Raw genomic sequence first — 144,179 nt, forward strand, 5'->3', positions numbered from 1 at the left:
GATAGACTGGCCTTAAGGCTGCGCGCTTCACGGCGCTGCTACACCAGCTCATCACTGGTATTGAGCTGCGCATTCTCTTGTAAAGCTATGACCGGTGTGATACGTGGTGGGCACGTAATGATCCTCATAGTCTCTCGGTTAATGGCTTCAAGGCGATCCTGTTGGGCTCTTGTAAGACGTTGAAACTGGGCTTGATAAACAATACGTGGCTGCAGAACTGCCCTCACCAACTGTCGTGCAACGAACGTGCCGGCGCCACCAGTTTTAGGGGCAATTCTTCTAATCAAACTCAAAGTCTTAATAGCTTGCCTTTTTTGTCTGAGAAAGCCATGCATTCGCTGATCCTGATTGGTGAATCATTAAGCCAAGGCTTTTTACACTCGGACTTTCCTGTGGGGGGGTGCCTGATAGACAAAGACGGCTAGGACTTGCAGCAAGTTTACGGCATTCCCAGCGGTTGGCGACTGACGTGTATGTTGTTTTATACACGGATAGCTGAATTCCGGTGGATTATGCGTAAAACAGGTAACACACAAGGCAGATTGAAGGGCAGCCTCCTGAGTACGGAGATCTTGGTGAGTACTCCACACCGTGATGTCCTCAGCGTACTGAAGAAATTTTATGTCACGAATGTCATGTAAGCGCCAAGCAAGCGGGATGAAAGCAATATTAAATAACTTCGGCGACAATACTGATCCCTGGAGAACGCCGCTGAGAAGAACAAATGATCCGACCGCTTCGCCGCTGAGGCTCATTGCAAATTTTCTGCCTTCCAAAAATGATTGGACAAAACTACGCACTCTCAGAGGGAGATGAATGATGTCAATGGAGTTCAGAATGGCTGCACGACTGATGTTGTCATATGCCTTTTCAACGGCCTTTGCTGAAACAGTACGCACATTGCGGCTGCGGGTAGATGACAAAACTGCAGATGTTAAGGCAGCCAACCCGTCCTCTTAACCAATATATGAACGAAAGCCAATTTGCGCTGGGTGATAAAAAACCGTGCTGCTCTAGCCACCAAGAAAATTGTGTGGATAGCATTTTCTCCGCCAGCTTGCACAGCGTAGGAGTTAAGGACATAGGTCGCAATTTGGCAAGGTCCGTCGGAGGCTTTCCTGGTTTCGGGATAGGATACACGACAGCGGATGTCCAGCTCTCGGGCACTCCGCCATCGAACCATACTTTCTTTATGCTGTCAAGTAGTTGAGGGAGTGCAGCGCTACTCAGGTTCTTGTACACCTCGTGCTGTAGATTTTCCGGGTCGGGCGCCCTTTGGCTCAGACGGCATTTGATATACATGCGCTGGGATGCCTGCCATGTTTCAACTAGCGGATGAAGAAGGCACAGCATCGTATTTGGGAAAAACTTTGGCGCTGCTTCTTTGGCGAAATCATTTTGCGACAAGTTAGCCGCGAAGCATGCGGTTGCCGCTGCGTCAGTCAAACGGCGACCGCGTTCCATTGTACGGAAGGATCGCCAGAGAGAGGCATATGAGGATTTTGCAGAAAATTGTTCGCACCACGCATGCCACTGCCGCGGAGAGAGGTCGCGTTCATATTTGCGTGTCTTAGCTGTAATATAGTGGATTCGCGTACGTGCCTGCGACGAAGTAGGGTCTCGCGTAGCAGCCAGCTCGGGTTGACGGCGTGCCGCCGACAAGTTAATAAGGCCGAGGGCTGGTGCCGGACGACCAACATCAGTCCAGGTGGTAGTTGTAGCAGTGTTGAGCGCTGTTTGTATGCGTTCAACAAGGATTGGCGAAGAATCTGAGGAGAGATTGTCCATACAGAAGCGAAAACTGTCCCAGTTGCTCACAGGACATTTGTAGCGTAATGGTCGGAAATGTGAGGTGTGAAGACCGATGATGATATGGTGATGATCACTTCCCCAGCAGTCTGGCTCCATGTGCCAGGCGGAAGTACCCGGACCCGACCACCACGTCAAGTCTGGAGCATAGGAAGCACTGCTAGTTTGACGCACTGGCCGTGTTGCTGTCCCAGGATGGTTGAGCAGCACAAATTGGGCATCCGTGAAGGCGTCCCGCATGCGCCTGCTACGAGGGCTCGAAATGGGGTACCCCCAATCCTGATGAGGGGCGTTAAAGTCGCCTGCGACTAAAATGCGACACCCGGGATACTGCCGACGGACACTTGTTAACCAGCCAAGATTAATACGGGAGGAATCACCACCGGCTGGTCTAACGCAAAATGAAACGGCCACAACGGTTCCCTTCTGAAGTTTCGAAGCCACTGCCACTGCATCTTGATACGACGAGCACCAGTTTTCGAGAGCAAGGCGTACATGCGGAAAACCTGAGTCCACATACACTGCCGCCTTTGCCGGGGGAGCCACAGTTTGTACACGACGGTCTATTATTGAAGGAGACATGTAGGCACGAGAAGCCTGGAATCGACGGCAAGGCGTTTGTTTCCTGTAGCAGCATGGCCCATACCTGGAGCTTGCGAATTTGTAGTGGGATCTCTAGCTCTCCTACCTTCGTGGAAATGCCTCTGCAGTTCCACTGCAGCACACCAGCACGACTGCAACTTGCCATTTCTAGTTACTAGCCCAAGCGCTGTAGAATCACGGACGTCAGGTTGGACAGCTGGTTGACCATAAACCGGAGCGAAGAAGTTGCAGAGTTGTCCAGTGGCATTGTGGTAATCTGGGAAGAGGCGGCAGGAGATGAGAGTGGTGGGCGGCAAAAAGGCGATGTTGCTGCGCCATTGATAGATGTGGCGGATGATTCCGCTGCCCGTCTACGTCGAGCGAGCAGTTGATGGTGTTGCCGGATCTTGGTGACCTCCGCTAAAAGACGTTCGAATTGTTCGTCGACTGCGGCCATATCGTCCTGCGGTAGTTCAGGCACACTGCGCTGCTTTGTTGGCTGTTTTCGGAGGCGTTCTTTTCGCACAGTACCGTTAGAAGGCTGCTGAGCTGAAGGATCAAGCGACGTGAGCTCAGGGAGCTCTGGCCACTCGTCGTCATCCCACTGAAGAGCTGCGAATCGATTGGATGTCTGCAATGAATCTATACTGTCTTGTATTGGCCAATGCTTAATCATTCGACGACGAACCGGTTGTGTTGCCTTTTAATTTGTCGGAGAGCTTGGAGATGTTATCTCGTGGTCGTCGGCTTTACAAAGGCCACATCGATAAGCCACTTTCCCTTCCGATTTACTTTCACCGGCAGCAGTGAAGGGGCAGGATTTGCGCATATGTCCAGTACGGAAGACGTTATACCAATATAGCGCACTCGGCTTATATGGTCGAGGCCGTAAAACACAGCCATAGTAGAACAGACGGGCTGGTAGTGTCAGAGAGCCTTGCAAGGTGACTATGCAAGAGCGCCCCTTTTCCATGCGTCGGGCCTGGACGAATGACAAGGTGCGTGGGGCAGTACAGCTGACGCTCGAGTGCAGTTTGATCCTCAGTGATATCGACGTTGCAGACGACGCAGCGCTGCAAGTCGGAGCCTTCAACTAAATACACTTGTACTGGCACTGATATTTCGTTTGTCAGTGAAATACTGGTGAGCGTTTGCAGCCGTTCTACGGCAGCCAGAGTCGGAAGCCACACTGCAATGGTGTTGGATTTTGTCCTGGCTGTAAATCCCCGAAAACCATTGGTTCCGAGCCACGCGTCCAAGTTAGCTTGTAAAATCTTGTTCGGTATATCCGTGAGGCTTTTGTTGGCCAGGGATTTAATGGTCACTTTGTAAGAATACGATCCAGGTGTAGGCTCCACCGAGTTCTCGAGCGTAAGACAAGTGCGCTTACCTTGGCAGCCATGACTTGCCGAAGATGGAATCGGTTGGCTGTCGTTTGAGGGACGCTTTTGAGTTGCACGAGATCACTTCTGCACGGGTAGAGGTGCCGATAGGTCTATTGGAATGCCCGGTTCATCATGCCGTGCGGTTCGAGGCCCGGATGGTGGTGTAGAGTTGACGGCCATGTGCCCTGGTGGCAGGTCACTCAGGAGCATTCCGGCATTTCGAGAAGGCAAGAGGGTGCATCAGCCGATGAAGCGTGAGCACAAAGCTGGACCTGGCGCCACTGATCAGGTGTCGACTGCGTGGCAGGTGCTGCCACGAGAGACGCCGGCAGAGCTACCTCCGCCCGCGTGGCAGCGGAGGCACTAAGCCTAGCGTCAGTGCCGAGCTCAGCTACACTCATGCATGGTTTCCAGGAGGCCTCAGACGGTGGGAGGACGTCCGGAGCTTCTTCAGAAGGCGAGGATGCAGTTGTCTTCAAGTAGGGCACGTATTTACGTGGATGGCGAGGTTTTTCTGAAGAGCGATGTGCAGCCGCTTTAGCAGGCACACACTTCTTACTTCCAAAGGAGTTCACTGTTCACCTTGTCATGTGCACCGCTTATGTCCAGGAAGGCCAAATACAGAGGTCTGTTTTCCGCCTTAGCTATTTTTATGCACTCGGTAAGCACGAATAGGCTGTCATCTAAGCGCCTACCACTTCTGAACCCGTTCTGAAGTTCTCCGAGTATTCTATTACTTTCTACCTATGAATACATCTTTAATTTCATCGCATGCATCGCCACCCTGTATATAACTGATGTTATCGTAATCGGTCGGAAGGATTTTATGTTCGTCTTATCGCCTTTCCCTTTATAAATCAAGATCATTTTACAGTATTTCCAGCTGTGCGGAATTCTCTTATTTGTTTTGACGGCCGCCAATGCTTTTATCGGCGTTTCCCTGCCACTTGGGCCAAGTTCAATAATTAACTTCATTAGAGTTCCCTCTATCCCTGCGGACGTGCATTTTGTAATATTTGCTTGCGCCTTTTTCGAGTTATGATTGGTCAGTTCCAAACTGGTTTCTATTGTGCTTTCCTGTTTTGCTCCCTCATTTGGGGCGATTACTCTATCGTCTTTCCTAAATGACTCAGCTATAATTGACGCAATGTAGTTCACAGCGTCATCTCCCTCTAAACATTTTCCCTCGGCATCGTGAATCTGTTCCTGCTTTCCGTGATTCGCTTTACCCAGCCAGCTTATATGACTCCAGAATTTTCTTGACCGCTCTTTAGTTGCATTGTTAACTTCCGCCAGCCAGCGATCACAGGACTGCTTCATTTTAGTCTGGACGTGGGCCTGCACTTGTTGTTTCTTTTTTCGATAAGATTCCCATTTTTGGCCTATTTCCTATTCAGATGACTGCGCCCTCTTTGCTTCTTTGTGTTCCCGTGATGAGAACCGTCGTTGTTTGATGGCCTCTCTAATTTCCTTATTTCACCAACTTCGTGGCTTGCTCTTTCCTCTTCAGCGATTTACTCCTTTTACTTATCTTATTTTTTTACTAATGAGTAGTTCTAAGTGATTATAATCCCACTTTTCCATTTCACTAAGCTGCTCTTGGAGTTTGCGCTTCTCTGCCCTCTCTACCAGCAGCTCTTTTTCTAGGGCGTCTATACGTAGCGCTAGGCAGGTGTTCGCTTCGTCATCCCTGTCCAGGCGTGCACTTAATACGCAACATTTGCACATAAAATCCGCGCCTTCGGCCTCCTCTACAGATTCGAACCACGTTTTTTTTTTGTTGCAAATTCACCGACGCCTCACACACCTTTCACTTAACCTTCAGTTGCTTGACCTTCTTAGCAGCACTCTATTATTACTACCACAAAATGCTAGAAAAAAAACCACTTGCAACCACGTGCTCACAAAAAATTCTGCCTACCGCAAAAGCCGATCACCTAGAAAAGAACTACTAACCACCTTTCTTAATTAGTTAACTCACATATGAGCCCTGCAAATCTATAGCTGCCGGCCGGAACAAACCAGGCCGTTAGGGCATTGGCCTGCTCTTTCACGAGCACTTCACGTAATTAGCGTAGATCTAAAACTAGCCTAAAACTAGACATTGGCAGCGGCAGTGGTCACGGCGACATCGATTTAATATATGCTTCCTGTCTTCCTGTACCATCGCAGAATTCCGCCGAGATTTCCGCCGACGCTCCCGCCGAGATTGCCGACGCAAGCTGCATCACCGTCAGCGACGAAGAAGAAATATACCCGTTTGGCGGCGCTACCACCACCAGACCGTGGATAAAAAGCGGCGCTGTGGCATCTCGGGGCACATTGGCAGCGGCAGTGGTCACGGCGACATCGATTTATTATATTCTTCCTGTCTTCCTGTACCATCGCAGAATTCCGCCGAGATTTCCGCCGACGCTCCCGCCGAGATTGCCGACGCAAGCTGCATCACCGTCAGCGACGAAGAAGAAATAGACCCGTTTGGCGGCGCTACCACCACCAGACCGTGGATAAAAAGCGGCGCTGTGGCATCTCGGGGCACATTGGCAGCGGCAGTGGTCACGGCGACATCGATTTAATATATTCTTCCTGTCTTCCTGTACCATCGCAGGTTGGTGCGCCCCTTTTAGTTTTTATTGCATGCCTATTGTTAGTCAGCTGTCTGACCGCTGCTGCTGCCAAGTGTGTTACAATGGCTGGTGATGATAAAGAATGCCCGGAGTGTCAGTCAGGGGTAGATGATCAAAATGGCGTGTCTTGCAGCGTATGCCACACTGTGTTTCATGTAGGCAAATGTGCAGGTGTGTCTGAAGCGACACTGAAATCTAAAAAAGATTATCGGGAAACCTTGAGGTGTCCTAAATGCAGAGGACTAAAATCCAGCACGCAGGCGCCTGTGAAAGCTGCAGAAGAGCCAAACATACAGAACATGTGGCATATGCTGCAAGCCATTGACAAAAAACTTGAAGTGTTATTGCCGCTGAAACGTACCGTTGACGATATGGAAACAGCTGTGCAATTTATGTCTAATCAACTGACTGGTTTAGTTAACCGTGTACAAAAAAACGAGCAAGATATCACGGAAATCAAAAAGAGAGTTGAGAAAGTAGAAGGAATACAACCTACTGAATCCCTGGTAGCTCAGCTTGACGAGTTGCAATGGCGGAATAGGCGAGCAAACCTACAGTTTCTTGGAATACCTCAATCTGAGAAAGAAGACTTAATGGAAAAAATTAATGCCATCGCTGCTATGATTGAGCTCCCAGAACTAACCTGTGATGACGTGGACACTATACATCGGCTGCCCTCGAGATCAGATAAGATTCCAACTATTATTTGCCGGTTCACAAGACAAAAAACCCGGGACCTGTGGTGGGCAAACAGGAATAAGATAGCAAATCAAGGTAGCAAAGTGCATGTGCTTGAGAACCTGACCAAAAGGAGCCGCGAACTGCTGAAAAAAACGAAGGAATGGGCAAAACAACAGGACTTCAAATATGTCTGGCACACAAATGGAAAAATACTGGTGAGGAAATCTGATGGCGCATCAGCGATAGTCATTTCAAAGGAAAGTACACTTGACACACTGCTTTAGGGGCTAGGCCCTTGCTCAGAAATGCACTTTTCGCACCCCTGATGGACCTGCCGCCCCCCCTTTTAAACCAAACAAAGTCTCAGTTCTTCCTGCCATCTGCTGTAAACACTGCGTCTGCTCAGAAAAAGAGCCGCATGTCTTTTTTTCACGTCAACGCACAGTCCCTGCGCAACAAAGGTGACGAGTTCGAATCTTTCCTTTCTGCACTTAACTTCCACTTCAACCTAATAATGGTTACTGAAACTTGGTACCAAGATAGCGGTGAAGCCTTACATTTGCCGAACTACACTACATATGTGCAAAATCGTATTGATAAACGAGGTGGGGGTGTGATGATAGCAATAGAAAACAAATTTAAATGCCGCCTTCTTGTCGATTTCACGTTAACTCATGATAACTATGAAATACTCTCCTTACAAAGTGGTAGAAACGTCTTTTCTGTATTTTACCGACCTCCAAAAAGCAACTTTTCGAATTTTGCCTGCTTCCCTGATGAATACCTCCAATGGGTCACAGAGAACAACCTTAACCTTGTTTTAGGGGGTGACATTAACATAGATTTTCTATCACAATTAGTTAATAAGTTAGAGGTTGAGTCGATATTGGAATGCAATGGCTTCATTAACGTTATAAATGTCCCCACACGATTACAAGCAGCGACAGCAATCGACGTCTTTTTTACTAACTCCCCACCGAATCGCCTGAACTCTGGAGTAATTAATGGCCACATAAGTGACCAGCTTCCAATATACCTGGTCGTCGAGAGACCCCCTCTACTAAAAATCGTATGCCTCCAAGTATTACACACCAACGCAATAATCATGACACACTAAATCACTTTAGGGCAGCCCTATCAAATTTTGACTTGAGTGTTGCGCAAAACAAGGACCCAGAAGATGCTTACAATGTCTTTATTACCATATTTAAATCCATATATGAACAAAGCTTTCCTCTCGTAACCTCAAAGAAACCCTGCAAAGCTCGCAAACCATGGATAACCGCCGAATGCCTCAAAATGATAAAAACAAAAACAGACCTTTACAACTGTTTTATCCAAACCAGGTCACTAGATGACCTTCAACAATTTAAAACATACCGGAACAAAGTTACGTATTTTCTTCGACAGGCGAAAAAAGAGTACATAGAAAATCTGTTCAACCAAGACTTATTAAAAAGGAGCGATCTTGTGTAGAAAACGTCCACAAAATTTTAAATCGAGGTACAACTGTTCCTAGTACACTTGAAATTTTAGTCAACAACGAAACAGTGAGTGGGAAACGACTAGCAGATGATTTCAATAACTATTTTGTGCCTCAGGCAGACGTGAGCTACAATTTTATGAACATGAAGTGTCTTGACTCGCGGGTTGTTTGCAGTGCTTTTTTGTCTCCAACTGATGCGAACGAAATCAAAAATTGTCTTCTAGCTTTGCGTAACTGCAAGTCGTGTGATATTGATGACCTGAAAATTTCACCAGTAAAATATGTCGCTGATGTAATTAGTCCTGTGTTAGAATGTATTCTCAATAGCTGTATTGAACACGCAGTGTTCCCTAAGAAAATGCAGTTTGCCAAGGTCACAGTTATTCACAAAGGTGGAGACAAAAACAGTCTGTCAAATTATCGTCCAATATCTTTTCTACCTGTTTTTTCAAAGCGCTTTGAAAAGATCTTGTTCAACCAGATATATAGTTTTTGTGACAAAAATAACATAATAACGCCCAGTCAGCATGGGTTTAGGAAGAATCTTTCGACGGAAACCGCGCTGCTGACACAAAAAGCTAATTTTAGAGTCCTTCGAGCAGAAACTTCTCACTCTTGGCATACTCATCGATTTTTCAAAAGCGTTTGACCGCATTAACCACAAAATAATGTTAACTAAGCTCGAGCATTACGGTTTCCGCGACAGTTCTTTACATAATTCAGTCTTACTTAAGTGCTCGATCGCAACAAGTAAAAATAAACAATGATTTATCTGATATTAGACACATCGTTTCTGGTGTCCCGCAAGGTAGCATCTTGGGACCATTGCTGTTTCTTCTTTATGTTAATGACATCGTCTGTATTAGTAATCTTCCAACCTTTGTGATTTACGCTGATGACACCACTTTAGTCTTTAGAGCTGCACAGCTGCCAGATCTTGAGAAACAAGCCACAAAATTTTTAGAGTCACTCCAAGAATGGTCTCAAAATAATTTATTAAACATAAGCACTGCAAAAACGAAGGCCGTGCTTTTCCGGCCTCGTAACAAGTTGACAAATATGCCACCACTCTGTTTGAGGATCGGTAAGTCGCTCATCGAAACGGTCCCTGCGGTCAAAAGTTTAGGTGTTATTTTTAATGAGCATTTGAGTTGGAATGATCACGTTGACATGGTGATGAACAAGCTGTCAAAGGTTGTCGGTTTTTGTGTCGACTGAGATATTTCATGCCGAAGAGTATCAAGAAAATGTTGTATAGTGCACTTTTTTCCTCTGTTATAAAATATTGTTTTTTGGTGTGGGGTACCACGTCTTTTACAAATATTAACCGCTTGTATCTTCTTCAAAAGAAAGCTGTTCGAAATATTATGAATGCTCCTCGACTAGAACACACCGAACCGTTTTTCAATGAACTTCGAATCATCCGTTTGCCACAGCTGTACGATGTTTTACTTCTACAACGGTATAAAACCGGTATTAATCACAATAATTGCAATATGCTAAATCTGTCAAGATTACAATGCAATGAGCCAAAGTACACTACACGTGCGACACCCAAATGGTATGTGCCTAGGATGCGAACAAATTATGGTTATCAAATGTTGAGCTACACTCTCCCACATCAACTAAATAAGGAGTCCGAATTGATGTACAGCTAATGCCAAATATGTTATTTTTGTTCATTTCCTTTTTTTTTATCCCTCGAAGTGCTAACATGTTGTGTACCACTGCAATGCCCTTGTGGGGTGCGTCGGCCTCGTCAAGCCTTCCTAATGGTTTTTTGTTGGCGCACCCACCATCGTCATGATGTTAAATAAACATGATTGATTGATTGATTGATTGATTGATTGATTGATTGATTGATTGATTGATTGATTGATTAAATTTAACTCTCACATTTTTAAAGGAAAGAACTCATCTATTTGCCGTAGTCACGGCGCTCTCGCAGTCGTCCGTCCGTCCGGTCCCGGTCACCACGCGTAATCCGAAGAGCACCTAAACACGCGTCCGCACCGGACGACTGCACCACACCAATTTTCAATACTGGCGCCATCTGGCTTTCATTAATTGAACCATTTATGCAACAACCCGGTGTTCTGGGGTTAGGCCTGCGAAAAACCGAATAGTCCGATTTGCTACGAAGATAATACGAAGCGAATGACCTGTACCTGATTAATAGCCAGTTGACATACTGAAAAACGCAGTACCACCAATGAGTTCTTGCGGAAGCGCGAGGCTCCGCTCCAGAGTGCGTCGCCGTGTTGGCTATTTATCTCACTGGGGTTCTTGAGCATCTGTAATGGGAGCGCATACGCTATGGGAGTGAAGTCACCATCCGGTTTCTTCGACACTTTTCGCTGCATCCGAGCCACCACATTTTCTTCTGGCGTTTCGACCAATCGGATGTGGCCGAAAACGATGGTTTCGCAAAACGGCGAAACATCGGAATACGGGCCCAAGTTTTCTTCCATCTTTTTGTACGGAAAGGAAAAGCCAAGATTTTATGGCGCCTTTGAAAGCCAGAAGGCGCCCTACGGGCTGGCGGCAGCCGCGGATGAAGAAGCAATGCACAGTGGCGTGAACAAGAATTGCAATGCACACTATCGGTGAGGGCACGAGGTCAAAAACAGCCACTCGTCGTAGCATCGTCAACGATGTCATTGGAAGCTGGCCTTAAACGGAGGTCGGAGAGAACAAACTTTTCAGGTGCTCTTTTCCATGCGTATCTCTTGTTCGAGCATCATCGGAGTGGTTTGTAGAGCTGAGTACACCGTGAATTCAATTTTTCCCTCAATATAATGTGATGACCCAAAGAATTTTGCTGAATTTGGCGTCACCTATTAATGCACATCAAACAACGCGAACAAGGAACTCTAAAAAGTGTCAGTTAAGTTTTTATTACTTTTCAACAATTTAACTAATGAGTTGACAAAAAGGACGCGATTAGATTACCGAATCACTCACTACTGCAATACGCCAGACCCAAATGAAGGAAATTATTTGAGCAAAGAGAGAGGGAGGGAGATGAATTCATTGGAAAAAGGTTGGCTCGAGGCTTAACCGGTGTAAGGAAGGTAGGGCAGGGCAGGGCTAGGAGTGGCCCACTATGGAAGGTTTGCATGCGAAGCTGCAGACTGAGTTAGTGTGTCTTTGGCGGCCGAATACAGTGTTCATAGGACGTCATCATCATGGGAAGATGCCTGTCACGCACTGTCTGAAGCACCTCGATCGCATTCCCACATGAGGTGCCGCAAATATGGCGACACTTTTTGCGCAAATATGGCGCATGTTTTGTATCTCGTGTATGTTATACTGGATATGCTATTGTTTGTATAATTGTCCTATTATTTTGCACACTCGTGTAAGAGCCTAACTAGGCTTACAGTATGCTTAAATAAATAAAATAAATAAAAAACACTTCACAGCCACACGCGTACCACATCAATGACGGCGGTGACGGAGGGTTTACAGGGTCGTTGCGTTGCCGTCGCCGCTTCCATAACGCGAATATGTCCTCTGTCACGGCGCAGCCGACTCTGTTTTAATAATTATCTTTTTAATTACTTTACCAAGCAAAGGAGAGTTTTGCACCCACAATCAAGCCGCAGTTCATAAAGAGAGGGGAAACCTACATGGGACGTTTGGTTCCTCAAGCGCTGCCTAGGATTTTCAAGTGCAGCCCTCGAGAGGAGTGCAATGGTTCAGTACAGTGATAAATTGTTGACTCAGTGGTTGTGGCGTTTTGCTGCTGAGCTCGAGTCTGCAGGATCGAATCCCGGCTGCACACCGATGGAGGCCAAATGCAAACACGCCCGTGTGCGGTGCGATGTCAGTGCACGTAGCCCTGGAGGTCGCCGAAAGTTCTCCGGAGTTTTGCAATTTTGTATAGTCTCAAAGTTTGTGCTCGCTGTAGAGGTCCCAGATGCACGCTGAGCTGTAGGCAGTAGCAAGTCGAAGCTCAGCTTTAGCATAGGCCGCAGGCACTGCTCAAGGACGGACACGTCTCTACAGCCAGCAAAGACTTAGAGGCGGATGAGACCGCACTTGCGAAACCATTTCTTGCGCTTCGGCCATGGACTCCTTGGCAAGCCTCCCTCAGAGCCACACCTGTTCCGGCTTTGCCCTTCGCTTGACCTTGAGACCACGCGTGCGCTCTTTCCTCGACGCCCGAGGGAGGCTGAAACCTTAGTGCAACCAAGCGCCGAAGCTTGCCCCATCGCTGAGGGGCCTTGTTGGGTCAGACAAAGACAATGATGCCGCTTGTGTACGTCGACCGCGGTCGCTTATTGAGCGATTCTTATTGCCTCGCGGGAAAAACACTGACCACATTTCACCACGAAAGGGAGCCAGGGTCACAGCGAGAGAAGACATTTTAAAAGTATAATGGCTCACCCAAACCACTCAGTAGCTCCATATTATTGTGAGCCCCAGCCAGCATCCCCTCGATGCTTCACAAGTAAGCAGCAGCACAGTGGTTTGGGCCAGTTGGTCGCTAACCAGTCAACTGGCGTAAACCAACTGGTTTATGCTGCGAATCGTTTCTGCGTTATCGACAACTGAATGATCGACTGTGCGCAGTACGAAGATTCAGCTTTAAGTTGAAGCCCGTCGTCCGGTAGGGATCTTATCGCTGTCGTACACGTAAACAGAACCTGCACGCAGTCTTGACCGACGGCACTGTATAACCGTGCACGCAAACTGTCAGCCTTGGGTATCGAGTAGGAGGCGGTTACACGGTTTCCTTGGAAGCCTTCTTTGTAGGGCTTCGCGCATCGATGCAATGGGCACTCCGACTCCCTTGCAGCGAAGGCCGCGACGTGCGCCGGTGCGTCGCATCGTGGATCCGGGTTAAGCTTTCCGAAACCTGGGCCACGCGTCGGGAAGCGGACGCCTTACGGGATTCGCATCGGATGAATTGCGGCAGAAAGCGCAGCATGCAGCCACATGCGCTTTTCGCTTGGCGAATTAATGTTACGTAATACTGGGAACAGGATGATTCAGACACAGTGTTGTGCGCATTGTTTGGAAGACAACAGTACGGCTCTCTATTTGCACGCGATGCTGAGTCGTTGGCTAAGGATATGGGCCATGCATTGAACGAAATAAGTTCAGGAAAAACAGGTTCTGCTTACGCTTTCTTTCTGATCTTAATTTAATATATGCTATGAGAGACGCTGGCATTGTTAAGTGATGCTGGGAACTCACTTCTGAATTGGTGCTTTTACAAAGTATACCGAAGCGGCACTAAACAGCATGGGCATGCAGGTGAAACAATCGGGCTCACGTCGACGCTCACTGCTAGCATATCCTGAATTCACCGAAGTTCTCGTACCGTAATCTGACACGCGTTTCAGCTGTGTATATACAGTGCGTTTCACCTACGATTTACACAATCTCTAAAAATAGACATTTTTGAGTTAGAACTCTTTTTTCGGCATAGCACTGTCAGCGGTGTAGTGCATCAGAATACAGATATGACGTGCTAACTAGCAGGCTGGTTAGCTAATATAGAATAGTTAACTTTTTAACGAATACTGTTAGGCTCCTTAATTACTGAGAGGCGTGTAGCCTACCGTAAGTGATATCCATGTCAGTTTTTAGATTTTAAAAAACGCCGTTACCCTCGGCGCTGTGGACCAAAAAATTTTTTTCTATTTCAACAGGTTACGTACATTGGTTATTTTGCTTTGCCTGCAAGCTTCTCAAAAGCGCATGCGTATTGGCGCGATGTAGCCAAAATTTGTTAGGCCACGGCGCCGAGGGTAGCCGCGTTTGCGGAATTTATCAAATAATATGGATATTACTTACGGTGGACTACACGCCTCTCAATAATTAAGGAGCCTAACAGTAATTGTGTAAAAAGTTAACTTTTTTTTATTAGTTAACCAGAGTGCTAGTTAGCCCGTCTCAGCTGTATTCTGATGTACTACAGCACTGACAATGCTATGCTGGAAAAAAGCGCTCTTCTAACTCAAAACGCCTATAAAAAAATGTGTAAACTCTTAGGTGAAACATCCTGTACACATTTAAGTTCGCCTGCGTGAGTTTATGAACATACGTTAAGATAAACTGTTCATCTAGGCTGTATGCCAGTCAGAGCGTTAGTTACGCGCTTGTGAGCTGGTTAGCTCCCTTCTTCTGCTCTCTCTCGCTCTTTAAGTACCAAAAGCATTTTTTTTTATTTTGCTGAAAGAGCGCAACTACGAACAATCCGCACATCGCCCCATGTCCCGGCTCTCAGACACTTCCTGAAACGGATGTGGCACACAGAGTGTTGGTTAGAAGACGCTTACTGAGATAATTCGGTTAAGTTTATGTACTTATCTTTAAGCTTTCACCTAAGACCTAAAGTCTTAGGAGAAACACCCTGTATATCGAAGGCGTTTGTGCCTTACTAGCTAAGTGACAGTAACTGAAATATTTTTACTTGGGTGTCCGAGCAATAACCCTGTCCAAGGGTTAAAAAAAAGCAAACCTGTGAATAATATGGAAATTGTACTAAGGCGGTACTGTTCTTAATCATCATTATAATCGTTATCATCATATTTTATTCTCATTGTAGCATTACAAATTACAAAACACTTTCCGGACCAATAGCCAGAGGCTAGTGAGAGGTCCGTTGGAAGCAAGCAGAGAGGTTTGATTTAAATTGGTTCAGGAGTGTTTAACGTCCCAAAGTGACTCAGGCTGTGAGAGACGCCGTAGTGAACGGCTCAGGAAATTTCGACCACCCGGGGTTCTTTAACGTACAATGACAACGCACACTACACGGGCCACTAGAATTTCGTCTCCATCGAAGTTCGACTGCCACGGCCGGGATCGAACCCGCGTCTTTTGGGTGAGCAGCCGAGCAAACAAGCAGAAAAGTGTTTGTATGTGTAGTTCATTTATGAAGAAAAGGTAATTGTTTAAATTTAAACCACTTGAGAATGTCCAAGGCTTTAATTAGAAACAATGCTCGTCAAGCTCCAGTGGTGCTGTTTTATTTACGCATTTATTTATTTGCACACCGCGAACCACAATTAGGTCGAAGTAGGAGGGAGTGAGAGGATCTTTTTTTTTTTTGCGGGCTTGGAGGAAGTAGGTATTAATGATTAGGAAGAGGAATATTGCAGCGCGCCGTTGTTTATTTATTTTACGTTCTTTTTGTCTGGTCTCCGCAAGGTTTTAAAGGGAACCAACTATAGTTTAGCTACGTCCTCGCAGTTTCACAAGTGCCACTGGTTAGCGAGTCGCGAAGGCGAAAAATGCTATTAAAATCGAAAACCAAGTAAAACGTGTTAATTAACTTTCGATTTTACTACCGCTGAGATTACGAAACTTGAGCCGTCTTTTCAGCTTTCGTCAGTGTCGTGTTTTCTGTTCACAGACCCTATAATAGCTAATGGAGAGACATCTTGAATCAACCTTCGTGCTAGCGCCCGCCAGAGCGCCAGCTCCTTCTCCTCGCATGATGGCGAGCGATAACGCCACCGCGAGCCTCAACGCTATGACGCTGCGGGGGGCGGGGGGTCCGCCGTGAATGAACTAACGCTTCTGCTCAAAACAAAAAAAATCTCGGGTTTGATTTATCCCGCCTCGGTATAATAGCTTTTCTTTTTTCGCCAAATTTGCCCGGATCGGCTCGCGCTTGCCCAAAGCCAGCCTCGAATTCACCCTTCGAGTGCATAGTGGCTCAGCTCAGCAGTGAAAATTTTCATCGACCAAGCTTTGCGATGGGTAAACGAGTGAACACGAAAAAAAGAACTTTCAAAAAATCTACGTGCACTGTGGATGCATGCGATGCCGGAAAAAAAAAAGAAAAAAGGGTCACCTCCTTTCCTCTAGTCTGAAAATAGAAATTCTGGCTGCAACCGAAGCACAGATTCTCGTACAAATCGTGGTACGCGTAGCAGGGGTAGCGGGCAGCTGACGCACGCCTCCCGAGGCACCGAAATAGGCGGCCGCTGGGGGTCCGCGCGCAACCACCGCGCCGGCACAGTCGCACGAACCGCCTGGGGGACCGGAGTCATCTCCCTGTTCTCGGAGTGCCTTTGTGAGCGTTTGTATTTCATGCAGCGCTTGCCTGGAAAGCGAGATCCGCATTCTGTGGCCAGTGAAATGCTGAGAATCCCTTTTAAAAGATCGCTTAGATACTGGGAACCCGAGGAAAAGTTTATTCCTCGTAAATTCTGAAACCTTCCAGCGTAAATTATGCGTAGCCGGTACACTTTGGGCGAATCCTCAATAACACCACTGATTCTTAAAAGCGTCTTCCGTAGCGGAATTAACGGTACGACAAAGAGCAGACAACAGGACAGCGCTAGCAGCGTAGTCTTCACTGTGTCGTCCGGTTGCGCTACGACCGACCCTTCCAACAATATGAACGAACAAGCCCAGCATTAGGTTTTGCTGACGAAATCGGCTTGTTGTCTAGAGGTAGAATTGCACGTTGTAAACATGCGTAGTATCGCGAACACAGTGCATTGGTAGATTAACAAATGAAAATGACTTATTGGTTCGTGACAGCAGGCTGAATGCATCGAAGTTTTGCTCTGAACGAGAGGCGCCGGTGGCAGCCGTCATATATTTAGTGCCCCGACAGACAGGCATCCGCTGAAACTAAACGAAGGCGTCCCAGTATGTCGGTGAGACAGGCTTTGAAGGGGCGTCGTGGCAGAGACCTCACTTCAGCATCAGCTGATCCACCGATGAGGTGGAGCAGTAGTGAATCCTTCCCTCCTGAGGTACGCCTGCATAGAGTGAGTGCGTTCAAAGATAACTTCTCAACATGCGCGGTGACGCGACAGACAAGAAGGAAACAGCCAGCGTTGCCTGTATTCTTTTTTTCAGGCCACGTACAGGCAACGAAAATGCGACTAAAAGCTCCAAGCGTTTCTTCATTATCGATGCCCACGTTGCAGTAATTTGAAAGGCTGGCAGATTTCCCGAAAAAGAGATCAGTACTGCGTAATAAAAATCAGCGAATAATCTTATTTCCGAAAGCACAGAAATGACTAAGTTGAGCGCGCGTACTGAAGCACGTGCAGGTAGAAGCAATGCGAAAGGGAAGACGGGAGCGCATGGCCTCCGTGCTTCGTGGCGCTGTGCCGCCGAGAATGGGCGACACGAGATGGACGCGCGGAAAGGAGCAGCCGACCATGCTTACAGGGCATGTGCCTTTGCCGCAAATTCTTACCGGCTCTCGGCGGCTCAGTGCTTCGTGAAGTGCAGAGGCCATGCGCTCCCGTCTTTCCTTTCGTATTGCTTCTGCCTTAACAAAAAACCGATAATTATAAAAAAAACCTCACAGGACCGTTACCAGGTGTGTAACGCGAGTTTCGGTGACAGCTGTTTAGGGGTTTTCATTTCACGATATATTGAGGAAAAAGAGTCTGAGAGCTTCTGCATATTATGCATGGTTACAGAGCACTCCACTTAGTTTTGCATTCACACTCGTTCCTTGACTACAGCGCTCCTCTCGATTCCGCCGTTCCAGGTGCCTCCTCTCCTCGGGAGGCGCGTTTCGTAGACAGCAGCCGCCGCAGACGGACCGTGCTGCTTAACTCAGCTCTAACCATGCTCTCCTTCCTCCTCCTCCTCCTGCAACCTCCATGCATACCAACCTCCTTCCACGGTAACCACTTTCCGGGTGGTTCCCGTGGCAATGTCTCTCCTTTAGTGCATTCTTATGCTGTCGCCGTACCTTCCTCCGCAACGGTAACCACCCTCCGAGTATCATTAAAACCTACTTTTGGGTTATTTGGTGCATGTCGATCTTGTAAAAAGTTTTAGCGCGAACAGACGCGTATAATGAGAGAGACGCCACATATACATAGACATAGCTCATGTGTGTGTTTGTTTGTCGCGTCTTTATCGTGGTATGTGTCTGCATGCGTTTAAATATTTTGCAAGGCCCTCCGAGTGGTTCCCGTGGCAACCACCCTCTGGTTACACCGTCGAGTACTACTACTACTACTACTACAACTGCTACTGCTACTACTACTACTACTACTACTACTACTACTACTACCGCCACTACTACTACTGCTGCTACTGCTACTACTACTACTACTACTACTACTACTACTACTACTACTACTACTACTACTACTACTACTACGCGAAGACCAGTGAACGGGCCCTTCACAACTGTCGTGTAAAAATCCCATCACCTCCTGATGTAGCAATGCACCCGCTGAAATTTGGTTGCGACGGTTAGCTTTTACAATCAGTAATCACACACCTCGCCATCTGCAAATCTGGCACCTGGCACTTTGATGGATTGAAAATGTGGTTTCTGTATTACTAGGGGACCCGCCGCGGTGGCTCCCAACTATTGAGCCGAAGTACCGGGGTTCGAACCCGACCGCAGCGGCCGCATTCCGATGGAGGCGAAACGCAAAAGGCGCCCGTGTGCTGTGCGATGTCAGTGTACGTTAAAGATCCCCAGGTGGCCGAAATTATTCCGGAGACCTCCACTACGGCACCCCTTTCTTTCTTTCTTTCCTTCTTTCTTTCTTTCTTTCTTTCTTTCTTTCTTTCTTTCTTTTTTTCTTTCTTTCTTTCTTTCTTTCTTTCACACCTTCCTTCATCCCTTCCCTTACGGCGCGGTTCGGGTGTCCAACGAGATATATCGAGACATATGTGCGAGAGTTACTGCGTCATTCCCTTTCGTCAAAAAAAACAACCAATTTACAAGGGGTGTGCGAATATTAGAAATTTTAGAATAGCGAATGGAATATCCTTCCGTTAGATTCGCTGAACGAATCAAATAATGTATTTTCAAAATTATTCGAAACCAATCGAATCCGTTGCGAAGTTTTCAATTTTCGAGTAATTGGCGCTGAGTTCGACGGATATTGAGAGACAGGGCCCCACTCCAACGCCGCACAGCATGCTGCCGCGGGATCGCATCAAGGAGGGTTCAGCGGAGATCAGCGGAGATCAGTGTCGCTTCTTTCGACAGCTAATGCAGATTTAACGCCACTACTTATAGCGACGCCGCTAGCGCTTCGCTGTTTCGCCTGAATATTCGTTCTGGACGAATATTCGCACCAGTAGCGAATAGTCACATATGTGTTCAACGCGCATTCCATTCGTTTCTTTCATTATTCGATTCATATTTGATTCGAATTTTAACGCCTCTATTCATATTCGATTCGGTAGCGAAGCTAGATTAGTCGTACTCGATTCGCATTCAGAACAGGGCTATTGGCACACCCCTATACTGTTAGCATTTTGTATCGCTTGCTGACTTATGCAGTAGCCATACTAGTAAAACAGCGAAAACTTCAGTATCCTTAAGGTTTAAATGAGACCGTTTTAGTGGCTATCCAAGAACGGGCGATGGCATGGGCGCGTGAGGATTTTATTGCTAGTGCCTGCGAGTCCAACCTCGTTTAGTAATCAGGACCAAAATAAAGGCTTAAATGTGTTTTAAAAAAGAGGAATTTGGCTTCATTTTATAGGGTTTAACGTCCCAAAGAGACTCGGGTTATCAGGAACATCGTAATAGAGGGCTCCGGATAATTTAGACCACTAGGGTTTATTTAACGTGCACTGAGATCGCAGAGTACTCGGGCCTGTATCATTTCGCCTCCATCAAAATGAGACAATTATTTATTTATTTATTTATTTATTTATTTATTTATTTATTTATTTATTTATTTATTTATTTAACAAATACTGCAGGCCCTAAGTGGGCCTTAGCAGGAGGGACCAAAAATACAGCATTGTGAATATCAATTCATCGCGCGAAATATAAGTAAATAAAATACACTGAGACATGTTCAACTCTTACAATAAAACATACATAAATACGAAACACGACTATGAGGTAGAAGACAACAATTTGTCAATGGAATCAATGGACATAATGACATCAGAAGGCAGCTTGTTCCATTACTCGATAGTGCGTGGATAAAAAGAATATTTAAAGGCATTAATTTTAGTTTGATACGGCGTTAAAGATACAGCGCGTGATATAGAGCGCAGCAAAACATACTTTTGGTGGGAACCATCGCGCTGCGAAACAAATCATTCAGTGACTTTTTCTAAAGAAAAAATTAGGATTGGTCACTGAATATACGTGTGTCACAAATATCTTAGATATGACAGACGATGACAGAGCATTCGTAAGGGCTATTCCTAAGAGCTTGTCTTCCTGGACTTCAAGAATCGACCTATTGCCAATGCGACAATTGAATTTGCTGGGATGTTTCTTGTGACGCGTAGGACAGTTTTAGTGCAACAACGCCTGAGAACGCATCATAGGACATCGTCTGGTAATGCATCTGGAAGATTTTATTTTAAGTCGAAAATAAGAAGGGCCTCGGTACACTTTCCCGTAAAACTCCAGAGATGACAGAAAGCATGCCGGAAGAATAATTTTCCTCTTGAACAAATTGTTGTCTGTCTTTAAGATATATGCACAAATAAATCTTATTGCATCCAACGGAAGACCCGGGCACTTCAACCTATGCAATAATTTATCGTGTAGCGCCTTGTCAAAAACCTTCCAAAAATAAAAAAACGTTCAACCGATCAGACTTGTCAAGAAAGAATTCGTAGGCTGTTACAGTGCGAAAGCAGGAGGAAAGAGACTTGGTTAGCACATACAACGATGGGAACACTCAACCTTATTGTATGTTAGCTCCATAAGTGGATCCCAAGGAAATTAAATTTTTGCCGTCGGCGGTCAGGTGAGGAGAGGATCTTAGGAAATCTGTGCGGACAGGGTGGCGTAGGCTGGCACTGGCCGAAGGTTGATTGTTGATCAGCAGAAGAGGCCTCAGCCCTTCAGCGGTCGTAACCTGGTCAATGATGCTAATTTCATCTCAGAGAGTACGGCTTGCGAGCACCAGTCGCCCGTTTCTTTTCTCACACTCTGGCTGCTTTAAGACAGGTCTTCACTGTGCTTGCGCGCGTTATCGGCACATGCGAGCAATCCAAGACTATATGGTATCGACACAAGTCTTTGCGCGCTCTTTCGTTGAAAGCAAATGGAATTCTTTGCATATATACAAGATAACACTCTTCAATCAATCAATCAATCAATCAATCAATCAAAGGAAGCTTTATTTGCTCGTTGAAAGGAAATTTGTACACAATATTTGGACCGATAGCCTACATGTTTGTATCCGGTCGAATACTAAACAAGACATTTGGGCAACCGCAATGACTTGAAGAGAGTTATTCGCGAAGAACTGCAACGAATGTGGAGATTTTTCGGTGCTCGTTCGCCGAAAACATTAGCGTGAACCCTCAGTACTGCCGTCAAGCATTTCGCCCAATTTTTTTCACAAAGTGCGCAATATGTTTCCCTTCATTCAGCTTAGTTGCAACCCTCTAATACGAGCAGAAGTATTTTTGATTCGTGTTAGCTTCAGTAGCCTTGGAGTGCACATGTAAACAAGCACAACATAATTTTGCTGAGGCACTTGAAAGATCATGTCGCGTTCAGTAATGCCTTTTTATACGTACCTTCTTTGCCAAAGGTAACCAGACGACGGGGTTTGCTTCTCGGCCTTATTACAGAGCCCTTACAGGTACCCCTAAAGACAAGGGTTCTCCTTACCTTACACACATTCAGAGCTTAAGAAGTGCCATAAGTGCTTCGCTACACGGCCGAAAACCCCGTTGCCTGGTTTCTTTGGCAAAGACGCTACATGCACGAGCTAGTGTTTCGTGGAACATTGTTGTTTGAAAGCACTGCGCGTCATGAACACTAGCTCTCCAGCACTGCAGCTCATTCACTCTCACAAATGCATAGGACCAGGATTTCAAGGTCAAGAGTGTATACGACGCCTTGTTTGCTAGTCGCGGTGGTTAAAGGCACGTTATAGCCACGCGGCGCCAGCAATCCAACATCAGGAATTCGTCCCATGCTTGGCTCGAAGCTCGGTGGAGTTGCGGTTTTAGTGCACACGCTTGTCGAGCAGTGAGAAGAAAAAGAAAACGAAAAGTTACGCCGGTTGATGGCTACACCGAGAAACGTAGAAATAAATTCATTGTTTGCTTTAATAAGTCACTATTGTGGTTTCAATTACAATTTTGGGAAACATTTTGCAGCTCCAGGCCGTTGGCACCCGAGTCTTGGCCAGTTTCCTCCTGCGTATATGATCAATTTTCCACGGGAGGACAGCAGCAACAACAATGAGGAAGAGGAGACCCAAAACCACTGGTGGACAACAGCTGCGTCTCCGCTTTGAAGCGTGCTCCACGGTATGTAAACGTGTGCTTAATGACCCCAAGCATACAGCGGAGCATGCCTGCTCGATGCGCGACACGGCGGGTAGCCTTCGCGTATATGCGGGAGGCCATGCTCATCGTGGATCGGATGACTCAGCGATGTGCGTCGAACAGCGCGTGGGAAGAAGGGAAGAGCCCCCGCTGAGGAGGGCTGGGCAGGATACTTAAGAAGATCATCTTCGATACCGATATCCGATACAGATACTCGACGCTATATGGACAATACTTCGATATATCACTTAAATCGCCCGTATTAAGAAAGCTGGTAATACGATTAGATAGTTTAAGAAATTTCTTCGTTATTTCTGGAATCTTTAGTATATTGCACTGTCTTTGAAAGGATTTTAACGAATCTGACCGCACTGATTTCTTCAAGGTACATTGTCGGCGCAGCTGGTTTCGTAAGAACTTCAGCATTGGACTGAAGCCATGGTGACGTTGAAACGATGACTTCCATCAACATTGTGGCAATTTTTTTTAAAACTAATGTTCTCCATGCAAGCCGGTTTGTGAGCACTTGACTACATACGAATGAATATGAAACTTTTTCTGGTGCTTTTCGTTTGTTATGGCAGTATTTACCGGTTTCCTCTGCCTTTGACCTGTGATAAAGGTGTAAAGCTCGTTGCGCTTGAGAAAGACGAGCGTTTATTTCCCCAGCGCTGTGTTTAACAGACGTTTGATGTTCAAAATCCTTCGTTAAAAGCTAGAAGGAAAACAACAAAAATAAAACAGCTATATGTTTTTATTTGGCCAAACAAATCTGCGAAATTTCTTTTAAACAGATGCTGCATTTACTTAACGTTATTAAGTAAGAGTACTTGCTCAACCCGCCGGTCCGAAAGAGCCCGCGATGCAGCCTTGCTACACTCGAACCATGTGAAAAGGCCTCTCTACTGGAAGAAACGAGCAAGTTGCCGTGTGATAATATGAAGATGTGTTTTTTTTTTCGATCGATAACAGTGAAGCATAGCCACGTCGAATTGAGGATCCTCTAGCGCCTCATGAAAACTACGGCTTGTTGTAGCGCTTGCTTCTCCAAAGGAAAGAAATACGTCAGCTGATACACTTGACGCTGCTGGCGCCGATCTCACCGTCGACCCGCGTTTGGAAGAGTGCGTGACCTTTATCAAGCTGAAAAAGCCGAAAACAAATGTTTTGTTAGCTCCTGAGCATGCTGGTAAAAGTTTTTAATTTTTGTATGGTGTTCTTTCTACCGCATTGGTGAGCCTGTCTCTTCGTCCTTTCGTTCACTGAGCGTACAGAAGCGCCACATATGCGTCGTCTATCTGCCAAACAACGAAGTGGGAAGAAAGCAGACTGGCCGGGCCAATGGATTTGGCACCGTCTCTGTCTAATTATACTCCGTTCCATTTATTTAGTGTACTACCACATGAGCGAGCGCCGTCGGCCCAAATTCTGGCTCACAACAGCCTCAAAATCTGCGGCACACTTTTTTTTTTACTAATGAGTATCGTTGAAATACACGGTACACTAAAAATGTACTTTCGATACCGATACGCCGAAACTTTCGTTTTTGGCACGCGATGACTGATACTGATGCATAAAATGTATCGAAAGGTAGTATCGAAGATACATGCATCTTCGATACTGCCCATGCCTGCCGCTGAGCGGTCATGGTCACCTTATTTAAACAGTACATGCATGGGGAGGGGGGCTATTAGAGTTAATCAATAAGCGCAAGGTAACCGACATAAGTAAGTATAATATGGGGATAAGCTAGCATTCTCTAAAGAACGAAGGTAGCCTAAAAGCGTTCAAGGGGAAGCAAAACGAGGCAGATTTAATCATTTTGGTTTTACAAGTCATTGTTGCCTTTAAGGTCAAAAACGAACGATGGTGGTGGTGGTAGTGGTTTTATTAAAATAATAGTAAAACGGAAGGAAAAGATTTTTGCTAGCCCCGGCATCTGCCATCGATACTGAAGCACCTGAGCTGGGGAAGCAGAAATAAAGGATAGCAGGCAGAATGGAGAAATGAAATGAAAGAAGTGAGGGGACAAGAAGAGAGGATAGGGGGAGAAGCAATATGTACAAACTATTTACACAATAAGAATTGTGTCCAGGTTGTGCGCGTGCTTATTTCATTTTAGAGGAATTAAATCCCACACGCGCACAGCACTGTGTGGGTTACAACTGGAGTGGGGCGTCCAGTTATTAATCGTTCAAGGTAGAACTCGCGGAGCGTTCGGTCACTGCGTGTAACTACCTGACGGAGAACAGACGGGACGTCAAGCCCGTGTGTTCTAGGAATGCACAGAGGCTCACCAAAGCTCGCTCACGAGTGCGCGCACTGCCCTACGGCCACAATAGCGTCTTGATGGACTCTGGTAGTAAGCCCTGCGCCCTATAGGCCGCAAGCATATCGCGACGAGCATCGGCGAACGTGGTACAGTGAAGGAGCAGGTGTTCTAGTGTTTCCACTGCACCGCATCCGTCACACACATCACTCGTCGCGATTCCGTGACGCACCCGTCGTTCCCCGGGCCACACGCAGCCAATGCGCGCGCGGAGGATCATTGCACGTTGTGACCGTGTAAGTGCGCGACAGCCGGTGACACTGTCGATGCGCTCACCTCCCGCGATGCGTGGGTCGGGGTGCGGCTTTCGGAGATGTCGTGGATGGCCGCACGCACGTCCTCCAGCGCAAGGGGCAGATCGCTGGCAGGTAGTTGGTGTGCAGCGGTCGCGAGGTCGTCAGCTTGTTCGTTGCCTGCGATGCCGCAGTGACCGGGAACCCACTGTGCACGCACGGCACAACCTCCCTGCGCGAGGCACTCGATGCGCGAGCGAATTTCCCGCACTAGTGGGGTACCGCGGCTGTTAGATTGCAGGCGGCTGAGGGCGGCGCGGGAGTCACACAGCAGAGCACTCCTGGGCGGCGGAGGGCCGAGGGTGAGCAGCAGGTCCAGCCCGAGCCGGATCCCCATCAACTCCGCCGTGGTGGAGGAGCCCAGGAAGGCTGCGTGTTGCTGGCTGTGCAGTCGCAGGGCGGGCATGGTGGCCGCCGCAGCAAGGGAGCAGCTGTCGCGGGCAACTGAGCCGTCGGTGAACACGAGGAGATGGTCCCGGAGCTCCTAGTGTATGACGGCACTGGCCAGCTGCTGCACAGCACAGAGGGGTGTGCTCCGCTTTCTCGCAATGCCGACGATCTCTCGCTGTACATCCGAGGCAGCAGGCCAGGGCGCGCAGGAGCCGTAGGGGGGTGGGCCTTGGGTCAATTGCTCATACTCGAGCAGCACCGCGCCCAATCGTGAGCGCGGGTGCGAGCGCATACGCTGCAGCAGCGAGCCGCCGTCCGGTGCGCGGTGAAGCCGGTCGATGTGATTCAATTCCCTGCCCGCTGCTTGGAGCTCAAGTGGCCACGCTCCTGCCTCGGCCAACGTTGCGGCGAACTGCGAGTTTTTGGGCAGGCCTAGGCACACGCGCAGGGACTTATGGTGCTGAAGCTGGAGTTTCTTCCAGCATGGCTTGCGCACCGTGACGAGCGGCAGCGCATAGAGCACCGCGCACAAAGCTGCGGCATTGTATAGCCGCAGCGCGGCTAGCTGGGAGATGCCCTGACCTCGAGTGGTGAGCTTGTGCACGGCGGCGGTGATCCTCTTCACCTGCAGACAGGCCTTGATCGCCGCGGGGCCGAAGGAAAGGCGCCAGTCGATGTCCAGGCCAAGGTACCGCACCGATTTACGCCAAGGAATCGGAGTCCCGTCCAGTGACAGAACGAACGATGAGAAACGTCGTTTTAGAGCGAAATGAGCCAGTTTTGAGAACTTTCGTTTGACAATTCATTGTTGGGTGAAACCACTTTGGTTTCACAGGCAAGGCATAGGAAAAAATTAAAGGTATGCGTTGAGAGAAAAGGAGAGCAATGTCATCAGCAACATGGATGTGATATTTAAAGTAGGCGAAGAGGTCTGCACAAAATCTCTACTGTAGCCAGCGTAATCCGGGCGCTAATGAGAGAGGCATTAGTGCAGAAAAGTGAAGGAAGTCTTAGCAGTAACACAAAGGGGGCGAAAGCATCTGGTGAAGATCAGGTAACAGCACATCTTTTGAAAGACGATGGGGACATCGTACTAGAAAAATTATCCACACTGTAAACGCCATGTCTTAAGAACAAGAGCCTACTGGAACCTTGGAAGAACGCTAACATTGTCTTAATTCATAAGAAAAGAGACGTTAACGATTTGAAAAACTACAGACGGATGAGCCCGTTGCCTACAAGGTATGGACTAAGGTAATCAAGTCAAATAAAATCAAACTTTATTTCCTTTCTCAAGGATAAAGGGGGAGTGACGGGTTAAAGTAGCATAAGGACAACCTTACACTTCAATAGCCGCCGCAGTGGCTTAGCGGTTATGGTGCTTGGCTGCTGACCCGAAAGACGCGGGTTCGTTCCCGGCCACGGCGGCCGCCTTTCGATGGAGGCGAAAAGCTAGAGGCCCGTGTGTTGTGCGATGTCAGTGCACGTTAAAGAACCTCAGGCGGTCAAAGTTATCCAACAGCCCTTCTGTACGGCGTCCCTCATAGCCTGGGTCGCTTCGGGACGTTGAACGCTGTAAAACCGTAAAAAAATCACACTTCGACCAACTATGTGACACGGCAGGCTTCCTTAAAGGCTACTCGACAATATACCATACTCACACATTAGTGAGGTTATATAAAAATGCGCAGAATATAACCGAACCCTATATATAACCTTCGTAGATTATGAGAAATCATTTCACTCACTAGAAACCTCAGCAGTAATGCAGGTGTTATAGAATCAGGGTATAGAACAGCCTTATGTAACAATGCTGGAAGATAGCTATAACGGCTGCACAGCCACCGTAGCCTTGCACAAAGACAGCAATAAAATTCCAGTAAGGAGGGTGTCAGGCAGGGAGACACGATGTCTGGAGTGTTCACCGCCTGTTTACAGGAGGTATTCAGGGACCTGGATTGGGAACAGTGTAGTTAATGAAGAATACCTTACTAATCTACTAAAGACTAATTACGCGCCTTAAAAGCGAATGCGTAAATTTTTTCCTGCCTAAGACGCCGCGGTGACTCAGTGGTTATGGCGCTCGGCTGCTGACCCGAGAGAGGCGGGTTCATTCGCGGCCGCAGCAGTAGCGTTTCGATGAAGGCGAAATGCTAAAGGCTTGTGTACTGCGCGATGTCAGTGCACGACCTCAGGAGGTCGTAATTATGCGAAGCAATTCATTACGGCGTTCCTCGTAGCCTGGGTCGCTTTGGGACGTTAAGCCTCATAAAACCATAAAACCAAATTAATCTTCGATTCGCTGATGACACTGCCGTGCTAAGTTACTCAGGGGATGAATTGCAAAGCATGATCAACGACTTCAGGCAAAGCAGAATGGTGGGTCTAAAACATAATATGCAGAAAACAGAACCTCTCCACCAAACTGCGCCAAAGAAATTGAGCCGCTGACGCGGTGGCTGAGTGGTTACGGCGCTCGGCTAGCTGGCCCGAAAGACGCGGGTTCGATCCCGGCCACGGCGGTGGAATTTCGATGCAGGCGAAATTCTAGAGGCCCGTGTACTGTCCGATGTGAGTGCATGTTAAAAAACCACAGGTGGACGAAATTTCCGGAGCCCTTCACTACAGCGTCTCTCATAGCCCGAGTCGCTTTGGGACGTTAAACCCCCATAAACCATCAAAAATAAATTGAGGAAGGTTTCGGCGTCAGTGAAACGCAAGAAAGAAAATGGTAGCGCCACAGAAGGGTGTGGAGTTCGTCACGGCACTCAATTTGTGGAGAGCAGAGTAGGAGTGGTGTACAGGATTCCGTTCTCATGTGGTCATATCTACGTGGGCCAAACAGGCAAGCGCCTAAATGGACGCCTGTTGGAACACGCTAATTCTTTGGGAGGCTCTGGTTCGTCAAAATTGGGTGCACATTGCAAATCTTGCCTGCGCTCTCCGTACTTTGACAAAACTGTTGTGCTCTATCATCATAAAGAGCAACTAGTACGGGAAGTATTAAAGGCTTATCATATGTTCACAGAACGTGACTCGTGTGTGAGCAGCACTTCCATGGCCTTGTCTAAGCGTGAGATCTGACTGTTGCAACAACGTCGGAGCCTGTAGGTTCTTAAGGTTCAGCAATTGTTATTTCCTTTCTTTGTATGTTAGTAGTTTGTGATGATGACGGGAGGATGTGACGCAGTGATTAGAGATTATTTATATGTGGTTTTCCGACTAAAACAGTCAGTTGTAAGCCAGCGCTTGTCCGTGTACCTCCTTTTCTGGTCCTTTGTTTTAGTTGCTCTGTTTCGTTCCTTAAGATGCAATACCAACTCGCCCACTATGCTGTGTTGACTCAAGAAGACTACGGGGGAGGAGGGAATCAAACAATGAAAAAGGACACGAATTGGCGAAGCGGCAATAGCAGAAAGAAACTAGAGTGTGAATATTTGGCGAATTTCTTTGAGAGACATTTCATGCGGAACAAGACGTTCACGGCAGTACAGTTCGTTCAACACCGTGGGTAACATATACTGCATCATTTGTTGTTCAATGCTAAAACTGAACGTGCTACAGCGCTTGCATTATTTTGTCTGTAGTATGTTTTGTTCTAGGCATACTGCCTGTCTGAACATTAACGTTGCCCTATTTGAAAACAGCGGTGCATAACTTTTTTTAACCTCACGAAGCGAACACTTCACATAAAAACTGTATAATTCTACTTCCGGTTCTCTTCAATACGTTGTCGTTGCGGAACGCGTTAGTGATAAATACGTCATTGCAGCAGCTCATATAACTGAACGAATCATACTGCACGATAGCAAGGTGTGGTAGCTATTTTAAGCCTGTACAGATGGCGTCACGCTAGTGTAGAACGCGAGAGTGCCGGACTGATCTGCCAATGCAGCGACACCTGGCCGCAGCTAGCAGATTCTCGGCGCAACACGTGCGTCCAGATTCTCACATGGAAGTAGACCCACATAAACTTAAATGTCAAGTCGGCTCGAGCACATTGCCTGAAAACAGTCAGCTTCTGTATACTTCCGTTTTTTGTAGCTTGCTACACACTGCACGATCCTGCGGCACTGTCCAAGAAGGCGCAAAACAGGGACCCGCGGCAGTGAAGTGTTTAGGCGCCATGGCGTAGATAGGGTACCTGGTGGTCGTGCATTTCGGTTGAGTGGGGCCTTGTGGTTTTCAGGTTTGGCTGACGCGAGTGCCATGGAGCAGTCGCAGCTGGAGCAGCAGGATGAGCAACAGAAGAGCAGCAGCAGGAGCAACAACTCGAGCAGGAGAGGGCGCAGGAGCGAGCCCATAGGCGGGAGCATCGGCGGGATCATCGGCACTCGTCCAGAACCCGCGCGTCGCGCTCCAACGTGCGTGCTGCCGAGGAGGACATGTGGCCGTCCCCGTCGGAGGCCAAGAAGCAGGTAGTACGCAATCTGCTTGTGGTGAGCCTGAGTTTCCTGCTGCTGTTCACGGCCTACCAGTCGATGCAGAACCTGCAGAGCAGCCATAACCCGGAGGCGGGCCTGGGAACCGCCTCGCTGGCCTCCATCAACTTTGCGCTCGTGGTGTCCTGTATGTTTGTACCCAGCTACATGATCCGGCGGCTGGGCCTCAAGTACAGCATGGTCACCTCTGTGACCATGTACATGCTCTACTTCGTTGCCAATATGGAGCCCAGCTGGTACACCATGCTGCCGGCTTCCCTCGTGTTGGGCACGGGCGGCGCGCCTCTGTGGACCTCCAAGTGCGCCTACCTCGCGTACCTGGCGCAGGAGTACGCTGACCTAGCGGGGGCGCTTGACTCGGCACCCTTCGTGGCCGGCTTCTTCGGCATCTTCTTCATGCTCTTCCAGACGACGCAGATCTGGGGCAACCTGATCGCCTTCGTCGTGCTGAGGCCGCCCAACGTGACCGCGGTGGCCGCCGACATCGAGCTGTGCGGCGCCTCGTTCCACCCGACCCAGGACCTGGCCGTGCTGAACCAGACCAACCTGGGTGCCGTGAACCGCGTACAGAGGTACACACTGAGCGGCGTCTATACGTGTTGCGTGCTCTCATCCATCGTGTTGCTGGTCGCTTTCCTGGACCCCGTGCGCAAGGAAGTGCCCGACCCAAATCCGCCCATGCAGCTGCTAGTCGAGACGATGAACCACATGCGGCATGGCTACCAGCAGCTCATCATCCCGCTCACCATCTACAGCGGCATGCAGCAGGCCTTCTTCTCGGGGGACTTCACGCAGGCGTACATCAGCTGTGCTTGGGGTGTCCAGTTCGTCGGCTTCGTCATGATCTCGTACGGACTCACAGACGCCTGCTGCTCCATGACGTTCGGCTTTCTCGTCAAGCGCGTCGGCCGTGTACCCATCGTGCTCTTGGCCGCGCTGCTCAACGCCGGCGTCATGATTCTCATGCTCACGTGGCACCCGCGCCCCTCCGAGGCGTACAACTTTTTTGTCATCGCCCTTCTGTGGGGCGCGGCCGACGCCTCCTGGCAGACGCAGATCAAAAGTGAGCGCCCACGTTGGTCCGTGCGATGAAGCTGACCACGGGCGCGGTAATAGGCTGCTCGCCACACCAGCGGGAGCGCGCGCACCGTTCCGCTACTGCATACAGCTACCATGGGGATGGCGACACGCATCAGCATTCAGACGAGCACGACGTGCTGTAAGCGCGCAAGCTATGCGCTTGATGTGTAGATGGCTGGCGCGTGACGTCACTGGCACCATAACGGGAGAGCCCGGACATGGGGTCTGCAGTGCGGAAATGAACAAGCGGCGATTTGCTGATTAGATAGCGTGCAATCTTTCACCGTGATCCTGGTCCACCAACATGGCGCCCGCTGTGATGTCGGTGCATCCATTTATTTATTAAATACTGCAAATTATGGGTATTTCCAAGCAGGACGCGAAAACCGTATCAATACATCTGTGCAGTAAAACGAAGCACACGTATTCGCCATCAGTGCGTCAAACAGTATATCAATACACCAGTATTACCATGCATTGAAATAAAATGCACAAACACAGGGCGGCTTACGTGAAAAAAAATCTAGCTAATATATCAAAGCGTGAAAAAAGGGCGAATGATTGGGCAGAATATTTCGTTCAGAAATCAACGGAATATGGTGGAATGTGCTTCTTCTATGCTTGAAAAAAACACGAACTTATATGGACTAGTAAGCCAAACAAGGTGTAGTATTGCAGCTACGTTTACGACGCCAGGCTCGGGCAGTATTACTATAGGTGGGGTTTCATGATAAGTTGGCACAAATATGTAACTAAATGCGGGCTTTTTTCTTGCTCCGCGTTGTTCCGTATCTGCGAGTTGCAACATGGCAGGAGGAGGTTTTAGGCGCCTAATTGTATGGCGTTTAAAATGAACCGAACTAGTCGCTGAACTGTTCCAAGTTATTCTGCGTGAATTGTGCGCGGGTCCCATATGCAATGCCGGCATATTTGAAGCTGGGTCAGACGATAGCCTTAATGCTTAAGTCTTAAGGAAATAGGACAGCTGTCCCTCTGGTGCTCAAGGAATATAAGGATTTTGCACGAGGAGGAGATTGTATTAATTTTCTATTTCGCTCATTTAAGCCAGGATGTCAGTGTGACATTTAGATATGTATATGCTTTTTTATTTGCTTATTCGTGCTACTATTTATTTCATACCTATATCTGTACTTGGTAATTTTGCTAGTAATGCACGGGTAAGCATACGTTAGCATGCTGAAAGTGAAAGAAACTGGCTAACATTGAAATGTCTGTTCAACACATCTCTGACACCTACGATAAACTTCTAGAAGCATCCAATAGGCACGACAGAGAAATCGAGCTTTTACGCTCGAGAGTAGATGATGTCGACACAAACCAAAACAGGCAAGAAATTTGAAATTTTCGCCGGGAACTGAATGACCTAAGTGAGTACAGCCAGCGGAAAAATATGGAAATTCATGGACTACCTGTGACAGATGGAGAAAATCTGCTCTACAAGGTAATCAACCTTGCGATGAACCTTGATTTGCATATTGTAGCAAGTGACGTTGAAGGGTTGCATCGCCTTCCTTGCGAACCGGGCAAGGTACCAGTAGTTTTGCCAAACGATCTGATCTGTTTTGCCAAACGATCCGCAAAGACAGACTGGATTTCAAAGTCCGACATGGACTTTCAATTTTTCGATAATCTGATCGCTCTCAACGAGAAGTTACTGTGGCTTGCTATAAAACGAAGGCTCAGGAAATGAGCTACAACTTCGTCTGGTCGAAGGAGGGAAAGGTTTTTGCTCAGAAGTAACCAGGAGCACGCGCCCTCCGAACAGCTTGTGAGGAGGAAGGTCATTTAAGTCCATGAAGTGCGCGGCTACGCATTACGCCTTGCCTAGCAGTGGCATACTTTACCTCAGAGTCATTTATTGACATGTTAAAAACTGGTGCTTGCAGTTCGTGCAGCCCAATGTTGCTTTATTTGAACTGTCAGAGCTTAAAAACTAAAACCGAAGAAATAGAAGCTGAATTGCCAGTGGCGTACCAGAAATTTTGTTCGAGGGGGGGGCTCATGTTGCAGCGCTGCCTCCTCATAAGATTTGTGGAAGGATCAAACGTAACAATAATAACTGTATTGTCATTGCCATTGACAATACCATTGTGTATTAGATAACGCTACGCACTGTCTACACAAGCGAAATATGTATTTGCCTAAATAAAAGAATGTATTCGTATGTCTTAAAAATCGTGGCAGACATGATTACAAAACATAAAACTGAGCAGGGGACAAGACACAGGAGAGAAGCAAACAGGACGAGCTCGTCCTGTTAGCTTATCTTCTTCGCCTTGTACCCTGCTCAGTTTTGTCTTGTAATCATGTCATACCAACTCCCCCTTATCGTTCACTCGTGGGAGACATAACTGATACCAATGCTTCCATGTTTTTGCATATTAATTAAGTAAAGAAAATATCACACGAAGTCTAGAACTATATCGGTCCGGAACCAGAAAAGCAGTGCATTCCGCTGATATGAAAAACGTAAAGGCCATGAAATTAGCAAGTAGAGGACAAATATTTTAATGAATGTTTGTCGTTTAAGAATCTTTACATTTTTGTACATATGCAATGTTCCAGTGTACTGCGAAGCAGCATCTGTCACCGGTCATGTATTGCGAGTAATTGCACCGAAATTTAGTCGCAACAGCGAGCCATCGATAGGCCACTGAAAGTTTGTGCTAGGATGGGGCCCGTTGCCTTACATGAGTCCAGGTGCATGGGCGTTGGCACGAAATCCAACCCGAGTTAGCAATGTTGGTCCAAAATGTCTTTTCTAGTGTGAAAAAGACACTGTAGGTGACAAAATCCAGAATGGCTTCCGGCGCCGGTGGTTGTTTTCGTCAGTTCGAAACAGCGGTACAGTTCGAAAAAATTTTGGGCAAAGAGGGAGGGTGTTCCTTTGGGGTTGATTTTTGGCACCTCTTTCATTTACTGTATACATTGTTGACATTTTGAACATTCCCATAAATCTAATATTGTGCTATACACCGACGTTATGAATGTCTTTTCTCCGGATCTAATAATCAAGTACAGCTATCAAATGCCTGGCTTAACCACTTAATGATTTGGCTCTCTGTCATCCAACTTTAAATGTAAACAAAACGAAGTTACTGCTTTTATATCCATAAAATTAACCATTTGACCATCAGATCCAATTAGAGATTATTAATTTTAAAATTGAACAATCACATAATAAACATATAATGTGCGTGAACAGCATTAGGATGACAATGGCCCATTTACTTGCGTGATCTACCGTATACGGCATCTTTTCCCACACCTCGTGAAAGAACAATTATATTTTGCCCTTGTTCATTCCCACCTTGTATACTGCAATCTCTTGTAGGGAGCCTGCAAAAAATCGGTTCCCATTAATTTTCTTCACTTCAGAAAAGAGCCCTCCGTGCATTTCTTACAGTTCTAAGTAACGTAACGAATATTTTCGAACCTTCCCATGTCAGCAATCTTCTTCACTGTTGCAACTTAAGTTTGGCAGTTCATATTTTCTATAAAATCAGCTAGTATCGCATTTGGTCAAGTTAGCAAAATCGGCTCTAACTTTGTTTAACTATACCTCGACGATCCTCGAATCGACTTTGCCATGCTTCACTCTTATACGTTGATAAAAGACGCATTCATCAAATACTACACAGCGCGTGGCTCCTGTAGAAAGGCTTTATTCAGTTGCTTCGCTTAAAGCACGGCGGCAACGTGGGGTTCTTTTGAACCATGGGTTTGAGGAAACGCTGCTACTTAATACCGTTATGTGAGAAAACATCTAAATAACAGAGATTAGCAAAATAAGTTTGGCCTAGTCAAAATTGTTATTCACTTTATTCTGTGTTATTTTCTTTTCGGTTTTTAACGAAGAATGGTCAATCTAAAACGTCTGTTATACATTGCGCTATTAGAGTAACTGCTCTGCTTTCCTAAGCGCTCGGAGTTTTCACTTTTTAGCACAAGGCAAAGGCTGAAGCAACCGGTAAATACTGCAGTAACTAGACCATTAGAAACAGTTCAAATCTATTCATGTAGTGAAGTGCTCAGAGACAAGTTCACATGACGAACATTTGCTTTTAGAAAAAAAGCTTTTTCTGGGTTGCTTATGAAAGCGATAATTTCACCGTCAGCATAGCTTCTTTCCAACACTAGTTTTCACGAAATCAGCTGCACCGATAGTGGAGCATAAAGAGACAGAAGCTGAAAGAAATCCGTGTGGCCGGATTCGTGCATACCCTTTCAAATCCAGTGCGCTTATATCAAATATACAAAAAAAAATCCAGAAACTACGGAGAAATTTCTTGACTTGGCAAATCATATTACCAGCTTAATAATGTTAGCGATTTCAGTGGTGTATCGAAGTATCGACGATGCAGTATCAAGTATCTGTACTGGAAATCCATTTTGGTTCGGTATCCCGTATCGGTATCAGAAATACATTCTTTTTTTAGGGTATCGGTATGGAAGATACTTTTTTCAAGTATCGTGCCCACCGTTGGTAGCAGCACAAAGGGTGGAAAGCCGAGTGGGCAGGCGACGTACGTCACTTACATCACGTATATCAGCATGGCCAGAGAGACATTCAAACCTCTCAAATCGCTGCCGTCAGTACACCCACGATTGTGCGCGTCAGCTTCGCTTTCGACACAGCCCACCGCGCTTCTGCTTCCGAAACCTTAGGCTGCTTTGCCCAGCCGGCACGCACGCACGTAACGATTCACCCTCTAGGCCATCGGAGCGCGCTTGGCCGGTGGTCATCTAGTTTAAATACCGCCTTTTGTAGCGATAGCTACATTATGGTAACATTTCGAGCCTCCAGAGTGGCGGCGCCGCCACCCTGCCACTTGCTTGGTCACGTGGTGTGGAGCAGCTGCCGGCGGCGCGGCGCCGTGGCTCGTCACGTGGTTGGTCACGTGACCAGCCACGTGGTGCGGAGCAGCTGCTGCTGCCGGCGGCGCGGCGCGCCGGCGAAACCGAGCTGCCACAGCTGTGCGCATGCGTCGTGTGTCAAGAGGGATGAAGATAAAGAAGGAACGCGCAGCGAAGAGGAGCGGCGCAAGACTGACTTTGCACTTAAACTGAGCAAGTTCCACTCGGCCAGCTGTAGCTATTGCGTCACTCCAGGTTTAACCAGAGCTAAACCACCGCCAATTTTTTATTGATTTTTTTTCTTCGGTCGCCATCTTCTTTCCGGGGCGGTGTCACGGGGGCTAAGCGACGCTCTTCGGTCTCCGCGCTTCCTGTAAGTGCGAGTTTTCCAACAGCAGGAGTGAGTTTTCGGCGCCTTCTCGTTCGCTCTAACCGAGTGGTGCGGCCACAGTTGTTCGCTCTATGTGAGACGAATTTACGTTGCCCTAATGCGTATTTTGATGGTAGCACTGCCCTCATTCGTAATAAGTGAGGATTCGCTATAAGTGCGCTCATTATAACTGGGCTTGGATGTGTTAAAAATAATGCCATCATCAGCAACCAGATTACTTGCACAGGGACCAGGGCTCAACTGCCTGTGCGAAATTAGTGATGTAGATATTAAACAATATCGGAGGAAAACGAATTTTTGTCTCACATTACCACAGAAGATTTATGAACGAGCACTGTCTCCATCGATGTTCATAAGCTGCTTCCACCTAATTCAATTAGAGTGTGTAGTAAAGTTGGCTTGCGGTACTTGTTATTTGACAACGTATTCTAGCTTGCATAAACAGCATGATTACTACAAATGGGGCAGTAAACAAGAGCACTCGTGACCCGGTCGATGAAGGCAAGTCTTTGGAGTAGGTTTACAAGTAAAAATCTGATCGGGCTCCCGAGTGCCGCCCAGTCTAGGTTTATAAGTGTTTCGAAGCAATCTTTGTGAGAGCGGAAACAAAAAAAAATGGCTGTGGTTTAGCTCTGGTTAAACCTGGAGTGACGCGATAGCTAGATCTGGCAGAGTGGAACTTGCTCAGTCGAATTGCACTCAGTCTTTCTTTGCTTCGTTTCGCTAGGCGTTCCTTCTCCATCTGGATGTCGATTCACTCTCTCCCCCCTCTCCGCTCCCCCCCCTCATCTCGGTTTCACCCGGCGCACCGCGCCGCCGGCAGCTGCTCCGCACCAAGTGACCAGCCACGTGACCAGCCACGTGACATGCCACGGCGCCGCCACGGAGCTCAAGGGCGGCCACGAAGCTCAAGGGGTGCCACGCTGAAGGCCCGAAGTGCTAGCGTAGCGTAGCTATCGCTACAAAAAGTGCTACGTCACCAGTGGCCACCGACCTTCCCGTGTACGCCGAATATCGGTGGACCTCTCTACTTTCACTACAGTGGCTAGGGGAAGGTTTGGCTGTAATGATATCTCCCCTACACCACAAAGTTATTACATAAATGCCTGCTTGTCGACATGACATAAAAGGCCGCCACCATCTGGAGGACGTTGAAGTAACGATCGTTAGCTGTTTGGTTTACTAGAATTGATATGAATGACAATAAAGCGAGGACTTGAAAGATCACCTTACTATACGTTGCCTACAAGGTATTTACTAAGGTAATCACTAATAGAGTCAAGGCAACTTGAGAATTTAAGCAACCAATTGATCAGGCAGGCTTTCGTAAAGGATATTCCACCATAGATCATATTCACACTGTCAATCAGGTGATAGATGATAGAGAAATGCGCAGAATATAACCAACCCCTATATATAGCCTTCATAGATTACGAGAAAGCATTCGACTCAGTGGAAACCCCAGCCGTCATACAGGCATTGCATAATCAGGGTGTAGAAGAGCCTTATATCGAAATACTGGAAGACATATATAGCAATTGCTATATATTTTATTGCTGACTTTATGGAGGTTTATGGTCGCTGTGCAGTTAACTGCACAGCGACCATAGTCCTCCATAAAGTCAGCAATAAAATTCTAATAAGGAAGGCCGTCAGGCAAGGAGACACGATCTCGCCAATGCTATTCACCACCTGTTTACAGGAGGTATTCCGAAGCCTGAATTGGGAGCAGTAGAGAATAAGAGTTAATGAAGAATACCTAAATAATCTGCGATTCGCTGATGACATTGCCTTGCTGAGTCACTCAGAAGGTGAACTACAAATCATGATCAGTGAGTTAGAAAGGCAGAGCAGAACGCTGAGTCTAAAAATTAACATGCAGTAAACAAAAGTAATGTTCAACAGTCTAGCAATGGAACATCAGTTACCAATTGGCAGCGAGAGCCTGGAAGTTGTAAAGGAATACTTAGGGCAGGTAGTGACAGCTGATCCGGATCCTGAGAGGTTAATAACTGGAAGGATAAGGATAGGATGGAACGCATATGGCAGGTTCTCTCAGATCATGAATGACTGTTTACCAATATTCCTCAAAACAAAAGTGTACAACAGCTGTATCTTACCGGTACTCACCTACGGGGCAGAACCGTGGAGGCCAGCGAAAAGGGTTCAGCTTAAATTAAGGACAACGCAGCGAGCCATGGAAAAAAAATGATAGGTGTAACGTTAAGAGACCGGAAGTGGGCAAAGTGGGTGACAAAACAAAAGCAGGTTAATGACATCGTAGTTGAAATCAAGAAGAAATGGGCTTGGGCAGGGCATGTAATGTGAAGGGACGATAACCGCTGGTCCTTAAGGGTAACGGAGTGTATTCCAAGAGAAAGTAAGCGTAGCAAGGGGCGGCAGACGGTTAGGTTGGCGGATTGGATTAAGAAGTTTGCAGGCATAAGGTGGATGCGGCTGGCGAAGGATATGGTTAATTGGAGAGACATGGGAGAGGCCTTTGGTGTAGCCAGGCTGGTGATGATGATGATTAGGAAAGGGAGGTACATCAATGTCCTCCTGCAAACACAATGTGGTACTGAACGTATCAGCGAAACGAGCGCATCTGAGAGGAGCTCCCGAGGGAGACGCCCCATTACCGGTGGATGGATGGAACATAAAAGCGTTCCCTTTGAAACATCATGGATTGCCACGATGCTCAGCAATCCAAGGGAAGGAATGGAAGGGCACAACCAATTTTAATGGCCCCATCTTGGATTCCAGAAACCGAAACTATGCCGCCATTTCGTCCCCTGACGTCATACTCACATAGTTCACACATGAAGAAATAGCTGGTAACGAGGCCGCTCACCTGCTAGCCGGAGTAAACTACATCCGGGCAGCAGCGGAGCAACCGGTCTGCACAAATCTTAAGGATGCCCCAATCAGGTACAAGGAAATTACGGATGGTTACAAATTAGGAAGAAGAATATACCCTCCTCCAGACGTATCCCTTACTCACAAAGAGGCGTATACTGGAGGAGGATCCAAGCAGGGGTATACATATCGCCAGTCAAAATTGGTAAGAACCCTGGTGACGAAAAATGTATCGACTGTGGTGAAAGGGGTACACTAAACCACATTACTTGGGAATGTCTTAGCTCACCAGGGGCTAAGGAAGAAATAAATTGTTTTGAAGCCTGGGAGGCGCTGCTGCGGAGCGAGGACCCCGACGCGCAGCGCAAAGCCACCCGCGTGGCGGCTGAGGCCGTGAAGCATCAGCTACACCGTCCTCAGCCGACAGCCTCCTCTAATCGGGCTTAGGCTTCGGCCGAGCCTGAGAGGGCGTAGGGAGAGCACCATCTGCCGGAAATAAAGTTTTTCTGAACTGAACTTAATCTCTATCCATCACATTGCACCATTACGTCATCATTGACACTCGGCAGGTGGTTGTTTCTACAATTCTATTGTAGGTGGCGCTACAAGTCTCAATGCGAGATGTGCTGTTTTGTAGATGCTGCCACAGATGACGCTGTGATCTCAGGGTGGTAGCAGACGCCACAAATCTCGAAACGCGATGAGTAAGAGCTAACGCTCTTAAAAGTCCACTTCGAGGAATGCTGTATTGCCTCGCGTTGAGTGAGGGAGGGGAGTCGTGCCAGGAAATGTTTCAAGGGAACCGCTTATTACGCACCCAGTGACGGCTCCGCCACTTGATAACGTGGGCCAAGGCGCACGTGATAGGTAACGAAGACGAGCGCGGGAAGCGCACTTTCGGTCCTCGTTGGCAACAACGCGCCGGGCAACAATCGCGAGGGGTCCGCGCCGCGTCTCGTATCTCTTGCCTTCATAGCAGCGCCTGGTGCCCACCTTTCCCTTCTTCGCAACGCGCCCGTTTCTATCGGTCAGCTTACGGCACGGAGAGAGACCGGAAGTGAAGACAGACATCTTTCGTGCCTTTCTTTTTTTGAAAAGCTGACAGCAAACGTTTTCATAACTCCGCCTGTGAACTTCATAGAAAGAGGGCAAATTAGCCTTGTTATTCATTTCGTCTTAGCGGCTACACCTCCTTCAGTCCTTTTGTAGACGACTGTCTTGAAACCGTAGTTACGGACATTTTGCGCAGCTATAATAGTCATCCCGTCGAGCGCATAGCGACAATGTTCATCGTTTTAAAACCGCCGTTGAAGGAATTTCTGTAATACTTAACGGAATGAAGTTTCGCTGGTGTAGTATATACGTAGAGCCGCCAAAGCGAACCGAAGGCTACTTTACATTACGCTACACTACATATACAGTACAGTCGAGAGTAGAAAAGATTAGCACAGTGACGTAACCGGAACTGCGAAAATCGCATCGTGCGGCTGGCGGGGCGGACACACCTGGAATTTTTGTTATCAGCGTGTTTGTTACTGCAGCGCCGAGAGTTACAGTCTGCCGCTCCTTTGGCACGTCATTAGTGCTAATCTTCTTTACTAGCGACTGTACATTACGGGACACGACCAGAAAAAAATCCGGTGGGGGTTTCCCTTATTCGTTTCACACAAAAAATAATTTAATACAGAAGTTAGATGGCTGTTATTGAATTCACCTTGCCAAAGAACACAACGAGCTCCTCATATGGCTAGGGGAAGCACTTGCGAGGGTGGCATTCGTTAAGGTATGACAACCATCCGAGTGGCTGGCGTGCGTATGCAAAGCAAGGCTGATGGAACAAGCGCATGTGCTTTCCATCATTAAATAGTGATGATGTTACCGTTTTTGATTTTACACATCATTGTGCGGACACATTTGGCGGGCAAGTTTTGATGAAAAGTTTTGCGTACACAACTGAGCCATATAATGCTTTCGCAGGAACCCTTTACTGCACGATTTCTTGTTTCATCATAAAATTATTTCAGGAGACGTAGGCCGCCGAAACATAGAAAATTGATTCAGTGGTTTTGTTCTACCCGCCGCGGTGGCTCAGTGGTTAGGGCGCTCGACTACTGATCCGGAGTTGCCGGGTTCGAACCCGACCGCGGCGGCTGCGTTTTTATGGAGGAAAAACGCTAAGGCGCCCGTGTGCTGTGCGATGTCAGTGCACGTTAAAGATCCCCACGCGGTCGAAATTATTCCGGAGCCCTCCACTACGGCACCTCCTTCTTCCTTTCCTATTTCACTCTCTCCCTTATCCCTTCCTTTATGGCGCGGTTCAGGTGTCCAACGATATATGAGACAGATACTGCGCCATTTCCTTTCCTCCAAAAACCATTTATTATTATTATTATTTTGTTCAGATTTCATTGACCCAAAATAGGTATGTTGCATATTTCCAACAACATGCAATAAAAAAACCACATTACAAAATGAACACCGCTGTTGATGAGAATGAAATACAAATAATGAGTATTGAATCAGACACAACACTAAATAAAAGTAGGGCGCTGTAACCCATGTTCCAAATGGTTTGCGTTATATATATATATATATATATATATATATATATATATATATATATATATATATATATATATATATATATATATATATATATATATATATATATATATATATATATATATCAGACAAGGTAAGGGAAATGAGGGGCTCGTTTGACAAACATATTAAGGAAGCCAACAGTCACCGAAACCAAGGGGCAAAGGGGAAAGTTTTTAATCTTTTTTTTGTAGTGCCAATCAATTGGATTAAAGAAAAAAACTTATAAAGCAGCAGAAAAAACAACCATGCCGCCGGTGGGATCCGAACCCACGACCTCCGAATATCGCGTCCGGTGCTCTTGCCAACTGAGCTACGGCGACGGCTGTCCAGTCTGCTGCTTTCGTGGGTATTTATGTTTACTGCGTGTAAGCGAACCTTGAGAGTGTATGTATATATATATATATATATATATATATATATATATATATATATATATATATATATATATATATATATATATATATATATTATTGGTTTTGGGGGAAAGGAAATGGCGCAGTTTGTGTCTCATATAATGTTGTACACCTAAAACCGCACTGTAAGGGAAGGGATAAAGGAGGGAATGAAAGAAGAAAGGAAGGGAGATGCGCCGTAGTGGAGGGCTCCGGAATAATTTCGACCACCTGGGGATCTTTAACGTGCACTGACATTGCACAGCACACGGGTGCCTTAGCGTTTCTCCTCCATAAAAACGCAGCCGCGGCGGTCGGGTTCGAACCCGGGAACTCCGAATCAGTAGTCGAGCGCCCTAACCACTGAGCCACCGCGGCGGGTTATATAGTTTTGCATAAGAAAAAAATCTGAGGAGGAATGCAAAAGCATGTGTTTTGAGGAAAGGACGCAGTAGCTCTCAGATCTCGACATCTCGGTGGACACCTTGCCGCGCCTTAAAGCATGCAATTGAAGGTGCGTATGTCATTAGTACGAACCCCTGTCGCTAGCTAGCCTCCAACTTGACTAAAACATGCAAGCTGTATGCAAAGACAAGTGCTATGACACCGCCCAGAATGCTGTACGACGAACGGTTGATCAAAATTTTGGTGCATGTAGACGGGAATACTGTCACCACATTGGAGTCCACCAGTGTTGATATGGCGGGGATTTCATGCGCTCCTACGATATCTCTTCTGCAGTCTATCGAGCATCGCCGCATACGGACGCGGTTTTGCGCCGCGCGTCGCTTTCCATCATTAAATCGTGATGATGTTACCGTTTTTGATTTTACACATCATTGTGTGGACACATTTGGCGGGCAAGTTTTGATGTCAAGTTTTGCGTAGAAAACTGAGCCATATAATGCTTTCGCAGGAACCCTTTACTGGACGATTTCTTGTTTCATCATAAATTTATTTCAGGAGACGTAGGCCGCCGATAGAATCACCATGTGCACATGGAAAATTGATTCAGTGGTTTTGTTCAGTTTTTATTGACACAAAATAGCTATGTTGCATATTTGCAACAACATGCAATTATAAAAGCACATTACAAAATGAACACCGCTGTTGATGAGAATGAAATACAAATAATGAGTATTGAATCAGACACAAGAAAAGCGTCATTTCGCTGGAAAATCTGAGGAGGCTGAACGTTTCCTTCGACGGCGTCTCTCGCATCGTGTGCCCCAAGGGCTGCCACACTGAGCGGCGATCAGTGCCACGATCACTCTGGAAGTTTTAAGAGGGCCCTGGTCTTATGGAACAGTGGTAGCGGAGCAATCATTCAAGTCAGCGACTCGGGGAGAGCAATTGCTGACGGGCCACTGTAAGGCTAATCCCGCCTGTACATTTACACTACCACCACCCCACAGTGATGAGCCTCTCAGCACAATAAAATACGTTGACAAAATTCGATTGCAGCGGGCGCTGCCGAACTGTACGAAGCTTTACGACTCCAAAGTTGCTGTCTATCCCCATGCGGAACACGGCCTGCGAATTTTAGCGTTGCCGCGTGGACAGGCGAGATAGAGAGAAGACAAAAAAAAAAAACTTCCACTGCGACGCAGCAATAAAGCGCCCAGGTCAGCTGGTCCGAAGATACACCCGGGACCGCCACATAGAGGGACCCTACTATCCATTACAAACACGAAATAAATCTTCACAGTGACAACATCAGATAATCTCATCAGAAAAACAAACATTAAAAACATCAGACACATTAGAGTATCCGTGTTCTTGTCAAAACCCTCACACACTCGCCAGCTGCGCGTTTTTCACAGCATCCACATCGATACACTCCTCACCCTTACCCGTTATTCCCACCACCATATCAATTCCTGCCCTGCATGCCCCGATGTCCCCGAACGCTCGCTGATCTCGAGGATTCTTTTTTCTCCCACTCCATAGCCGTTTCATGGACCCCTCTGTCTTTGCGTACGCGGCTTGAGGCAAAGGACGTACAACCCCGCAGCTAAAGACGAGTTGTGACACGTGTCCAGCGTGAGAACACACAGAGGAATTTGCGGAACAACGAGGAAGCTACTCGGCATCACGTGTATGTCCAGTTTCGGGTCTTATCGCGCTGATGTTTACGGCCTCTTCTGCATGGCGCTGCAAAATTGCTCTCCCACTACACCGCTCTATCTCGGATATGTTGAGCACTGCCGCATCCAAGTGTACGCATGCTCGTGTGTACAGCACGAAAGGCCAAAATGAAATTTTTTCTCTTGTTGGAGCGCGCTGGAGCTTTTTTCTTTTCAATTAAAATTGAAAACGATCGGTAAATCTTCCGCTTTTACTTTGACCGGCTGCATAATTATATCGCAGCACGTATCTAGTTATGATGAAGATAACCATCGCCAAACACAAGCTTACGAAACATAAAAATTAATTAGCGATTAAGTGTATACTCGCTGATTACGTGTTACATTGCGACCGCATCGCTTTGCACCCGAAAAAACAAACTAGGCGATATGGGGCCGCCCCACTCCCATAGACAGACACCCTTGCATTTGTTGGTCGAAAGTTCGACTCCCGTTTGACGGCTGACTCGCGTTACGACTAGCGTTTTTGTATATCTCACGTACTTGTGCGACAATTTGGGGAGGCAAAGTCTTTGACCCGAACCCACATCACTGGCCCAGCTGGTGCGCAATTCTAGAGGCACATGTGTATATCGGGAGCGATGCTGTGTAACGTCTGCCCGGCAACGGCCTCGGTCGTGGCTGGAGTCGTCTCACGACATTCAAGTGCATCTTATTTCACTTCTATTCTAATTCTGCTCTATACCTTTGTAGTTGGTGCAGTTGTAAGCACTAGCACTGACAATTACTGGTTAACATTTCGCGAGTTTTTGTAATGCCACTTTTTGGGCGACGCCGGATTTGCGTGTTGATCAGCCATCTAATGCTTTTAACTGAAAGGAAGAAATCAGAGTCATGTGGTTTTAACGAGGTCAAACATACTTGGCTCTAACTGCATGGTATGCCTTGGCCGTCTTTGCAGTTATCTCTCTTATTCTTTTATCCGCAGCGGTGGATCAGTAGCTTTGGCGTTCGGCTGCTCAACCCAGGTCGCGGTTTCGATTCCGACCGTGGCGGTCGCATTTAGATGGAGGCGAAATTCAAAAACGGCCGAGTGCTGTGCGATGCCAGCGCTCGTTAGAGAACCCCACGTGGCCTAACTTAATCCGTCGTAGCCCTCTACTATACAGCGTCTCTCGTAGCCATGTGCTGCTTCGGGACGTTAAACCGCACAATTTACAATTCCTCTTATTCTTTGTTCTCTTCCTGTCCGCCTTCTTCGTCTGAAACTGGCAGCCTACGTGAAAAATTGTAGATAAGAGAGGCAATACGGTATACTACGCCTATTAACAGCGGTGTGCGGGCAGTACTCTATCAAAATCAAATACAAATAGTGCAGCTTTTCTGACGAATCGAATGAAAACAGTGGTGCTGAAAACGGAATCTAATACCAGTCGAATATTTTGCGAATATTCGCTACATGTGCCAGTACTCCTATAAACAAATAATCTTGCGAAACAGGGAAGCGCTAGCGGCAGCGTTGCGGAACGGCGCTATAACTGAAGGAGTGATGGATGTCAAAAGGCGCAACACTGACCTCCACTAGAGAGTACGAAATACGAAATCATTATGGTGACACTGTGACCGTCATGTTGTCCACGTAGGAAAATTCGAACATTTCGATAATTCGCCCATCCCAACTTCTTAACAGAAGGACAGCACTCCCTCATACCCGAGTGACGTCACCGAGTGGTGGTTGCTGGGGCGGAATAGGATGCGAGAGGAACTAACTCGCTCATTCTCCGGCGCAGCCTTCTACGGAATCATCTTCTCCGAGGCGCGCGAGGCGGCCTTCGCCAATTACCGCCTGTGGGAGTCCATGGGCTTCATCGTCATGTTCGCCATACAGAGCCAGCTGCGCGTGTACGTCAAAGTGGCGGTGCTCATGGTCTGGCTCGCGCTCGGCATACTCGGCTACCTCGTCATCGAGTTCCACGTGAGCAGCGATCAGCGTGAGCAGCGAGTTCCTCCGTCGCACCGCACCTGCGTATACCACTTCAGAGATTCTGAGTACCCGGGTTCGAACCCGACCGCAGCGGCAGCGTTTCGATGGAGGCGAAATGCAAAATGCGCCGTTGTGCTGTGCAATGTTCGTGCACGTTAAAGATCCCCAGGAGGTCGGCATTATTCCGGAGTCCTCCGCTATACGGCACCTCTTTCTTCCTTTCGTCTTTCTCTCCCTCTTTTATCCCTTCCCTTGCGGCGCGGTTCGAGTGTCCACCGAGATACGTTAGACGGTTACTGCGCCATTTAATTTCCTCAGAAACCAATTTTAAGAGATGGCTATTGGTTAGATTCACCTTTCAGTGCGCAAAAAGTGAAGTGACGAGAGGAGAGGGAAAGGCGCGAAGACTCTGAAATTCAAATTTTGACTACAGATAACTCAGCTTCTACAAAGCGCATCAAAAGAAAATTCATGCTGGAGGATATCCGTGAAACGGCGTCCTATAGTGCTTACTGAAACTTAATTAGAGCCTCTTTAATGTAGACAGTAGTCAAACCTTAAAAAGCTCATTTCATTTTCTGATGCGATTACCTATCGGAGTAATACAGGACGCCGCGGACCATGGCCCAGTGTTTCCAAGTGCTTTTTAAGCTGTGTCCTACTATAGAGCTAGTACGCGAGTTGCACAATGAACGACAGCCCGCTTGTTTGGCTGCTTATCATGTGACGATGTTGATTTCTTCTTTACGCTATGCTAGCTGCAAGCATGTGTTTAGAGAAAGGGCACTGATATCTCACCTCTTCTTCCAAGTGTGTAATCCAATAAATATTTCATTGAACACTGAGGGAGGTGCACAGTCCGGCGGTGCGAACACTGCCGCGAGCGGACCGCATAACGAGGGGAACGGGTCATATATGCCTCTATAGACGGGCAGCACACATCCGGCCCGCTTGGCGTCACAAAAGCGAGCTGTGGATCGACCTGCAAATGGAATGTTGTCGGTGAGCTTTTCCTCGCTTTGGACCTTGTGTCTGTTGAATGCCTCAACCATGCTAACTATTAGGAAAAGAACGATCACTCACGTAGCATGCATTTCATGGTCACAGGGCTCGAATGCACGAAGTTTTGACGCGAAACACCTCCGCGCTGATCGTCTAAACTATAGACCCATTTCATTGACTTGCTCTTTCTCCCAGCTCCTTGAACATGCCATACACACTCACATCATTCATTATCTAGAAGATCATAACATCATATTTAAATATTAGCACGGTTTCCACAAGAGATTTTCTTGCGACAATCAGCTCGCCGGATTTACTGACGACTTATTTACTTCTTTGGATGACGGAATTCAAGTCGATGCTTTCTTTTTGGCTTTGTTGAATCCATTTGATCGGGTTCCCCGCCATAGACTACTCCTCAAGCTATCGCATCTTAATATTCACCCTCAGGTACTAGCATATGGATTAAAGACTTCGTTTAATCTCGCGTTCAGTTCACTTCTGTTAATGGTTCTAAGTCTACAATGGCCCATGTCACATCTGGTGTACCCCAGGGGAGTGAGCTTGGTCCCCTGCTCTTTCTTATATTTATTAATGACTTACCAAATTGCATTTCTAAACAAATTAGGCTGTTTGCTGACGACTGTGTTGCGTACCGTACCGTTACAAATGACTCTGACCGACAATCTTTACAAACTGACCTCGATTCTTTAAACACTTGGTGCCAGTTCTGGCTTATGACCCTAAATCCCTCTAAGACAAAGCTCGTCTCCTTTACTAAAAATTCTTATCGCATCCCAACCACATACTCTCTTAATCACATAGCAGTTGAGACAACTTCCACTCACAGGTATCTAGGAGTTTACCTTCAATCAGAATTAACCTGTAACTATCATATTAACTTGATTCTTGCAGCTACTAACCGTTTCTTGGCCTTTTAAAACGTAACCTCCGACATGTTCCGACGTACGTGCGTAAACTAGCTTATATTACATTAATTCGACCTAAAATTGAGTACGCTTTAGCCATATCGGACCCAGATCAAGATTACATCAAAGATAACATCGAATCCCTGCAAAATCGTGCTGCTCGTTTCATTTGTTCTGACTACTCACGTTTCACTAGCGTCACGGCGTTAAAAGCTCGTGCTGGACTTGACCTTTCCCATCGTCGCCAACTGGCCCGCTTAATTCTTTTCCACAAAATTTACCATCATCCGTTGCTTCACGACGATTTCTTTCACTCACCCTCAGTAGTGTTTACTTTCCACGCCGTGACCATCCTTTCAAGATAAAACACATCACATGTCACACTTCAAGTTTTGTCAAATCAATCATACCCAAAACCATTATTGATTGGAACCGGCTGCCTTCCACAATCGCAACTGAAACGAATACGACATAATTTCATGAACTTTTAAAAAATCAAAGCGATGTGTTTTCCTCTAGTTCTGTTCTGCTCGTCGTAATGTGTGTTTTCTTTTTCGTTCTGTTTATTACGTTTTTTTTACGTTCATTTTGCGTTTTGTTCCGCCACATTTTGATACTTGCTGACTGCCAGTTATTGCGCTTTTCTTGTTTTGTTTTCGTTCTCTTCCTCATGTTAATGTTCCTTCTTGTATCTTCAGGTTCGAATTTTTATTTCCCCCCCCTGTATAATACCCTCGTGAGGAGGGCCTTTAGGGGTATCTTGAAATAAATAAAAAATAAACAAATACACACAGAAAAACATAGCATATAGATAAACTATATATCCTTGACAAGCAGGGTTTTTTAATGATCACAGACGCGCGCAACCTGCCTGTCTGTCGGGTTCAACTTCGTTTGGTCGCATCTGGTTCTGCGATAGGCGTCTCAAGAAAAAAGCGTGATAGATGTGCTTTTTTTCATCAAACCTCACTTCGTTTACGAAAGCGGGTATTAGCATGAAGACCCACTATAGCTTCTTTCCCGGGTTGAAACCCGGCCGCGTTTCGATGGAGGCGAAACGCAAAAGGCGCCCGTGTGAGCCCTTCACTGCGGCACCTCTTTCTTTTTCTTCTTTCACTCCCACCTTTCTCCCTTCGATTAAGGCGCGGTTTGGGTGTCCGCCGAGATGCGAAACAATTACTGGGCTATTTCCTTTTCTCAAGAACTATTTTTTCTCTTTCGGAACTTTGTTGGTTTTTAAAGACTATAGACACCTAATTTTTGTTGCGTGTTGTATTCTGGGCACCCAGTCTGCCCACTAAAGTTATGGAGTGTGGTATATTATGGGGGTAGGGGATGCGCGGTCGGCGAAGTATCGCCCAATCGGTTGCAAGTTACTGCGAGCATCAATTTTTAAAAATTATTTATAAATTACTGGGTCCACGCAGAGCTTTCAAATTTGACCTGAATACTCGCAAAGACCACCTCTACAGGCCTGTTGCACTAGAATATGCCCATCTATATCATTTCAGGGTCCCTTTCAAAACAATATTCTTTGTTACTCCTTGGGATGTGTATACAAAATTCTAATATATGTATAGCATAATATTTTGCTGCATAAACCTGTCAGGCCTAGCCTTGCAGCAAAAGGGCACGGCAGCAGGGCTTACACGCAAATGGCTCGCCCGTTTGTCTTCTGCGTGCAGATCGTCGCCAGCCTGCCGCTGATACCAGCGGGACAACAAGAGTCAAATCGGCCTTTTGTGATTCACCACACGCATGCGCTACAAAACGCCAGCTTTTTGTCGCTTCCTATCCTGCAGCTTGCGGATGGGAACCCATCATCGTCTACTTCCAGCGGAATCACGTGAATTCTTCAAGCCATTAAGCGCGGTGTCACACCCCTTTCGGAGGACAAAAACTTCCGTCGCGCCGCCGCGTTCTAAAGGGCAGCAGGCAGCAGGGCTTACACACATCCGTTTGTTTTCTACGTGCAGGTAAGAAGGCGTTTTGGAAAATGTTTTCGCTCTAGTGAGCGCGGTCTTGTGCTGCCGTGCTCTGCGGTAGTTCTGGATTTTCTGTATGACATAATGTACCTTGCAAAGTTGCTATTGCTTGCTGGAGATGTCGATACAAATTCCGGGCCCGGGTTGTCGGAGCTTTCAGAACAGCAAAGTCAAATCGCTGCCGACATAAAGACAATAAAAGGCGAACGACTGACGTCGGTCGATGCAAAACTAGAACGACTAACATGCCTTGAAGAAAATCCGTCTTCACTAAACAAGCCGCTAACCTACAAAAACTTGTATCATCCCAGGAACTAAGGACAGACGACCTATAGAAAATCGATCCACAGATTGAACCTCACTGTGTATGGTATGCCAGAAGATGAAGTAAATTCTGAATCCCTGGAACGCGCCGTAAACGAAAATATCGTTAAGGATACTTTAAAGTTGGGTGATCTCGCAATTGAACGCATTCATCGACTAGGCAAACCAGAGGTAAACAAAACAAGACCAGTCATCTTAAAGGTCTTAGATTTCCGAGAGAAAAAAAATTTTGCGAAGCTGGCAAACTGAAGGGGAGTGACTTACCGTGTGTTCGAGACATTTAGCGGAAGCTATGGGAAACCACGGAAGGACTCCTCCAGCGATAAACTGGCCTTAGTATATGGCAAACTAAAGATCAACAGTCGTCTTTATTTTTGGGATGAAGAAAAAAATGCTGTCTCTCCAATAATGCCAACTACATATGAACCAAAAAAGCAGGACACCGGTACACGCACCATGCGTCCGCGCCGTCCTCAGTGTCCAAAATAACCTTCGCTGATGTTAACGCTCGAAGTATAATTAACAATCATGGACCCCTCGAATCAATATTAGTATTAACTTTCGAACCAGAATTTATAGCCATAACAGAAACCAGGCTAACCAATGACATCAGACTTTAAAATAACTCCCCCAATCTATGTCATTATTCGCAAAGATCGGCCAACACGTGGCGGAACTAGGCGTTGCTTTGTTGATAAAAAAAGAAAAACCGTTTATTACCTTGCCTAAGTTTGAAGGAGATGAAGCAGTTTTTTCTAAACTTATACTTGCCGATACTGCTATCACTGTGGGATGCGTTTATCGTTGTCCTTCTTTAGATCTGATTACAATACAATCATCGTTGCACGCATATATGAAGCAGCATGTGTAGGGAAATAAACCGATATTACAGGCCACTTCAATCTACCTGATATTAACTGGCACCTACATCACCATTCACCTTGCGCAGATGTTTTTTATATCGTTTTCTTTCGAACTAAGCCAGATAATAAACGAAGCGACTCGTGTACAAGGACCTAGCTCAAACATTTTATACCTAGTTTTTCTTAGTATTATCATTTTCCTATCCATGAGACAAAATCAGAAGTGTCAGCCGGCCTGTCAGACCACAAACTAGTCGTTTTGTGCTGCCGCATATAACGGTTCTCTAACCTCTTCACGATCAAAAGTAACGCATAAAGATTACAGCAGAGCTGATCAGCTCGCAGACGATGCGCGCACGCACGCACGCACGCACGCACGCACGCACGCACGCGCACACACACACACACACACACACACACACACACACACACACACACACACACACACACACACACACACACGCAAAGTTGTGTCATATTGCGTCACTATAACTACGTGCCCTTGAAAACCAGGAAAACACATAAATCAAAACCCCTCGATAACTCGACCGTAATTCACGCAAAAAAAAGTTCGACGGCTCAGAAAGACCATCCGTTGCAACAAACACACCCGCCGCGGTGGCTCAGTGGTTTGGGCGCTCGCCTACTGATCCGGAGTAAGCAGGTTCAAACCCGACCGCGGCGGCCGCGTTTCGATGGAGGCGAAACGCTAAGGCGCCCGTGTGCTGTGCGATGTCAATGCGAGTTAAAGATCCCCAGGTGGCCTAAATTATTCCGGAGCCCTCCAGTACGGCACGTTTCTCTCCCTTTCTTCTCTTAGTCCCTCCTCTACCCTGTCCCTTACGACGTGGTTCAGGTGTTCGCCGATATGTGAGAGAGATACTGTGCCGTTTCCATTCCCCCAAAACCAATTTAATTTGCAACGAACAGTTCAAAAACTTATTTCCGCCATTGATGATTTCCCCGCCGCGGTGGCTCAGTGGTTAGGGCGCTCGACTACTGATCCGGAGTTCCTGGGTTCGAACCCGACCGCGGCGGCTGCGTTTTTATGGAGGAAAAACGCTAAGGCGCCCGTGTGCTGTGCGATGTCAGTGCACGTTAAAGATCCCCAGGCGGTCGAAAATATTCCGGAGCCCTCCACTACGGCACGTCCCTCTTTCTTTCTTCTTTCACTCCCTCCTTTATCCCTTCCCTTACGGCGCGGTTCAGGTGTCCAACGATATATGAGACAGATACTGCGCCATTTCGTTTCCCCCAAAAACCAATTATTATTATTATTATTATTGATGATTTGAAACCAAAAATTAAGAGGGTCATATTACTTTACAAAAGCACTTCCTAAATTTCTAAAAAAATGCTCCCTTAAAACTCTGGCGTTATCTAAACCCTAAAAAACGAGATGAAAGACAAGCATCGCCGCAGGATAACAAATTCAGCAACTGCTCTGAATAACTACTGCTCCATCTTCACAACAGATAACGGAGAGCTACCACTAATCAACTCTAGCGCAGGCTCACAGTGACAATTGAATTCCGCTAACTGTAACTGAATCGGGAATGTTAAACCTTTTATTAAATCTGGACACTAAGACGGACAATGCCGCCTCCCCACCCGGCACTCAGTCGGGAGGAGGCCGTCATCCTAAGACAGATACAGACCGGGTCACTCCTCGCCCCGGCAGTGCTACACGTACTTCACCCAGAACTCTATCCAAGCGATGTGTGCAATGTTTGTGCAGCTGGTCCGGCGGACCAATGGCACATCATGTGGGACTGTGCCAGGTTCCCGACCGAGGCTACCTCCAGGATATACCCGCCCGAACTTCAAAGTGCAGTGCAGTCTGCAGACAAGGACATTCAACTATGGGCCGTCCAGCAGGCCCGGGGTGCGCTCGAAAAGCACAAGCCTCACGACCCACCACAAACGGGCCGAACGGGGGTAGTGCAGAGGAGGGCATAACCCCGGGTCGACGCTTGGCCAACGTCACGACGCGTCAAACCGTCGGTTGCCGGCATTTTCAATAAAGTTTTTCCTACCTACCTACCTGGACACTAAGAAAGCACCAGGGCCTGATAGCATCCCTAACATACTCCTACATTCTTATGCCGAGTGCGTAGCTAAATTCCTAACCTACCTTTAAGGAATCATTCCACACCCTCCCTAGGGATTGGAAAACCGCCAAAATAAAACCGATACACAAATCAGGAAATATATCTGACCCCTCAAACTTCAGACCACGGTGGAAGACGTGCTTCAGACCTAATCACTAATAGCACAGTGTGCAAGTTATTAGAACATATTAGCTGCATTCGATTCAGTGCTGGTTCACGGCACCAATCCTGAAAAAGTGCCGCTGGTGCCTGCGCGGTGCAGAACCAGTTGCGTGGTGCAGGTGCAGCTAAAGTCACTGGAACGAGAAAAGTACCGTAACCATCGCCGGAGCCGCCGACTCGCCGCCATATTTGGTCCAGCGCCGCTGAAGCGACGGCCGCGCGCTGTACATTTTATACAGAATAAATTAGGTCTTGCGAATTGTGCGTGCTTTTACAGCAATGAATGGAGCATACCGCTGTTCACTTGCTAATTAGACGAAAAAAGGCTGTAATTATTAAGGCGGAAGCCTTTCTAGGCTCATGGAACGAAAATTGTCCGCGGCTGTGTGACAGGATACAGAGAGGCACACTAGACCACATCATATGGGAATGCCCCTATTCACCTGGGGCTATGGCCAACATCCCAGACGTAGAAGCTTGGGTGTCCCCCCTTAAAGCGCAAATCCTGAAGACCAAAAAGAAGCCATCCGCCTGGCGGCTGAGGCCGCGAAGAATCAATGTATTCTCGCGCGCTTTTAGTTGCGGAGTCCCGGCCCCCTGCTCGGACCTGCGTACCCGAGTACGGGAGTAGGGGAGCCTCCTATATTGGTGGAAAGTTTTCATTCAGTCACTCGGTCATTGAAGGTATGTAAGGCTAGAAATTTGACCTTGGCCGATTTGCACCGAAACTGATGTCCAAACTAATTCGACTGCGGCTAACACTATGGCCGCCTCCAAATTTGGCCCAGACCAATCACATATTTGGCCCACCCACCCCTGAAATTTGAACTCGGCCGATTTAGACCAAAATCGATGTGCAACCTAATTTCACTACCGCGAACACGATGGCGACCTCCAAATTTGGCCTGGACCACTCCCATAATTGGCCCATCCACCGCTGAAATATGACTTTGGCCGATTTGGACCAAAATCGATGTCCAACCTAATTCGACTGCGCAAAAAGCGATGGTGACCTCCAAATTTGGCCTGGGCCGCTTAAAAGAGTCACAAACAACTCATAGGAAGGCACAAATGCTTTGCACATTATTGATTCCCGACGATTGCTGCACTCAAGAGCGCAGCACCCATGCATTCTTCGATGTCTTTATGCAGGCATGCAATGTACAAGCGTCAATACGCGACTGGAAATGCTCTGCACGCTTATCTCAGCCCATAAGAGCAAGTGCTACGTAATGCTCCGGACGATCAGTGTGTCGGCGGTTGCGAGAAAAAAGCCAGCGGACCATTTATGACGGGGAATGACCATGTGACCGCGGTAACGAATCGGGAGCGCGCACCGGTGCGATGAGAGAAAACGAATGCGGTACTTTTCCCGTTCCAGTGACTTTAGGTGCAGCGCGTCAGCAGTGCCACACCTCGTTGGTGCGACCACTTTCAATCGAGCGCATCCAGGCAGGTCTTATCGTCTGCTCGCCGTGGAGGCGTTCAGTTCTCGCGTGTATTCTTTGTGTGAGGTCGCTCTCGTGCCTAATGCGACTTGAGTCGGCCATGGAGTTGGCCATGGTCGACGACAATGACTTCGCGTAGTTCTCTTTATGGAGTATAGTTCTACTCTTCCCACAGTGATCAGAAGGAAACCGACTCCGTGCTGTCTTTGCCGCAACTCACTCGCTTTGACCGACGGCAGTCGAATTCCGAAGTGCTATAAAAGCGTGGTCGCAAGCTATTTCAATCACGAATTCACCAGACTCTTCAGACTCTCCAGAGAGACGTTCGAAGAACTTTCGGCGCGCTTCAAGGCCACTGCATATTTTCCGTCGCCTAGGGGAGGGCGCCTGAAATCGCCGAGAACTCGCCTCGCTCATGAATTTAGCTCTTTATAAGCAGCGATAAAAGAAAACTGTCCTTCACGCAGCACCAGAGCTAGGGCTTCCCCGACGCTTAGCGCTAGCTCCGGCGTTTCCGTAGCCGCCGCAGAATGGCCAGGCAGCGGCTAATCAGCAGCATTTAGCGCAGCAGGCACAGGTACCGGCGCCGGTTGTAGCAAAGCACGCTCGGATTCGCCCTACCCGCAGTTTGCCAACAGCCCACACACCATTGTTGCGCCGTAAGTTTCGTCTGAACTCGCACGCACACAGACGGCCCGTCGCAATTAACACGGCAGCAACAACACAAAACAGCGAAAGTTGCCTGCTGTCGCGTAGGTTTCAGCGCCATTTTCTCGCAGAATGACATCGAACCCGTCGATGACTGCAAAGACGTCCCTCAATTCACGTTCAATATCTGCGAGCTAACATCGTCTGCGCGTCTTCTGCTGAAACCCGTCTGCACGTGCACAACTTTTTTGCACCTCCTTGGCAGCTGGTGTCATGGTTCCTTGCAACAAAGCGGTACCCTGACTGCACCCAAATCAATCGCGGACAGCGGTGCAGAGGGCGCTGTGAATCAATGGCTTTGGTGCAGCGTACCATGAGCCGGTGCAGGCGGTGCAGTGAACCACATCTGAATCGAACGCAGCTAATAGTAGGGAGTTTTAGCGTAGCCATTTAGCCGTACAGCAAGTATGGTAACGCGTTGCCATTGCTACCGTGGCCAGGCTTGCCAAGCCACATTTGCCGCACGATAGCAACTGCCATAGTTACCGTGTTTACCGTACGGTAGAGGTAAAGCTCTCCAGAACACATAAACGCTTATCTAGAAGTAAATGACATTTTAACTCCTTGTCAGCATGACTTTCGTAAAGGCCTTTCTACTATATTACACAGCTAATTGAAATAACATGACATATGCAAAAGCACTGATAACCAGAAAAAAATTGACATCTCAGATACTAAACTTATTGCAAAACTTCAACTAATTTTAGGAACTGGCCCTATTCTAAACTAGATCAAAAAGCTATCTTAGTAATCGCATGCAATTTGTTGAAATTAATGAGAAATCAGCTACAACTAAAGTTCACCGGGAGTACACCCCAAGGAAGTGTCCTAGCGCCAGTATTATTGCCAATATTTATAAATGATCTACCAGCGTGTGTTTCACAGAATATTAAACTTTGCGCAGATGACTGCGTACTTTACCAAGAAATTAACTCTCTTGATGATCATAGAGATAACGCCTTAACAGCAGTGTCCCAGTGGTGCCAGGACTAGCAGATGGATATCAATTTAAAAAATCTCTTCTTTTAACTATACCTAGAAAAAAACCCACATCAGCTTTTCAGTACATGCTTAATAATAATCATCTTGCATCTCGCCTTGAGCATAAGTACCTTGGTGTGACACTAACCTCTGACTTGAGATGGGATTCGCACGTTAACGACACCACAATTACTGCACTAAAACAACTGTCCTTCATTAACAGATGCCTTAAACTAGCATCATCTAAAACAAAATTACTTCCATATAAAACTATTGTCAGACAGATTCTACAGTACGCCAACAATGCTTGGTTTCCCTTAACAACAAGCTCATTAAAATCTTGAAGGGGTGCAGAGAAAGGCACTAAGATGTTTATATAATAAACACTCCATTGCAGATTCACCAACAGAATTACTAAAACGCATAAAACTCCTAACCCAAGAAAACAGCAAAATTTGCACGACTTAATATTATGTATCAGCTAATACACAATCAACTAAAAGTGCTTGTTACAAAATACATATAGACCGACAAGACCAGATCGACCCGCCACAACCTCGCACACAAATTAAACGTGTTTCCATTCCATATACTGACATAATTGAATACTCATTTCTTCCATGGGCTACAGGCAAATGGACCAATCTAAACACAGATATTACAAACAGGTCATCATTTAGTGCCCTGGTTATAGACCGCCTATTTCTTTTGCAGTAATTATTCTCATTTTCCACACTTCCTTTTTCTGCCGTTTTACAGTGTTGTTTGTGCCGCGACTGAAATTACAGCACTGAATGCAGCCAATTTTCTTTTTGGTATCCTTGCCACCATGTTTGTAGCCTGTAATTTCTACCTCAAAGTTGAACTAATTCTTGAATTCTCTAACCGATTTTTTAACTATTTTTGCCATATGTTTAAGTAGTTGTACTTATCAATGCGTGCAACACACCCGATTTACTGATTTGTTGTATGTATCATTCAGAGCCCTTCCTGTTACAGTCCCTGATGGGATTCACAGTATCAAATTAAAAAAATTTCATCCACACCTTTCCAACCTGGGCGTCACCATAGACTGCCCCATACAGCTGGCACTACTACTGTGTTGACACCGGGTCCATACAGCAATCCAGTGATCAACTATGGTAATGCACAGGTTGAAAAGACTACAGCGCTGCAAATGCGGAACACATGTCTGCTAGCTGTACTGTGCACATCCTAGAAAAAGGAAAGCTGCACTCCAAAGCTACATAACCTGTTCCACTCAAATATGTCAAGATATCAAAAATTACTTAACTGCATTCAAAAATAGCTGTTAGTATGTAAGCAAACAGAATACACTTCTTCAGGCTTTTTTCATTCACTGCAGGCTTGCATGGTTATGAAGCAATACAATTTTTTTCTCACAAAGGCCTTGACTTTTGTTTTATTGAATAGTTAATAAAAACGTTCAACTGCTTCAAATGTATCATGAATAGATTGGGAAACTACACACATTACTCACAACCTACTTTCAGAGTCACAGCATGGCTGCTTCAATACTGGAATGCACACCAATTCCTTGTGAAGCAACTCACACAACTGCGAGACCTGAAGTTTCACCCAGAGGCATTTACAAGAACATTTTATGTCTAAGTATTTACAGTTTTTTGGCAAGACAGCAAGATAAATAGTCCAGAGCAATGTGTTTTGGCCTTGGTAAAAAACCACTCTATATTATTGCTCGTCCTTCTTGCAGCACTTGAACGTTGCACGAGACATAAAAATGTGAACTCAATATATGTACCTTGTTCCAGGTGCCGAATACAATGTTAGCAACAGTACGGCAGCGATGCAACATTTGCTTTCACTGCAATACAGCATGTCATTCAACTTCTTTTTCAACAAGATGCATTTATCTGACGTCAATAACAGGTGAGCAAGTTGGCAGAGTTTTTAAGTTTGGGAGCTTGCAACTGTGAAAAAGCTAGGGGCATTGAAAGACTGTCTCTTACAATGAAAGCAGAATGAAAACCTGAAAAAGCCTCATAAAGATTGCAAAGGGTTATGATTATTTAAGTAGTCTTCTCAGTATGCCATTTGTTTCATTTTTGCTGAAGGACTTCATAACAACTGCTTTCAAACAGCAGTGAATCAGCCATACACTAATATTTGCAATGAATTGCTACTAACTTGAACCAAAAATTACAATTCCTTCTGGTAAGCTCTCACGGTAATTTTTGACCACATACATACCTTTACGACTTATGAGCAGGCCTTCCAGAATATTTTAGCAAATGAAAAACTGTGTGTAGCAATAATTTACTTCACATAAAACGTCATACAAATTGGGGGCAGTACATCTGACTTGCCTCCAGTGAACATTTTACCTCTTTAATCACAATGCCTTCCTGTGATGTTCAACTGTTTTCACATGAAGAATGAGGACTATTGCTTTCAGATTTTCAGTAAAAAAAAAATGAAATAGATGAACAAAGCTCGCAATAAACAGTATTCATCATCTCTTCTTTCAGATGGGATGTTCAAAAATTAACACTGCTGATAGCACATGATCATACAAAATGCAGCATATGAAAGAATGCAAAAGTAAACAAGCACTCAACACATACACACAACTCTTGCTTAGATATGTCAAACTCTAGATGACTACTACTAGATGTTCATAACAGATGAATGCCAAACTAAGAATCAGCTCTGATGATCCAAAGAGAAAACTGCTGTAGCTAAGCTGAAAATGAACTCTCAATTTATAAACCCAAAAATAATGTGCACGTCTCCTGCACAAGGCCAAATGAAAGGTGCATACTAAAACCAGTACTCTAGAAAAATGCACAAAAAAGGAAAGGCGCCTAAACTCTGTTGACTGGCAGGTGCCTTCTTCCCAGGGCAGCTATGCTGAGCCAGGCAGTAATGCCGTGTCCTCTCTCGCAATAGCAAAATGGAACAGCTCCACACCACAATTCAGTGGCGAAAGCAAGCATTGAACCTGCCTCCAAACGGAATGATCCAGGCAGATACTGAAAGAAAAATTGGAGGCTGCAGCTCTGCAGAGCCAGCCCAAACAGGGAACACGTAACGTGCTGCACAAATGAGTCTTGACTGAAGCAGACTGCACAGCTGCTGTGGCAATGTCCTCTGAAAAGTTTGTTCTTGTTGCTTGAGAAAAATAACTGTCACAGCACCACAACTACTGCTAGCCTTTGAAGAGGTGCCTCCACAGCAATACCAGAAGCACAGTCAGGGGCAACAGTGCTTGCCGTTGGTTCAGGTGCAAAAAAGAGGGTGCTGTGTTGAACACTGGGCAGAATGGGCACTGGTAGGAGCCACACACGTGACAGATGCTGAGTGCGTACAGGTTGTACACTTCAAACATTGACTCGTTGAACCGCTCTGCAAGTGAAAGAGTAAATAAGACATATCAGATGCAAAGTAATACATAAAGTAAAAGAAAAGCATTTTACAAAAGAATGGGCATAATGCTTCCGTTAGAGGGACACTGAAGACAAATAAAATTTGACCAACATCACCCGACTGTCCCGTTATAATGACAAAGATGCTACTTTAACTGAAAACAGAGCTTTTATAAGCAAGAAGAGACTAAATAAAAAAATACTCGTATTGCTGCCACAGGCCATTTTCACAAGTGTTTGTGATGACGTCAAGTGCTTGTTTTGTTTGCAGATTTTTGAGGCGAGACCACACTGCAATTCACTTATATTCAGCGATCATGAAGTCTCTAATACACTCAGCGTGACATCATTAATGCCAGGAATTTTAACTGAGTGGTGGGAATGACTACCCCATTTTTAACTCTAAATTTCTCAGCTATAAATGCATATTTCTCTGTGGATCAAATGCCAAAAAAGGCAAAAAAAGCCAAACAATCAAAATTTACTGAAAGCAAAAATTGAGTGGGACTGCCTTTAGTATCCCATTAATAACAATGGCACGTTTGACTGACTTCAAACATGCCTGAGAAACCTTTTGAAAATATGGTGAACGCTCCATAGCCCAGTGACAAAATTTACAAATAACACACAAGTAAAAAGCAATCCCTATGAATACAATTGTGAATATTCAATTTGACCACAACACCACCAGCCATTATTGTCAGTATTTAAGGTAAGAGTTGTCACAGCTGGCATAAGCTGTCGCTAGGCCAGGTACTTTGTTTTGAACTGAACAACACTGATAAACCCCTGTAGGTAAAATATATATGGAATCGGTGAAAACCGAAAAACACCAGTTTCTGGGCATGCTAAGGCTTGCTGACGGCCATTTTATCCAAGAAACTTTCCTACTCCATTCCTTTACAAACGCAGAAATGCTGAGGAGCCACTCATAATAGAACCATCAATATTTTAAACCCACGTTGATGAGAATGTTGCTGTAAGGCTCCGCTTCCTTGTTCACAGTGTAGGTTTAAGTTTTTTGTCATTAGTAACGAATTTTACTGGTCGATGCGTGGAACTATTCTAGTTTATGTATGGCAAATAAAGCTCAGATTCAGCCAAGCTCATGGGCAAAAGAATTCGCCATCTCGGCAAAGAGAACTTGATCGTGGCTCCCATGGAGAGCCGCCAGGAATTACGATGTAAGTTCAATGCTTTCTATCATTTATTAGGTCTTGAATAAAAGCCACATGATAGTTTCCTTTCAGGCATTTGCCAACGTTGTGAAGCACTAGCATCTAATACTGAAACCACCAGATAGAAGGGCTAACAGCTCAAATCACTTGCCTAAACTCTAGAATACTCTTAAAAGCCCCTGATAATGGACTTTTCATATGAGACATCTGCCTTGTTACACCAAGGTATAAAGACATTTCATTCAGTGCAGAACCTATATGCAAGACGCGCCCTTTCCTTGGTGTAACAGTTGTCGCCCTGCTAAAGAAGTGGAACCAGGCGGCAGCAGCAGCAGCAGGCCACTCAAATATGGCAGGCCAATGAACACATGAGAACACGATAGATAAGGGCCTAAAAATGTAGCCTGCAGCATTTTTCAGCATTTTACAAAATGCTCAGGTGAGTTTCTTGCGAACATCCAGCGGAACACCCACTATGAGTTGCACTTCAAAGGTGACCCGGCCCTATATTGATGGCCAAATTGTTGTCCCTTGTGAAAAACTGAAGTTTCTAGAGAAATTTGAGCACTGCGACTACACCTACAGACTGGTAGTGCGAGACGAATGCAGATGAAGTTTCAACATCATCATCATCAGGCCAACTACACCCACTGCAGGATAAAGGCCTCTCCCACACATCTCCTATTAACCCTGTCCTCTGCCAGCTGTGGCCACCCTATCCCCGCAAACTTTTTAATCTCGTCCGCCCACCTAACTTTCTGCCACCCCCTGCTACACTTTCCTTCCCTTGGAGTTCAGTCTGTTACTCTCAAGGACCATTGGTTGTCTTGCCTTCGCATTACATGCCCTGCCCAAGCCCATTTCTTTCTCTTGATTTCAACTAGGATGTCATTAACCCGTGTTTCATCCCTTACCCACTCTGCCTGCTTCCGGTCTCTTAACGTTATACCTATAATTTTTCTTTCCATAGCTCGCTGCGCTATCCTTAAGTTGAACCTTTTTGTTAGCCTCCACATTTCTGCCCCATAGGTGAGTGCCGGTAAGATACAGCTCTTGTATACTTCTCTGATGATAATGATGAATTTTTAATGGTGCAAGGACAGCTTTGATCAAAGAGCGCCATGGCACAAATTGGTTTTCACTGCACAAGGTTGGGTCAAAGACCCATTTCCCAAGCATTTCACCCTAAAGAAGCCGAGCACCAGGCAGGGGAAAGCTTGCAGCCATTGTATTACCGGTGGGTACCCGGCGGCGCTGGGGATCGAACCTTGCACCTCCCGCGTGCGAGGCGGATGTTCAAACCATTAGGCCACCGCTGCGGTTTGTATACTTCTCTCTTGAGGGATATTGGTAAACTGCCATTCATGATCTGAGAGAACCTGCCAAATGCACTCAACCCCTTTCTTATTCTTATAGTTATTTTGCTCTCGTGATCTGGAGCTACGGTCACTACCTGCCTTAAGTAGATGTATTCTCTTACCACTTCCAGCAACTCACTACCAGTTGGAAACTGCTGTTCCCTTCCGTGACTGTTCAACATTACTTTGGTTTTCTTCATATTAAGTTTTAGGCCCATAGTACTGCTCTGCCTGTCTAACTCATTGATCATGTTTTGCGGTTCATCTCAGTGACTTAGCAGGGCAATGTCATCAGCGAATCGCAGATTACTAAAGCTATTCGCCATTAACTCTTATCCCCAACTATTCAAAATCCAGGCCTCTGAATACTTCCTGTAAACAGGTGGTGAATAGCATTGGTGAGATCGTGTCTCCCTGCCTGACACCCTTTCTTATTGGAATTTTATTAATGACTTTATGGAGGTCTATGGTAGCTGTGCGCCCGCTACAGATATCTTCAGGCATTTTTACATAAGGCTTTTCTACATCCTGATTCCGCAATGCCTGCTTGACTGAAGTTTCGACTGAGTAAAATGCTTTTTCGTAATCTATAAAGACTATATATAGGGGCTGGTTATACTCTGCGTATTTCTCTATTACCTGATTGAAATGTGAATATGATCTATTGTCGAGTACCCTTCTAAGGTTGTCCTGACTCTCTTAGTGATTACCTCAGTAAATGCCTTATAGGCAACGGACAGTAAGCTGATCGGTCTGTAATTTTTCCAAGTCCTTGTCGTCTCCTTTCCTATGGATTAAGATGATGTTAGCTTTCTTCGAAGCTTCTGGTATGCTCGACCGTTGCGTATACAGGGTGGCTAGTTTTTCAAGCACAATCTCCCCTCCGTCCTTCGACAGATTTGCTGTTACCTGATCCGCACCAGCCGCTTCCCCCTTTGCATTGCTCCTAAGGCTTTCATTACTTGTGGGATGTCCCAGTGTTGTGTGGTGCTGCCTCTCTCATTAACGACTTGATTACAATGGCTACTGTATAGATTTTTGTAGAACTACTGGGCTAGCTTAACTATCTTATGGATTTCACTAATGAAATCGCCCTCTTTGTCTCTAATGAATACATCTGGTTTCTGACTATGCCTAGTTTCCTCTTCACAGGTTATAGGCTACTTGCATTCTTTAGAGCATGCTCAATTCTCTCTATATTAAATTTCCTTGTTTCAGCTACCTTGCGCTTATTTAACTTTGATAGCTCTAACAGTTCTATTCTGTCTCTGGGGTTCCACGTCTTCACGCTTTGGTGTTTCTTAATCACATCTTTCATCTCCTGAGATAGCTTGCCGGTATCCCGTCGAACCAACCTAAAACTAGAGGAATCCAGGACATTGTTGCAGAACTGATATTCAACTTTAACTTAGGACGACAATGTTAATATTCATGCAATGAATGCTAATCTCGCAGCTATCATTATGGAATGTGCAGTAGAAGTTTTAGCCAGAGGTCAAACCTTGCCATTCACCAACTTTTTGGAAGCTATGCACCAACTTGCCCCAAAAAATGTTTTATTAAAAACTTGTGTAGGGCCATTACTGTTGTTGCCGCTCCATTGTTTTGAAAACTACATGCTTACAACTAGTCCATATTGCCCCGGTGTCTTTTAACATCTCAAGTACTAAAGTTGACTGAGGATTTTCGAACTTGAGGGCTGTCAACAAAAGCATGCTAACTCAATCGAGTCTCAACAAGTCTACTACTACAACCAACTGTGCATAGCATGTGTACCAATTAAGTACAAAAAATGAAGCTCTTTGATTCTATCATATCCCCTTCGTAAACTTTCTAGAGTTTTTCTTCCCACCGATATATGGGAAAAATCTTTCCCAGTCCAACTGCATGGTTTATGGAACCATTCCCAGTTGGTTCCAGTTGGAGCCAAATGGGAATTCAATTGGCCCCAGCAGGAACCAACTGGGAATTGTTCCATAAACCTGTTGGACTGGGAAAGATTTTCACCAGGAGATCATTTCTAGAGTTTGCACTGTACAACTAACTTAAAAAAATAGCAGATGGTTTAGCATGGCTAAGTGCAGAATACCGTGCAGTCGCACTAGTTACGGTTGACACTTAAGGTCCTTACATGCTGTGAATGTGAAAGTTTGACCTAAAGGCTTTTACCATAAAGGCCTTTGGGCTAAAGGCCTTTTTTACCAAGAAGGCATTTACCATGAAGGCCTGCCAGGTGGCAGGTTGCCCACAACTCGGAGGCCAGGTGGGCCACCTGCCACAAAGCAGGCTTCAGGGCCGTATGTATGCCCGAAATCGGAAAATGCGCCTAGCAGTGCACCCCACTAGAATTCTCCGAAAAGAAATAAATTCCAAAAAGCACCTGCTGAATTTTCTCACAAATAAACACCGGACAGTCCATCGCCTAGCTGCAGCAAGCACTTGGTATCTGACTGCACATACAGTCGAGCTTATTTATAACGAAACTGACGGTGGCATAGATTACATTCATTGAGTCAGAGTAAATGGATTTCTCAATTTACAGCCCGAAAATACGAAGTCTAATAAAACTGGCATTTATTTCTCACAAAAATACACCAGGGCATTTCCTTGCAGTATATTCAGAGTCATTACTTCACGGCAGAAGAATAAGAAAGGTGTGTGAATGGCATCATCTTTCCACGGGGTGCAAGTGCAGGAGATTTGCATCACCCACCAAGAGATGGCACAACTTGTTGGTGACTATGGGGCCGTAGGCCATCCCAAAAAGCCCACATTAAACGCTTCCTTTCACTGTCATGTCGTGCATTGTTTGCCCAGTGTTTTCTAACGTGATGCGTTATTAATTTTAGTTATGAGTAAAAAGTTTTTCATGCCTCATTACATGAAGTGCAAGCCCTGTGACAAGAATTTTTGGTTTCATTTCCTGATACCTTAGACCTCTCATCTAACGCTGCAACCTCTCATGCTCCTGCTTTAATTTGTTGTCTTCGTCATATTTGATCAGTTAGTTCTGCGTTTCAAAACGCCAATGCCAATGGTGCACTGTTCAAGCGGGTGAAGGCAGTGGCCCATCCAGCAGCCAAAGGACCAAACCAATAAAACAACAGTGCAGCTCCCACAATGTGTCAGTCATCCTAGAATGTTCTATGCTTTTCCTGCGATGCAACGCAATACAGTCCATGCTTACACCTACACTCAACAATAAGACAGGCTACACATTTTTTATGAGCCATGCCGTGCTATGCACTCGCATCTTGGTTTCACTGTACTGTAAGCCTTGTTATGCAGTCATAAATGCCATCTCATTGCAACAAGAATCAGTGCAATGATTTCGACAGGAATTTTTTTTAACAAAATGCCTCTGCTCAGCACTGTACCAACCCCTGGCAGTTTACCATGTATACCTTGAATATGCCACCTGTTGGGATGCAAAGGTGGTGTACGTGGTATATGCATTTAGCCCAATTTCTGTGATAAGAATGGCAGTTATAATGAACATCTGCCATCTGGTAGCATTTCCAACATAGTAAAACCTGCTGCGATACATTCGAAAAAGTTTCCATTTCCAGATGAATTATGGAACCAGAAATCATGCCCAGCTAGAACTTTTCCTGCTTCCAGCTATAAAAATTCTACTTCCAACTAGTTCCAGCTGGAACCTTCCACTTGCAACTGGAAATGGAAATAGAAATGTCCCTCCAGCTGGAAATGCAGCTAGAAACAACGTTTTTAGATCTCTTTCAGTTTGCAAGCTCCCACCGAGCCGCGCACGAGAAAGCGGCCCCCTTCCGTTTCCACTCACCATGCGGCGCTGCTGTCACTGTCGGCCCGGAGAGCTCGCGCTCGGCAGCGGTTGCGGCAGCCTTCTCTGCCGGATCTCATCCACTATAACGTCGCGAACGAACGCGCAGAATTCAAATTTGTTGGCCGTCTTTTAATTGTCACGTAGAAACTTCAGTCTCATGGTTAAAGAACTGTTTGGCCTGAGCAGTAAGGGTGAGATAAAGAGCAGGCTGAAGCAAGATCGCGAAAAACTGCGATCGTTTACTTGCTTCGCGCTTTATCTATCGCATCGTATTTACGATGTTTATCCTGGATAGTTTAGTGCCTGTTGGCGTAACGCTATCAATAGTTCTTGTGAATAGTTCACGAACCATAATGGAAGATTTAAAATATCCATGTTCCGTTCTGGTTTTAGAACAGTCACGAAATTCCGCGCTCTGTTACCGACGTAAGGAGCACAGCAAGGAGAGAGGGTTTTTCACGTTCACTTAGAGCATTTATTTAAATGCACACAAACACTGAATGCAGACACACCTGTTACGAAACACGGAAGGAATGCCTACAGAAGACGAGCTTTTTTATTTGCAATGGTGACTTTTTCTCTGCTTTCCAGCCGGCGATTCACAACTCTCGCGTAGAAGTGCATGCGTGTAACTATGACAAAATTCAGCACCTGGCATGTAAAAGAGGCCATATGCTCTGCGCATCCAAGCCGCGCAAGGTTTCTCAATTCCAACTCGTCTAACACCTCCCAAAACATATCTGCGAAAAGTGGGCCTTCTTTCAATGAAGTTGAAACTGCTCTGTTTACAATATTTGTAAACTCTAACATCTTTTTTGTAGGATGCTTTAGGCAGCCTTGCTCGAATCTCCTGTACACGGTGAGGTACGAGTCACTGCCAACAACTGGCACTGGGTAGCTGATATCCTCTATGCAGGAAGGGCATGTTGTACTCTTGCTGAATTTATGCACCACATAGCCCGAAAAGTAGTATGATATGCTTTCATCTACTTCTCCCTTGGAGTAAATGTGGTCACTGCCACTGTGCTGGGGCAAGTCATTAGGTTCAGAGGTTAACTCTAGAATTCTGGATTCAATCAGGTCATGCAGGTGTGCTTGCTTACAGCGGTGTGATTCTCTCGATTTCTTCAGTGTGTCTTGAATACCTACAAGCACAGCACTCGGTGCACCCTCCACACTTCCACGCAGACCGGTCTTTATAGGTGTGTACAGAGTAAGCAGTCGGAATATTTGTGTGAAATTCACGACTGTCGGATGTGACTCGTCGCCACTCGTCGCCTCCAAATGAGCGCACCAATCCGCTACTTTGACAAGGCGGCGGCAGCGGCGGCGACGATAGGGAGGGGCAAACAGTGTGGCGAGCGCCACCGCGCGGCAGGAAAGAGAAAGGCGACACTCCGCGCGCCGGAGCTTTCAAACTGAAAGAGATCTAAAAACGTTGGCTAGAAAAGTGCCTTTTCCACCTTGAATGGGTGCCTCTGACGGAAGCCTGCCATATCTCCATTTTCGCGGGGGATAATAATAATTGTTGTTTTGGGGGGAAAGGAAATGGCAACAGTATCTGTCTCATATATCATTGGACACCTGAACTGTGCCGTAAGGGAAGGGATAAAGAAGGGATTGAAAGAAGAAAGGAAGAAAGAGGTGCCGTAGTGGAGGGCTTCGGAATAATTTCGTTCACCTGGGTATTTTTAACGTGCACTGACATCACACAGTACACGGGCGCCTTAGCGTTTTTCCTCCATAAATACGCAGCCGCCGCGGTCGGGTTCGAACCCGGGAACTCCGGATCAGTAGCCGAGCGCCCAAACCACTGAGCCACCGCGGCGGGTACATCAACATAATAATCAACATAATAATGACACTTACCCGGTGCATAATAGTCGTAGACACGAATTGAAATAAACCGTGTCATGTTGGCAACAGGATACCAACGCTGGGCAGTAAAGTTGACACAGATGGGTGATGTATCGAGCTGGAAGCAACAATGAAAATTTAATAAGCACATATCCTGCATCCATAAAGTTAAAGGTTTCGTAACAGTACATACATAGTCAAAGTAGATTTCAGCCTTCTTCTCCTCATAACGAGCTTCCCGAAGGTTTCGCACAGCTCCAGATTGCACGTATGCATCCAGAGTCTGCTGCTGAATGTAGTAACCTGATGGCAAGTTCACTTCCAGCACTGCCATGCCACTACGGGGACTTTCATCAGTACGGATCCAGCTGCATTGAACCAGACACATCTGTCAGCAGGTAACACCATTTAAATTTTTTACTTCTTGCGTATATGTGCACTGCATAAACACAAAAAAAGCATCAACATCATCAGCAGCTATAGTTAAAAGGGCTCTGATTAAGTTGTGGTATGCCTGTGGGTTATGGGGTCTTAACGTCCCAAAGCTACTCAGGCTATGAGGGACACCGTAGTGAAGGGCTCCAGAAATTTCATCCACCTGGTGTTCCTTTACGTGCATTGACATCGCACAGTACACGGGCTTCTAGAATTTCGCCTCCATCGACATTCAGTCACCACGGCCGGGATCGAACCAGCGTCTTTCGGGTCAGCAGCCAAGGGCCATAACCACTGAGCCACCGCGGCGGGTTGTGGTATGCCTGTGATGTTAAAGGATGCCACTTCACAAATATCCTCCAGCAAGAATTTTTTTGATGCCCTTTGTAGAAGCTGAGATATCTATAGTCAAAATTTGAATTTCAGCGTCTTCGCGCCTTTCCCTCTCCTCTCGTCACTGTTTCGACGCTAAAAGGTTGCAGCTCCTCTGCCGGCCCCACTCACACTGCCCACTCTAAAGGAAAGTTATTTTGTTGCTGACTCTACCATATACGCCTAAAGTCAGTGGCTAACTACGTGTGGCCCCTATCGCCAGTCGGTTGTCTGAACCTTCCCTTTGTACGCAGGGTGGAGTCGTTTGTCGCTACACCCCGTCCAAACCTTGGAAGAGTGTAGCAGTAGTACCACTAATCAACCGCTAGCCCACCATACTCTGACCCTTCCCTACTTCCTATCTGAATTTGACACACGATTATTTTTGTCATGTTGTTTGCTGCCTCTACACTATGCTCATCATTTCGTTTGAGTAAATCAGAACGTCTGTTCTCACGCAACAGCCTGAACTGCGCCACATTTTCCCTCACTGCTAACTGCAGTGAGCAGTTGCTTGACCTGCTTCATTTTGACAATTTTCTTTGGCTCTCTTCGCACCAGGCCAATTGAAAAACTTATGATCTCAAGGTAGCCACAGTCCAGCTTGCCCAATGGCTCTACTTTCTGCAGATGCCCATTCTATTCATTTTTAGCTGTTGCATTCTAGCTTTTCCATGCCTTCGAGTTCTTGCATTCTCGCCTATTGCCACATTGAAACCAGGCATCAATATGTGGGGAGTGAACGTTCCAAAGGTGCACATGGGCCGTAGTGGACAGCTACAGATTAATTCAACCACCTGATGATCTTTCAGAAGCAGTGACACTACAGAGCGCACGGGTACTTTTGGCTACAGTGGCTACAGCGGCCAAATGCTGTAGCCACTGAGTTACTGAAAAGGGTCACCAATATAAGCTACTCCATTTTTTTTCAATAATCACTGGATCAACATTCTTCAAGCCTATCAGCCATTCAGCAAACTCATCAGCCATCTTGACACCATCACCGGGCGTTGAATTAAGGATACGCCTTCACTGCCTTCCATTTGCATCCTTAGGATAATGACTAGTATCCTCTTGTTGACGCTGAGGAATTCATTACTGTCTCTTGCCACATCTTTTTATACTGCCCAGTAAACTTCTAAAGCAAAAGATGTATCTGCTCTTGAGCAGTATAATTTCCTCACCAGGCCTCTTAACTTCGAAAAGCCTCATGACATCAAATTTAATGCCTGCTGGCACTTGAAAAAGCACGGACGGTTATGTTCCTTGTGTGCCCACTGACAATATTTTTTCAGCTTGCTAAAAATTTCCAGCCAGCTAAAGACAGCAGTGAAAAATTTTCCAGTAATTTGTTAGCTGCAGCAAAAAAAATACACCAAATGCAACTAGCATTAAAAACTTTTAATATCAACAAAAGAGCTAGCAAACTTCGCATTATTATGATTTACACTCTCTTTTTTGCTCCAAATGTTGGCTACTTCAAGGCAGACAAATATGTTGCCCACATAGCACAAGCTCCTAACATATGTCTGTACCTGTACCACCCTTAAGACGGTCCTTCTGAATTCTGCTGGTATCTCTTCTCTGCGCATATGCACACTGTCACACCCAGTCCTCAAAGGCTCCTTCCAGCTTATGAGCAACTGCAAAATGGTTCCCTCATAGACATTTCTTTCACGGCATCTTAGCAAGTACTTATATGTTTTTTTCAGTAACAGTGATGGACATTTAACCGCTGACTCGGTGCAGAGCTTGCCATCCAGCACGAACTCATGAAGGCGCCCAAATTCCTCAGAAAAAATGTATAACATGGCTGCCAGACTAAGACATAGTCTGTTAAAACTGTTTAGCCAAACAGTATGTGGCACTTGATGAAATTGCTGAGGGAAGACAACCTCAGTTGAGTAGAGAAAATTCACAGCTTGCCTTTGGCACGACCTAAATGAAACATGAGAGCTGTTCCTTCCATATGAATACTGTCGTATGTTGAGTGCAAATGCAGGCACTGGCGGAGGTGTGACCAAATGCTTCCATGTGTCAACATTGTATTCCATGTGCAGCTGGACAATGGCCAGTCCTGTTCCTTGAGCTTTCACAATGATCACACCCCATGCATTGGGAATCTGAAAAGGTATGATAAATCCATGGCACATTATCATGTTTGGAATGAAATTTTATTATTCTTCTACAATATTCTATTCTGAAATACTTGACTGGAATTTTGACGCAAAGCTGCAAGACAAAAAGTTATCAAATAGAAAATTTTAGCTTTTGTACCTTTTGGCCATTTGTTTTAATATGTGCCTTTATCTCCTTCTACACAACCTCACTAGTAGTCATTTAATGTGCCAATGCTTATTTTCACTGGTGTCCAGTTCATTTAATAATGACATAAGTCATAAACATGCAACTGCACAGTTCACAAGTGTTTGTTAATTCCAGAAGTATGCTGGTAGCAGAAATGTTTAATGTCTCCAAGAGCCAAAAGGCCTTTCTTCTAATTCTCTTAGAGGTATGTGTGTGGCGACTGGTGAGTTAGCACTGGTAAGTTAGACTATATGATGGCTATACACATCAATAATCCAGCAGCATAGCCGCTCAGTGGAAAACAGCAAAGGGCCATAATTACAAAAGGTGATACCCACTGCCTATGACACACTAATATCTGGAATAAGTAAATAAATAGCATGTGTTTAAAAACTCACAGACAGTGTCTGCAGCTTGGACAAGTTTTCAGGTCCAATGTGAAGCTCCCTGGTGAAACCCGGTGTTGAAGGAGCCTCCACAGTGACTTTGATGTCAGTGACATCGCGTGAGCGAGAGGTGATCGAGAACTCTAGCAGTGCTTCCATCGCCAGCAGTGTGTCCTGGAGAAAAGCAACAGCAACAATTTGTACTCAGTAAATACAGAATACGGTACGCATGTAGCGTAATCTATACTCAGCATCAGAATTTTAGGATGACAAAGCCTAAAACTAGCAGTACTTATGAACTGCAAGACATCCAAGATATTCATAAGCGATCAACAGAAACACAACACTTAATTTAGTGCTATTTGCAACAACCACAAAGAATGACAGAGGATAAAGCACTACTGTACACACTGTCACTAGCAGCAACAAAAAGAATGGAAAAGGCAGCTGATGCAGCTGCTATGTTTGCAATGTTGCAATGAGTGTGATCATTGCAATAAGTGAAGTTATGCTGTTGTTACGCTCGATGAGTATTGCCAACTCATCTGTTAGAGTGCCGTAGAAAAACTGAAAGCACTGCCTGAAAGCTTGCCTTCTCTATACTGATACCTGTGCTGAATAAACTAGCCTGCAGCCAGTGGATGTATACTGATGAATCCCGCCATCGTAATTTGCAACTGTTTCTTGCACAAGTTTTATTTTCTGCACTTTATCGTGCTCTCTGATCCCCTAAAATGTTCACATGGTGTGCCAATCATAAACAAAAAGTTAGATATATAGTTCCTTACCTGAGTTGATGCCCATCCACCATATGAGAGGCGCTGTGTGTTCAGCCATTCTACAATTTCCTTCTGAACAACTGCCTGGCGTTTTACATGCACCAACAGCCCATACGCCGTAGTCTCCACATTGGATGCATCATAAACGTAAGGAAGTCGTGGGTGCAGGTAAGGTTTGTTGTTTTCAATCACTACTGTTGGGGCTGGCAGATCAGTGCGAGACCAGTACCTCATGCCACCTGCAAACACCAATCTTGATAAAAAAACACTGCACAGAAAAGAGAGCCACTCCTGCACTTGTAGATATATTCTAATATGCCTGCGTAACACAACCACTTTTAATATGGCAGCCTGCTAACATTTTTTTTGTAGTTTCACACCTCTACGGAACTTGGAAGCGGACTGTAGCAGCACTTAGAGCACTGCCTCCTGGAGTGTCCTATTGCCGCACTATTATTGAGATAGAAATTTTATTTTTACCCATCAAATACAGTAGAACCATGTTGACATGCTCCTGATTCATGTGTTCAAAATCATGAGTAATCAAAATATCCCTCAGAGTTAGACTACTTTTCTTTGCATTAACATGTTCCTGGATAACACAATTTCCTGGTGCATAAGTTTGTAAAATTTTGCCGAATTCTGCACATACATTATGTTTAGAAAGTAAAATACGTGCTAACACACCAGTGGATTGTGCAATGGAGTGCAGCACATTACCCTTCATGACCTGCAACTGCCTGCCCAGTGCACTCCCGCACAATCTCATTCTCCTAGCTATTCAGTCTTATGGTTTGTATCTGTGACCTCTGCTTGCCCTAGGTAGATGCATTCCTCTTTGAGTTCCAATACCTCACTGCCTATAATAAACTGCTGTTCCCTCTAGAGACAGCTAAACATTATGTACTTTAATTTTCTTTATATTAACCTTTAGTCTTACTCTTCAGGTTTGAGTGCTTAGGCACTCAATCATTCACTATAATCCTCCTAAAAATGACTTATCATGGCAATGTCATCAGCAAATTGGGAGTTGTGAAGATGTTCTCAATGAACTCTGATCCCGCTTTCTTCCCAATTACATCCACTGAACACCTCCAGTAAACACGAAGTGAATAGCAGCTGGGAGGTTGTGTCACCTTGCCTGACACTCTTCCAGATTAGTCAAATCAATTTTATTACGGAGTAATGCTGCCACTGGTGGCTACTTTGCACCAAATTGGCTACTTTATAACCTCGTCTGGCGGTGAAAATCTCAGGTTCGCTCTCTGGCTACTTTCTGGCTACTTTGAACTTCAATTTTGGCGCATTTACTAGCAAAGCAACCTTCGCAAACTAGCATCATGAAATGGCATTAATATTCTCTGCTCTTAAGCAGCAAACTTCTAGACAAATGTAGCCCACTGAAAAATACACACACATAAACACGCATAAAAAAAACTGAACTTATATATGTGTGTGTGACATGACCAACTCTCTTTGAGCAGCATGTAAGCAGCTGTATTCTCAGACGGGCGTAACCAAGTTGGTTTGAAACACAATATAAGTAGCACAACTTCTACGACCCAAGCTTCCCACAGTATGAACAGTTTAAGAATTTTTATAAATTATACCATGCAGCACTTCCTAGTCTACATGTGGAAGGTGGCAAGCCATCAAACTCTATACAGCAGCATTTACTTCTGGACCAAAAGTGAAGCCCAAGTAAGCATACGCACTTGTCTCCCTCATCTTTTCATCAAGGAGGTTGAAGGCCACCTCCCCGTCAGCGCTGTTGACCAGTGTGAGTGCATATGCCACAATGGCCAATTCGTAGGGGTCCTCCAACTTCTGAATGAGGTGCAGCATGCGCTCCAGGTACCGAGCAGCAGCAGCACGAGCTGTGGCTGCACGCGATCCGATCTCCTGCAGTCCAAAACACCCTTGTCATTGAGAGTACCTCCTCCAGAGCACCAGACCTCAAAAGCCATACATAAAATACAGCAAAATTACCATCAAATGAGGCAAGCTTAGGAAACAACCAACACCGAATAAGATATTGTTCACATCCATATGAAAAAATAAAAAATCAACAATGTAATGAACAACTTACACCTCTGATATCCCTAACTTCGGCCAATGTGATGAGCACGTGCGCGGTTAGAGACACATTGCGAAACCGCACCGGGTCTTCTGGCCTCTCAGACTGAAAGAAGAAACGTGATGGGCATATAGATGATGTCCTGTCTTGGTTCCCATGTTCGCTCCTCTTGGCATTCCAAAAGCAAAATGAACCTGAAATTAAAATTCAGTGCACTTACCGGAAGAGACATTTTGCGGTCATAAGCATAGAAAGATGTCTCGTGAAAGGAGCCTTCGGGAGACTGCCTGTCTAGCAACCATGAAATGGCCTTTTGTATGACAGTGGGATCGATGTATAAGAACTGCTCCCATTCCTGAAATGTCGCCTTGTGGAACACTCGTGCACAAAATGCCGTCAGCCTGCAGCAATAAAGGGAAATAGAAAAACCAACTTAGATCTTCTGCTTTCTAATCAACTAATCATTTATCTGTTAAGCATAAAATGATTACACTACTAATTTCCCAGTGGTCAAAACCACAAATTTAAAAATAAACACTAAAAAGAACACATTCCCTTATGCATTGCTTGGTTTCGGTGACCACTGGCTTTCTTGAAATGCAGATCTTTATAGGAATTCACGCCACAAAAACTACCAAAGGCACCTAAATAAGATACCAAGGATGTTTCTTCAGTATATGGCAACTTGGCTAGCTATATCATTGATGGTATGACAGCAGGAGAGCAGCTATACTCCCAGGTAAAAACCCTTAACTATAAATTCATCTAGTGTCGGGTGGTACTAGCAAGGTTAATTTGGAGCGACCTGCTTTTCCTAACAAGATATCTACCAGTCTCAGCTGGACACAACAAACAATTTTAACTGAGGCCTCTTGATTTCAGTTTTATATCTCCACCTCAGTCAACAAAAAGGTCAGCATAAATAATTCTGCATTGGAGATCTTTGTTGAATCAAAGCACTATCCTTTGATTTGAAAAATGTTGGCTGCCGAAACATAGCTCATTTCGTTCAAAGTACTATACTTGGGGGACAACTTTCTGTGGCTATACAGTGGCAGCTACGAGCCCGAAACACCAGCTTCCACAAGCACGCTGTTTTTACATACGCATGAGCCAAAGGCGCAGGTCTATGAGCAAACGCGCTCATAGCTTCCACTGTATATCCACAGAAAGCTTCCTCCGAAAATAACATCAATCTGTGGTTCCATTTTCAGGCTGCAAAAGGGTGAGAAAAGCTAGCTACAGTAAAACCTCATTAAGGCATGCTCGCACAGGCAGTAGTTCCACTTAGGAAGTACATGCACGAAATCCCCGACTCAGCTTCCATTAAACCTCATGCAATCAGTGCCCACTTATGAGTCAGCAGCTTATGACGAACGCATTGGCTAGCACAGTCCCATCACTATACATGAGTCTGATAGGGTCCCACATAAAGCAACCACGCACTACGCCACATCTTCACTGGTGCTCCTAATGCGTAGATGTTGGCGATGCGCCAACAAGCATATGGTGCAGTACGCCATGAGCACGCTTGCAGCTGCTGGCATCCCAGGAGAGAGAGCAATGTTAGCACTGGACCCTTCGATTGCCGGTGGCACCAGTGTACCCCCGCTGCCCGGCCATTGCCTCGTCTGCAGGCGCCGTTGTCCTAGCAGTCACAGTCTGAGCCCTGTGGATGTGCCCATTGCCATAACTATCGCTCATCATTATCACATGACTCTGTTTCTGTGCAGCAAGGTGGCTCCGCAGTTCAGGCTGCCTGCAGCCAACTTTCGTCTTCCTCTATTTGCCGCATCAAGCTGCTGTGCTGCTGATTGACTGGCGTCACTGCACAGCTGTGTTTTGGGTCCACCTTGTTGCACTGTCAAGTTACTGCCATTGTCATGGATAGTGGACTTCCCTTGTTTAGTGCTTCCCAAGAAACATCACTTCCCAGCGCATCTTGTGTCAGGGTGAAGCGCTAAGTGTTGACCACCGCCAGCAACGACAGAGCTGTGGAAGCTGTCAGCTCTTGCATGTTTTAAGACATGGACTGTGCAGTTGAGACTTCTCCAGCACGGTTCAATAATGACACTGTTGCCTCTATCACTGGCAAAATGTCATCCAATACAAATGACGCTGAGGAGAAGGCTGAAGAAAGCCTGGGCCCTACCACTGGAGAAAAAGTGCGCATTAGACGTGCGTTGACTGTTTGCCCAAGTACAGGGCCTAACAGCAATTGGAACTCTGCTGTCACGACGCAGCTGGCCTATGTCGTGGTAAGGCGTGAGGAGGGCCGCCGAAAGGGAGCAGGGGAACGCGCCGACAAAAGGGAGAAGCTCTAAGGGCAACGTCGCGCGCGAGTTTTCGGGAGCCTCAGCCTAAGCGAGGAGGAATGGGCTGTCAGACGCATGTGTCGTAAATGCTTTCTCTTCCCTCGTTGTGGCATTTTTCTAGTTAGCCACGGCAGCTTGCAGCGAGCCGTGTGTTCAATATTTTGTGCTTTTCTTTTGCGCTGCAAGGCGTGTGTTTTATATTGTGTGCATTTCTTTTGTGTTGTGATATGTTGCGTCCTAAACATGGCGGGAAAGTCACCTATTGGCTGAGGGTGTAGCTTTGGCGAGAGGACAAGGAGATGTGTGCGCGCTAAGGAGAGCGCGGGAGGTTGGTTGGTGGCTGCCAGACAGATCGGTCGTGTGCGGCCGGTGGTGGTCCCGGGGTCGCGAAGTTGGAGAAGCGAGTTCCTTGAGCGGCGGCCAGGCGGGTTGGCCGTGTGGTGGCCGACGGTGGTCCGGAGTCGCGAGAGTTTGGAGTTTTGTCTTTTTTAGTTAGAGCGGAGAGGACGAAACCTTTCGGGATATGTAAATCAGTTTTGTAAATATTGTAATAAATAACTTTTTAAGGAAAGCCTTTCCAAGTGCCAACGTCAGAAGACCTGCACGCCTGTCTCAAACTCACTAGTCGCGAAGTACGTCCCCCTGGTCAATCACGAGACCCGCCCTCTACCACTCCACGCTGTTGGAGATGAGGGGTCCTTGAGTGAGCTGACTCTTTCAGCGCCGCAGGTCCCTTCTCCGAATGACGTTGTCGGACTTCGCTTTGAAGGAAACTGCACAGGAGGTTTATTTTACATTATTTACAAGAACTAGGAACCCATTGGAGGGTGATGGGGGAAGTTCGGAGGATCTGAGAAGATCTGAGGATGATTGAGGGTTCCTTCTCATGGGACTCGTCATCCGGTTTTAAAAGGGTACGGTCCCTAGGATTCCCCAGGTTCGAGGAGGTCTTCGCCAGGTTGGGCGTGGCCTAACTTGCGCTGTCGTACACACACACACGCACCACTTCACATAGGGACACGCCCCCGTCACATGCCTCGCCGGAGAGAGAGGGTGCCGCTGGACAATCGCCCCCACCAGAGAGAGCGTTGTCTTCGCATCCGAACGACAGTTCTCACACTGTCAAGCCGGACACGTCTTCCGAGAAGTCCGAATGAGCGAGGCGCCGGCGAGCAGGCACAGTTGAAGGGGTGAGCCACCCCTACTCGGTTTTGGCAGTCGCTAACTGCCTCCATACCGCGCGGTCGATCTTCCGGGAACAATGTTATTTACAAACGGCAGCAGAATCCTCCGTATCGAATCCAATAAACCAAGCTGGGACCGGCCGTGGGAACCAAGATGCCTATCGCCGTGCAGTGACCCCGGCTGCAGGCGTCCCGGGCCGACTACACAGCTGAACCAGATGGGCTGTTGCCAGAAACCTTACAACGTCAACATCTGGATGCAACAACATCGCACAACAGGAGAGAGAGAAAAAAAATATTGTGACTGGCGCAGCCGACAGGATCAGGGAACCGCTGCTTTGCGACGGGAACGAGGAAGACAGAGGCAATGCAAGTTGAGAAGACGTCGAGCTAGTCAGCTCACCAGCAACGTTTGCCCTCGGGTGGCGAAGAAGAGTGGAAAAACGAACATCAAGAAAGAAGAACGCCAGCACAAGAACAAGAGACAGCAGACGGATCTTCACCGATCATCACAGCTTCGACACCGATGTAGGTGTGGAGAACAATCGTGGACCCAAACGGAGCAAGGGAGGACGGACTTAATTGCAACGGGACTTGAGAGTGTGGCGGCGATTCGTACCAGGACTCGTGGCATGTTAGAACAAAGTTCATTGTGAGAGAACTCTGGAACTTGGCCTGATTGACGATCTTTGAAGACAAGGCGATGAAAGAAAACGGTGAGCGAACAGCGCTGCTTTCAGCTTTTGTTGCTTTATGCTCACGAGGGGAAAGAGTAAGCTACTGTCACTAGAGATGGATGATAGCACAACTGGGGGAGTGAGCGAGGCAAGCACGCAAAGGGGCGAACCTGGACCCAATATGCAATTCGAAATGGAAATTGAGAAGATGAGGCTAGAGAGGGCCAAAATTGAATTTGAGACAGAGAAATTACGCAGACAAGGCACAGCTGATCTTTCAGAAGGGAAAGAATCAGTAAAATACTCCACAATGCTGAGCAGTGTGCTGCCCCGAATGCCAAAAGAGGAGTCACTTATTCCGGGGTGGTTTGATTCCGTGGAGATGCTGTTCCATTCCTTCAGTGTACCGGAGAGCGTGCAATCCATCACCCTGATTCCTTACCTCACTGACCGCATGCGATCAATGGCGATGCAAAATGGGAAAAAAGAAATACTTGAATACAAACAGCTAATGGAAGTAATTTTGAGGGAACTGAGACTAAGCCCGGCAGAATATAAAAGAATGTTTGACACGGCTAAGAAAGGACGGCGGGAATCGTGGCGCCAGTTCGGCTACCGGCTTCGCAGTTACTACTTATATCAGCAGTAGAAAAGTGACCGAAACGGAGGAGCTGATGGAGCTGGTAGTGGTGGATAAACTGAAAGGGGTACTGCCCAATGACATGCTGCGACAGATAGCACTTCAAGAGAACAAAAGCTGGCTGAAAATAGACGGACTTACAGAAGTAGTCGAGGCTGTGGAGAGCAGTCGGGGGAAACCGTCGGGAGCTAGCGTTCCGTGCATGGGTATGGCCAGTGGTGAAGGACGTAGAAGAGAGGAGATGGCTGGGGCATCGCCAGTCCACGGGCAAGAACAGATAGAGGTGAAGAATGCGCCATTTAAAGCACATACGACGATGCGCCAGTGTTACCGTTGAGGCCGACCAGGTCACATGGCTAGGGAGTGTCAAGAAACTGAAGAAAATATAGGAAACAGAGGTTTAAGGGTTCGTAATGGTGCCACAGAGGGGAATTCTGCCGGCAGGGAATGGAAGCAGGAAAGAGGAGAGAAGGCTGCGTCACCTCTTTGCTACCGCTGTGGCCGTATAAGGCATATGGCCCGAGAATGCCTAGAGACAGAGGCAAGGAAGATTACCGCCAGAGTGATAGAAGTAAACCCTCACAGCGCTGAAATTCGGTGCCAGGGTCAGGAGCCAAAAGCGAGCACTCCGTTGGCGGGGACACATGTAGGCGATGTTCCTCTGTGTTCAGGCGGAACAGACATCTTGGCGCGATTGGATTCGGGCACGGATATCACGGTGGTCAGGAGGTCACTGCTGCCGGAGGAAAGGGTAGATTCACGAGGGAAAGTAGCATTGAAGGGAGCCTTCGGACATCCCATTGAGGCTGAGCTCGCGCATGTGGCGCTAAGAATCGATCGGGGGAGCCCACATGTTGCCATCTTGTGCGCAGTGACAGAGGAGTTGGCGAGCGAAATTGACTGCTTGTTAACAGTGAAGGACTATAACGAACTGGTAAAGCAGAAGGAACCCCTGAGCACGGAGCATGAGAGCAGCGAGGTTCGAGGCTCGCCTCGGTGGACGGTTGTTGTTTTTCTGTTTATTTTCATGCATGCTTCTTGTATGCTCTGCCTTCACTTTAAATATGCGATCCTGTGGCGTATGGTGTGGTGTGTAGCACTGTATCTTGCTTTCATGTGCTTGCATGCCTGTATTCATTTTCGGAGTGTATCTCGAGGGGAAGATTTAGTGCATTCTCGCACTAGAGAGAGGTGCGGTGTCCTGAGCCAGCCTAAGGGGAAAGCATGTGTTTTTTTTCGAACTAGCACAAAAAATAGGGGGAAAAGAATGGAGAAGAAGAGGGGAGGTGTCACGACGCAGCTGGCGTACGGTACGTCGTGGTAAGGCATGAGGAGGGCCACCGAAGGGGAGCAGGGGAACGCGCCGACAAAAGGGAGAGGCTCTCAGGGCGGCGCCGCGCGGAGTTTCGGGAGCCTCGGCCTAAGCGAGGAGGAATGGCCTGATCAGACGCATGAGTCGTAAAGGGTTTCTCTCCGCTCGTTGTGGCATTTTTCTAGTTAGCCACGGCAGCTTTCAGCGAGCCGTGTGTTCGATATTTTGTGCTTTCTTTTGCGCTGCAAGGCGTGTGTTATATATTGTGTGCATTTCTTTTGTGTTGTGATATGTTGCGTCCTAAATGTGGCGGGAAAGTCACCTATTGGCTGAGGGTGTAGCTTTGGCAGGAGGACAAGGAGATGTGTGCGCGCTAAGGAGAGCGCGGGAGGTTGGTTGGTGGCAGCCAGACAGATCGGTCGTGTGCGGCTGGTGGTGGTCCCGGGGTCACGAAGTTGGAGAAGCGAGTTCCTTGAGTGGCGGCCAGGCGGGTTGGCCGTGTGGTGGCCGACGGTGGTACGGAGTCGCGAGAGTTTGGAGTTTTGTCTTTTTTAGTTAGAGCGGAGAGGCCGAAACCTTTCGGCATATGTAAATCAGTTTTGTAAATATTGTAATAAATAACTTTTTAAGGAAAGCCTTTCCAAGTGCCAACGTCAGAAGACCTGCACGCCTGTCTCAAACTCACTAGTCGCGAAGTACGTCCCCCGGGTCACTCACGAGACCCGCCCTCTACCACTCCACGTCATCATCTGGATGCAACAACATCGCCCAACAAGAAAGAGAGGGAAAAAAATCGTGATTTCTGCCTTCGAGGCTGCACCAGTAGCCGAGAGGCCACCTTGGCAGCAGACATAAATAAGTAGCCAACTGATTTTTCAGACTGCAATAATGTAGACTTAAGTGATATTTCGGACTTCACTGAGAAACCATCATGCACCTCATAGGAACGTGTACTTTTTCATAGCAGAAATTTCGGACACGGTGGAGATCAAATCTTTTGCTTTTTTGGACTGAATTAGATGCCAGCAATACTGTGGAGATCATTTTTCAACCGAAAGTTGAAAAATTTTCTTTAGCCTAATACAGACGTGTGCGGGCATCACTATCACAACGAAACAGGTCTCTGATGACGTGAGAAGCGCCACCTTGGATTTAAATGGAGTCAGCAGAAGCTGACAGAGTAAATTGGAAACACTGGCTTGGATTGGCTTGGCTATTTGTCCTTCATCGTTGCCACTTGAGATTATAGCATGCTCTCCACTGCCATCGAGATGGCCTACAAAGAGCATGCAATAACGTTGAAAAGAGGACAGCCGCACCATCTGTCGAGTCTTCCCGCAGGTAACCTTTCTCGGTCTTCGCGAGTGTCGCTGCTCATAGAAACCGACTGTTCTTGCTTTGCGCGGTGCGTGCATTAATTCGCGGCAATCCTTTCGGGCGCGTTGCGCTGTTTGGTATCGTGACGTGAGGTCGTGCAGACATGATGGGAGCACGCCTATGGCTCACATAAAGTCTAATATTACCGCTTGCAAGCTGAACATGGGCAGCCGTGAATTTCGAAATTTTTAAAGCTGGTTTTTTATCAGAAAAGTTATTACTTTGAAGTTCACACATTTTTCGGAAAGTTCAATTAATCGGACCATTTTCCTAGTCCCGCCAAGTTCAAAAAATCGGTCGGCGACTGTAATGGATTTCTGCAGTCCTATGTGAATAAAAGCTTCCATGTTTGCCTCCCTTTATGAAAAAACCTCAGGTATCATCCTTTGCCGGGTCAGTCAGTGGACATGTTTAAGCTGCTTTCGGTTAGCGCATACTGCCGCTTCACGTGTATTTTCTTCATGGTCCTGCGAGGTACACCTTGATAACGTCTCACTGTATACCCCAAGCGTACAAGGTGTTTATGTTCACATATATTACAAACAAGTTATCATGTAAATGATGTACCAGGCAATAGGATATACACAAACTGCAAACTAAGCTGGAGCAAATTTTAGAACCAACTTCTATCAAGCCTCCTTCTGACCAGCTCAAATGGTATCATCCTAACCGGGAGTTTATCTGAGTGAGACCAGCTCAAGTGGATTGGTCAAGTTGAGAGCAGTGTAAAAACGACTTTCAGTGTGACCATCTGATTTCCTGTTCATTTTTTTTCACCTCGACTACTACGTACCAAACACTCGGCTGACTGTGCCATCGAAACACCTGGAAGCTTCCATCCTCATTCTGATAAGTCAGCTGCCTTTGGTATCCTGCAAGAAAAGGTTGTTTTGTCTTGCATCATTCCAAACACATGGTCAATGACAAATGGTGAATGTACAAGTGACAAATAGAAACTTACCCAAGTTCAGATATTTGAATGCCTGTCTTTCCAAATGCATGTCACGTTGGTTTGTCTGTCGTAGATAGTGCACCGTGAACAAATTTGCCCCAAAGCTGAACATGTTTTGTTCCCCACAGTAAAACGGCTTTGACAACAGGCTGCTGGAATTGACAGGCATAGTTGGGAATGCTGGACCAAACACATCACCTGAAATGTAATCAGTAACGTCAATGTACACTGCTCTTCTCAGAAAAAGAAAGGGAGAGGGGAACAATGTACAAGAACACAACTTCCTGTATATGCTACATCGACAAGAGCTTTCTCTAGCTGGGTGGGCATGATTCGCTTATCTATATGGGAACATTATATACTAATGGCATGGCTGCCATGAAGCAACATGAACTTCAATAACCGCAGATTAAGCATCACATGGCAGATGACATACAGATTCTAATATTGTGCATAAACAGTATCCAATGAAATTTCAGCATATTTTAATAACTACTTCATACTGCACCAAACAGATGGTAAAGATTTTACACCTGCAGAAATTACTGCAGTTATTTAAAGCCATTAATTACAAGCTGAGAGACAAAAGTTTTGAGAAAGACGCTGCCCAATACTGCAGCTCAATGTGTTCCTATCACAAAAGTGGCAGCACTACTGGAATTTCTAATACTTCGTTTATTTAAAGTTACAGAACCTTCTTGTGCTTTTGAACACCTTACGTCCATGCAGCCTTGTAACACTGCATGAGTGTTTGTATATTCGTTCCAATGTTTTCTGTCTTGAACGTGCTGCGTACACTTAGTCCTGGCATACAATATGAGCATGCACATGTTATATTGTGCATCAAAGGTGAAAGAGCGAGATTCCTTCAAAGAAATAAAAAGAAAAGACTGGCAATGTGCCATTTGCGTCCGAAATCAAGCACAAGCTTGCTTCGGCTAACTGGCTGATGTGCTGCCGAAAGCCACTGTCGCCACCGGCTGGCAGCAGTGTGGTGACGAAACTCAGAAAGAAACTATGCAGACGGACTACTTGTCAATATAATGAAGAGACCCCTCTGACCATCATCACTCTGCTATTGCGTGAGCAACAGTGGACCATGCGATTCAAGCTTAAGGAGGGATAATTAGATATCAGATGATTGCTTGCTGAAGCGGTCATACTTCAACACGGCCTTCTTGGGGAGCTCAATGGTCTGAATAACCGACGAGAGCACAGCACCGCCCTAATTACTGAGTCCGAGACCATCGATTTATACCAGCAGTCACCAGAACCATAGAGGCAATTGCCAGAAACACGCCAGCGATCTGAAGTATCTGGATGCCCGCATTAACGGGGGTCAAATTTACTACGTTTTACCATATTGCAGCACTCTGAGGTCTTGTGGAGAAAGGATCTAATAAAAATGCCTTGAAATGCAAAAGTAATAAATCTTTGAAGTTGCATGGTGACAACGCACTGATCTATTTTTTCTCTCACACACAATTTTTCTTATTTACTACCTCTGTTCTTCACCTTCTTGAACTTCCTGACTAAGCCCCATTCTTGAAAAATGAACCAAGTTGACATAAAAAAGTTTTGGTGCAAGAGGATACAGGACACATTCAACAACATGGTTGAGGATAATTTTAGTGGATACTTCCTATCATTAAAATTGCAATGAGAGTTTTCAGTAAACAAATTCTGAAGACTCTTTCCTGGCTTCCATTTAGTACGCAGTAAGCTTGAATACCACTCGGAAAGTAATAAAGACCTGCCAGTTTTGCTTTGCACACAATAAATGCGCTGTTTTATTCCACGATTTTACAATTTCGGTGTAATTTGAACATAAGGAACTAAACTGCTTTCAAGCATGTAAACTTAGTCCTTATAACTGCTGGTTGTACTCACCAACCACAGATAAAGTGGCCTTGTTACTGCCGAACACGTACAAGCGATCTTGTCGGAAAGGCAAGATGGGTGACTCAGTAATGTTTGTGTCGAGATACTTTATCAAGTAGGCGCCCTGAGTGAGGTCCAGAACCATGGATGTGTGACGGTATTGAGGAATGCCATCAGGCTGAAAACAGAGAACAAAGAGCTCAGGGCACTTGCGAACGCTCGAAGTTGCGTTCATGCTCCAGGTAAAAAAAACACTCACCTCGACAAGAAGAGAACGCGTCACCATGTCCTTTGCAATCTGCGTCTTGGCAAGAACAGTGACTTCAATTGTTCCAGTGCGTACAGCTACTATAGGCATGTAAACAACAGCAGACTTCCCAGGCTTGATCTGAAATGGGATTTTTGCTTTTAGCCTTATGAAACCAGCTCTACAGTTCTCAAGCAGGACAACTGTTCATGTAGCTACATATGTCCACTGAACAAACAGTAGGATAGTTTGCACACTTCTCGCAGTGGAAATCTGGATAATTTCAAAAACTTTCCTACATGATGCATGTTATTATAACCTCTACTGAAACTCCACTTAAAGAATTTTTGCATGACGGCTCCAAATTACTGTACCCACCTGATGATCTTATCTCTCTCTCTACCTGGACCTGACACTCATACATGGCACACAGTATGTTAAGCAACTTTCCATGTTGAACCATTTTTTTAATAACACACTACACAGGTTTACACTTTTAGCAACAAGACAGCAGGTACTATGTGTGGCGTGTAAACTGCTTACTAAATGGCCCTTCATTTTTAGCCGAAATACGATTTTTTCCATTATTCTGACCTCAATCATGTTTTATGAAAATTAGTTAAAAGACAAAAGCTGCTTTCTTAAAAATCACTGGACGAAATGTATAAAAACCAGAGATACCTCAAACAAACTTCAGAAAGTTATATTTAATTATTTTTATGCCTCTAAGCCAGTTCCAGCTCTTAAATTCACCAAGACATGGGTTTACTTCAAGAAGAGTTGGAGAAAAGCATTTGATAAAAGAAAGCCCTTGAACACAGGTGCTGATTAGAAAATCTGTTGGCATTACTGGATCAGGCACTATCCAAAAATAACAGTGCCCTGCTCTCGTGCAGCTGTGCAAACCAAACTGACTCTGCAGCATTGAAAGAACCTTTCAACAGTGTACATGCAAAAGTGAGCAGGTCTAACGTGGGCATAAAAATGCTATGAATCTATATATCGCTATGTGCATACATGATGAAAGAATTGTGACAACAAAAGGAGAATGCACCTTTTAAATACTTTCAAGCTGCAACCAATCTTATACAGCTTGTTTGTGAATATAAAGTATTTTATATGTTGAAAAACATGAAAATAGAGTAGTTTATCTCTGAAAAACAATCAGTGCTTATGATTAATTTCTTCCATTAAAAGTAGAAAAAATATGAAGAAGTCATGTTGGTACATTTCATGAACATTATCTCTTTCACAATAAAAAATATGCATCATTCATTTGCACTGAACTTCATTTGTACATATAGAATTTTATGCCACAACTTGTCCTTGGCGCAGACTTAAAAAATTGCACCTGATTTTTGTCATGAATAGAACAAGAAGAAGAAATCCAAGTCCCTATATAGATGTTAAAACATTGCGAAGCCGTTTATGCTGAAGTGGCAGTTCAGCCTAAGACGTAGTTCCACAAAATCCCAGACTCGGCTTCCATTGAACCTTATGCTTCTGGTGGGCGCTTGCGATGTAGTGGCTTATCACTAACATCTCGGTTAGCACGAACCTATCATCGTGCATGAGGCTGAAGGGGTACCTCATAAAGCAGCCATGAACAATGACGCGCATCACAAGGAAGATTCATTGGTACTCCTAACACATAAGATGTCGTGATACATTGATACAAACAAGGCACAGCATATGAAAATTGAAAACAAAAAGTACTTTTCAAGAAGGAAAAGGCAAGGGCACTCTCACTATCCAGTAAAGGAGAAAGAAGGAAGGAAAAAAGAGGAAAGAGTACTTCGCATTTGGCAAACGTTAAGCTGATTATGGCCACATACTGCTTATATTTGGATTTCGCAGAGCATCTGTGCCAATGTTCTGCCCCTAAATGTCAAGCTTGGGTCAAAATTTTGATCGGCCCACATACTTTACTGAAAAAAAATCTACAATTTTTACTCCTTTCAGGAAAGACAAAATATGCAGCAGTCATTGCAAGTATACATGAAGCACATTATTTCTTTCACAATCACAACATATTTTCCTCACTTTCGCTAAATGTCATTTTAGGTATAGAATTTTATTCCCCAACATTGTTAAAGTTGAGTAATGGTAATGTGAAGAACTTCAGCAACTTTAGGTTTCTCAGCATTTTGATATGCATTCATATACAGCATGAACAAAACATTCAACTTTCTACCCTACACACTGTTCTGCTTTTCTTGATGAGGCTTCCATTAAAAATAAGTACAGTTGAATCCCGGCACAACGAATGCCGCTTCAACGAAATTTTCGCCACAACGAAGTATTTTTCATTCCCCGCGAAATCCCCATAGGAGTTAATGAATTAAAGATCCCTCGAAAACGAATTACTCTGTGAGCACGCATTCGCTTCTACGAAATTTTCGCGAGCCTTCACCAGTCAGTGACCCGCCTTTCTTCAAAAGTTGGGTGCTGTACGAGATTATTCCCTGCTAAAGCACTGGCTTGGAGCAGCTAAATAATGCACGGAATGTATGTTTATTACATTTTCATGTATTGTTTATTAAAAAATTTTGTTGAGAGTCGGTTTATTCGTCATAGGGAAGCAGCGAGGGGACTTGTCGGCGCCATGCGAAGCCCGCCGGCCGTACGAGGGCCAAAGACGAATCCAAATCCAGTCGCCAGCCTATCCTCCCCGCCTTCTCCGCAGCCCTTGCCGCCATTTTCTCGTGTGTCAGTGTGTGTTGATCATCGATCTCTCGCTGCAGTCTGATCTCGTCGATCGCCTCTGCCATGTCGCCGCCAACGAAGAAGCGAAAATTTATTTTACTAGAAGAAAAGGATACAATTATCGCCGAAGCAGAAAGCGGGAAGAAGGCAATTATTGCCGCAGATTTTGGCATCGCGCCGAGTTCGTTATCGATGATTTTGAAGAATAAGGACAGCATTAGGAAGGCACTTTCATCGGGCACTTCAGCGCAGCACAAGAAAGTGACGCAACCAACGTATGAAGAGCTCGACAAGGCTGTCTATGCTTGGTTCGTCGATACGCGAGCAACAAACATGTCCCTGAGCGGTAAAATTGTATAGAAGAAGACCCTCAATTATGCTTGTTTGCTAGGGTTGAACGACTTTAAGGCAAGCATAGGATTGCTGAATCGCTTTAAAGAAAGGCATAACATCGTCGGCAAGGTTTTGTGAGGTGAATCGGCATCTGCGGGCGTTTACGGCGCATCAGCATGGGCGGCGGACAACACGACTGATATAATGAGCAGTTACGCTTCGTCTGATACTTATAACGCAGACAAGACGGGCCTCTTCTATGAGATGCTGCCAGCGAAGACACTTGATTTTAAAGGGCAGCGTTGCCATGGAGGCAAACATAGCAAGAAACAAGTGACTGTGCTGCTGTGCACAAATGTGGATGGGTCTGACAAACGCCCCCCGTTCATCATCATCATCAGCTTTACTACACCCACTGCAGGACAAAGGCCTCTCCCATGTCTCTCCAATTAGCCCTATCCTTTGCCAGCTGCATCCACCCTTTGCCTGCAAACTTCTTAATCTCCTCCGCCCATCTAACCTTCTGCCGCCCCCTGCTACGCTTACTTTCTCTTGGAACCCACTCCGTTACCCTTAAAGACCAGCGGTTATCTTGCCTTCGCATTACATGCCCTGCCCAAGCCCATTTCTTTCTCTTGATTTCGACTAGGATGTCATTAACCCGTGTTTGTTCCCTCACCCACTCTGCCCGCTTCCGATCTCTTAACGTTACACCTATCATTTTTCTTTCCATGGCTCGCTGCGTTGTCCTTAACTTAAGCTGAACTCTTTTCGTTAGCCTCCACGTTTCTGCCCCGTAGGTGAGTACCGGTAAGATTATGCTGTTGTACACTTTCCTCTTGAGGGAAATTGGTAAACTGCCACTCATGATCTCCGAGAATTTGCCATATGCGCTCCACCCCATTCTTATCCTTCTAGTTATCTCCCTCTCATGATCTGGATCTGCTGTCACTACCTGCCCTAAGTAGACGTATTCCGGCACAATTTCTAGGCTCTCGCTGCCAATTGTGAACTGTTGTTCCCTTGCTAGGCTGTTGAACATTACCTTGGTTTTCTGCATGTTAATTTTTAGACCCATCGATCTGCTCTGCCTGTCTAACTCGTTGATCATGATTTGCAGTTCACCTCCTGAGTGACTCAGCAAGGCAATGTCATCAGCAAATCTCAGATTATTTAGGTATTCTCCATTTATTCTTATTCCCAACTGTTCCCAATTCAGGCCTCGAAATACCTCCTGCAAACATGCGGTGAACAGCATTGGCGAGATCGTGTCTCCTTGCCTGACGCCCTTCCTTATTGGAATTTTATTGCTGACTTTATGGAGGACTATAGTAGCTGTGCAGTTGCTATATATATCTTCCAGTATTTTGACATAAGGCTCTTCTACCCCCTGATTACGCAATGCCTGTATGACTGCTGAGGTTTCCACTGAGTCGAATGCTTTCTCGTAATCAATGAAAGCTATATATAGAGGTTGGTTATATTCTGCGCATTTCTCTATCACCTGATTGATAGTGTGAATATGACCTATTGTGGAATATCCTTTACGAAAGCCTGCCTGATCATTTGGTTGATTAAAGTCTAACGTTGCCCTGACTCTATTAGCGATTACCTTAGTAAATACTTTGTAGGCAACGGATAGTAAGCTGATCGGCCTGTAATTTTTCAAGTCCTTGGCGTCTCCCTTCTTATGAATTAAGATAATGTTTGCATTCTTCCAAGCTTCTGGTACAGTCGAGGTCATAAGGCATTGCGTATACAGGGTGGCTAGTTTTTCTAGCACGATGTCCCCTCCATCCTTCAACAGATCTGCTGTTACGTGATCCTCCCCAGCTGCTTTTCCCCTTTTCATTGCTTCTAAGGCTTTCTTTACTTCGTCTTTTGTTACTGGCGGGATGACGCATTGATGTGCACTGCTGTCTTTCTCATTAGCGCTCTGATTACATTGGCTACTGTACAGGTCTGTGTAGAACTCTTCGGCTACGTTAACTATCTTATCCATATTGCTAATGACATTGCCCTGCTTGTCTCTTAATACATACATCTGGTTTTTACCTATGCCTAGTTTCCTCTTCACTGTTTTTAGGCTACCTCCGTTCTTTATAGCATGCTCGATTCTCTCCATATTAGACTTCCTTATGTCGGCTACCTTGCGCTTATTTATTAACTTTGATAGCTCCGTTAGTTCTATTCTATCCGTAGTGTTAGATGCTTTCATGTTTTGGCGCTTCTTAATCAGATCTTTCGTCACCTGAGACAAACGCCCCCCGTTAGTTATTGGCAAAAGTGCAAAACCGCGCTGCTTCAAGGGGAACAGGAGCCTACCTGTCAAGTACCTGGCAAATAGCCGGTCGTGGATGACCCGTGCCATTTTTGCTGACTGGGTGGTGGCACTTGACCGCGACATGAGCAGACAAAATCGAAAGGTTTGTTTGTTCTTGGACAATTGTTCAGCGCACCGCACTGACGACGTCAAGCTATCAAGCTTGGAGCTGAAGTTCTTCCCGCCGAACTGTACCTCAGTCATTCAACCCCTGGACCGAAGCATCATCCGGAGCATGAAGTCTTCCTACCGGGAGAGGTTGATCCAGCGGCTTCTCCTGAACACCAACACTTGTGGGGAGACAAAACTCGATCTTTTCATGGCTTTAGAAATGATGGCTGCGGCATGGAGAGCAACACAGAGCAGCGTGATCCGCAACTGCTTCAAGCACGCCGGGTTTGTCGACAGCAAGGCGACCAGCACGACTGCAGCCGTGGAAAGTGTACCATCGTCATTGACTACGGGGATTGACGTTAGTTGGAAATCGCTCCAGGAAGCTGGAAACGTCCCTGCTGAAATAGCGCTGGATGATTTCCTCGACGGTGACGCGGACATGATTGTCCACGAGGACCGAAGCGATGAAGACATCATCAAAAGTGTTCGCGAGCCGGAAGAGCCGTCTGATCATGAAGATGACTCCGCTCAAGATTTACCTGCCCCGGCAGCCTCATCGCAGCTACTGGATGGATGCCTTAGACGTTATTAGAAAATTCCTTGGCACAGACAATGACGACGTTGCGATGCCGCTGTTAACAGAGTGCGAGAGTCGCGTGACGCCGCCGCTGGCAGTGAAACGCAAGCAGGGTAAGCTCACAGATTTTTGTCAATAAAACTGTTTTGCTGGAGTTATTGCCTTGCATTTGTTGGTTAATTTCTCGACAGCGAAATTTCGCAACAACGAAATTTCTCGCGCGTCCCGTCGATTTCGTTGTAGCGGGATTCAACTGTAAACAGAAATTCCTTCCACTCACAGGTGGTACAATATCACATTTATAGAAACTCATATCTGAACAGCCCATGCACTTGAGACATTAGTCAACATCAAGTATACTGCAGACGTTTTGAGCGGCTCAGGCATGACATAGTAAACCCCACTTACAAAAATCAGGTGTTGATGTTCTCCAGAAGAAGTATCTGGTGCATAGGAATTTACCCGGCCTAGAGGTCCCACCAAGACAAATCTGTAATCTGGGGAGCTAGCCAGTGTGATAAGTACCTGCAAAAGTTATCACATTTTGCTTCAGAACCAAGGCACCAATATGATAGCATAAGCTATGAAGTAGCTTCTGTTCACTTTCATATAACTGCTATTAAGTACACTAGTATCTGTGGGCTTAATTTCCCCAAAAATGTTGAAACATCCCTTTCAAGATAAGCCTTAGAAGTTCCACAAATGTTTCTGTGCATGCTTAAAAGTACAGTCTCCTAGGCTTGAAACAGAAAGATTGTGTACAAAGCCACCATGGATGATTTTGCTTTTAATCTTAAGTGCAGATTTAGACGTCCAATGTTTGGAAATGTTAGGTGGCATTATGCTCATAATGACAATGTGGTATAGGCAGGTATATTCAAAACATATCTATATTATATCAGCATAGGCAGGTATATTCAAAACATATCTATATTATATCAGCTCAGCCCATAAAAATTACCGTTGAGAACTTTTTGTTTACACTGCAGTTATTCACAGAATGACAGAAAAAGGAATGATGATTATGATTTGTTTTATAGTTTGGAAAGCATAACAAGCTATGGTTTTTGTGGTGCCACAACAAGAGAAAGAAAAAAAAGCGGACATCTCACTGTGCACCCCAATTGTACCATGCAAGCTGCCAGTTAGGAGCTCTGGTTTGAAATTCTAAACGCAGTTAAGTACATTTTGTGAAACACACGCAAACACATGTTCCAGGGCTTAATTTTTTTCTCTGTCCATTGACAACTGTTTTATCAGCCTGGCACATCATCACTACTAAGCACAATACAAAGCCTGAATGCATGTGTTTAGGTCATAGAAGTATGTACCGTACCATCTGCGATCTCAGTTCCCAAAGCATTGCATATTTAAACTAAATTTCTGCCCCAACCCAGGGCAGGGCCTACGGGCATATATGACTCCAAAACATCAGATTTTCCCGTAGTGCACCACTACACAGCCCTGAAGGAACTTAACAGACATATTCACGAATCTGAGCCTGAATTCACATTAACTTCATTATTGGACAGAAGGTTCGAACAGATTCTAATTAAGGCTTTATTTACAGTCTTGCATATACTATCGCTGCTAACTTATCCAGTAAAGCATCCAATAATACAAAGACGTGCATGGCCACAGCAGTAGCAATAAAAGCCACAGCTAACCATAAAATTCCCTGCAATAACTCTTTGACCAAGTGAAACTTACAAGCAAGGCTGTAATCTGCCTTGATAGGTAATTTTCATCACAAACGACATAACGGGTTACTTGTTGAAACAAAAAATATGAAATAAATGATTCACACCTTTCATGGTTTTTTAAAGATATGCCATGTGAGAAACTGTTTAACAGGCTTGGCATTTTTTTTTTTTTCAGGCAAACGTGTGGGTTATATGCGAGGTATTTTTTTTTTTTTCGTGAAGTTCAAAGTTAGACGTGCGGGTTATACGCAGGGGCGGGTTAAACGTGAGTAAATATGGTAAGTTTTATGTGTCATAACATTCTACCTGAGATATCAGGTATGTGGTATAAGACTAACAACGACATCTCAACATGACTATAGCCCTTTTGCCAGAACAGGTCTTGTATTCATTAAATGCAAAGATGTTGTGCTTGTTCTGCATTATTTTTATACTTACCGTACTTTTACTACTGACAAGACAGTTCAAGAATAAAGAGAGAATAAAAATATGTAACAAATGATAAAAGCAACCTTGCCTCAGTTTCATAGAGCCTGTAGTTGAAGACTGTGACACGTATACCAAGCTGCTCTCCAAGACGAATCTTTGTTGGCATTTCTACGTTCATGTAGAACGGCTTTGCACTTGAAAACTGAAAAAAAAAAGATACAAAAACTTGAGTTCATGCTGACAAAATGTGACTTCCAAAAGATGGCTCCCTAAAATGTGGTGGCTCACTGAGATGCTGTTTGACAAAATCCCAAATCCACTGGACTCGTCCATTCCAAATGCACTGATCATCCATTCTGTTGGCACATCAGGAACTGGGATGTTGAAGATGTAGTAACCCAATGGCCTGGGAAAAAAAAAATAAGGAATGCATATCAGGGCTATTACAACACAAACAAATTAGCAAGCGTGCACAGACAAAAAGACGTGTAAACTATTTGGACCCAATATATTAAACTTATTTTTGGAAATGTGGCTGAGTGCTTGAAGCTTGCTTTACCTCTGCCACGGGTTGGCCCGGTATTACACTGCCTCCGGGATCGACCCGGGACATAATAGCGCGCGTCTTTTCTTTCAATCTTTGCTCTCCTGTTTTTCAACTCTCCTACTTTCAGCACGTGGCAGCAATTGTCGCTCAGCTTGAGCCAGTGGGCAGGCCCGTGAACTGTCCTTTTCATTCTTCCGACAACAGCAAGCAAGCAAGCCCTGAATCATGTTATTGTTGATGGTAAAAAAAAACGTGGAATGGGCAGTGCACCTCGCAAGCCACAACTCGGGATAATTTTTTTCTCAATGCACAAGAGAGGGGTTCCAAGAGTTAGAATATTACAAAACTGAGTTGGAACATTTGCTTCAGCCTCTTCCTTCAACACTGTCCTCCATTTTCCCTGAACTTGCAGCTTTAGGAGACATGCACTGCCTACAGTAGCCGGTAACCTTGTTCTTGCAACTGGCTTCAGCAGTGGCACTGGTGATGGTACAGGTGAGTGCAAGTGCTGATGCCGCAAGCCAGTTGCTTCACAACGCCATATCAGTGGTAACAGAGCAGCAAGGGCACTGCATGAACAGAGAGCTTGCTTTGTGCTCCATTTGTGCTCTCTACACATCACGTATGACATGGCAGATCAGATGAGATGTTAACAGCAGCATACTTTACCGAACTCCCTAGGCTTAAATGGTAATTCAGGGCCAGTGCAGGAGTGTGTGCTATCAGCACTATCAGCCCTAAAAAAGATGCAGCTTTCTGGCGCCAGTCCTTTTGAACATCAGAAAAAAGGGTTGGATTGTTGGCTTTCCAAAATTGTATTCAGTTTTGAAAAACACTTGTACATTTTGAGAAAATGAAACTGAAGCACCATAGCTGAGGGTCACTTGGTGCACTCAGGGGTATTTTTTATGTATTTCATCATCAAGCAATGGGTGAGGTGTGTTTCTGAAGTGAACGCAAAGAATACTGAGACAATCGTCTGCGAGCTTCTTCCGGTTCCAATTTTTAACCCCACACTGCCTTTTGCATAGAAATTGCCATGCATGCGTACATCATTTATTTACTTATTATTTGTTGCTGTGACACACGCTCAACGTACAGCATCATCGTAACACCAATGCGTGCTGCGTATGAACATGCTATAAGCACAGAAATTGACAATAATGAAAGGTAAGCGTGTCGTGGTTATAATATGCCAGCATAGGCTGGATGTTCTATGCATGCATGGCAATCGGTTTCACACATGCGTCTAAACTAGTTTAATGCGTCAGTCATTATATATTTGTTTTCTCGCCGCACTTTCCTCACAGCGTGTAAAGGCTGCCAGTGGGCTAGAAAACTGTCCATGCATGCTACTGTGCGCACAGCACGTCTCAACACATCGCACTGCATATGCATAAAAAGCATTGTACCATTTACATTATTTTGGTAGAATTTTGTGCGAAAACACACTACGAAGCAGAGCAGAGTCGATGTCGTGTTGGTCTTGTGATGATGCGCAGTACAATCAGTTATGTTAGCAGCCAAATAAATTGGTATAACAAGTGTTAACAACACAGCAACTGCCATGAAGCAAACGAGCAGGGTGAGAAAGTTGGAACCGGAAGTAGTGGTACCAGACGACTTTTCCCATGAACCTCTGTGCTGACTCTGGAAACACAGCTCACCCATTGTCTTTGCTTATTTATTTACTTATTTATTTACACACTGCAGCCTCTAGAGGGGCTATCGCAGGAGTGGACACATACAAAATACCGCAGATACAAACAAAACTATAAGGCACCAAAATTGAAAACACCAAACAAAACCTCGAAAGTTGAAAACATAGGAAACACTAGACAGACTGAGCATATGGGGAATAGCAAGTAAACAAATAAAGAGGTTATTAATCAGCTATGGCATGCATAAATCTGTCTATTGGAAGGAAGTCACTGGACTGGGTAATGTATTCCAATGTTCAATAGTACACGGAAAGAAACTGTATTTAAACACATTAGTGCAAGCGAAGTAAAGTGAGAGGATTAAGTTTGTGTGACTTCTTGTTTGACGTTGGTTTGGCGCTTGTGATGTAACTGTCACTTTAGAGTCGGTACTATTGGACGATACAGTGCAAAATTTTATGATACCAACTGCTGGCAAATGGCAAAGGTAGTTACTTGTAACGATTTAAGCGACAAAGGGGTGTGAAAAATCACGGTGATATTTATTACGTATGAAGTGCATTGATTTCCTTTGCACAGCCTCAATTTTCTTAATGTCTCTTAGCTTGTAAGGGTTCCATACAAAAGAACCATAGTCAAGAACTGGACGAATTAGGGATTTATACATTAGGATTTATACATTAGTACCCTGGTTTCCTTAGGATTGTTTGTTTGAAAAATCCTATTTTTTTAGGACTCCATTACAAATGATATGTTCAGACCATGATAAGTTGGAGGTTAAATAATTCTTAGGTACTTATGCTCAGACACCTTTTGAAGGGGTATGTCACGAAAAGAGTAACCAAAAATCGATGCAAGAGAACTATTACCGAATGCCAAAACAACAGTTTTGTCAGAAATTAATACTCATCTGCCAGCTTTCACGCCATCTGCAGAGGCTAGAAAATGATTCATTAATGTGAGAAAGATCATCCGAAGAGTGAATGATGACATACATAACGCAATCATCAGCATACATGCGAATGTTCCAGGTGATGTTACAAGCCAGGTCATTAATATACAATAGAAATAATAAAGGTCCTAAGACTGAGCTGAACTGTAATTCACACACTGTGAATGCTCAGAGAGGAAATTAGAGATCCAAGTCATTAAAGTGATTTCTTCAGTTAATGAATTTAGCTGAAATTCGTTAATTACCTTTCATATCAGAGAATATATGTAACAAGCTTTGACCAGAATGTTCTTGACGTCGAAAAAAGCGTAAAAGGTTAAATTTTTGAAAAGGTTTCTTGTTGTAAACATAACGTGAGAAACCCCAAAGGAAAACTAAATTCTGACAGCACATGCACATCGACAACGATTGATGCTGTGCCATCTTGGACGTACCATAGCAACAACTAATGGCCCAGAGCTTGGTTAACCAAGCACAGGATATTCAAAACCAGTGCATATGCCTCAGACAGTTTGATTTTTTCACGCCTTCTTTGCAGACTTCAAAAAATGCCTGCAATCAAGAATTCAATGCAGGTGCCATCAATACATCATTGTAGGTGAAGATTATCCGAAATAAAAAGGGAATCTGTTGCTTTTAATGGTGCAGCACATGTGATTCTTGGGGTGTACTGACCTCTGCCAATAAGGGGGGGGGGGGGGGGGGGGGGGGGGGGGGGGGGGGGGGGGGCATGCTACTTCTGAACATATTTTTCTGTATAATCTCATTGATTTCAGGTATTATAAACATGTGATAATGGTGACATAAAAATATCATTCAGATTTTTTCTTCTACGTGCTCCAGGGCTTAATTAATGGGAAAAAAAGTAAACCAACCCAATGTTGATGTCTTTCCAAAGCCATGAATTGGTATATAGCCGCTGATATCTGTTTGTTCGATACATTTCAAACCTAGGGATGCTGAACCGCTGTTCGTCCTCACCTGCGTAAAAGAGGGAAAAAAAATTTTATGTCACCAATGAGGTGAATAGCACAGTGCTTACTAATATGGCCACATCACAAGGCAATGTGCTTACATCTTGTTTCGTCAGAGCCGTCCTCACAGTCAAAGTAGCCATCACATTGTCGCTCAAGGCGGTAGCAAGCACCATCATAGCAAGTGCCGTAACCAGCTGTTAAATTGCAGTCATCTAAGTTTGGAAGAGAACAAGAAAAGAGAAACTCCTGATGTTGTGTTACAATAAAGTTATTTCTCTCTTTTTCATTTTGTAAAACCCAGAGTACATACAGGAAAAAATTCCTTTTGCCGTTTAAGAACCTCTTTCCTTTTTTTATTTCACAAAAAGCCATTCCAAATTTAATTTTCAAAGCTAGCCACTGGCATAGTACCCATATGAGGTAAACCACAAACCATTTTCTCAAGTGCTGCAAAACAGAGCCCAGTAGAAAAAAAAAAAATTATGTACACCTATGCCGGCCATTCATGATCGTACCAGTAGCAAAAAATAAAAAAAAGATCATCATTAGCACAAAAGAAAAGCGAAAATTATTTCCTTCAGTTTATTAACACCAACTCAGACCACGTTAAAAGACGGTCAACCCTGGTTATAACAAAGTTGAAGGGGCACTCTAATTTCTTCACTATTACTACAAACAGACGTATCAGTAGACACGACCTAGGCCTGAGTTGCCTTACATAAGAAGAGCACCACTGGCAAATGTAGGCCAACATATCAATGAGACTGATAGCTTACAGACAGCAGGCATAAAATTTTGAAAACCTCACTTATATCATGTGCACAAGAAAAGAATATGTGATAAATTATTTTACTACAGAAAATTGCACCTTAACAGACGTCATGCAAGGCACAGGCGGTGTGAACATCTACATTGTCAACATCATCTTTCAGCATTTCAAGGCAAACACACAACACAGTACTGCCTGTTGTAGTTCTGTTTGAAACCAAAATGATTTGCAACATTATCTACTAATAGGGAAATTTTACTCTGTTAAAACAGTATGGTGTATGGGGTGATCTCAACGCTGCACGTTGGCTACAAAACATACCGTACTGGACGCCTCCAGATTTATTCCGATTGCCTGGGATTGTTTGATGTGTGCTAACATTGTACACCTAATGGCCATTTTTGCAATTTCGCCTCCACCAAAATTCAGCTGCCAAGGGCAGGATTCGATCCCGCGATCTTGGGCTCAGCAGCTGAACGCCAAAGCTACTAAGCCATCACGATGAGTAAACTATTAAATAAAGTGACATGCTTTGATAAACACACACTGAGGTTCCACTGGGGGGCCTTCAGAACAGTATATATTCTTTTGCTATACACAAGTTGTTCACTCTTTCATTGTAACAAATTTTAATCGCAGGAGTGCCCAATAAATGCGAAATACATGCACAGCGCAGCGCAGAAGCAAAGCAAGCAGTTATCCCTTACCTCTCATGCGGGTGACGTTGGAATCACTGAAGACCAACAGTCCAGTAAACTGAAATAAATACTCAACTGTCAGAACAGAATAGAAGCTGATCACTGAGAGAACAGAAACCAAACATGAAATGCTTGAAAACTAAAATAATGTGCATTCAGTGCATTTCAGTCCTAAGGCCACTGCAATAGTCCCTCAAAATATAGATGAATGAAGCATCCAAAGGCTTCAAACTCTCAAGCATGCACTCAGTATATATAAAGGCACTTTCACAGACAAGGCCCATAACTACAAAACTTTGGGATCCAGCTTACCTCAAAAGTTCTGTTTGAGTCGAGGCCATATGTTGATGATGGGAAACATGCATAACTGTAGATATTACCATCTCTTGAGAACCATTCCTGAGTTAATGTACCATTGATGATAGTGTCAAAAGAATTCATCTTCCTAAGCACCTGAAATAATAAACTAGGATTAGTTCTGTAGGCTGTAATGAAAACAACTGCTGTAACAGTCAATCAATATCACACCAATTTATAAAAGTAATTATGCAAATTAGCTTAAGAATCACTAGGCAATCTTCAGTAGGTCGAACTGCAGACACATTAACATGATAATTCATGACAAAATAGTAACCTGCTTTCCTTACAACATGAGAACTATATAAAGCAAAACTAAAGCTCTTCTATATGCATCCATATGTATCAAATCAGCAACAGTTCCACAAAAATTTTGACTCATGTGTAATTACGTTTCCCATATGCACGCAGGATCATAAGAGGTTTTTTACGGGAAAAAGTGTTTTTCCCCCAAAAATGGTGAGTTATACGTTAACATAACAAAATGTTTCAGGAAACAGATCCCATGCCAAAGTGCTCTGAAGATAAATAAATGGCTTGGTTCAGACATATTACCTCAGAGTAGCTAATCTCTGTGCCTGCTTGCATTCTGTACAAGGTGAGGTCAACTGCGGACAATGCCACATATGTTCCTGGATCTCCATAGATAGCCACTTCAATTGTGTCTCCTGTTTTGTCCTTGCGGTTGTTGAGACTCACGTTGAACTGGAATGCAACGCAATCGTTGTCACAATGGTCTCAACACAGTGCCATCAACAACAAACAATTGACTGAAGTGTGTCCAAACGATTGAAGTGTGTCCAGCAATCTCCCACAAAAAATTCATTTTCAGTCAGCATGTGTACTCCTTTGGCCATCATCTACTGACAAGATTCACAACCAACAATACATTCAAAGACTCAGCTAAGGTAACAAAGATAATTCTCAATTGCATTTACAATGTCACCGTCTTAAGATTCCTGCCTCGGCATATAAATAACATGAGCCTGAAAAGAAGGCTCAGTGCCACAGAGAACCATTATAAACCATTATAACTGTTATAAGGGCACAGTTCTGAAATTCCATGATTACCTTGTCAATGGATATGCCATCAACTGGAAAAGTCAAGCTTTCAGCAACAACCTCACTGCCTCGTGCCAAATCGTAGATAACCACTGTAGCTGTAGGCGCCATCTCAGGGGACAAAGTTACTGCAAATGTCTTGATGCTCGAAGTCATCTTTTCTTGACCAGAAAGCAAGATGATGCCCTTTGCAATGATCTGTAATGTGCAATAAGCTTTTGTTATTCACAGCCACCAAATCAATCACATCTGCATGAGACTCAAACACGAAGTGGCAGGCTTAAACTATGCAAAATGGCACCTGGTTAATTTGAACAGATTGGCTTACACCATACCTACTGGTTAATACGTGCCATATTCACTCCCTACTGCATACACAGTCAAGACATCTACCCGACTGGCAACATCAGTGGCAGTGTGCAGTGCCACAGAATTTCTGCCATTCCACATAGCACTGTGGCGATCTGGGCACCAATCCTTGCAATGTAGACATTGATACGGCATGAAGATCTATGAAATCCAGAGTGTAGGTTGGCAGTCCTTCTATGAAGCAGCTACTTGTCACCGCAGTCCTATCACAGTTTCTATCTTATTGACCTTACCTCGCATGTGGCCCAACTAATCGCAGATCCTACGGATCCAGGAAGAGTCCCTGATCCCGCTTTTGACAGTCAGACATCAGCTATTACATTGTGGACTGTGTTTTAGCTATAAGTGAATTGTGGTCTGTAGATAGGCCTGTTCGCACTGGCACTTTGTAGACACTGTTGTCGACATGGTCAGTCACGATATGCGCCCAGCGATTCCTGGACTCCAGCTCTGTTTTTCATGCGCTTGCTTCAAACACAGAGAATCTCCACCTCAAGCCGAACACACTGCATAGTATACTGATTTAGTATGTAATATTGATCAACTATGCGATTCGCGACGAACGTATGAGGTACTCTTGGTTGGCTGCAACATGAGTTGCAGAGCTGGCTAACAAACCAGTGAGCCAGTGCACGAATTCGAAACTATGGTTGCCTTTTACTGCTGAAACTATCATGCACATTTGACACTGCTGCACCACAAGCTGGCTATCAAGCCTGAGCCTTTTCCAATGATGCTGTCACTGAAAGGCCCCGAAAATGGCAAATAAAAATCACTTTTAATTTTGCGGACAGAAACAAAACTAATGCAAGCACTTTTCCGAGTAATGACCTGCACACCATAGTTTTTTAAGGGTTGAAATCATGACCAAATTCATTGTTGCTGGTTCAGCCATAATATCTCTTCATGCCTGCACCTTGTGCCCTCCCACCAACTCCATATTTAATGAGCTTTCACAAGAAAAGCGTTGCTCGAAAGCTGTACGGGTTAAAGGAGTCATAAAAAAATGCCACTGGTCTCCAACAACTGTTTGCAAAAGAGTACAAAATGAAAACATTTGGTCAGTATTGATCTGCCTGAATAACACAATGCACCTTTAAATTTTGGCCACACTGAGATAAAATTAGTACTTTCTTCACAGCTCCTATTGTCCACAAATTTTCACAGCCGATAGTATGAGGTCACAGGTTCCAGAAACAGTTGCCAGAGATTGAGGTTATTCCTCCCACCGTTTAGTCCAAAAGATCTTGATGCAAGTACTTTTTTTTTGCGGTTTTCACATGTCTTTAATTACATGTTCAAAAGTTCTGCAAAATACATGTCGCTTTAATGGAAATGCTTAGACGTGTGTGATGAGCAACCAGCTATGGCATGGCCACTAATGACAAAGCACTGCATGTTAATTTGTGGTCACATGCCAAGTACAGAGTTCATGTGGTGCAAACAGCATCAATGCTAGGCAATGAGATAATTTCCTGCACATCAAAGACACTACTGTCATCTACCAGTCAGAGGTTATACAGTCACAAGGGCATTGAAATTTTCAAATATGAATTGAATATAAACAAGAAAAAATTCCTTCAAATACCTGATATCTGTTCACATCTAATGAAAAAATATCAAAAAAAAAATAAACAGCAAATTTTGTTCATTTTTTTTTTCTGAAAACAGTGCAGTCTTTGCAGTCAGAATTAAACAAAACTAGACTGATTCAGCACTATATAACACTGTATACTGTTGATGAAAATTGTTATGTGGTCCTGCAAAATGAGTAACAAAATGAAATCCATGAATTGGAACATGACTACAGCAACTAAAAATAACATGATGGGTAGTAAAGTGTCATTAACTTGGACTTCAAGGGTCAAGAAGAAATGCCTGAGTTATCCAGTGAAGGCTTGTGAGAAACCTCCATCACACAAATGGTGAACCGCACATGATGAATGCACACTTTTGGCATGCTGGAAGAACAACGCGGACATAAGCGAGGGGAACGCATATTGGCATCGAAACGGTGACACTGCTTCTAGACAGAAAAAGAACTAACCAGCAACCAGAGACAGTGCACTACTACATATCTCTGAGCAGCTGCACTAATACTGAACAACTTGTCATTCAACAACGCAATGTTGTCTCAAAAGAAGTGATGTCAACTTACCAGGTACGAAAACCATTCAACATAGTAGTTGGACCGAACGTGAAAAATAATGTATTCGCCAACCTGCAAGTAAAAAAAGTTCACTTATCTTCTCAAACCAATCAACCACCACAAGAAGGCATATGCCAGTGCTTCATTAAGCAATAGTTATATTTTAATATTTTACAAACCCCTTTTAACATTAAACAATAGTTTTTGGAACCACAAAATAATTGCTGCATCTTTAAAAATGCTCCAGCTTGCTTCTCAGAGGTAAAACAAAAGCAGGCCATGAACAGTGCTTGGTTAGCTCCTGCAAGAATGCTACTCTCATAAACAGTGACAAAAAATAACTATGAACTCTGCAAAACATGTGCAAGACACTTTGTTCTTTTAATGTAATACAGTAGAGCCCAACTTTCACGTTCCCCAGTGCTGTGTTTCCATGGCTTCTACGTTTTCGTGAGCCAGTCTCGCTCTAGCTCTCACAGAAACCCATGCACTACAGACTCGGCTGTTACACAGTAACTGTGCCAGCATTTCCCCACAATACCACCAGCCCGACCGTCATCTCACAACAGTGCTTTCTTTCCTGTGTTGGCATTTTGACACCCTACGGTTAGCCCGCGCAGAACAGCCACATCATGCCCCCAAAGGGGGACACTACACTCCATCCGCGCTTGACCACACTGTGTCCAGCGCTCTACACCAACTCAGCGCTCTAAGCGCTCTACCCCGCACACTCATGGGCACCTGGAATTTTGATGCGGCTGTTGATGCGGTTCCGTCGTGCGAAAACGAAACTATGGCGCAACTGGTTTCCAACAACTGTTTGCAAAAGAGTACAAAATGAAAACATTTGGTCAGTATTGATCTGTCTGAATAACACAATGCACCTTTAAATTTCGGCCAAGCTGAGATAAATATTAGTACTTTTTTCACAGCCTCTACTCTCCACCAAACGTTTTCACTAACTTATCGTGGATCACAGCCTTAACCTACACGTTCCCCTGGAATTCTGCGGGCCTCCCACCAGCTTCCCCCTGAGCCCAGCTTCAGTATAATCCGACCACACAGCCAGCGCGACGCCTGAGCCAAAGCGGCGCCCCTAAGATAAGATCGAAATAAGGAGAAGCAGATGGCTATGATAATACAGAACTGAAGAGGAGCCGATGGTGGGAGTCATGACTTGGCGTGATGCCAACGCCCGGCCTGACGCCAGAGCCACCACGCACCTTAAGAAAAAGGAGCCGGAGACGGTGGGAGCCACAGCTGGCGCCACGCCAGAACCTTCCCGGAGCCCAAGTTAGAGCTAAGAGAATGGGGCGACGGTTGCGCCCCACGCGCGCGCCAGCTGTAGTTCCGCGCTATATGCCGGCCGACGAAGAAGCTCGCCCGCCACTGCCCTAGGAGACACCCTAACTGCGCCCGACAGCGTGAAAGTCATCGTGGCCGCAGAGAAGCCCTTGCCTTGCTCGAAAGCAGTAAAGAAAAGAAAAGTTGCAAAAGATAGCTAGAATTTACTGTACGTGCTTAGCACAGGATATATGGCGCCTGTTTACTGTAGCTGTTCGGCGCAATGCAAGCAAAAAAGAAAAGCCATGCAGCATAGCATAGCCCGCAGTAAACCGACTATCGCCGTTTAGCAACGCCTGTTTTTATTACTATTATTGCAACATAAAGTAGTGTGGGCAATAAAAATAGTTTACAATAACAGTGCCCAGCCCGCACCGCCATTGAGGCACAACGGGCTACTATTATTGTAACAGTAAGCACCACCCTAGCTGTGCCAGATGCGGTACCACGGGTCTGAAGCTTTTGTTTCAGGCCGGGATCCATTTTTTTTTCTTGCCGCCTGCAGCCTAAAAGACGCAATATCTAGATTCCAATTGGCGAGTAATGTGCAGGATTAAAGCGGCCGCCGCGAAAACAGCGCAGTATATGCATGAGCTGCACATATGCCCGCTCCGCGCACGCTCACTCCTCGCCGCTGCCTCCCCGATTCCACCGAGAGCGGCTCGGGCAGACCGGAGAGTCATCGCAGGGGGTTTCGGACGCTATGCAGAGCGATCGCGAGAGCCACACAGGAGGCATGTTGTGCATACAGGAAACATTAAAAAGCGGCAGACAACGATGTACAATTTCTTCGCGAGCTCCAAATCGGCTTTCCGATTTCCCGGCCAGTCCGGTTTTCTACCGCGGCCCCCTGAACAGCAGAACCAAGAGGTTCTATCATATGCCCCAAGATTTAGAAGCAAGAACTTCCGAATGGCAAATAAAGTGTGCTACGACACACACTGTAGTTCTTTCTTTCTTTCTTTTTATTTGTTGCTTAGACGTTTGCCTAAGAAGGGGCTGAGGCTAAAGGCACAATGTTGCCTGACAGGGCCTCAGCCCCCTACTACATGACAAACAAACATACAAATTACAAATTATAACAGTTAAAACGAACCTTGGGGAACTTGGTGCTCGTTGTGATTTGCAAGTGGTGGTTGGTGGGCGAGTAGGACGAGTAGGCCACAAGGCTTGTCCGGACGTGGCCATAGGTGGAATCGTAGAACTCCGCCTACAAAAGAAAGAAAAAATCACAATTTGCCAACTGCTTTTCCGTTACTACAACATAAGCGCGCCAGGCAGTGACTGTAACAAGGTAGACTGCTCAGAAGCTCACATATGTTCAGTAACGAAGCTCCTTGTGAACATCCGTCAAACAGCGAAGGCAGCGAGTCCCATTTTGCAGTACCCAAATCAATAATTGGTTATTTCTATCCAATAGGATTCTACAGCAGAGATCGGGATATGACAGAAGTTCGAGGAGATTGCACGTGCTCTGTACAGGGTGCCCCAGCTAACTTTAGCCGGGGTTTAAAAATACGCCGAGGCACTCTAAGACGACGCGACCAAATGCATGCTGCTTGCTATTGTATGGAGCAACTCGCACTATTTTTGCATTGTGCTTAATTGCGTAATTATACTCCGTTTCATACATCAGGTGCAACACTGTCAAAGCTAGAGCACTCGTTTATGCTGCCTGCATCCGCGACCAAAAAGTAGTGCGTTCCTTGTGATGCTTTGTCTGCAAGCTTACTACAAGACACATTTGTCATGAACTTGATCAAATACTCTTACTGCTGACGTCACGCTGTACCTTTCTCGTGCCTTAGACCACTTTGGCACTGAAAAAGCGCGGAGTAACACGCCTCCCTTTATTTTCCCGTCCGGACTATTACCGTACCTTTCACAGCGTTGCACCTGATGTATGAAACGAAATATAGTCGATATTAATTAACCAACTTCGCAAGCAACGGAGATAGGCGAAAAAGGTCACTGAGAAAGGTGTAGTACGGTCCGCGAAACTTCCGTTTGAACAGTTTTAACCCTTCATCTATTACGTATCAGCCTTTTTTCGCTCACCGCAGATGCCCGCGGAATACAAAAAAAAAATACCACGTGACATGCCCGCTTGCGCGCCGCGATTGCAGTGCTCTTAACGTTCCGTATAGGAGCTAACAGATCATTTAGCCCGGTGGCCTGCCCCTTGAAAGGCGACAGGGCAGCGACGCTGCAGCTGGCTGCACGATTTACGCCAGCGGCTGCGTTTTTATGCAGGCAAAACGCATAGGCGCCCGTGTGCTGTGCGATGCCAGTGCACGTTAAAGATCCCCAGGTGGTCGAAATTATTCCGGAGCCCTCCACTACGGCATCTCTTTCTTCCTTTCTCCTTTCACTCCCTCCTTTATCGCTTCCCTTACGGCGCGGTTCAGGTGTCCAACGATATATATGCGACAGATACTGCACCAATTCCTTTCCCCAAAAAAACAACTATTATTATTATTATTATTATTATTATTATTATTATTATTATTATTATTATTATTATTATTATTATTATTCCTTCGCGGCGCTTGATGATGACACAGTCCTTACCGCTTGCGCTCCCGTAATCGCACAGGCAGCGCGTGCGTCGGAGCCCTGTCGCCTTTTAAGCAGCAGCACGCCCTGCTAAAGGAGCGGTTTGTTTGTTGGGCGGAACGTTTGAGAGCGCTGCAATCGTGGCGCGCAAGCGGGCGTGTCACGTGGTATTATTTTTTTTTGGTATTTCGCGGGCATCTGCAGAGATCGAAAAAAGCCAATACGTAATAAACGGAAAGTTAGACACTGTTCGGTGGGATGTGTCGTGGACCGTTCTACAACTTTCTCATTGGACTTTTTCGCCTATCTTCGTTGCTTGCGATGTTGGTTAATTAATATAGACTAATAAATGCAGTTAAGCCCGACACAAAAATAATGTGAGTTGCACCATACACTAGCCAGCAACATGCATTTGGTCGCGTCGTCTTAGAGTGCCGCGGCATATTTTTAAAGCCTGACTAAAGCTAACTGGGACACCCTGTATATGCCGCGCAGCAGGCCGCCACGCGTCAAGGTTGCGTCGGAAAGCAGAGGCCACCTGATCGAATGTTCCTGGACCCCGGTCTCAGACTGGTTATATGAGCGGCAGCTAAAAAGAGACACGCATACAAGACAGCATTGCGAGGCATGGGTCGCGAGAAAAATTCCCCCCACACCAGATGTGGAAGGGAGATATGAATAATAATAATTGGTTCTGGGGGAAAGGAAATGGCGCAGTATCTGTCTCATATATCGTCGGACACCTGAACCGCGCCGTAAGAGAAGGGATAAAGGAGGGAGTGAAAGAAGAAAGGAAGAGAGAGGTGCCGTAGTGGCGGGCTCCGGAATAATTTCGATCACCTGGGGATCTTTAACGTGCACTGACATCGCACAGCACACGGGCGCCTTAGCGTTTTTCCTCCAGGAGATATGAAAGAAAATTGGTTTTCAGGAAAGGAAATGACGCAGTAACTGTCTGGTATATATCGGTGGATACCCCAACCGCGGCGTAAGGGAAGGAATAAAGGAGAGAGTGAAAGAAGAAAGCAAGGAAGAGGTGGCGTAGCGGAGGTCTCCGGAAAAATTTCGACCACTTGGGGATCTTTAACGACTCGCCGCAGTGGCTCAGTGGTCAGGGTGCTCGGCTACTGATCCGGAGTTCCTGGGTTCGAGCCCGACCGCGGTGGCTGCGTTTTTATGGAGGCAAAACGCTAAGGCGCCCGTGGGCTGTGCGATGTCAGTGCCCGTTAAATATCCTCAGGTGGTCGAAATTATTCCGGAGCCCTCCACTACGGCACCTCTTTCTTCCTTTCTTCTTTCGCCCCCTCCTTTATCCCTTCCCTTACGGCGCGGTTCAGGTGTCCGCCGATATATGAGACAGATACTGCGCCATTTCCTTTCCCCCAAAACCAATTATTATTATTTATTAACCGTTTCCTGCCCTCCAACCTCTCCTGCTGCACCAGCTTACCCCAGCTGATAGTGGATGGTCGAGGAGGGGGCGTGCCCGGGGCTCACCTCGAGGCGGATGGCCCGCACGGCGTTCACGGCGGTCGGGTCGCTGAGCGCGGGCGTCGACTCCAGCATCAGCTCCCAGATGCCCGACGATCCCGGCACGGCCGTGGCCACCGGCTCGGAAAGCTGGCCGCCGCCGGCGCCGCCGCTCACGAACGTCACCGAAGGCGTCACGCGAAGCATCTCCTCCACGCGCTTGTTGCGGAAGTACTCGGCCGGCAGCGGAGAGCCGTCGCTGTACGAGACGCTCACCTGCGTACGGGAGTCATCGATGGTTGGCAGTTCCTGTCACTTGTGCGCACAACTCGAGACAGTGGAACAACGAAACATGAGCTTTGGATTATGTTAGGAATTATGTATGTTAGGAATCATACGGGGGCAAATCGATAGCACGCTTGGGCTTCCCTTTCATACTGGACATCGCTTGTACGCTTCTGTTATCAGCGATAACCAGCTTGTGCGTGTGTACGTGTTTTTGCTCGGACGCCATGTAAAAAAAAAACGTAAAAAAAGCAAGAATCGACGTTGATTCTTGCTTTTTACATGGCGCCTGTTCTCCTTCAGACACTGTCATCAAAGCGACAAAGTCACACTGCTTTAACTAACCTTGGATATCAGCACATCCAGATAACGGTCCCAAAAGCCATGCAATCATTTTCTCAACAAATTGAAATGACCTATTCAAGGGGAAAAAGAGAAACCAGCTACTGCCGTAGCAAGCGATGCCACTTCGCTTTCATGAGAGTTCTCTGTAATCATCCGGGGATTTGCAGTGCCCTTTCGAGGGCGGGGAGCGTTGGTGAGAAAACAGCAACCACTCACGTAGGCCTTGAAGGGCATTCCGGGGCGAAACACTTGCGGAGACGAGCCCAAGAAGCGCAGCTGCAGGCTGGAGTTGAACACGATGGACTCGGAGAAGCCAGTCTCGATCAGGTCCAGGAAGCGCTCTCCGACGAGGGCAGTGACCACCACCTTCATGCCTTCGAGGCGCGACACCAGGCGGCCCAGCTCGCGCAGGGGAGAACGCGAAGTCCCGCACTCCTTCAAACTGCGCGTCAAAGAACGGCACGGAAAGAAGGCAGCCGCTCGGCGTTTCCGAACGAATTCGACGGAACGCCGATGGCTAGAGGCTTCCCACCGCATTTGCCACATTTCGGCAGCAGCTGGCTCGCCGCATGAAAGCCAGGCACTCGCGCAGGGGAAAGATAAAACGGAGGCGGGAAGGGCAGCACATGAAGGGTTCAGTGCTGAAAAACTGCGTTTTCTCTTCTAGCCGGGCAAACATTTGGGCGATACGATGAGCTCTTCATATGTTTCCTCTGCCTATACGGCGCTAAAAATACCGAGTAGAAAACGCCGGACTTGTACTCACGTAGCGGTACACTTTCTCGATGTATCGAGATGAGCTGCGGTGAATTTGGTAAGTGGGGTTGATCGGTTCGACAGTAGCGCGAACGGTCAGGTTTCCTATGACCGCAGCACCACTTGTCATGCTGTTTGAAAAGAGAAATCCGATACCCACAATAAGACACGTGCGCTTTCAGACGCGCGAATAAAAGCTTGCGGCGCTAGCGGCAGCGGAGACTCACTTGGCTACGACAGTGCCGTAAATGTACTCTTGCGTCGCCATGAAGAACGTAGGCAGTGTGACATTGACTTCAAATCTTGTTTGGTCTGGAAAGGCGCATAGATTACAAATTAAGCTCTCCAAAGTCTGGAATTTCGGAAGCGTCACGTTGCGCACATGGGCTTTATGATGGGTTTGTATACTACTCACAGTACTCTTCTACAACGAACGACTTTTCTTCGACTTGGCCCTAAGAAGCAAAGAAAATAACAAAACGTTAATTAGGTGACAAGTACGAGAACAGATCCACCTTTGAACGGCGCTGACAATACGCACCTGAGCAATGACTTGAATCGTCCACTTTCCGTAATCAGGTTGCGGAGACAACGGGTACTCCAGGCTCACGGCACCTAAAGAGAAACAGCCGACATTCGTTGGTCACCGTGCGAGACCCAATGAGATCGTAGCAGAGAGCGACGAAGGCAACGCCTACCCAGATTTGTTCGCCTGGAGAGCCAACGCCGAACAACAGTCCGGTTTGGGGTCAGCATGTAAACGTCGACGGCATCTGAGAATGCCTTGAGCTCTGTTGTGACTGGCAGTGCACGAAAATGGACTGAAACAACCAGAACAACAAAACAATGCACTGGAAAAAAGACAACTCGCGATGCCGATTTCACGCTCCGAGCGAATTTCTCTTTAATTACCAGTCAGCGTAAAGCGCCTTTACGCAAAGGTCTGCCGTCACCGACAAAAGCTTGCCGACAAGCAACAAATCAGCTCCTTGTGCGATGTAAACAAGAAACATGCACAAAACAGTTCCGCTATGCAATGGGAGCATATCTGTGCCTAACGTAGGTATACCCCTGCAGGCTACATCAATTATATGCTTGTATATGCGCAGTGCACGCGTTCCCGCACAGCGGTCGCCTGCGAGACACGACGCGGTCAGTGTATGCCCACTAAGTATGCCCACTTGATCAGCAGAATGCAGCGACTTTTGCGACGTCCTGATGAAATTGAATGAGTCCACGACTGAATCTGTTTCAGTGCACGCAATACGGATACCTCATTAGGACAGACGTAACGTTTGGAAACAGCACAGTGCCTAATCAGCGTGCACCTATAAGCTTTCATTCAGAGAATCAGAGGAAAAGAAACGCCAAGAAACTTGCTGACGGCGGCCGCTCACCCGTCTGGCCTTGCTTGTAGAGTGGCCGGTCCGTCTGAATAAATATGGTCATTGAGCGCTGGGAGAATTCGAGTGCAGTCTCGTAGGAAAAGGCGGTGCCGCCCAGGACGCCGTTGATGTTCCCTTCAACCCTGAGTCGGTAGCTGCCAGGCACGCTGGTCGGGGGAATCTGTCGAGGAAGACGCCATGCACGGATGCGCTCAGCAATGCGACGCCGAAAAATATCCCGCGGTCCCTCCTGGTCGAGCGCGTCAAAAGCACGCGAGACGAAACGATGAAAAAACGAAAATAGGTTAAAAAAATAAGTCGGCTAAAGTATGCAGGAAAAGTCAATTACACGATGAATTAAATGAGCTAGAAGTCTAATAAAAAAAAAGCACGTCTCCATCTACGTTCTCCCCTCGAACCTACTCCCACCTCTGTCACTATCGGGCAAGGTGGCAGTAGGAATATTTACTGCCCCTCTATAGAGGTTCGGGAGAAAAATGAAGGAGTGGTGGTTTTCATTGACAGCATGCACTGCAGAACAGGTTGCACCACAATCAGCACAGCTCGCAGAGACCACGATGGCGAGTGCACAACGAGCTCTCTGTCGACAAGAAAATAGTCAGCGCGGCTAACTGCTCCGAGCAAGCGCAGTATCCTGGTCACATGACTTCTTTTGAACGCTATATGAAGCTTCGACTTTGATTTTGAGCAACTTCCACGGAAGGTTTGGCTACTGCAATCCACTCTCCTTCGGCGAAACTATCGGCACGATTCCTGAACATGAGTATCCTGAACCCGAAGGCGACCTAGAACTAGTTCGAACTATGGGGAGTTTAAGGGGAGCTTTTTTTTTTTCTAATGCACTTGACGTTGACGGGAATCCAGTGGCAATAACCAGGAAGTTCGCATTAAGCGAGTTGGAAATATCGGGACTACGCGTACCCACACAGGCCGTTGCCGTATGCAGTACAGATGCGGACAAGAGTGTGCGCACCTTGAGGAGGATCTCCTCCGGTATGGGGGCCCTGCACTCGCGGCTGTTCTGCGTGACCTCGACGCCGTTGCGCTGGATCGATGCGAGCACTGTGACGGGCTCCGGCATCTGCAGCAGGAGCGTGACCACCACTCGGAACGTCTGACCCGGCCGCACCAGCCGAGAGGCCACGATCAGGTGAGTCCTGCGGCGCGCGCCAAAGCCACACACGCATCGTCCGCTCACGTCGCTGTCTTCCCGGCGGTGCGCATCGGAAGGCGCGCGCACGCACTCGAAAAGCCACCGAAACGGCTGCAGAGGCGACTGCTCGCGTTCTCACCTTTTTGCAGCTTTTACGAGACACGAAACAAAACAAAAACAAGCTCACAGCACCGTGGTCCGGAAGCGCACAAAAAGCACGTCGACCTTCTGACCCTAGCTGTGTAGCAGCGGAAATGTGGCAGAATAAGCGGAGAGCAACTCGAGGCATTTACGAACGTTGCAGACGATTTCATTTCGTTAGCCGGTATTCGGCTGCAAGCGACTGCTAATCCAATTTCAGTGATATCTCCATTGGCGGGTGAAAAATAGGGACGATTTTCCCGGCAACACTTCTCGAGCGAGAGGGAGGCCCAGAGGGCACAGATGGCGCGTCGACGTTTCTCTCTCTCCGGGCTCATCTTACTCTCGGAACTCCTAGAAGAACAAAAACGCAACGGGGCGATGTGTCCGTGGCTCCCCGGGGGAGCGTTTCAAGCGCCGTAAAATAAGACTGTCGTAGTAGAGGTATATGTAGACTGTTTTACAGATTGAGGCAACCGCATGCCGCCGAAGCTGGACTATTATACAATGCGCGAGCGAAAACGCTTTTTCTCGGTGTGGCTGCACGGTTAAAAAGGCGATAAAAAGGCTGCCAGTAGAGGAGGATCCGTCACAATAAAGACGAGCGCACAGTAAAAAGAAGGAAAAACGAAATCAAGGAACGTCCGAAAGGCACCAGTATACGCTAAGGAACCTCCTATATCAGGCAGTGCCAAAATATGCGCCTTTCCTGGTTTGAAACTGAGATCATGTTCGCACGGTGAGCCATGGTACACATAATGCAAGAAATAAAATAAAAGCACGGACCTATCACAAATTAATTTTTTTTTCGACGTAACGCCGCCCGGGTCCAAGGACTCCAGGCGGATGGGCTGGATCCAGTCCTGTATCTCTCGGGAAGTAAAGTTACCTACATACAGCTGCTACTACTATAGGCTGCGAGCGCGCACTTTGCGGAAAGCCGGGGTTGCGCAGGCACTCACGGCTGCTGGTGGTGGATGGGCACGCTGTCGATCCTGTTGTCCGTGTAGCCAGCATACTGCGCGGACGACAGCGACAGCAGCGCCACCAACAGCACCGCCGCCGCCAGCATGGTCGCCCTGCAAAAGAACAAGGCGAGGGCCTCAGTGCCGCGTCACTCGTGCACGCACAAAGTGCAATCCCTGGCGAGCGACAAGCCTGCACGTGCCAGCGCGAGGTCACGTGCTGAAATGTGCGACCCGGTGGGAGCACCTTCTCTCCTCTCGTTAAGCACAGCGGAACCGTGCTGGACGAAAACAAATGCGCCGTGAGCGCCGGCACAGTAATACCTGCAAGCAGTGAACCACTGCCTGTCTCCTACTGACTGCATGCATGCCTTCGTTTTCGTCTTGCACGTTATGCAAAAAAAAAATATTGTACAGTAAGTCACAATCTTTTATTTTCCAACTTCAAGACTAGGGGAGGGGGGGGGGGGGGGGGGGGCGCCAGCGAAAAAGCAGTCGCAGACTGCTCGAGTGTGCCGAGGCTCCAAACATATATCAGCAGCCGGGCAGTGTGGAAGAGCTCGACGCTCCATGTATGCTGCCTGGCAATTTGTGAGCGCACGAGGTACGCTAAGGCGCAAGCAAAAAAAAAAAGAAAAGGAACCACCTCAAGAGTGGTAACAAAGCGAGGACCCAGCTAGCAGTGAGTCGTCGCTTTCCCTCTGTTTAATCGTGGATGACCAGTGACCACAGAGCTAACGCGTATCAAAAGATACCGTGGTTCCTCGTGCCAAATACGCGAAGAGCGAGAGACCTCTTCCGCACATCTCCGCAGGTGTTTAGAAAGCCGGGGGTGCTGAAGAAACCCACTACGCGGCTCGAGAGCAAGCACCCAGTGAGCCGGAAACTTTTGGCAAATGCCGTACGTGACGCTACGCAAAACTGCTGCTGGCTCTTTTCACGCGGCGCGGCGCCACGCAAGACGTTGCAGCGACAGACAAGGACCTCGCGATTAAACCAAGTCATCCACTCGAAGTTTTCGATTGAAAATCCCTCCCGAATTTTTCGACCAGCTACGGACGCTCTTTGGCGTAGAGCCTCCTTTTTTTTTCTAATTGGGGGTGGGGGGGTGAATGATACGTGAGCGCCGTCTGCTGTGCGCCCTTCTTTTGAGCGCGACATACGCCAGGTCCGTTTTTATTCGCGAGGTACTACTCTTCTTGGAGCGTCGCAGATATCTAAGCCACGCGAAAGTATTCGGTACTGTTCTTCACATGGCTATCATAGGTCTAAAGTGTTACATTGTTTTCCTCATTCGCAAGTACTACTGCTTTCTTAATTCCCCTGTCACACGGGCGATCTCAATGCCCACTGAGTCAATGGCCATCGAAATTCTCGAGGGCCATCCAGAAGCACCGCAGCTACACGGCAAATTTCAATAAACATTGACTGAGTAGTGAGTATGCAATCCGACAGATGGCGCTAGGGGTAGCAACATTGAAAAAAAAAATAGACAGTAAAACGAGCCGAATGCAGGAGTAAGTACTATTCTAACTGAAACTTTTTTCTCAAAAAGCTGTTCAAATACTTCACAGTTCGGCACAATCTGGAGACGGCGATGACGAGGCGACGATAGGCAGCGATGTGCGCTTCATTTCAGAAGCATTCACTTTTCGCCGGCGAAGCTGCCACAAATCAGTGACCCTCTTTGTCGTGTTCGTAGCTACTGTCGTTGCAGCAACTCTCGTTGTGTGGCATTTCTTGGTCCCGGCTGTCTCGCGCTAAGAGGGTCCGTGCGGTGACGGTTGGTCGGGGCCCTTGGCTCGCGCGAAACCCGAAACCACGGTGGTTAGTAGCCTGTGCGCACTGAGAAACCCAAACACTGCCGTGTTTGCAAAACCATCGATGTTCAATCGTTGTCACTTAGTCTCTTGAGGGCAGGCTGGTATAAGAGTTGGAGGGAATCAAAACAACGAAGCTGCAATTATATGCCTTAACGTGACTTGATCGCTGTCAACTGCAACTCTCCAGCAACGTCGCAGCCACCGTTAGGTCGTTGAAAGCGAAACATGAGGGAAGAATAACAAATTATTTAGGCGATTTCTACGCAGCGATCCATGTCCGGCACAAACACTTGAGATTACTTACATGTGAGAATGAGAAATCATTACTCTCCGTGGGTGTACTAGCAACCCCCTGCCCCCCCCCCCCCCCCGCGCGCACACACACACACACACCGGCTTTTCTTCTCGTAATAAAACTATAGTAATTATTTCGCATTAAAAATATGCGTGCGTGTTACCTTAGTTCATTCATTAACGGCGACTAATAGAGCTGCTCGAATGCCCATCGTTTCTGGTGCATGCACAAACCACACTAAACTGCAGCCAGCGTCTCTGCGACCTCGGTAGCACAGTATCTGTATAGCGCAGTATCTGTCTCTCATATCGACGGACACCTGAACCGCGCCGTAAGGGAAGGGATAAAGGAGGGAGTGAAAGAAGAAAGGAAGAAATAGGTGCCGTAGTGGAGGGCTTCGGAATAATTTCGACCACCTGGGAATCTTTTAACGTGCACTGACATCGCACAGCACACGGGCGCCTTTGCGTTTTGCGTCCATCGAAACGCGGCCACCGCGGTCGGATTCGAACCCGGGTACTCCGGATCAGTAGCCGAGCGCCCTGACCACTGAGCCACCGCGGCGGGGATGCGGAGAAATCTGGGCAACAGGCAACCATCCAGGGACGCTAGGGTAACTCCAATCGATTACTGCTCTCAGTAAAAATTGATTCGCTGGCTCTGGTGATTTTTATCTGGCAGCAAAAGACGTATTTATCGGCGAGCCTATCGGATTTGAAAGTTTCCAACCGTCGATTCGAACTCCCGATGTCCTTACCGACGGGTTGTCGTCGTTTTGAAGTGAATGAGCCCTGTAGCGAATGAGGCACTCGCGCCCAAAATTCGGTGTCGACGCAGGCAGTTTTCTTGCAAAGTCGACCGGTGACGGCGACACCTGTGTTTTGTATCATAGCTTATAAAAAATCCGTTTTCGGCGAAGCGTCTCTCTTTGTGATTAGAACGCGCTAATCCATTGATACAGGGCAGCTTGGATTCGTCCCCAGTGTCCATTTTAAAGACCCCCCCCCCCCCCCCCGCAACGCCTTCCTATGACGCTGCCATTTCATTTTGCGCGGGACTTCCCGGCATTTCTGGAAAAACGGGAGAACAGCGCTGCACACGCCATGCTGCTCTCGACTACTCGGCAACGGGTTCCCTCTTGTCTGACGCGGACAAAACAGAGGGCATGCCTGTGCATTTGGAATGCGAGGAGGAGCGACCGAAAGAGGTGAGAGAGAGAGGGCCCCTTCCAAACTGGCCGCCGCTTTCGTTCCATCGAGGTTAAGCAACGATGACAGCAGCACCGGCGAGGTCCTGTAAGCGAGCAGAGTGCACGCTGATAAAAACAAAGAAAAATCATTCAAGCACGCCGTCGCAACCAGCGGCTCATCGCAACAAGCAAAAGAAGTGCCTCCCGAACAGGCAAAACTGTGTCGCTAGGCCAAGCAAGCCCGCAGCGGACCAGCAGTTTCCTCCCCCAACACACACGCACGAAAGAAGTCAGCTAAGGCCGCGCAGCAGTGCAGCGTTCCCGGTAGGCCAAACGACACGCCCATCCGAAATGATGCACCCGCGGAGGCAAATAACACGTCGCGTCCCCCCGTATTCATAGAGACGCGCGTGCCACCCGCCGCGAAGTACGGCGCGGGGGCCAAAGGGGACGCGCGCAATTTACGACACACGCCGGCAAAAAGCCAAGTGGGCACAGGCGGGCTGTAAGCGGCGGAGCGCATAAAGGCCACGATCGACGACGGCCCTCGCGACGCGGGCCACGCCGGCGTCGGCGAGGAGACGCGCGCCGCAGTAAACGTCGTCTCCGTGGCCGGCCCCGAGTTCCGGACGGCGATTTACAGCGCGGAAGGCGGCGCGTCGGGACTCTGCGGGCACGCCGACGTCTCCGCTGCCCGCGCAAAGGAGCAAAAAACGCGTAAAACCGGTGCGCGCTACGCCACCGTGCGCGTCGAGCCGAAGAGGGCAGAAAGGGCCGATAACGACAGGGAGGTCTTTCAATTAAGATAATGCCTCGGTACGCAGCCAGCCAAAGCAATGTCTTCTTGAGAGGGTTGTTTACAATTTCTCGCAGATTTTAAGAGCGCCTTCGACGGACCGGCGGTCGCGATCAATAGATGTCAGGCCGGCTATAGACGGTCACCCGTTCGGCAATCATCAACAAGAGGAGGCACAGACCCACTTGCTGGACCTTAGCAGTATAGGCATCATTCACGACGAGGGACATTCAATGATTGCTCGCTGCGGGTTTTTCTGCTCGAGAAATTAATCATCCAATCTTTCTAGGCTTCCTTCCACGTCGACTCCTGTTCCGGAAGAGAGAGTGAATGATTATATGCACGAGGCAAAAAGCTGGGCATAACTACAGCGCGACGGATGAGACACGGAAAAACTCGCCCAACAACCTGTCTTGGAAAAGACTTGCCACGGTGGATTTCCACTGACTACTCATCAGCCCTCAAAGGCGAGGCGGTAACAGAGGGTCAGGCTAGGTAGAATAAAGAATAAGGCCAATAACTAGGGAAGAGATGCGCTTTGTTTAATGCCGTTTGTTCCCTGATACTGGATCGTTTTTTTTTTTCTCAGTTTCTTAGGAACGATCAGCGCGTGCGTGCGCAAGCATCCATTAAACATCCGAAGAATGATCGAAAAATCCAAAGTTGATAAAAAAAAATAAAACAAGCCTAGTTGCCTCGCATTCGGGAGGTGTGGGGTTCGATCCCTAGTGCTGCCGGTACCCACCGGTGATAAAATGGGTAGGCGCTTTCCAAGAATCTGGCCTGGTGCTCGGCTTATCTGGAGAGAAATTTATGGGTAATGAGACTATGACTCCACCTTGAGTAGACAAAAACAGCTTGTGTCATGGCACTCTTTGGCCACAGATGCCCTTGCGCCATAAAAAAAAAAACATCACCATCGTCATCACTTCAAAAAATGTTAGTACCTTTAAACACCTCCATAACAGCTCGGGTAACGTGTCGTATGTAAAATGAATTCAAGGCTGATAAGACTATTTCGTCGAACATCGCACAGTACACACACACACACACACACACACACACACACACACACACACACACACACACACACACACACACACACACACACACACACACACACACACACACACACACACACACACACACACACACACACACACACACACACACGCGCGCGCGCGCGCGCGCGCGCGCACAGACGCCGCCGCAGTGGTGGCTAAGTGGTTATGGCGCTCGGCTGCTGGCCCGAAAGACGCGGGTTCGATCCCGGCCGCGGCGGTCGCATTTCGATGGAGGCGAAATGCTATAGAGGCCCGTGTACTGTGCGACGTCAGTGCACGTTAAAGAACCCCAGGTGGTCGAAATTTCCGGAGCCCTCCATTACGTCGTCCCTCACAGCCTGAGTCCTATTCCTGCCTACACGACACCACCACGAGCACGTTAAAGGGACTCTGAAGGTGGCTTCCAATAAATGTGCGGTATTCCCATGGGATTTTAAAGGACGCCGCATCACGAATATCCTCCAGCAAGAATTTTTCAAGTGCCTTCCGTAGAAGCTGAGGTGTCCGCAGTCAAAATCTGAATTTCAGCGTCTTCGCGCCTTTCCCTCTCGAGCCAATTTTTGCAAGCTCAAAGGAAGGCGCTCCTCAGCCGACCCGCCTACGCACGCGGCAATTCCCCGGGGTGCGGAGCTCCCTGTCCCGCCGGAGAGAGCCTCCTGACTGGCCGCGGCCACGGTATACCTGCGTGGCACCTGGAAGATCCTAGCAAATATCCATCTCTGAAGAGTGCTGCGCAGGAGCGCAAGATAGCGGAAAGCACGAGCATCAAAAAGGCGCCAGAAAGGACTCGCCAACATTTGCGCGCGATTGTGGGTCCTCTGCTGCATGAAGAAGTGTATTATTTGGCTCAGGTGTTCATGACAACACAGTGCATTGATTGAGCGAGTTGATGTGCTCTCCTCAGAAGGTGTTTCACAGCCGCGTTCAGGACGCAAAGCTGTGCCGCGAGTGGCAACCTTCACGTCGATCCAACAGCCACAAGCCACGTTGTCTGCCAGAGGCTGTTTGCGAGAGAGGCGCTTTAAACAGCAAACAGTTTCTCGAAGGTGCTTGCCCGCGGCAAACAAATATCATTCCCACCTCCCAGTTCAAGAAGCGCAAAACGGTGACACGGCAAAATGAAAGAAACTTGAAAGGAAGCAGGCTTTTCATTTGCGAACAGCGAACGCATGTGTTTTTAGCTCAGCAGGAGTTAGGACAGAAAAGCTGCACATCAGTTACCAAGCTACCATATATAAAGTTTCTTTTCTCATCACTTTCACCAAAACAAAGAACAAGGAACGAGTACTGCTCATTACGATAGCGCGATATTGGGCCGATAGCTACTCTAAAGGAAGCGCAGGGTAATTATTTTGGTACGTGGAATTCGTTAAGTATTTACTGAGCCAACTTATGCAGGGGCGGATAAACTTGAAGTTTGCGTAACAGAGTGCGCGCGCAACATAGAGCCCTCCCGGCTTGCCTGCGAGGCGGTTCGCATCGCGGAATCCCGTTACGGGCCCAAGAGACCGTGTTAAAGTAACGCTGAAAACTTCTGAACAGCACATATTGCTTCTGGTGGGGACTTTCCTTCTGCATAGCCAGACAGCTCAGCAGTCGAAGTTCCGTCGCAAAAACCAAGCGCCTCTTTGCCTGATAAGAACGCACAGTGCGGGAGAATCGCTCTGCAAAAATAGTGCCCCTTGCTCTCTCTCTCTCTCTCTCTCTCTCTCTCTCTCTCTCTCTCTCTCTCTCTCTCTCTCTCTCTCTCTCTCTCTCTCTCTCTCTCTCTCACACACACACACACACACACAAACACACACACACACGCACGCACGCACGCACGCACGCGCGCGAGCGAGCGGCCAACAAATCGCCGAAAGACGAACACTGCGATTAAGACGCAACGCACCTAAACATGTTGCAAAACCGCATGCGGGCTACTCGCTGGACAGCCATTCGGGTCATCCAAGGATGGAATCCTGTTCAGTGCAGTACTGAGCGGTACGCAACTTGACGCGAAGTGGCGCCAGTGCTCAAGAGCGGTGTCATGTCTCCGGCCTCAGGCTTTTTTCGAAGGCACCAACCTTGTACCAAAAAGCGTTATCCCCCCCCCCCCCCCCCTAATATACTTTCTGCAGCGTCCACTCAATCCGCCCTCGGGAGACACGAATGTACGAGTGAAATTTTCGGCGATACAAATACACGTCGTCTTATTCTCGACGGGAGCGGACGTCGCTATACGCCGAGTGGCGGGAGCAAAGAAAGCGCCGTGGGCACAGCACGCGCAGCAGGTACACGACGGGCGGAGGCGGTCGGCTGTCCCGCAAGTAATCGCTCGATACCGGAAATCGATAGCGCTCGCTTTGACATTAACCACCCCCGGCAGGGGCCACGCAGTCGGCGGCGATACCCTCCGTCCCTGTCACGTCCCGCTGCACGCGCAGACATGCGCGCACTGTGGGGGGAAAGCGAAACCGGCCCGATTCGTGGCGGGAACGGCGTGTGGAGAGGGGACGTATAGTACAAAGCAGCGGCACAAGCTCATTCTGGCCGAATATCTCCGACACGGCGCCCGAGTCGGCACAGAGCACTCCTACGCGGTGGTATACCTCACGTAAGGCATGCAGTTGGGCTGGTTGGTTCTTGGGTTAAAACTGCGCGGAGAAGACAGTACAAGAGGAGGCACGAACAGGAACAGACAAAACGCAGCACATATTTCACACCGCCCACACGCCAAAAAGAGGGGGAAAAATTTGTGGCGATTATACCTTTGGTAATGCGGATGGTCAGCGTTGGATACTCCGCATTGTTTACTTATATGGACACGTGAAAGAGGGATCTACCTTCCTATCTTCCTTTTCTATCGCTCCGCCGCTGGGGTGGCTGAGTGGTTACGGCGCTCGGCTGCCGGCCCGAAAGACGCGGGTTCGATCCCGGCCGCGGCGGTAGAATTTAGATGGGAGCGAAATGCTAGAAGCCCGCGTGTACTGTGCGACGTCAGTGCACGTTAAAGAACCCCAGGTGGTCGAAATTTGCGGAGCCCTTCACTACGGCGTCGCTCATAGCCTGAGTCGCTTTGGGACGTTAAACCCCTATGAACCAAACCAAATCTCTCCCTTCGTCCCCCTTAGCATACCTGCATGCCTTCCGTTAACCATTCTCTCTTGTGCAATCGTTGCATTTGCTTTGAGTGCTGCTGCCACTTAAAAGCAGTGTGTGGCTGCAGCGCGTTTGCGGGAAGCTGCCCGATAGCTTTCGTCCCGTGCTCGACGTTTGTGGCCCTGGCCTCCCGCATGCGTGCAGAGCACGGCGTTCCGCCCCGGCTACATCCACGGCCTTCAAAGCGAATGATGTGATGGATGCGACTTCATCACAACTGCGGCGACTGCTGCTCAGCATTCGGCATTCAGGCCATGCAGTAAATTCAGGATGTAATCAGGAGCGGCCTTTCAAGGCGTCTGGAGACTGCGCCTGATTATTTCTTGATTTTTAATGACGGACGTGTGCGGTGGCGGCACGCTTAGCCTCGCTAGGCGGTAGTACACTGGCTGATGGCATGAAAAGAGGTCAGACCCTCGTTCGCTGCATCCGAGTCCGAGATATCCACTGCTCGCCCGAGGAAACCTCGAGCGTGATTGTGGGCAGCTTCATTCCCGGGATTGTCCGAAGGGGCCGGGACCCAGACCAGATCTATCTCCCTATAGTATGGGTGTCGGGTTGAAACCCCTCAGGAATTTTGAGAGCGGTGGATGAAAATCTGTCCCCTTGCAAAGTATGGCCGATTTGCAGCCGCATCCCTGCACGCAGGTGTACGCGCACATATTCCCCGATCAAATCAGTCCGCAATGCAGACTCTGCGGAGACCTAGCTACCCTAGATCACATATTACGGGACTGCCCAGAGGACCCCCTCCTTCAGATTTCGTGGCTTCTCGCTCACTCAAAGCATGGGAAGGTGCGCAGGTCACCTCGGACCAGACCACGCGAGGGAGGGATGCCGAGCGAGCCGAAGAGGTCGCCGCCTGCCACCAACTGACGGCCATCTGGCACAACTGACTACCCACTAATCCCACCCTTTCTGCCGACGAATAAATGTTTTTTCACTCATTCACTCAAGACGTGTGGCGCCGTCTTGATGCGGCCGCGCGCTCCAGCTGACGACCATGTTAGCATGAGGCGGGCGGTACCGGTTATGCATACGAGATGGTCACGTGGTCACGGATGCGCTTTCGCAGTCGACAGTGATATGATTACATACCCCATTTCAGAGCCTTTCAAAGCTCCAACTGGACTCTTCTCAATGTCTGGCCGCTCACGGAAAGAAGACTTTGTTTGGTTATAATAGAGGCCCCGAAGTAATCATTCATTTGTTACCACGAGCTATTGTTCCTTTCTCAACCGGTGCCTGCGAGTCCTTGCAGTGCTTGCATTACCGAAGACCCCAACTATGCCGTGTAGTACCAGCGTCGTCGCGCCTACGCCATGAGACGACGAAAGACCTGTCCCGGCACGCATGCATTCCGTACGGCGGAACGAGACGTTAAAATAACATGCAAGTTCGCCCTTCGATATCCATAGTCTCCGAGTGACGGCCTGCGCCGCTTTCATTCTCCCCGGCGACATTTTCCGGCATCGAACTTTGCGAAACAACGTTCCAGGACTGCGGCTCTCTTGCACAGACAGGCACGCAGGGATGGCCAGGCGCCCCAAGCGAGCAGCCGCCGAGCTCGACGGACGCGGCCGTTTATAGAGGCACTCGAGCGTAGACGCTCCCTGAGGCTGCTCGCTTGGGGCAGCTGCCACGCCCAGTCGGCGCAGGCGGCCCTTCTCTGACGGTACTCCGCGGTGCATCCAGCAGAGTGCAGGCCGGAGTGCGCCCACACTGCGTGCTGCCACCGACTCGTTGTGACCGTCCGTTGCGTCACTGCTCTCGCGGAAGCGACTGTGCCTCCTCATCGGCGCGGTCACCTCTTCTGTGCAAGGAATCCTGGCAGCCCAGTGGCTGCAGCGAGGAAAGCCCGCATCGAAAGGCGAGGGGCCACAAAAGCCAACATCGCTGTAGGCGCCTGAAGCCAGAACCAACTTTTTAAGCATTACGAGGGGTGCTCAGAAAGTTATAGGCCCTGAGCCGTTAACCTTCCAGTTAAGACATTGACTAATAAGCAAAAAGCGCAGTGACTGCCTCACTCTCGGTGGACACCTGAACCCCGCTATGAAGGAGAGGATGCAGCGAGAAGTGGAAGAAGAGAGAGAGGAGGAGGCGTCTTGCATTGTGAACGGTTCCGGAGTGATTTCGACCACCTGTACTCACTCTCAAGTGAAAGTTCCGAACGTCCTCTTTCCAGGAACGGATTATATTTAGATGTCTTTCCATGCGGCGAAGCACTTCGCCATAGGTAGACTGGTCTCTGCACACCGTCGTATAGAAAAATGAGGATGGCTGTTTCCCTTTCCACACAGTCAAGCCTTACACCCGGCGCCATCATTTTTTACTGTCTCTCAAAATAAAAAAACACGCTTCCTGGAGAATGTCTTTAATGTCACCAACAGCCACCCTCCAACTTTCTACGACGGAACGCGTGCCAGGTTAAGTGCCCCGTTGAGGAAGAGGAACGCCGTTGGTGACAACAGTTATAAAAAAAAGTGATTAACTCCTGAGAGATAGGGGATTCCTAACTTCCATCTGAATGCACCCGAGGCGGCGAGACTTATTCAACATTCATATACTGCAGCATTTTTTTTTTTTGGTTTCTAGAGCATGTTTTTTTTTTCAGAAATGGGACGCATAGGAGGTGAGAACGAGCCCGACAGACGCATGCAGACAGCGGAATCTGATAAGCGGGGCCCACAAGCGAGGACCGCAAGATGAGGCTGCAGACGGCAGCGAATCCCCTCTCGAGTCCGTTTTGCACCCAGCAGGCTCATTTGTTCGGCGACCGCGCGAGGGCCGCATGTCACAGCCGGCAGAGGACCAGCGCCTGCCTCGACGAGCGTCAGCGGGCTACGCCGGCCGCGACGAGCGACCGGCGGCAGCCCATTCAGCGGCCCCCTGCCGGCCGACCGATAGGCCCTATCGCGATTTCTTCGCCCCCTCGGCGGCCTTCAACCCGGCTCGGCCACAAAGAGCCCGCGCGCAGCGCTCCACTGGCCCGTGGCGGCCATTGTGACGGGCTGCATAACACCGCGAGACAGGGTTACGTAACCTGTCCACAGGACGGAACGCCCGCAGAGGGGAGAGGGGGGCCACAGGCGGGCGCTGGACGACGGCGGCAGCCAGCCCTGCAGTGCCAGTGTATACAGTGCGCTTGAACGTGTAATTGGATTCACCTTCGAACAGGCAGCCTTTTCAAACAGCGAACAATGGTCTCATTGGAGCGGCGCGGGACGAGACAAAGCGCCGAGCTCCGGCGCGGAAAAGGGGGAGGAAAAGGAAGCGACGCGTTGGGGAGCTTCCCCATCTCGGCTGCGCTTCGAGCGAATGCAAAGCAAACAGCCGGGATATTTTTGTGCTTGCCGGAGAACACAGGAAAGGCAGGGCGTACACATCGCGAGCGTACAGCGCGGTACAGTTCACACCGGCCGCTTAATCGACCATAAGTGGCGTGGTGACGCTTGACATCGTGACAGGTGCAGCGTGCACGCCTTTTTGCCACTCACCAATAGGAGCGAACAGGATGAGCTAGATGGGCTCGTCCTTCCGCTTAAACCCCGTGCCGGCAAGGAGGCCCAAATCGATTCAGTGGCAGTGCCTTCTCCCCATGACCGACTTCGCTTCGAGACCACTCGATGTGCGTCCTGCGGCTCTTGCCCTCTCCGAAGGCACGTCCCCGCCCTCTTTCAACTCAGCTGCGTGAATCTGTCTGAATAACCGCGAGAACACGCTGGCTAAATTTATGACGTGTACCGTGCGCGTGGACGCGTCTCATCGGGTACACGAACCCTATGCGGCGCCTTGTCCGCAATGTCGCCCGTGGCCCGGCGTGAGATGACGGAGTGAAAGCACATTATACAAGTTCTTCGAAGAAGAAGGAGAACAAAGAACTGACGACTCAATGTGCGTACGAAGAAGTATGTAGATGGCACGGGCTGAGGCCCTGGTTGAGGCACTTCCCAGTTAAGAGCCTGGCACCATCAACTCCTGAACAGCGTGACTGCACAAAAATTAAACTGAGCCAATGGCCAACGAATCAAGCACCTGGAACTGCGCCAACGCTCATGGAGCGCTTCCAGCGGCGTCACGCATTCGACAGATAAGGCTGCCCGAGGAGTACACGCAGATTGGGGGCTGTACAGCGACTCGCGTAAACGGGACCACGAGGTCGGCCAAGCGGCTACCGGGGGGCTGCGGGGAGCGTGTCGCGGGGGCCTAACAAGCCGTCATCGCGGACAATGCGCGCGGGTGCAGCTGCCGACAGGGGCGACCGTGGAAGGAGCATGGCAGCAGCAGCAGCCGCCGGCTCCCGAGGCGCGGCTGACGCGGCAAATCCTGAGCGATAACTCGCAACTGTCAAAACAGGATCGCGCCAGCGGGGATGGATCCCTGCAGCAGCGGGTCGTCTCGGACGCGGCATCACAGCCAACACCACGATGCGCCGCCGCCTGATCGCCGACGCCAGCGAAATCGATTTGCCATCGCCAGGGATTTTCGGTCGGGTTTAACACGGCCCGCTAAAAAATTTCTGCCGTGGAGGCGAAAAGCGAACAAAAAAGAAAGGCCCCGGCTCCTTCCCAGGGAGAAAAAATACCTTTCCGCTCCCATTACATCGATTGCCCATCAACTCCAGGCCCCAAGCACTGGCGCTGTCAACTCGCGTACCGAGGTTTTTCTCCCGCTTTTCCCCCGCCGGCGACCGAAGCAGGCTTCCGCGGGCATCTCGAGCACGTACCACCGCTCCAGTGAGCCAAGTCCGGTACACCTCAGGGCTATCGACAACTCGGGAGGCGCGGACAGCGCCCAGCAGCCGGGATTACCACGCGCTGGTCGAGGGCGGCCGGAAGAAAAACGCCCGCCGCGGCAGCAGTTTTTGGGCGCCGGGGAAGAAAAAGCGAAGAGCCGACGGAACTCGGTCCCTATGGCCGAGCAGCTGGTGCCAAGGGAAAGGCTTATGCAGCCCGGCCTTCCCGAGAAAAAGAGAAAGCGAGCAGCACAGAAACCGACCGCAGAAGCCGCGAGTGTGTGCAAAGCTCTTTCCCCGGCACTGGCTTGAACAAACTGGTGAGGAATCAGAGTGCACACAGGGCTCACTCGCGCACACGCGCCCGGGGTCCCCCGACTGGCCTCGGGACCTCTTAACTTGTCGGCCCGGTCGGCGGAGTGTGTTTGCACTGCATTTAGAAACCGGATCCTGCCGGAAGGAGCGGAAACGAACCGGACTTGTAGCGAGGCGGCCAGTGCGACGTAAACAGGTTACGAAGCGTAACCGAAGGCGGGCTTTCATGCTGCTGCCTGGTCCCTGTCGCTGCTGATGCTGCTGCGCTCGCCGAAGAGAGCACTCCCCGACAGCGGTCGGACACGCGGTCTACACGGCGGCAGAGGCGCGCCTTCTGGATCGCAGCAACGCTAGCGCACGTGGTTGGGATGCCATAGATTTGGCGCGGAATGCGGCCACTGCACTGAGCCGTGCACCGTGGCTGCATAACGAAGGAAACCTTCGCGGCTGGAGGCACTACGACACAGTGCGACTACCGCTTAACCACAGCTCTCCGAGTAACAACAAACAAGAAAGTGACAGGCAAAAATACGCGGGCCGTCGTGAACGCTGCATCAGTACGACGGGGAAAAGCTAGCGGAGTGCACAACCTTTCAAAAAGCGGTGTCTCGCACAGGTGGAATGAGAAACAGCGTTGGTCCCGAACGCAGCCGTACGTACAGCCCCCAGACGGCACTCGACTTCCCTCCGGGCCTCCGTGCGGGACGGGGCGGCCAGAGCCTCCGCCCTCGCAGCGGCGGACGCTTGTTGGCGGATGTAAATGCCCTCGCTCCGCGTGTCCCCTCCACGAGCGGCGGCAGGACGGCGACTGCTGGGCTCGTTTATCGTCCTTATTTTCCGTTTTGCGCCGCCGCAGCTCGGCGCCCGTCTTCCGCTGACGCTGCTCCGACGGCGGCCCATAATGGGCGCCCACTTCGGCGCGCGACACTCCAGGGTTCTGAAGCCGGCCGCCGCGGCTCGGGAGATGGTCGCCACAGCTCGGGGGGGGGAGGGTGGTCGACGCTAAGTGGCGAAGCGGTCAGCCTCGGCTAGCGAGCGCAACCGCACGCGCCGGCGAGCCCAGCTATCTGTCTCGCGGAAGCTGGTATACACGGCTTAGGCATGGCGGTCCGCGCTGGGCGAATAACGAGATTAGTTCCGGCACCCGGGTGTCCAACCTTCGCGAGGCACGTAGATGTCCAGCGCAACCTCGTGTGAAGATACGCCGCGGTTGTTTTCAGTAACAGAGACACACGTGTGCCACCCTCGTGTAAAGCACTCGAGCGACGCACTGCACTGCTCTGCAAACGAAGCAACACTTGGCCGCAGCGTCCGGCTTCTAGATGCAACGCTTGCGTGAAAATAGACGCACACATAAATCCAAGCCAGGTGCGCGCGAACACATCACCCGAGAGCCATGAATTGTTGTCCAATACCGTTTGTTTTGCTCACTCCCTGGAGTGCACTCCTCGCGAGCTCTGCACAAGGGTGACGCCGACTGTACACCTGGAAGCTCTAAAGAGGAGCAATACGAGAGCGACTTCCTGGGCGAAAAGGTGAAAAGAGCGCTTCCCGGGACGAACGCATTCGCCTTCAGAACTACGCGTTCTTCCGGTATTTCTACGCGCGTCTTTTGTTTTCACCGACAATACACGCTCGCGCGCGCGTTTGTGTGTGTGTGTGTGTGTGTGTGTGTGTGTGTGTGTGTGTGTGTGTGTGTGTGTGTGTGTGTGTGTGTGTGTGTGTGTGTGTGTGTGTGTGTGTGTGTGTGTGTGTGTGTGTGTGTGTGTGTGTGTGTGTGTGTGTGTGTGTGTGTGCGCGCGCGTGTGTGCGTGTGCGTGTAAGTGTGTGTGTGTGTGTGTGTGTGTGTGTGTGTGTGTGTGTGTGTGTGTGTGTGTGTGTGTGTGTGTGGTGTGTGTGTGTGTGTGTGTGTGTGTGTGTGTGTGTGTGTGTGTGTGTGTGTGTGTGCGCGCGTGCGTGCGTGCGTGCGTGTGTGTGTGTGTGAAGACGCTAACTTCTGGGCGGTTGGTTCATCGACAGCAGCACGAGATGCACGTAATGAAACCAGGATTCAGAGCAGTGTGTGCTGCCCTTCGCGTTTTAGCTTGCCCACTTTTGCACTGTTCTCGCGTAGTATCGCAACGCAGCGATAAACAACCGATTCAAATATGAAAACTTGTCATGAGCACAAGAGGGAGACATCGTTGGCTGGGCTTCAGATTACCCAGCTCGGCGGCTATCACAAGCTATGGCGCCTCGCTGCCCAGCGCTAGTTCGAGGGACTTATATCCGGCCGCATTCCAATGGCGGAGAAATGCAGGCAGGCGGCAGCTTGGTCAGAGCTTGGTGCACGTTAAAAAAAAAAAAAAAGACACCACGCGTTCGAAAGTTATCCAGAGCGTCACAACAGCGAGTCTCGCAGGTCTGATGCATAGCCATGGACGATACTTTGTGGGATGTGGGTTCGCAGAAAAAAAAGAAAACTATTTCTGAGAGGTCAGCAAACGCAGTCCACCGAAAACCCAGGAAGCATAACAAAACAACACGCCACATGTGCTGCAACGAATACCAGGTGATTGAGTATACCGATGCAAAGCGGCAGTAAAGAAAGGCAAACCGGCAGCCAGTACCCTTTTGTACGTGACTGCTACTGCTCTGTCACACAGAAATGCAACAATTCGTCTTAAAGGCTCCGGATTAATTTCAGTCACCTGCATTCAGTCCTCGACCGTGCACCGAAATCTCGAAACGGAGGGGCTCTTGCCCTTCGTCTTCATCGAAACACAGCTCCGACGGCCAGCTACAGAAACCTTTAGCTCGCGAGCTGAGCACTAAGACGCCGAGCCACTGCGGTGAGCAGGGCACCGGACCCTGCGTGGCATCACTGCGAGAGGGTGACTGTATCCGGAGAGCGCAGACTCGTTTCGCATAACCGGACACTCATTCGAGGAAGATGCCCGCTCAGGGCCGACACTCTAGCCCACAACCGCTCGCGTCCCGCTCGAGGCGATTTAAAACGGGGCAAACTACCCACGCGGAGAAGTGCACACGCTGCCAAGCCCAGCTCCGGTGCCTCGTGCTCCGCGTTATTAACCCAATTCGCGGGGAGAGGCGACATGTGCGGCCGCCTCGCGCGAAATCGACGAGGCAGAGTTCGCGGTAGAAGAGAAATTCACTCATCTGCGTAATGGTGCTCGCGTTATGCTGGCGTTCGCGCGCGCTTGAGTGGTTTATAATTACGGGCAGCGCACGCCTTAACGACTCTCTCTCGGAGACGCCGCCGGCTTGATGTTTAAAAACGTCCGCGCGCCACCAGCGTCCGCAACGAATACAAAGGGGGACGTTAACGAGCTCTCCGATTCTCAGGAAAATCAAAGGACGCAATAACGCTCGCATAAACGGCGATGCGGATTACTTTGAAGCCCGGTTTACGCCCGAAGCGTTGATGCTGTTGTTACCCGAAGCTTCACCACGAAGAAAAAAGCCGAGCCGTCATCTGCACACAGAAGAAGCGGAACGGCGCGTGTCGGAACCTCGAACAGAGCGTGCATTACTCGGTGATACCACAGCTAGTTCTTTCTGGCGAGTGAGTGTACGAAGGCTGCACATCTTGGACAAGTCTTAGATCAACCCTGAACGGATGCAGCATCATATTCAGTTTATGCTTCCTCAAAACGACCGAGCTAATCACCCGAGTGGAGAGCCAGAAGTGCGCATATATAAGCCGCAAAGAGCAAGGGCCGGGCACGCACGGATTGTGATCGCCGGTTTTGATCGCGATCGTACGCCGGAAGCTTCGGCGTACTACAGCTCCCGTGGATGCCGCTCGGAGTACGTAGTGCATGCATGCTGAAAGGAGGCCGGCAGTACGTTTTTTCCTCAGGCACTGTGCCTTCGACGGCAGATGGCTGGCGAGTCGCTCGTACATCGTGCCTACACGCCCCGCGTATTGCGTTGGGCATGGCACGCAGCAATGGGCGATTTTGAAAACACTATTACTGTATCGTACTGTACTTAGTCCGCACCTGAACATAGTCCACGCAGCGCAAAATTTTAACATAATAAACAAGGGTAGTCCGCGGACTGTACACCGGAAATTACTGTACTTTTGTGCGACAAGCGTAGCGGGCGATGTACTTACCAGTTATCGCGAGTTTAAGGTCGTGCTTGAGCTCTGTTTACGCTCCTTGACACCGTGCCAGTTTAGTAGTTGTGTACGCTCGATTATTGCCACTGGCAGCTATCTCCATTGGAAGAACATTAAACCCAGGATGGCAGCGAAGACGAAACTGTTGTCGATACAGAAATGATAGGCCTTGTTTGATCCAACAATCGCAATAATGTTGATCATAACGGGCTCAGAGACTGTACAATTTTTGTGGCGAGAGGGAGAAAACGTGAAACACACTGACGGTTCGGCGCAAGCTTGTATTAGCAGACTGTGCACCCGACCCACGCCCACAATGTACAGGGCGCGGACAATCTAGCAATAGAATAATTGCTTTTAAACGACAACTGGGCCCAAAATGCGGTACGGGAATTACGGCAAGCGCAAAAGAACCAAAGACATTAAGCGGTATGCAAAAAGGACAACACAGCACATCATCTCAGGACGAACAGAATGCGCCACAACAGTTGGCGCGTGGTTTTCGCTCGAAATGCCTAATAAGGTTACCGCACTGCAAGGAAAGCGGGAAACCACCATTTCGGGTGGCGCCATGCAAAGCGAAACCACCCGCAACGCAGATTAGAACTAAAACTTTCGCGCCTTTCGAACCGGGCTACAGTGCACTCACGCACGCACTGATGCACGAACGAATTGGCGCGCGAACGAACGTCGGAACGCACGCACACACGCAAGCACACGCGCCCACGCACAGACGAGCGCGCACAACGCGTCACACTCATCTCGCAGCAAACGGGAGGAAAAATTAGCGCAGCCCTCTCGCTGTTTACCCGCGCGGTAAGGCGACACATCGTTTGGAGGAGACAGCGTGTTCCCGGCCGTCATCCATTTTCCCGCAGCTGGACGCGCGCATAAATGCGGGGCTGCATTAATGCGCGGGAAACCTGACGGACGGCGGAAGAGGCCGCCTGAAGCCGAAGCCAAGCGATGAGCGCACTTGGTGATCGATTTCTCAACCCGCCCCGTCCTCTTCGGCTCGCATATGCTGCGTTGGCAACAATTTTCAGACACCCCCTCTCACCAGCGTGCCTGCCTGCTGCTCCTCAAGGGATTTTTTTTTTCCCCCCTGTCTATGCCTCTTTTTAGGCAACGGAGAAAGCGCGCCCGTAGATAACCTGTTTCCATCCTACCGCTTTATCAGCTCCATCCATCTTACAGGGAGGCGAGCAACACGCAACGACGAGCCCGCTTGGTTAGTATCGCTGGGCCGCCTCCGAGATGCGCTCGCCGGCTTTCTCTACTTCCTTTCGCCTTCCCCTTCTCTTTCTGCGCCGACTTTCACCGTGCGAGATTTGTCTCAGGCGGCCGCGGCCCGGGATCCGGGCGTCAAGAAGCCAGCCCCCCCACCCCACCCCCTCTCAGCCAGGCGAGTTCACTGCCAGTGCGGAATGCAACCCGCGCTCAGCACACCGCTCGAATAAGCAGCCCCGACGAAACTCGAAAAAGAAGAGTCTGCATGCGCGAGAGCCTGCTCACGGCATCCAATGTTCAAAAGGTGGTGCTCCGGCACAGTTATAGATACCTGGTTATGTGCAGTCATGGACAAAAATTTACAGGATGCGGGTGCGCGAAAAAAAAAAAAAGCCTGCTTGAGTGGTCAGGCAAATCATGATGACGATTTGATTACAATGGCACAAAGGCAGCTTTGGCCAAATAGGGCCACGGCACAGGGTGTTCCGCTCTACATAAAGTGGGGTAAAATAAACATCCATTTTCTTTCCAAGCTTTTCATCGCAAAAAGCCAAGTACCAGGTCAGGGAAAAGCTCGTACCCACTGGAAAAGCGGCGGGTACTCGGCGGTACTGGGGATCGAACCCCGCAGCTCCCCCGCATATACGAGGCGGACGTGTGCTCAAACCACTAGTTCAGGGCTGCAAGCAAATCAGTCCATGTGAAAAGCCTGCTGGAAGCACGAATGGACGTGATTCTTCCTCCGCTGGAACGAATACCGCAGTTGACTGTATAGGGAGGCAACGCATTTTTCTCTTCGTGATCCCGCATCCCGTAAACTTCTGGCCATGACTGTAGAGCGCGCCGGTTCCAGCTAACGCGCAGGGAGCGTTGTGGAGAAGATCCTAAATATAATAGCGTTCCCACTACACTGCGCTTGAAGGCAGGGCCAACGCCGGTTCAAGCAGGCCCCAGAAGGTGACCATTTTGGCAGGCCAGAGAAAGTGCAGCCACGCCGTCGACTGGTCGCAGGCGCCGCGTGGTCCGGTGACCGACGCAGCGCAACACGCGCGCCGGCCGACCCATTTCGAGCGCCGAGCAAATAAAGGCCCCGCGCGGAGCCCTAATCACCCGCAGCGCTGAGGCGCAGGCCCGCGGCTCGGGCCGCTCTCGGGGCCAGCGGCCGCGGTCCCCGTGAAAAATGGAACCAACCGGAAGGACGTGCGCGTCAAAGCGGCGTAGCACGCGCGGCCGCAACCAGCGCTATCCCCCCCCCCCCCCCCCAAAAAAAAAAACAGGCCCGGCCGCAAAAACAATAAAACTACCACCGGCGCCACTGCGACCGGGTAATAAGTCCGCGCGACACGACAAAAAACGTTTAACAAATAAGGGGAGAGTGCAGTCGAAAACGGGCAGCAACGGCCTTCGAAGAATAACGAAAGCAGCCCCTGCGCCACGACAAGTTCGCGAAACACACAGTCTCCCCTCGTCTCTTCCCCAACGGCATGCAAAACGAGTTACGACGATTCAAAAGCCCAAGCAGGGAAAGCGGAACAAGAAACACGCCAGTGCAGAGCAATCTCTCCCATTTTTCGACGTATTTCTGGCAGCAGCAGCAGTTGAAGAGTCGGCCTTTTTCTTTTGCCTTCCCTAGAGAAGCGGCTCGCGCGCGGCGATGCCCCGGCAGCCAGCCGAGGGGACCCGACAGGCCGCACTCTCGGCGTGTAACACAATGCAGCGAGCGGGCTGCCGATCCGGGACGCGCTTCTTTCGGGGCGAGGCGGGAAAAATATTACCTCCCCCGCGCACTCAGTCAAAGCGGACCGCTGTTGCTCTCGAGAAAAGGAAAGCGCGCTGACATTTCATGGAATTCGCACGGACGCTGGCAACTCGGGGTAAGGAAAAAAAAAAAAGTCATCTTGAAGAAAAAGAAGGAACGCCAATCGCCGAGAAGAAACCTTGCTACATCTTGCAACGGGGAAAAGAATGTTCAGCAGGCCTCTGCCGCGAAAAAAGCCATAAGCCTTGCGTATTTTTGCAGAGAAACACATACTCCTGCAATAAACAAGGATATTACACTCGTTCAGGACGCTGAAATGCATTGTCATAAAATTTCTTAAAGATGAGGTAGTCGAAAGTTAGTGTTTGGTGGATAACAGACCCCCCCCCCTATAGTTTTTGTTTCGAGAGATACGTCGATGTCCTCTGCAAGTGGACTATACAGCAAGGCGGACAATACTACGTTACGTACTTACATGACAGAGCTCAAGAATTAGATGCTTAATTACTAATGTCACCTAATGTACTTATTTTCATTTTTCGCTTTAAGGTTGCAAGATTGTATTATGAAATTGAAGCCCATCAACATCGAAGGTCAGCACAGTTTTCGAATTTGCTTAACCGGCAATGTGCTTCGAAATATCGAACGTCAAAAATACCTATTAAAAAGCTCTTTTAATTGGCCTTCCCGCATAGCATATAAGTTGTTTTCAATGGCCTCGCTCGATTTTCTTATGCAACAAATACAGAGACCGTTTGTGTATTCGACGATGAAGTTATCTTGATTGGACGATAATACCACGCGCAGAGACACCACTTTATGCGTATGCTATGCGGGAAAGCCAACTAAAAAGCTTTCTAATGCCCATTTTTGACGTTCGATATTTAGAACCACATTGCCGATTAGAAAAAAATTAAAAACTGAGCTCACATGCGATGTTGACGCCCTTAAATTGCTCAGCTTAGTCCTGGCCACAAAATTCAATAATAAGAAAGTTGATCAGCTAATAATCTAATCTTCGAGCTCTATCACGTACACGATGTCCGCCTTGCTGAAAAATCGACCCTGTGCCGACTGCACCGACGCATCGCTCACAGTTTTTAGAATAAAAACCTGTAAGCGTTGAACAAATATCACCCTGTATATACGTTCTGCTGTACACAAGTATGCGCAGCACGGGATATCTCTTGGACGCCTACACTCCGGAAGAAGGAAAAATAATAACAATCCATACTCAATAATAATAATAATAATTGGTTTTGGGGGGGAAAGGAAATGGCGCAGTATCTGTCTCATATATCGTTGGACACCTGAACCGCGCCGTAAGGGAAGGGTAAAGGAGGGAGTGAAAGAAGAAAGGAAGAGAGAGGTGCCGTAGTGGATGGCTCCGGAATAATTTTGACCACCTGGGGATCTTTAACGTGCACTGACATCGCACAGTACACGGGCGCCTTAGCGTTTTTCCTCCATAAAAACGCAGCCGCCGCGGTCGGGTTCGAACCCGGGAACTCCGGATCAGTAGTCGAGCGCCCTAACCACTGAGCCACCGCGGCGGGGCAACCATACTCAATGCCGAAGGTGTATTACAGCTGCCTGCTTTTCGATTTTTCATGTACAGGTATCGCATAATGGTTACAGTGCGCACAGTCGGCAGCGGAAGTTTGCGGGACGCGGGTTAGTGGGAAAATAAAAAAAAAATCGGCGGAGAGGGGACAGCCAGCCGCCTGAAATACCGGCATGCAGGTGTATATGAGGGGACGCGCTTATGTTCCATCCGCAGGCATCAACACCAGGCGACTGAGTCGCCAGGCAGCGCTACAATAAATTTGTTTTCGAGCAGCCGCATCCCTCAAAACTTTTTCTGCCGACTGCGCAATACGCCCGACCCCAAACCTTAAAAGGGAAGTACACGAGAGTCGTGTGACAGGACCTCCAATGACGCGTCCACCGGCCGGGTGTAGAGATCCGGTCAGAGTCGCGTGGTCTTCAGGTGCATGCTGGTGCCTGTCGCCGACGTCTGACAGGTAGCCGCGACGATCGTCAGCTCACGCCCATCGCGCGCTCTTTCCCGCGGATTCGCGTTACTGTTTTCCGCCCCGCACTTGGTCGAAACAGGACGCGACTGCCGAGAGAGGCGCCGCCGTCGCTTTCCGAAGCTGGGAACGGCGCTCGGATGTCGCTTCGCCGTCGCCGGCCTGCAAGCCAAGCCTGGCCACAGGTGCGCTCCCGGGGGCCGTCCTGGTGCGAGCAATGTATAGTACGCTTTGCGTGTACAGACGGGAAATAAATCTTGCACGCTGAAAATGGACGAGTGTAGTACGCCCTGTATACGCTCCACGCCAACGTGGGGACCATGCTGTACGCGTCCTCTCAAAAGACGGGCCACAGCCCCGAGAAAGGCTGGAAGAAAATTTTCTTGCGATTTTCACAAAATAGCCGTACTACTATAGGATTTTAAATTCCTTCGCAGGATGCGTTTCGAAAGTAATGCAGAGGCAATATGCGCCTTGGTAAAACGACACACGCAGCCCGCATATCTGCCTTCCGGGCTTAATACAAAAACACCCCGAGCACTGATATTTCGTAGCCCGATAAAACAGGTGCTCCAGATTAAGCTGGAGCCCTGTACGACAGCGTCCTCATAGCTTGAATGCATCGGCTGGTCAAAATTAATTTTGTACTGGCATTTGCAATGACCGCCACGTCTTGATAAACACTGAGCATATTTCTAGAGAGTGTTTATCCGAACTAGACGGGTCTATGTAAATAAGAGGTGCTGTTTGCTGTAATGCACATGGCTGAACTGACATGACTAATGGGCACATTTCAAGTGCGAACAGATCTGAGCGCGAGTGTCTCAGTAATGACCACCCTTACTGTGTTAATATGGCGCTTTGTTATCCATAGCGGGGATGACATAACGATTTCATCCCAATTAAATTTCATTCTGTTTCGTCTCACCAGTCTCCGTCACGGGACCACGCTTCCACCACAAGTAGGATTAGGCACTCCGGCATGGGGGACAGTATAGAACGGAATATATAAAAAAAAAAAACAGGTGGGCGCGCGTAAAATCCCCACACTGCCACAATGTCTTCGTCCCACTACTAGAAACGACAAGACTAAAGCAATTAAAATGGGCGCACAAATCGCGGTTGGTCCGAGAAAGTAGAAGAGTTGAGGCTGCTGCTTCTCGCTTATCACCCGCAACAAACTTGATTTTAATGTAAGCAGAATGACAGTCAATTGCTGCGCATTGGTTGACATTAAAATTGTGCTTGTATTTTTGCTCATTTACAAGCTGTACAAGGGTTTTCACTGTAAACGCACCTGATCATGAATTCTCTTAATCCGCGCCTCCGTTATGTACAGTCGCGCGCTCTGTAAACGAAGCCGATAGCCCTTTTAGCCGCCGGTTGGAGAACACACTTGTTGAAGTGAAAGAACGGGCTTTTAGCTTTCACGTCCACAAGTATGGTCACCCTCCAGCCGGCGGCTGAATGTAAAAGAGCTACCGGCTTCGTTCACGGAGCACGCGCGGTCCAGAGACTTGTGTCCCCGACTGCACCAAGCCGCTTGATCGAGGGACGTTTCCAAACACAAACCAACTAATTACTTATTCCATGCCTCCTGTTTACACCCTCGAAAAAAAAAAAAAGAAAATATCAGCTTGTCTCATTTAGGAGGTAGTCACCATCGACAAAACAGCGGCAGGCAGTTGTGCAATCTAAAAAAAAAGGCGTAATTTACCTATAGGCTGGTCATCGAAGCGCCCCTAGCCCAATTAGGACGCCTCCACTGAGCGGCACGCCATTCTTAGTGATATGGCCCTGCTGCAGTGCTCGCTGCGCAGGCTCGGATTTGAGTATAGGCACTAATCCGAGGGAACATTCGCCACGTTTCAAGTTCGCTGCCAACCGTGTGCGCCTCGGTAAGAATACCAATATTTGTAGGCGTATACAAACGTTTCTGTGAGGGCTTCTTTGCACGCCTTCCCTCATTCAACGCGAGGCAACATTTGAGCGTTTCCGACAGGGATCTCGTGTCATTTTTCGCCTCGAAATGACCGAAGACCTGCACGGCGCCATTTACGATTAATAGCTAGCTTTGCTCGGCTAGTGAAATCGCCGTTATTTGCCCTGCACGAATCAAAATTAAGCCTGCAAGCTGACAGCTGTTTTAGTGAATACATCTCGCTACGGAAACCAGGGGGACTTCGCCTTTGCTTAGAAGAAACATGCGCAGGCGCAGAGGAACCTAGACCTGGTGTTTCTCGTCGTCTGCCACTCCACTTCGATGCACGCATGCAGCGGACACACTGGTGCTCCGAAGAGCGCAGCCACGCCGCTCGCGTGTGCAAGCTAGGAGTGGACGACCCTGTGCATGGACTCCGGCTCTCCGCGCTGGCAGCGGACAGCACTCAAGAACATCGCTTCCGGCGCTAAGGCATATCCGCGGCGGTCTTGCGAACACTCGCCCGCGGAGCCCAATGGGCCTCGGCGCCAAGAGGAAGGCGTATCAAAACGCCATTAGCAGGAAAGAGCGGCCGCCAGAGAGGCCGCGGAGAAGCTTCAGAGCTCTAGGCCGACGGGACGACGCGAGGAGAGTGCGGCCCCGGCCCACGGCCGAGCAGCAGGTACAGAGATAATCCCGCCAGGGGGAAGCGCAGGCAGTTAGCCGGTCGGTGCCGCACGCGCGTCGCGTACAAATAACGCCAACCTCCCGGCGGCGGCCCGTCCCCAGCGTTTAATGGGTGCTCAGTTTGACGAGCGCGGCGTCGCACAATGGACTCCGATCGGCGCTGGGACAAAAGGGCCCGGAAAAAGCGGGAAAAAGGGACGCAGAAAGTGGGCGCCCCCCCGGGCCGATTGGGCGCCGGCTACCGCAGCACGCGATTGCGGGGACGTCGAGCCGATCGCGGGAACCGGGCCAAGCAGCGCCCAGTGCCGCAAGGGGGCCGCAACGCACGGCGCCGACAAAGCGCGCGTCCCCCGCGACCGTTTCTGCAGAGCGCATCAGTTCAGTGACCGAAGCCGATCGGGAGTGATGCGCGCGGAAACGATGGCGGCACAAAAGGGATGTGCCCGCATTGTGGGCTACACGTCACTTGAGGCGGGCCCCTCCTGCCGCGCTTCGGAACATGCGAGCAGAGTCGGCGTCCACGGCATCGCTGCGACGACCCAAATGGCACCGCGGGACTCGCTCGGAGGACGCGTGTTGAGAAACGAGAGTTGCCGTGTGCCGGGGGAGAATGTGAATGCGGACGCCGATGAAAAAGATCGCGGCGGCTGAGTGCAAAACGAGGGCACATGTGGCACTTAGCTGCGCATGCGCCGCAGAGCTGTAGCCATGCATGGATACCCTGCATCTCCTCGCTTTTCTCTGTTTATTCGTTAATTACATCCACGGCACGCTTTTTTTTTCCACATATTTAATCTGAAGCTGCCACAGCCTAGTATAAACCGGCCAGTTAAAAGGAGCCTCTGTGGTAAAGAAATAGCCGTGCTTCTAAACGCCCGAAAGGACAAGAATATCGCGAAATTATAAACTGCCTTTCCACAAGGAATGCAAAATATTCATGTTTCCCGCCCTGATGGGGATCAACAAAAGGCAATACCAGAAATTTTGCGCCCTAAAAAATCCCGAGTCTCGGCATCACGGCCGAGGCTCGAGAGCCAAATACGACGGTTTCACACATGCGTCACGCACGCACGCACGTTGTACACAGGCCGAAAGTTTCGCGCGCGATCCAACCAAACTAATAAAGTCAAATTCACTGGAGCCAAAAAAGAAGAGAACACTACACGGTCCTCCCGGAAGAAACAAAAAAAAATCAACTGATTATCAGGTATTCGCAGAAATGGCTCGGCGTTTGGATTTCGCAGTGTGAAGCTATGTCAAACCTGTTGCTAACGTATTCAAAGTTATAGGCTGGTCTGAGTAAAAAATTTACTTTCCTCGTTTGGCGTATGTGCTACACACGGATAGAGAAAAGTATGACGCTCATCCTCAAAAGTTCGTAAACGCTTTAAAAGTATAAAACTACCTGACCGAAAACTGTACCCGGATATCGCTTAAAAATTTCATGCCGCTGGGTTAAGTTGCCCCTCTACTTTTCAGAGTTTCCACCGGTTAAACCCCGCCTTTACTTCGCCACGCTTCGTCGCTTCTCCGAGACAAGGTTTCAAGGGCGGACAAGAAAAACGCCAGTAATGACGCGGCGGTTTGTAAAACAGGGCCAACAAGATTAACTCCGCGTAGCAAGCAAACAAAAAAGCAGCGGCAGTATTTCAGCAGGCCCTGCTTCGACGACGACGAGACTCCAGTAGCTCGCCTTCCCCCCCCCCCCCCCCCCCCCCCCCCCGGCCGACCCGGTGAAACGAACGGCTCCGCTCAACGTGACCCGCCTTTGGAGCAACGCGCCCGCGAGAAAGATCGCGCTGTCTGTCGGCTCGATGAAACAGTAATGGACGAGACACGCTGCAGCAACGAAATGCGCCCCACGCACGTAACCGGTGCCGCTCACGGGGTGATAAAAACCTCCGGTCCCGCCGGGGCGCAAGTATAACCCCGCGTGTGAGATGCGCGTCGCTAAGCGGGCGCCGGTGCACATTTTCCCGCCAGATGTGGCCGCGCATAGATGCTATACATTGGGCATTTGCATTTCCTTTTACACGAGTGGGCATATATAGCGATAACGGCACCATTTTCAATGGTTTTCTGGTGTGTGACGAAAGAACAGTGCCGTCCCGTTGTCCACTGTTCAAACCCCGGGGTCAGAAAACACGGCGCTCATGCTGCGATCCTGTTCAGTGACTTCTGCTGGACCGACTGTATACAAGCTGACGATAAGCGTTCTGCGAGAGCAAGGGAGCGAGAACGCTTCCTTGATGAAACGCAAAGCCTACAGCGTGAAACAGTCCTGGGTTGCGCTCTGACTAGCTTAACCACAGCTGTCATTTGGGAGAGAACGGTTTGAAGGTTTCAACGTGTGAAAAAAAAAAAATGGCTGTGCTTTAGCTCTGCTTAACCCTAGTTGAATTGCGAAAGCTTCGTTTCCTCGGCACGTCGTCTACGCAGCGTCTCATTCCGACGCTCTCGAGAACTCAAAGCGGTCTCTTCCGCAGTTGAAGAGTCACTCCGGAACGTGGCACTACTTCATCTAGCCGCATCTTAATAATAATAATTGGTTTTGGGGGGAAAGGAAATGGCGCAGTATCTGTCTCATATATCGTTGGACACCTGAACCGCGCCGTAAGGGAAGGGATAAAGAAGGGAGTGAAAGAAGAAAGGAAGAGAGAGGTGCCGTAGTGGACGGCTCCGGAATAACTTCGACCACCTGGGGATCTTTAACGTGCACTGACATCGCACAGCACACGGGCGCCTTAGCGTTTTGCCTCCATTAAAACGCAGCCGCCGCGGTCGGGTTCGAACCCGGGAACTCCGGATCAGTAGTCGAGCGCCCTAACCACTGAGCCACCGCGCCGGGGTATCTTCGTTACGACGCTTTTCGAGTCGTGCGGCGCGTTTTTCTGGCGTCTCTTGAGCGCGTTGTCTCTTCCTCGCCTCGTTCTGTCGTTGTTGCGTCTCTTTCGCGCTCTCCATAACGACTACAATACACTTAGGCGAAGCGCATGTATATGGCGACACCTCCTCTTCCTCTACCCCAGCGGAGCACGGCTAGTGGAGCGAGCGGCGACAGCAGCGGGACAGCAGCGGTGCCATCTGTTGGAGCGCGGCTGCGGCGTTGCTAGGCAACGGCGGCTCAAGGTCGTTCGTCGGCCACGGCATACGGCATACGGCTGCCTATATACGTCATACGGCGCGACAAGCCGAAATGGCTCGCTGGCTGGCGTAGTAAAACTTTCGCTTTAAAAACAAAAAAAAAACAATGTATGGGGATTAGCCTTGGTGTTTCGATATTTTGCGTTGGGGCGCGAAAGCTAGATGACTGACTAGTCGAATACCATTTCCAACTGGCGATAGGAAAACAGCAATTACCGAGGTATCGCTTTAATCCCAATGCCGCTTTCGGTTCGACCACGTCCGATAAAATAATGCGTTACGCATTCTAATACGCACGCAGTATACTGGATGTGGAAGAGGCGTGCCCCGTTTGAGCACAGTCGTCCGCTTTAAGCGATTCAAAATCATGGAAACGAGCCCAGGGCCATAGCGCTATAGTCGGATACAACTCAAGAACGAAGCGGCTTTTCCCCGTCAAAGGACTCCCTTCCAGCCAATGGCGTCCGCTGAAAAAGAGATAGGCCCCTCCCCGCACTGTTGGAGACACTCCCACCTCTGCATTGTCACGCCACTCCCTCTATAGTCTGCTACCCACGCTAGCAGGCTCATGAGAATCGGCCGGCGCCATTGGCCGGAAGGGGGTCCTTTGACTGGGAAAAGCCGCTTTTTTTTCTTGACTTGTATCCGACTACAGTTTACAGAGACACCTTCTCCAAGGCTTTGGAATCGTAGCGGTGCACTTGCCGCTAACGCGTCCGCCACTTGTTTCACCCAAGTAACGTAACGCAGAGAGAATTAACCTTCTTTTTTAAAATCATGTTTCGGTATGCTCAGAGTCCAGAGCCCTAAAATACCACCCGCGTTAAAAAGTCGGGCCTCGGCGGTAGCGCCTGCCCGCCTGTGGCCTAATAGGTTTGGAATTTACCTTCTGCCTGCTCGGCTTAAATGTTGCGGCGCATACTCACACAGGAAAAAAAAAAAAAAGCCGAATGGCGGGTATAGGCCCGCCAATCAGCTGCCGCGGCGCGAAACGCGTTGAGGACAGCAAAGAGAAAGAGCCGGCTCTCGCCACGGCGAGGAGCGACCAACAAGCACTTATCCGACGCCTGCGTTGTTCCAGCGTGAATGATGGACAGGGAGGCTGACAAAATGCACGAGAATATCTGCACCTCGCTATTACGCGTCGCGTCGAACGCACAGCCACGCAAACAGTGGTCATCAAAAGCGCATCATCTTTGCCTTCGGGAGGTGACCGGGCGCCCACTCAGTATACATCGCGTTTATTCTATCTAACGTGTAGGCCGGAACAGATCGATTGTGTTCGGGAGAGAAAAAAAATGCGCCACCCATTCGCTTGGGAAGGACTAAAGGTTCGCGACTCAAAACAAGCTACCAAAGTTAGGCAATTCGAGCAGTACACGTATACCGCAGGTGGCTTAACGCCTATGGCGCTCGACTGGCCCAGCCCAAGGAGGCGGGATGAAAACCAGGGAGCAGCGGCCGCATTCTGCATGATGGAGGCCAGATGCGAGATGTCAGTACTGGTTGCAAAGAATCGACTCCCATGCGCTCTTTTGGGACGTTAAATCACTCGATACGATACACTCTGAGGACGGCCGGCCCTGGTGACGTCTGGACAACAAAAACGAAATCTTTGAAGAAAATGTCGATATTTGAATGCGGTAGCACTAGAGCCCCCACTCGTCGATTTTGCCAATTCTTGTCAGATGCCTCTGCGACCTTGGAAAGCTGGGTGGCAGGTGGGCCACCTAGGTCTCAACGTGACCTTGGGAAGGCACCAAAAACTTGCCCACTGCATTGTGAACAAACTGCCCCCCGTGGCAGGTGGCAGTTAAATTAATGATTGATCGCGATAGGTCTCTCGGGAACAGCAACCTGGGTCTCACAAGGCCCTCTATGATCTATGAATGCAAAGAATGACCAATGAGATAATGAAAACCCAAGTGCTAGCGCGCCTAATTCGCAATTTGCCTAACCACGCCAAACAGTCATTTTGTGCGTGCGCGTGTCTTTACCCTTTAAAAGTTGGCGATCCAAGACAGAGGTGAAAGACAAGCAGGCGCCTGCAGATTGGCCCCACGGATCAACCACGACGGTCGAGCGGCGCCTGCCGGCGAGTAGGGCGGCAAAGCAGGGGAGAAGCCCTACCGCGTCCGAAGTTCAGTGCCACGGTGAGAAAGAAACAAACGGCCGAGATTCTTCTCGACAGCGCGG

The 144,179-nt window shown here is 47.7% G+C and overlaps 2 protein-coding genes and 1 pseudogene across 2 annotated transcripts; 2 read left to right on the forward strand and 1 right to left on the reverse strand.

Annotated features, from left to right (window-relative positions):
* Positions 1-30,190: 30,190 nt before the first annotated feature.
* Positions 30,191-53,144, forward strand: LOC144114185 (protein unc-93 homolog A-like). The gene is made up of 3 exons (XM_077647766.1): positions 30,191-31,310; positions 46,326-46,510; positions 53,022-53,144. The coding sequence occupies exons 1-3, from the start codon at positions 30,191-30,193 to the stop codon at positions 53,142-53,144; spliced, it is 1,428 nt and encodes a 475-aa protein (XP_077503892.1).
* Positions 53,145-58,437: 5,293 nt separating this feature from the next.
* Positions 58,438-113,860, reverse strand: LOC144113829 (CD109 antigen-like). Its single transcript, XM_077647169.1, is given in 35 exon segments — positions 58,438-60,419; positions 68,650-68,755; positions 68,831-69,005; positions 71,371-71,567; positions 72,150-72,311; positions 72,926-73,155; positions 74,632-74,818; positions 75,006-75,098; positions 75,214-75,394; positions 83,292-83,370; positions 83,460-83,648; positions 85,341-85,509; positions 85,591-85,719; positions 92,040-92,156; positions 93,852-93,965; positions 94,052-94,169; positions 97,799-97,904; positions 97,999-98,112; positions 99,377-99,425; positions 99,680-99,820; positions 100,280-100,429; positions 100,796-100,984; positions 103,314-103,376; positions 105,745-105,858; positions 108,702-108,950; positions 109,521-109,715; positions 109,717-109,746; positions 110,071-110,191; positions 110,288-110,372; positions 110,476-110,515; positions 110,602-110,675; positions 110,759-110,881; positions 111,458-111,626; positions 112,440-112,623; positions 113,723-113,860. Coding segments are annotated over 35 exon segments (4,749 nt in total). The 5' UTR covers positions 113,833-113,860; the 3' UTR covers positions 58,438-60,222.
* On the forward strand, positions 94,271-94,369 carry LOC144116660 (U2 spliceosomal RNA; annotated as a pseudogene).
* Positions 113,861-144,179: the final 30,319 nt, after the last annotated feature.

The sequence above is a fragment of the Amblyomma americanum genome, chromosome 1, assembly GCF_052857255.1.
Source record: "Amblyomma americanum isolate KBUSLIRL-KWMA chromosome 1, ASM5285725v1, whole genome shotgun sequence".
NCBI lineage: Eukaryota > Metazoa > Arthropoda > Arachnida > Ixodida > Ixodidae > Amblyomma > Amblyomma americanum.

Excerpts from the sequence above, each read along its gene's own strand:
- LOC144114185 (XM_077647766.1), top strand. The coding sequence starts at position 30,191 with ATGTGGCCGTCCCCGTCGGAGGCCAAGAAGCAGGTAGTACGCAATCTG. Across the intron at positions 31,311-46,325 it reads CTGGCAGACGCAGATCAAAA|CCTTCTACGGAATCATCTTC; the intron begins GTGAGCGCCCAC and ends TCTCCGGCGCAG. Across the intron at positions 46,511-53,021 it reads ACCTCGTCATCGAGTTCCAC|ATGAAAGACAAGCATCGCCG; the intron begins GTGAGCAGCGAT and ends CTAAAAAACGAG.